Raw genomic sequence first — 139,580 nt, forward strand, 5'->3', positions numbered from 1 at the left:
CATAAATGCATAAAATAAGATACAGAAGAAACAAATTAAAGTTATCAAAATGTTAAAACCACCAAATGTGTGATATAGTAATATGTGCTCTGTGTAATACATTAAATAATAAGATCTCGTGGTAGATATTTTAACAACTGGCTTAATTTCAAAGTAGTGATGAGCATAAATGGTTCTTACGGTACCTGCAACAAAGGCAGAATGGTAGGAAAATACCTGCTAATACTATCATGGATTGTTGCTGACGTTAATAATCATAAGAAACGCTAAATATCAGTTTAGGTTAGTGTGAATAAAAATGTACTTTTCTCCCCTCATCCAAATACGAAGACCTCTACATTCTATCCACAAACTCCAGGCTAAGAACTTCTGACCTACTGTAGAGAAGAGAGAAAGGTGTATGGAATTTGGATTCCCCTTTTAAACTCCCAAAAGCGGAAACAGAGGAAAAAATTTTACATTACAGAATGAAGGAGGGGGGTTACACAAGAAGAAGAACCTCCAGACTTTTCAAGTGGAAAAGATGACCATGAAATCTATCAACATCCTCCTTCTGAAAGTAGGCTGTGTGAGATGCCCCTGGACTTAGATGCAGGCCCAAGTAATGGGGCGGGGGGGGGCGCCGGGCTGGGAGTCCACGTGCTAGAGAGAGCCACAGCTCAGCTTAATCATCTCAAATCCGAAGGTAATATTATGCCAGGCATTCTCATTCTCTCTCTCTCTCTCTCTCTCCTCTTCCACCCACCTCTTAATTCTCAGCATGGCCTCCTCTCCGCACCCCTAAAACAGCTTCGAAGCTAGCACTGCCTTGGCCTCTGGCCAGAGGACCAGGTTCCTGGCAACTGGAAGGCACAGAGCAGCCCATCTCAGGGGTTCCTCTTGCCCCTCAGTCTCAAGGATCTCCACAAAGACAGGACTGGACCTTTTGTCTCCTCAGGATTAGGAGATCCAGTGAAACCGGAAGAGTGGCTCCCCCACCCCCATCCTGCCCCGCGCCACTAGGATTCTAGAGACAAATCCCACAAGAAAAACCAAGTGCAATGCAGATTTGGGTTTCTAAAAACCTTCTTTAGGAGTGGTGGCTGGGAGACTGGCCCAGTTCTTACAGAGGAGCAGGTTTGGCCTCAGTGCTCTCTGGGGGTCTCCCTGGTGACCCCAAGGCTATCTTTTCTGGTTTTCAGGGAAGTGAAGGATCTTAGTTCCCCAACCAGGGATCGAACTCGGGACCCCTGCAGTGGAAGGATGGAGTCATAACCACTGGACCACCAGGGAATTCCTAGGGAAGTGAAGGATCTTAATTCCCCCACTGGAGTAAGGTGCTAGTTAGGGAGACTGGGGATTTCCCGTCCCAGGGGAGAGATGGATTTTGAGATACAAACTGAGCCAGAGGCCATGTTCTGGGGTGAAAGTTCCCAATGGAGTCATCACACCTCTCAAAGGTGGGCAGCTACAAGCCCTGGCCCAGCCCACCCTCTCCTGTTCATTCTGCAGCCGGCCCTAACAACTCTGCACAGGCGGAGAAGCCACACTGACAGTGGGAAGATATGAGGGATTCCTGCAGCTACAGGCCTCCAAGCTGTCAGGAAACACAGTCTCTCCCCAGCACCCGTGCCAGGGGCTGCACGAATTCGTGGCTTGAAAGGCTTCTGCCACTTCCCAAGATACCCAAACATACAATTTAAATAGCAGCCTTAAGGCAAGATATCTCTCCCCTCCCCAATACTGCAGTCCCCCAGCCCCACCTAAGCTCACAGAAATTCTGGAGCCTGCAGCATTTTGCAACCAGAGCAACACAGAGCCAGGTTTCTGTAGAGGCCGCACCCGCGTCCCTGGGGCGGGCAGTGCCCGTTAACCCCAGCAAACCCAGCCTGCTGGGAATTAACGGGTCTGTGCCCAGAGCCCAAGGATTCATGCCCAGGGTCCCTCCCCAGACGTGCACCTGCGACCCAACCCCCGTCCCAGGCGCTGACATCCGGCCAGACTGTTCCCGGAACCCCAAGGCTTCAGTTCGGGATCCCCTAGGCCACAGGGGAGACCCTGTCAGGGGAGGAAGCAGAGGAAGGAGGGAATAAACACGGTTAAACATTCAGGGCGGGGGAGGGCGGGGGAAACCCTGACCCGTGCCCTAGGGCGCAGAGCACGCAAATGGGAGTACTGGGGGCGGGGGGTCCCTCCTGGAAGGGGTCTCAGGTGCTGCCCGGAACGCCGTAGGCTCAGGCCCCACCCCCGGAGCCCTTCCGCGGCCTGGCCCCTCCCCGCTCGCTCCCCAGCCCGGCCCCCGCCCTCCCAGGCACAGCCCCCGCCCCAAACACCCTCCAGGCCCTGGGTGTCCCAGACCCACCTCCCTCGCTCGCTGCCCGCTCACCTGAAACCACCAGCGCCTCGTTGGGCCCCACCGTGTGGCAATTGCCCATGGCGCCGGCGGGACGGAGGGCCCTCGGGGGGCGCAGAGACCTGGACAACAGCAGCCGGCCCGCAACCCGCGCCCGCCCGCACCGCCGGCCGCGCCCAGCCTATCCCGCCACCCCCAGCGGCCGCCCGCCCGCGCCCCTCCGCGGCCGCGGCCCCACCGGAAGTGTGGCGGCGGAAGGCGGGGCCGGCGTGTCGAGGGAAGCAGCCAGAGCTCAAGGCGCGGCGGTCAACACGCTTTATGGCACGGGGTCGCCATAGCGGGGCCCAGCCCTCAAAGGCGTCCCTCCACTCCCGCCGGGCGCCTCGATAACAACCGCCCTGCCCTTTCTCACCTCCCAGCACCCACCTTACAGCGGCCGGCTCTGGAGTCAGTCCGCCGGGGCTCCAATTTCAGCCCCTGCTCTTACTAGCTGGGAGACCTTGGGCGAGTCCCTTACCTGGCTGACTAATCCCGCCTCTGGAAAAAGGGGATAATGCAACTACCTAGCTACACGGTCGAAAAGGGCCCGGCTGAGTAATTCTCAGTGTTGGCAGTGCATCAGATCACAAATTCCCAGGCCCTCATCCAGGGCTGATCAGCATTCCTGAGGGTAGGGCCTGGAAAATACGAAATTCAAATTCCTGAGAAGCCGCATCTGGCACACTACGCCCCACCTCTCAATCTGGGGCTACGGTCACTCTCAGGAAGAAATCATCACCCTTTATTTCCTTCCATCAGGAAACGAGCTGTCCAGGATGTAGCTTGAAGCCCCAGAAGGTAAACATGGAGGTAAAAATTGCAACCCTCTCAATGCCCAGTGCGTGGCCTGGCACACAGCTAAGGTTTTCAAGGCCCACCAAGTGCCCTGGAAAGCCTCCCGGCCTGGGGGTTAGGAGGTTTGGAGCTCAGTTTCAGCTTTAACCAGAATTCGGCGCATGACCTTAGACAAGTCTGGTGAACTCTGAGGGCTGGGGTAGAGTTCAGAAGCCGTGGGCTCCTCAGGGTGGGGGCTGCTCGGAGAATATGGGTCCTCAGGCTGGGGATCTTCATCAGATTCGGCACCCTCGCCAGGCCCAAGCCCGGCTAGCCTTTTGCTGGCCTCCCATAGCCGGTGAGCTGCCCGGTCGTCTCTTGCAGCTGGGGGCACCTCCTCCACATGGCAGTTGGCAAAGTATCTCCCACTGAGGGGCTCAATGCCCTCCTGCAGAGCGCAGTACAGGGGGGTCTGGGCACCCCCTCGTGGTGCCCGCAGCACCAGCCAAGCCACTGGGCGCAAAAGTGGGCGGAGCCATCCAGGAACGTGGCGCAGGAACAGCTCCGAGTTCACTGGCCCTGTGGACAGGAAGAAAGGAAGGAAGGAGCAGGGAGGACAGTGGGTGAGGGCCCAGGGTAAAAGCAGCAAGAATAGGGCTACAAGGGAGTGGGGCACAGAGTCCAGTTCCAGGGAAACCAAGGTAGTATTTACCAGGTAGTATTTAGGGCCCCGACAAGGTGACCTCACTCGTTTCTAACAGCAAGCTCCTCTTCTCCATCCAAACTCCTTATATATCCTCATCTTCCAGATTTTGCTCATGCTGTGTCCCCAGCCTGGAACAATTCTGTCTCTCTCCACCTTTTCTACTAGCTCATCTTTTTTCCTATTCCTTTGTTTAATCAGCAAACATTTATTAACACCTGTAGTAGACCAGACACTGTTTCGGACGTTAGAGGCATGGAGTGTAATAATGGTTATCTATAATTATTATTGTCACTATTATAGTTACTAATGAGCCTTAGGCAGTGATTATCTAATATGCAGTATGGTAATACGGGTGGGGCAAATCTTGTTATCCTGGAACCTGTTCCCTAAAGGCAGGGATGGGTCTTAGTCATCAGTAAAATCACTCAGACTGTTAAGACAAAATGCTTCCAGTGGACCCGCAGACCCCGGATGACCCAGCCCATCTCTATTCCTCATCTCTTGCCACTCTCTCCGCTCTCACTCTGTTCCAACCATACCAGGCTCCCTGTTCTTTCTCAAGCACACCAGGCACTTCTGCCTCAGGGCCCTTGCACTCGCTATTTACTCTGTTCTTTAACTCTTCTCCTCAGAAAACCTCATGCCTCATTCTCTCATCTCCTTCAGGCCTCTACTCAAATGTTACCTTTTCAGATACATCTTCCTTGACTGCCATAGATAAAAATAGCACTCCCTGACATTTCTTTTTCTTGTGCCAACCCTGTCATTTCTTAGTCCCCTTACCCTGTTTTATCTTGCCCCGTAGCACTTTATCACCACCTGTCACCGTATATATTTATTTATTAGCTGTCTCCCCCTTCTCTAAAGTAGAATGTAAACTCTACAAGGATAAGGTCTTTGTTTTGTTCACTGCTACATCCCCTGCATTGAGATTAATGCCTGGAACATAGTAGGTACTCAGTAAATGCTCCCGGAATGAATAATTATTAGCTAACATCATCATTATCATCATGTTATAGTCAGTTCAGTCATGTGGATGGCTCCTTGGGGTGAGAACCTAGGCCTTATTCATTGCCATACCCTACCTAGCAGTCAGCATCCCAGTTTGTGGTGTGAGAGGAAAAACCCAGACAAGGAGAGCCTAGCTTCAAGATCAGCAAGGAACAGTTCTCTCCTTGGACCAGACTTCCTTCCTACCCTGAGATTCTGTGGCTCAGTGAGAGGTTGGGGGAGCATGGGATGGGGGCGAGGATGGGAGAGGGGGAATCAAAACACAGCAGAGCAGCCAGAGAGCCAAGTCTCACCTGGGTGGGCTGCATAGCAGGTGATGCCAGTGCCCTCAAGCTGAGTGGCGAGCTCCCTGGCAAACAATACATTGGCCAGCTTGCTGTCGGCATATGCCCGCAGCTCCTGCCGCCAGCCCACCACTGGGCAGTCCAGGCGTGTGAAGTCGAGGCGGCCTCGACGGTGGGCGGCTGAGGATACCACCACCACGCGGCTGGGGGCGCATGTCTTCAGCCGGGGCAGCAGCAGGTGTGTCAGCAGGAAGGGGCCGATGTGGTTCACTCGCAACAGCAGGTTAAAGGATTCCCGGGTTCGGCCACAGGAACTGATCCCTGGGGCAGGGGCTAGGTGTGAGCAACTGCTCCAGAGGGATTCCTGGAGGCCTCGGTGTCCCCCATGTGAGATGGTGGTAGGGGGCATCCTTCCCACACGTCCCCTGGCAAAGCCTGGCTGGAGGGGTCGGCTGCCCCCTGGCCACCCGCCGCCCCCCTGCAGGGCCTGCTGCCCCTCACCGGCATTGTGGATGAGGATGTCCAGCCGTGGCTCAGAGCTCAGGAAGGCAGTGGCAAAGGCCCTCACGGAGGCCAGACTGGCCAAGTCCAAGGCCATGAAGATGACCTCATTGTTCCCACTCTCCTGTGGAGTGGCAAGGGCTGGGCTGTCATATGCACCCTTCTCTTCTTCCCCCTCCCCAGGCACCAAATTCTGAGAGTTCAACTCCTACTATTACTAAGATCTGCCCCTAGGCGTTAGAATGTAGTGGATAAGTGTGTGAACACTGGATGCAAACCTTGACTTTGCCTATTACTAGAGTGAGACCTTGGGCAAGATGCTTAATCTTTCTGAGCCTTAGTTCTCTGTAAAGTGGGAATAATAATAATAGTACCTGTCTCAGAGCTATTGTGAGGATTAAATGAGTTAATATATGTAAAATCTTTAGAACAGTGCCTGGCACGCACTCGTGCATAGGCACTTGCTATTATTATTATTATTATTATTATCATACCCTCTGCCCATTATTGTTTACCCTAAACTCTACAACAGACTTCTCACTGGTGTCCTCCAACCCACTCTTACCCCCTCCAAACCAGACGCCACACGGCCACCAAGGGGTTCATTCCAAAAGGCTATTCTGACAGTCCAGACCCTGTGGAAGACCCTTCACTGGATCTCCACTGCCCATTCTATAAAATCTGATCTCAGTAGGGTCTGTAAGGGCCCTCAGAACCTGGCCCTGGCTCAGAGTGTTCAGCCCCTTCATTTTGCCTCTTTTCCTCATACTGTGTTCCAGCCTCATTAAACCTTTTAATCGGTTTCTTAAATCAGACCAATTAATTTGCCTCAGGGCCTTTGCGTATGCTGTTCCCTCTGCTTTTCCCTTTCCGACTCTTTCATTAATGTAACTTCTACCGGTCCTTAAATGTCTTAGAATAGCAATTAATTCCTTCAGGTCTGGTGCCCTTTTGCTGTGTGACCAGAAGACCTGTGCACCCCCTCTTCTGCACTTGGCGAACCGAGCCGCACTCTCCTTTCAGGGGCTGCGTTTCCTCCAAACCCGCCCCGAGCTGCTCTGCTCACCCCTGTGTCCCAGGTGTGACTGTCCTCTGTTCACGGTCCCGCCTGGCCCCGCCCGCCCTCACCTGGCGGAGGTCGAAGGCGGCCGCCTCCCCGCGCTCCCGGCTCCGGCAGGCTAGAACCACGCGCGCTCCCCGGCGCGCCAGCTCCAGCGCCGTCATCTTCCCGATGCCGCTGTTGGCGCCTGCGGAGGGCGGGCGGGAACCGAACTGAGCCCGCGGGCCACCGCCCCCTCCGTCCCGGCCTCCCCGCCCCCTGCCCGCCAGCCGGCACTCACCCGTGACCACGGCCGTGCGGCCCCGCAGGCTGGCGATGCCGCGGCACGGCGGCGCCTTCACCAGGTTGTAATAGACTAGCACGTAGGCGCCCAGCAGCAACCCCACGCTCAGCAGCAGCGTCTCCATGCCGGCCGCGCCTCCAGGCTCCCGCTCAGGCCTCGAGCCGCCCTGGATCGCCGCCTGGAGGCTGCGGGATCGCCCCGCACGGGCCTGGAAGGGCGACAGGCGCTCTTCGGCCTCGCGAAGGCGAAGGCGGAGGCGGAGGCTGAGGTGGACGGGGGCGGGAGGCAGGGCAGGGGGTGTGTGTGCGTGCGTGTGCGCGTGGGCCCTGGGAGCGCCCCCTAGGCGTGCGTCTGCGTCCTCTCGGTGTGTGCTGGTGCGAAAACCTAGGTGCATGTGCGCGCTTGGGCCCTGGGAGCGCCCTCTACGTATGTACATGAATCCCTAGGGAGGGCGTGAATGACTTTTTGGTGTGTAATGTGCCCATGGATCCTGGGATCGCCCTTTAGGTTGTGTGCGTGCCTCTGGATCCTGTGTGTGTGTGCCCATGTGAGCACCTTGTAGGTGTGTGAATCTGTGGGCCTCGAGACCCTCCAGGTGTGTGCATGCATCTGTAGTCTGTCAGTGGGTGCTTGAGTGACCGTCTTCGTATGTACCTGTACTTTGTTCTGGGCTCTGGAGCAGGAGGGGCTAAGCAGATGTGAGAGCCCTCTGGGTGTCAGTAAATAGCAATCCTTCCCATCTGGAGAGGAGTGGGTACATGAATGCTGCTGTGTCTGAGAGCGAGTCCAGTCCTGGATGCTCTGCTCTCAGTAAACACAAGCCCGTCAATTCCTAATCCTCATATTCAGCCCTCAGCTTCTGGGATTCTTCCCAAAGAGGCCAGAGAGGTGGCACAGTGTGTTCAGGGTGGCACCATCAGTTAAGGGCTGTCAGGAGTCGCTCATTCATTAGCTGTCTATCTCCCTGCCTCCCCCACCCCTCCATTTCTGAAGGGAAGCAGGAAGAGAGTGTAAAATGTGTTATCTGACCTTCAAGAGGCAATTTGTCTCTGAAATTCTCACAGGTGGTAGAAATAGGTAAAGAAGCACCATCACTGAATGGAAGTGATTATGATGGCAAAGTGGGTGGGGACAGCTAGGGAGGCATGGGTAAGGGTATTCCTGGCCAGGTGACTTGCCAGGAGAAAGGAGAAAAAAATCTAGTACAATTTAGCACCCATTGTTTGGCACTTAGGGCATGCCCGGCAGTGCAGTTAGCCTTGGAAATACCGAGCAGAATAATGTTTTTGTCCTTAAGGAGTTCAAGAGGCCCATTAGGGTAGGGATAGGAGAGTGGCGGAGACAAAGCTAGACAAGTAGGTGGAAGCCAGGGCCAGACCTCACATTCCATGGGGAAGTTTCCTATTTAGCTGCACTGTGGATTCAGTGTTCAAGTGTTGACACTGTGGGATGAGGCTAGGGATGGAATATTAATGAAATTAATGGATGCGCTCTCCACCCCCGCCAAGGCAAAATCCTGATATGCGAACAGGTACCACCCACTCTAACAGTGCTGGCATACACACAGATGTATTCTTTAAGGAGTAGGAGATGGTCTTCAGGAAAAACTTCTCAGATAAAGTTTCTTAGGTAAGTGTACGAGGAGGAAGAAATAGTTTGGTTTAAAAAGAGGGTGCTTGGGGGCCTTAGAATTAAGGTAACGGGTAGAATCATCTTCTGATGAGGAACTACAGTTGTAAAGTTGTGATCGCAAGTCACGTTACTTGTGGCACGGCTGAGTCTAGAGATTGGATTTCTCCTTTTTCATGTTCTCCAGACATTCGAATCAAAATTCCGCACTAGATTCTAAGCTCCAAGAGGCAGGGGCCACATCTGCCCTGGTGATTGCTCACAGCAAGTGACCTAGACCAAGACCAAGGCCTGGCAAAGGCCGGAACTGGAGGAACTTGAGTGATACTGGAATATATTAATGAATTCCTCCATGCCCAGCTAAGGGCTCCAGGCGGAAAAAAACAAAACCAGGTGTTATGACTTCCCTCAGAATAGCTGGATAAAATATGATAACAAACAACTGGAACCAAAGGCAGCCCCAACTCATTGGGTTAAAGCTTCTAGACCAGAATGCAGAGGTCTCATGCCATCTTCTATTTTAATGTCTTGCTTTTGGAGCCAGGAGGAGCAGCGATCTGCACACTCTTGGATTCTTGCAGAATCTGATCGTGTCAAATGATCAAGCCCTCTGAACTCCCTCAAGTCGCCCACAAAGCCACAGAACAGCCCCCCTTCACAGCTGCACCCGTCCCCTCCTATTTCTCCCTCCCACCTTAGGTGCACTCTTCTCCAGCGCCTCCCCTCTCCTGACTTTCCTTGGGGACTAAGCATCTGGGAGTGAGGCTTGTTCAATGAGGCTGTGGGACCAGGGCCTCAGGGAGGGTCCCCTCTAAGGGTGATGACAGGTAGGACAGACAGGCAGAAAACATAATTTGAAGTATTTTTGTTTTTTTATATACAGAATACAGGAAAGTTTCTGTAAAGTCTAAAACATTACAATTACTATGTACATCGGTACTAGTTGTCGGGGTGGAAGGAAGAGGAGAGAAGTGGCAGGAGAACAAAAAAAGGAGACAGAACAGGTTTACGACAAAAACGCTTTTGCTACAATAGACAATTTGAAGAAAACGCTCTACCACATGTAGTACTGTACAGTTTTAAAAAACATTGAAAAAATGTCATCACTAGATGTATTTACACAAAATCCAAATACACTTTTCCTTATTTGAAATAAAATAGATGGACAGCCAGAAAAAGAATTCATTTCTCATTTGTCCATAATACACAGTAGCTACCTGTAGTGCAACCGCTGCAGAAAGGGAAAATAACCTGGAGGGTGGGAACCATGGAAGGAGGGTGGGTAGCGATCTTTATATTAAATAAAACAATGATATTGTATAGATTTTGCTGTATGAAAACTGTATTTTTTTCTTTTAATATAAAACTATTGTCACTGCCACAAAATAGAACAAGTTTCTGATTATTTTACAACGGCGGGCGAGGGGGAGGGAGCAGGAGGTGGGTGGGGAACGGTTTTGTGTCGGAGGAGGTGTCCAGACCACTGGCCTTCCCCTCCCTGCCCACGCTGTTCCTCAGCTCGGTCTGCCGCTTTCCCATGAAATGTTGAGTACAAATATATGTGCAAATGCCCCCTAGAACTTGAGAAAAGAAAAAGGATTTTTAAAAAAGTCAAAAGGTTTTCTTCATTTCATGCAAAGATTGTAGTTGAAGGGTTTCTGGTGGAGTATAGAAAAAACCCGGGCTTGGTTTGTGTACATTTTTGCATTGCAGGAGTCTTGGGTTGGGTGGAAGGGCGGGTGACGGGTGGCCGCCAGTCCTAGGGAACGGAGTTGGAGCGCAGCACAGGGCCCTGGTGGGGCTTGAGAGAGAGCTTCTCGGCCAAGACCCCATCCTGTAGCAGGCCGGCATCGCCTTTGGGCTGTTTGGTCGCAAACTCAGTGATGCTGAAGACAAACTGCAGGCACCCCAGCTTGATGTAGCTGCCGTGGTGCAGTAAGGCCGTGCCCTCCCAGCCGGCCCCACTGCCCCCAATCAAGCTCGAGCTGCTGGCTTTGCAGTTGCAGGGTCTCCGCTGCGGCCCCTGGGCCTGGGAGCTCATCATGGCTGCCTCCTCACTTGGCTCTTCATCCTGTTTCTGGTGCCGGCGGCGCCCTGGGAAGAAGGGGGAAGGTCACAGGAGAGGAACAGTGAGCAGCCAACCCACCGGGGCTGTCTGCCAGGGTTGGGCCCCTGTACCTCCCCCCTCTAAATGCTGCGTGACTCGGGGTGAGGGGCACTCAGAAAGGACTGGTGGAGTCTGAAGTCCCCAGGTAGGTGTGTACACACGTGGGGCTGCAGAGCACATGCTTCTCTGTGGCCTTTCCTGGGCCCACGAGCACGGAGAACCTGGCCAACGGGACCAGGAAGGCCAGAGACAGCAGGTCATGGCAGCAAGCCAGAGCCACCCTGACTGAGGCATTAGAGAATGTGTCCAAACATGGCAGGTTCTGTGGCCACAGGCCTCTGCTCCAACTTACTGATGACACTCTGCACTTTGGCAACAATACTGCTTGGGGGGGTTGGCGGGGTCTTCTCAGAGAAGTCACATGAATACAGCACGTTGTCCACCGTAGTCCCGTGCTCACTGTAGTTTAACAGCTCATAATGTTTGGTATTCTGAGGAGGAGGGGGGAAGATAAGATGTGTGGTCTGCTGCGTGGGGCCTGGGGCTAAGGGGAGAGAATACACATGGAGCAGGCTGTGCTGCTCTACCTGGGGAGCTCCCTCTTTCTTCCCCAATCATGCCCCCCTTCCCTGTCCCTTTCGAATGGGGCGCAAGACTCACCTCTTCAAGGAAGTTTCCTTCCTAACCCGCCCCCCGCCCGCGCAATAGTCTGCCTCCTCAGCACGGGCTCCTGGTGAAATGATGTTCACCGCACGTGATGATGAAGATGAAACTCACAGGGACACGCCCAGAGGGCTTGGTTCCTCCTATGATGGCCCCCTCCCCTGCTTTAGGGTGCTCCGCCCCGCGCTGGGCCTGCTGACCAACCTCAGGAGAAATGGGAGCCCTGCTCCTGGGGAGCGGGTAGCCGGGTAGGATGCCCCTTCACACCAAGACTCTTCTCCAGGGATGACGGGGAGGGAAGAAAAGGAGAGGACCCCCAATCCCCTTCCCCTCACCCCAGGGCACTGAACAAACCCCGGCGCCTGGGACAGGGCTCATGTTGGAAGACCTCTCTCCCACCGCGTCCCCACCCTCACCTCATCGTAGAAGATGCAGGCGTGTTTCCCAGACACGTAGTTACAGTGACCATAGTTTGTAAGGCACACGTCCATGTCAGCTCCTGTGAGGTGGCAGGACGCGAGGAAAAGGCAGGCAGAGAACAGACTGTCAGGGGTATGTGTGGGGGAGGTGAGGGGCCAGGGAACTTCCGGGCGGGAGCTCAAGGGGTAGGTAGCTCAGGGCCCTCTCCTTGTATTTTTGAACAAAAACTGATGTCTTTTCTAATCCCCTGTTAAAGAACAGCTGTCCCCACCAGCTCATCTGCTTTAGAACATGTGCTGTTGCCCAGAGGAGAGCAGTGAGCTACTGAAGAGGATGGGGTATTTCTAGGAGAGCACAAGATGGGGTGCAGGGCCCATAAACCGTGTCATCTGAAAGGGAAAGTTCTAGGCTAAGGGCTCATCTGTCCCTCTGCACAAGATGTAGGGCTAACTAAGTAAGTGTTAGATATGTGTGAGCCCCATCACTTTTTCAAAGATCTCCAGGGACAAAGCATCTGCCCTCTCCTCAGGTATTTCCTGCAGTGTTTAAAATGCCTCACTGGGTGGCAGTCAGAGCTGACGTTCAGCCCTCCTGATGCCACACTGGGCACAAGGCAAAAGGGCCTTTAGCAGGGAAGACAAGCAGTTGATGGTCTCCTTTCTTAGTCCCTCTTGTCCAGACGTCTGCTGGGTTAAACCCGTCAGCCCTGGAGAGGGCTTCCCTCCCTTTCTAGCCTCTGTGGGTAAGAGTATCAATCTTTAGGGCCGAACAGATTCAGCACCTCTCCCAGCTGGCTTACCTGTCCCGATGTAGAGGGTTCGATAGCACATGTTCACAGCTCCTCCCAACCCTAAGAGAGGGTAGAACACAGCTCGGGCCTGTACTTCCCTTCTCGGCACTACAAGGCAAACACAGGGACGTGACCATTCAGAAACAGAACCTGGGGCCCAAACATAAATCAACAGAACCTGGACCTTTGGTGATGGCCTGAAGAAAATAATCCCACTGGATGAGCCATCTTTCCAAACTCACATCTGACACTAGGCTGCTTCAGGGTGAGGCTTCCTCTCCCCACTTACAGCATTTCCCACATGGGTAATAAGAAGGACCATCTTTGAAGATGACCATATAACTCAAGGATGATAGTACTTGAAGCACCTGGGCTGCTTGTTGGTTTATCAGGGATATACCAACCGATACTATAGGGAGGCTGTGCAAAAAAACCCAGAAGGCAGAGACCAATGCTTCTCTAATTTTGAATATGAATCACCTAGGGTTCTTGTTAAAATGCAGATTCTGATTCCATAGGTCTGAGGTGGGGCCTGAGCTCTGCATTTCTAACAAGCTCTCAGGTGATGCTAATGCTACTGGTTTGGGGACCACCTTCTAAGCAGCATGGCTTTTAATGGCTAATGCTCAAAGGGCTATCCTAAGCAGAGTTAACCTTCTGGGAAACTCTTCTAACTCAAATATTTGAGAGCGATTGAGCAGAAAGCACACCACAAATACCCAAAGGCGCTCATAGCTGCTTTCTGTGCCTCAAAGAGGACGCGTATGAAAGAGTTACAGCAGACTTTCCCGAGCCTGTTCTGAAAGCTGTGGTTGCCATCTTGTTTCTGCTTTCTGAGAAAAGAAACCACGGTGTTTTATTAAGCCCAGTAAAGGCATACATGGAGGACTGAGATACTGAAAGCTGAGGTTCTCCATGGAGAGGAGACGGCTGTTCACACACACAGAGGGTAGATCTAACGGTGTGGTGTGGTGGCAGATATGGGCATGCGCACCTTCTGTGTGGTGCCCTCCAGAAGCCAGCGGATGTGCCCCGACACTGCCCGGTGAAGCTTGGACCCGGGAGGGGAAAAGCTGATGTATTCTCTGCAAGGCCAGAAACTTGACCAGCTTCTCGTCCAGCATATTTATCTCGATTTCTATTAACCAAAGAGAAAGATTAAAAAGCTGCTGAGGAGGAAATGGAATGCGGAAGTAGGTGAGCATCACAGAGCAACTATTTCAGCATTCCTAAAATCCAGCCAAGTGATTTTCTTAAAACAACACAGAGTACAAAGTGGTACAAGGATCTGGAGCTGAGCACCTCACTAGCCATTTGCAGCGAGAGACAGACGCCAACGCAGCCTGTGCAGATGCCTCCTGCAGTGGGGTAGCTTAATGTTAGGTACAGCTGTCCTAGAAAGTGGAGCGAGACAAACCACTTGCCTGCCTGTGGGCGAGGGCCCAGATGTCTGACACTGAGGCTTGGATTTTCCACCCACCCTGTTCACAGAGATCAAGACCTGCCCCAGTTCTCCCTGACTCTGGGGATTTTTCACAGATGAGATCCCTCCTTTGGGAGCAAGGCTCCTCCTGGTTTTATTCTTCAAGTCCAGATGATCTGCCTAAAGTGATTTTCTTCTCTTCTCACTGGTTCAGCTTGGCTTTGCTCTCCCTTCGAAACAGGAGAAGGGGCTTTCTTTCCTACCCCACTCCCCGACCCACCTCCCAGCCCTCTGAGATCAGGCATCCCTTCTGTCCCCTTTTCAATGAGCTGAATGCTGCACAGGGGCAGCACCTTCACCACAGTCGCTGGTGGCAGAGCAGTTCACTCACTCACCTCCATTGACATCCATAAATGCTCGAAGTGAGTTGGTGAGGTCCACCATGGCAGTAGAGTTGGCTGGGAAAGAGGGTACGGTTAAAGCGCTTCCTATGGATAACGTGCCGGGGCTGACCTTGCCATCTGGGGACGGAGCAGGAAGACTGTTACTTACGTCGCCTGAGGGAAACCCACCGGTCCAATCCCCCACTGCTGAGACAGGTCTGGATTTCGGACCCAAGGTGATGTTCCCTTCTTGATTCTCACCCCATAGGCTCTGGAACTCCTAGAGCTAAAAACGTGTGGTGAGGAAGGGCAGATGGAACGACAATGCACCCGGGCACGCAGGAGTCTCCAGAGCACCGAGAACAAGTGAAATCTACTGCTCTGGGGAACGTGGTGGGACAGCTTCATTCGCTGGGCTGCGACTACCTCCCTGCTGCCTCTGCTCATTCAAGTAAGTGGTGTCTGCCTCTGCAATCCCTGTGCACTCAAGTTGGACTCACAGGGTGCAAAATCTACCCAGGTTGGTATTAAGAGATAAGCAGAACAGGAAAAGAGCCTGAGAGTAGGGGCCATCCTGGGACCAGGGGCCCCCATGCAGAGAAGTCACAGTCACCTGGTTACCGAGACTCCCAGCTGACTAGGAGGCCAGCTTCAGTTCAGACGGGAGAGACCACAGGGGGTTCCAGCAGCATCTGAAACCTGGTTCAGATGCTGGGGTCAGCAACCTTGAGGTCCTGAATGCTGACTGGGGACAGCTGAAAGAGCAGGTCTACACCAGGCCAAGTATGGATTAAGGGACTGCCTTTTGGAATGTGGCCCGAGGGCAAGCTTTTGGGCCAGACCAACCTCTGCGGGCATCTGCACTCCCTGACATGGAAATTCCTTCAAATGAGCTCTCTCTGAGAATCTGGATCAGGTGTGGATCTAGTTTCTGGTGTGGATCGTGAAACACTGAAGCCATCACCCAGAACCTCAGGCTGACCACAGTGGCTCCAGAGAGCATGCTGCTTTCCTCTAAGGTGAAGGAACAAAACAGGAAGAAGACTAAGCCTGGAAGGTGCGGGAAGGTGGAGTGAGAAGACCCAGGCCACAGTTCGAATCCTGCACTGACTTGGTAGGTTACCTTAAGGAAATCCCTTTCAGAGCCTAAGCAGTCCCGCCTACAAAATAGGGACAAGTTAACATGTACTTTCTCTTCTATCATAGAAACAGGGGAGGACAAATAATACGGACATCGAAGTCCTCTGACATATTTACAGGGATACACGTGTTTTTTGAATCTTAAGTCTTATTTGCCAGGAAGAGCATGAAAGGCTGAGCAGCACTCACCTGACGATGGCGCTGGTGAGCAGAATCGTTGGTTGGCTCCTGTGGCCAAGATACCATCTCCTGCTGCTTGGGGGGGAGTGAGCACCCGGGTGGCACTTGGGGCTGAGCCCAGGGGCCTTGACTCTGCCAGCGGAGGTCCTATCTGTGATTGGACAGTCTTTCTTTGCAAAGTGCTGGTGTTCTCGATGCTGGCACAAGAGCTGGGAACGGAAGGGGGTAGGCTTGGGACAGGAACCAAACTCCTCTGGGGGCAAGAGCTGGGGCCAGTGGCATTCTCTGTCTTCACAATGATGCCGACGGTGTGGTTCTGAAGCCCCCCAGCCGCTGGTGGCGTGAGGGGCCGAGGCCAGCCTTGCCGGTGTGAGAGGCCTGGTAGGGGGGTGTTGGCGCCTGGAAGTCGCCGGGGGTCCGTGGAATCAGTGGGGCTGCTGTAGAGGTGTGGGCCATTGGCTTTCACCTCTGTGTTCACTGGCCCGTTGGCAGTCCCACAGCGGGCTTTCTTGGATTTTTCCGCACAAGAACTGCAGCTGATGTCCTCTAGGGTTGGGGGCTGGTGGGGTGGAGAGCAGCTCAGGGAATTCTGGGTGCTAAGCCCTGGGGGGCAGGACAAGGGGTAGCGGGAAGGTGTAGGTGCCTTGTCAGCTGTTGGCGGGGAGTTGGTGATTGAGCTGTCAGTCACGATAACAGGCTTAATATCAGCCTTCTCTGTCTGCTCAGAGTCCCAATGCGAAGGCATCTGCTTAGCAGATAAATGTTTCAATATGCTGCACTGGAGCGCAACAACACTACAGAGCCACTGCAACGGAAGGAGAGGAGAGGAGAGGAGGGTGAGAGGCCTGGGAGGCGCTGGTCCTTCCTGCCACAGCGGCCAGGGCTACAGCAGAGCTGACAAGCACTGTTTCCGAGGTCCCATCGCGAATGCCCAGAGAGGGTGTGCTTGGCTCCTGAGAGGGTTCCATTTCCATTCCCAAGCACGGCTTGCTGGTATACTCGGCAGGCAACACCCTGGTCAGCAGAGCTTGGGATTCCCGTTCTGACTCTGCCCCTAAGGCTCACCTTGTCACCAATATTGAGCAAGCACCCAAGCACCTGCTGTGTGTCCGGCACTGTCACCTAACTTCTCTATAGGTCTACCGATCTGTTTCTACAAGACAGATTTGCCCGTCTCACAGCACACTGGGGGACTGACGGAGGGAAGCAGACCAGGTGACTGTGTAGTTCTCTTACTTGCCTCAGGATGTGAGCCAGAGGTTCTCTCTGGAACATTCAACTCAGGGGGCGGGGTGGTGGTGGGGGGCTCAGGGAGGGGGAGGGTGGGGCTGCAGAAGATGGGGATGAGAATGACTTCCAATTAACAGCTGCGGCGAGGTGGAAGGAAGATTGGACTTGGAATCCCGGCCCTGCCTTCACTCACCTCTTGCTGCTCTGCCTGGGTGGCTAAGTGCTCAGAGTTCAAAAGGTGCGTCTGTGATTCCTCAGGGATCCCATTGCAGATCAGCTCCCCATCCCGAATGGCCGCGGGTGCAATGAGAGGGGGTGGAAACTGGTACTGAGATTTGATAGCATCGGGAACCTGTTCAGGATAGATAGATAGAAGGAGGAAGGAGAGGGTGATAGTGCCAACAGGCCCAGTGGATTCTGCCCTGGCCGTGCTCTTCTGTTTGTGGTGCCGATGCCCAAGGGGAAATCATCCACTAGGGTGTCCACCAAGGACAAGGAGGCCCAGTGGGCTGCTACTGTTCTATACCTCCATCTCTTTGACTCTGACACACACAGACACACATACACACACACTAGCCTGAGAAGGCACAGAACTGGAAAAAGCAGCCATGTCTCCCACTTTTCTTCACCAAGGTCCAAGGGCTGCAGAAACTAGGCCTTCTGGCATGCTGCCTTCTGCTTTGGCCTAAAAAGTATAGGATGGCCACTGGACAGGACTTCAAATTGGTACTCTAGGCTCTTATTGATCAGTATCAAATTTGAGAGATGAGTGAGCAGTATCTGAGAGATAAAAAGTTAAATAAGGTCACATTCACAGCGGAAATGCTCAGCGTGAGGCCTATCTCGTGATAAGCATTCAATCAATGTCAGTTTTCTTCATCCATTCATTCATGACTCACAAAACAATTGAAGACCTATTTGTTGCAGAAAGACAGAAGACACACTCTGAAACACACCACGTATGAATGAAAGAGCCATACAAGCAAAGAGTCATTCATACATTCAATCAACATTTATTGAGCGCCTCCTGAGTCTGGGCACTATGCCAAGTCCTAGAGATCCAGAGATGAACAAAACTTAAGCCTTGCCCCCAAGGAGCTCACAGTCTAGTGGGGAGATAAGCACAGAAACATTACAACACAATGTAAATGGGTCCTAGAAGACAGGCATGTCTAAGGAGCTATAAAAAACACAGAGAGTGCTTATTTCTGTCTGGGGGGGCAGGAGCTTGGGATTAGGGAAGATTTCATAGGAAGGCAGTATTTGAGCTGAGACTTGGAAGTTGAGGACAAACTTCCAGGCAGACAAAGGGGAACTAAAAGTAGGGGAGGTGGACTTGGAAAACATGTGAGAACCAACAGATTTGGTGACCAAGTCCTTACAGAGGATAAGGGAAGAAGAGCTGAACTTTGGTTTGAGGGACTGTGTAGAGATCACTGTCATTGACTGAAACAGGAGATACAAGAGGAAGAGCAGATTTGGAGGCAGAAGACTTTTGGTCTTGGGCAGGCTGAGACTGAGGTGTCTGTGGGATGGGCAGGCAGATATGAATCTAGATATGATGAGAAAGGCAAGGAACATGAAATTGAGAGTCATCCCCACTAACAGTGGTGGCTGGTGCTGTGGGCTTGTCTGAGGTCATCCAGGAATCAGAAGTGGAGGAATGGGGCAGTAGGCTAGCCTAAGGTTGGCCCTCGGGAAGAGTGAAGGGGTAGGGGGAAGAGAAACCCATAACAAAGATAAGATATGAAGGTCTCAGTTGATTTTGCCTGCACTGCTATACATCAAGGATGAAGGCCAATGTTCCAGAACAGAGCTGGAGCAGTTCCCTGCCACTGTCCTCTGGTACTACAGTCCTCATTTCACTCTCAAACTGTCTAAGAACAAAATGCTTTTCAGGTAACTCATACCCTTGGATTTTCCTCGAGAATAAGGAAACATTTAAAAAGGGGGAGGGGGCATCATAAAACAACAGGATTTTATCAGGGCCTCCTGGCCTGTTCACTTCAGCAGCCAGGCTTTCTTCCGAATGCACATGGTGAATCACACAGCTGAGATTACTCTTAGCTCTAGATGTTTAACTAAGGTATGAGGCACATCACCTCCAATATACCCTACCCTCAACTGCAAACACCTTAATTTAACTTTGGAAAACTGGTGTTTCTACTGACGCATAAATATTTACACAGTTAAGAGTCTGTTATACAATTTTCAACAGTTAACATCTTGCTAGCGCTGACACCCAAGGGAAGTGTGATGAGTGATTTTAAAGTGTGGCTGCCACCAAGTGGCCATATTTAAGAATTGCTGTTTTCCATTGGTGCATGGGACTGTCTGCAGGATTATTTCAAAAGAGAAAAATCAAGTTTACTTTCAGGTATATAGTGTTGCGCTCTCTAGGTTAAATGAAGGAGACCGAACGGTTTATGAGAGCCTCAATACTACCAAACGCTTTTCAATGAAGGAAATACTCCCGTCCATCTCTGTGGACACTTTAGCAGCTGTCAAATGCATACAAATGTCAAGTTGTACCAGTGTCACAATTTTTTGAGTATTGGTTGATATATTAACAGCAGCCCAGAAAAATGGATAGTTCCTCACCTTCCATAAGGCCTTCTGCTTAATCACCCCCACGTTCCCCTCACCCGACAGCTGTGGGAAAGGGGCCATCTAACAGAAACAGATGTAATGAGTGCCAGGCAAGGGGCAGTAAAAGCAGAGCACACCTAAGTTTGGTGGGAGGGGCTAAAAGGGCTTATCCTTAGGAGAACTAGAAACCTGGCCGAGTCTGAAGGCCCACTTGCGGGTTTCCTGACCACCAACCCCAAGTATTAAAATGATGGTCACATTCATTACTTGCTAAGACACCACAGACAGACCTCAGGGGCTTCAGTCTCCCCATCTGTAAAACTGGGACCATGATCCTCTGTCTACCCCAGGAAGGCAATCGGAGACCACATCCTGCCTGCACCAGGTTGTGACTCACCTTCAAGCTTCTTCTTTTGACCGACTGGAGCACGCGGCGGTTAGGAGGGTGCTTCTTGTGGATTCGGTTCAGGAAGTCCACTTTGACAACGTGCTGCGAAATGGTGTCCTGGAAACGGTCAAACACCTGGCACCGATTGCTCAGCGTCATGTTCTTCTGGTTCAGCTAGGGACAGAGCAGACACACTCCTGCAGTGAAGTTCAGAACGCATCCCCCTCCCAATTAACTCTATGCTCTACTTTTAAAAAAGAGGAAGCCCTGGGCCAAATGGGCTCCTTCTGTCAGGTGCTGGTATGTCAACTCTCCCGTCAGAGGGCCAGGGAATATGGATGAGACATTCTCCCTTAACCCTGCCCAGTCCAGCCTAGTTCCTACTCCCTGGGGAGGCTTGAGGGGTACAAGAATAGGGAATTAGCCAAGAAGTGCCCTTCCAAATTCAGCCTCCGACAGTCGACTATCCAGCGTATAGGGTTCAGAGGAGATGCAGGCCTTGGCCCTAGAGCGCTCCAGACTCCCTTCCTAGCAAGGGATTTTCTCCCACCAGAAGCAAGACTGTTTCCTGTATGGGAGCTTGGCTGACAGGTGAGATCAGCACCAAAATACTGTGTCTCCTGCCCTATTCCTCCACCACGGTACTAGGGAACATTAGTGAACCCATCTGGATACCAGAGCCTTGCTCTACAGCAGGCAGAAAACCTTGGACTGCTCTCAGAGGCCATAAGGAGGGAAGAAAAGTTTGTGCAGCTGCATAGAGAAGGCATAAAGAAACGATGCCTCTTTTCCTCTTCTACATCTGGTCCCCTACACATTAATTAAAAGAAAAGGGGACTTCCTTGGTGGTCCAGTGGTTAAGAACCCGCCTTCCAATGTAGGGGACGCGGGTTCCATCCCTGGTGGGGGAACTAAGATCCCACATGCCGCGGGGCAACTAAGCCTGCGCGCTCTAGAGCCAGCCTGCCACAGCTAAGACCCGATGCAGCCAAATAAATAAATGTTAAAAAAAAAAAAAAAAAAAAAAAGATCTATGTGGCAGCTTCCTACCTAGTACATTAGGAAAAACCCCTAAGTAGCTAATAAAAAGTCACCCAATTAGTAATTTCTCATCTGCTGGAAAGCTGCTCTTACAGATTCATATTTGGGTTGACTGCTCATGGTTGGGTTTTTCTGGTTCAGCAAGACGCAAAACAAGACCACTGAGCCTCGCAGAGAGGCTTCCTCCTATGTAAACTTTTCTGAGTGGCATTAGTCAAATGAAGAGGGCCAAACAAACCTTTTCTCCCTATGTGCAAGTCTATAACTGAAGTTCCTCTTGGTGCAAAGCGGACAGCACACTGTCATGCTGAAGGCAAGCAGTCATTCCATGGTTATCATCATCTGATGGACAATGTCTTAAGCAATTACCCTTCTAATTTGGAAAGGCTGCTCTTATAAGGGAGCTGCTCCGCCTGAGGCCCTCTCCCATTCAACCTTCTGAGTGACCGTGCCTATCAGGAAATGTCCTAAACCTCTTTTGGAGATAGCAAATTACCGTTCTATTCTAGCCCCGGGAAGCAGTCTGGAAAATGTAACCAAACCTCCTGGGAGATAAGATAATAGCACCCTCATACCATTCATTCATTCATTCAACAACTTACTTACTGAACACCTATTATGTGTCCTGACAAGGTCTTTGTAAAGAAGGAAGAGAAGGGCAAGAGCCTCATGTGGTGCGTAGGACACATAAGGTGTTCAGTAAGCGGCTGACTGTCTGGAATACCGTTATCTGTGTCAATTCCTCAGTTCTCCAAAGTTACTGGGCAGTTAACTGCCAGTGTTACGAGAATAAATATTTTAAAATTTTCCTAGTTTGTTCCCTCTAAGAACAAGAAGCAAGAAGACTTGGAAGAGCATTTATCTGCATAAGGTTGGGTCTAATGCACTCCCCCTTTTAGGGCTGTAAAACCAACTGCTTAATTCATTACAGAGGAAATTATTCACGAACAACCAAGCGCTAGTGGGTTAAGTCTGTCGGTGCGACTGAAACAAGGCATTGAGGGAAAAGGCTAGATGCACAGCTGAGGCATGTCAAAGTAATCAGAACTGAGTAGGATGGTTTGCAGAAACCAGTGTCTGAGAGATTAAAGTGAACTCTGGTACAAAGCTGACTATACTATGCTTCCCACTGAATCAGTCCATGCCCCAGCTGTGCCCACAGAGGACTGAAGGACACTGCTGTGCTTACCACCACATGTTCGATGTGATTCGGACACATCCATCTGCCCAGGGGCATGGCAGTGAGCGGTGGCTCGAGGCAGTCCATGTGGAACAGGAGGGGGCAATAGTCACACTGGATAAGAGGGGCCACGCGACAACTCCTGCAAAAAAGAGATATAGGCCATTTCTATGGCAAGGTGGGAGAATTCAAACAAACTCTGCACTGTGGAACAGCTTCCCTTCCTTAATCCTAACAATGTTCTCCCACACCCTCCTCCCCAATAATCCCGTTACATTCACCATTAGGAAGATGGATGAAGTTGGGGGCTACCACCAGGCTCCTCATTATTCTCTCTCCTAAGAGGAACGTAGAGAAGTGAATTTTTTTGGAGTAGAGCTAAAGTGGTTGTCACAGCAGGAATGATCAATGCTTGATACCCACTGGGGGAAGACAGCCAACCCTGCTCTGATCTTTCTACTCCTTAAAAGAAAGCAACTACCTCAGTTTAAAAAAAAAAAAAAAAAACCACTAGCAACCTTTCCAGAGTCTTATACTACAAAAGGAAAAGACTTCTCTTCCATATGAAGCACTCAGCAAAACTGACAACCAGAGAGTTGTGCTGGAAAAATGATTTTGTAATGTATTCGTGTAAGCATAGATCAAGGGAGGGCATGTAAGCTAATGCCAATCATGATTTGTAACTACGATACTCAGTGAGTCCTTAAGCTATTCTGGAGACACAGTTTGGGCGTGGCTCAGAGTTCTGCTGCTCTACTATCTGGTTCCCTATAGCTTTTGCCGTGGAACATTTCTTTTTGATAGCTATTTTCTCCTGCTATCCTGCCCTTCTAACACATCCAAGCCAACAAGTCCAGCTTCGGTAACTGAAGCAGCTGGTTCCTATCACTGAGGAGATCCTATTTGAAGGGAACCAGCGTCCCAGGGAAGCTACAACTGGGGCAGCCTAGAGGCTTTTGGAAGTCATCCAGTCTGATGCATACCAGCTAGTATGGATATTTGTACTACTTTAAAATTCATCTTTAGTGCTTTAAAAATCATTTGCCTTTTTCCAGGGATGTGTGTCTCTGCTGGCCACAGTTCTTCCTGCTAGCCAGTCTAAATACCTCATGCTTCATTTTAAGTCCAACTCCTCTCGTTCTAGCCTCTATAAACATGGTTTACAGTACTTCTGCACCGTGATTCTTCAAGAATTTTTTGTTACAACATTCAAGGCTCTGGTCAATTAGTCACTCGGTCTCTTTGTACTCATACCATCAGAATATGGGTTATCTATATTTAACACACATGGTTTGGAAAAGACAATAGAAGAGAGAAAAAAACATTTGCTAGATATGAGGAAGAGCCTCTTGCTATGGAAGAAAAATACCTGTTACACGTGAAACAGACTTTGACTGGTAAGGGAACAAGACCATTGTGATCTAACTCATGCTGTGTCTTCTTAACGTTTTTCCCTGTGGTTTCCTCCTTTCTTCTCCTCTTGCTAGAACCTAGAAGAGAAATTGGTGGTGTTGAATTTTTCCTGGATGGAGAGTTCCTAGTTCGGGATATGGAAACAACAGTAAGTCCGAGGAACAGGTCTTAGTAAAAGCATGTGTCATGGCCTGGACATGCATCTCTTTCTGAGGCCCCCTGGGCTGGTTTGAAGGGAGAAAAAGAATGAGAAAGGAGGAAAAGGGAGATATAAGTCAGAACTAAGATTACAAGTCACTTGCTCTATGGCAGAAACACATCTAAATGTTTTGCAGACATGAAGTGGTCAGAAACCTAGGTTAGATACTGGTGACTTAAGAAATAGAAATACCCAGGTCTAATGGTCAATAAAGACTATTCTGTGAAGGTGGCTGAGGAAAAAAATATAATTTTACTGCATTTTTATAGAAAGCAGAAAAGCTTTGAGTCTGTATGCATCCTACTGACCAGCAGGTTTCTTAAGTCTGCCAATTTCTCTTTCTCTGGGAAGAAAATAAGATCTAGACGCTTTGTGGTATCAAGTAGAAGCCATGAGTTGATTAAAAAAAAAAAAGGGAATGGAGGGCGATTTATAATATCCATCAAAACTACAAGTGCATAGTTTAAAAACAATATAAATGCATAGTTTTGACCCAGCAATTCTAGTATTAGTAATTTATCCTACTTATCCTACCGATACATTTACATGTATACAATGATGTATTTACAAAATTATTTGTTGAAACAGTATCTGTGGTAACACAAGATTAAGCACAACCAGAATTTCCATTAATAGGAAATTGGTTAAATAAATTATTGTACATCTATATAAAGAAATTCTAGGAGATACATAAGAACCAAACAGTGGTTATCTGTGAGGGGTAGGAATGTAGAAACTAGGCAAATGGCAGACAGGGATGGGTATGAAATTTTTAATTGTAACCCTTTTTATATTTTTTGATTTTTGAACTATGTGTGTGTATTACCTTTTTTGTTTTTTAAAGTGATACTGGGAAGGGTGGAAAATAGAAAACTGAGCAAGCATTGTAAACCTGCAAAGATCTCGAACCAAGAACAGGAACCTGAGACAGTGGCTACACGGACACCAACTACACCTGTGAGGCTACACCTCACAGGCTGCACAGCCCTTTGGTTGGACAAGAGTCCTTTGGGGAAGCCAGGGTAGGGGAGAGGATATGACAGTCTGGCTAACCTGGTAGTGCAGTGGTACAAGTCAGTTCATTGGGCAACTGAAATTGGGTGGGGTTCCGCTCCATGGCGGCAGCAATCAGCAGCTCAAAGGGGCGCCTTAGCTGGGGCTGCACGTAGTCCGGCTCTGCTGCCACTGGCTCCTCGTCCACGTCGATGATGTCCTCGTCGACATCATTCTGCTCAGAGGTGGGGGTCTCTGTGCTGGCATTGGATGTGGGCGTACCAGGACGGCTGGCTCTCCTTTCCAGGATCCGGGCATGGGCAATGGCCTTGAGTTCAGTTTTGCTAGCTGATCTGTCCAACAAGTCAGTGTCGCTGCTGGGGGATGTAGTCCGTTTGCCAGATTTGTCCACCAGTCCATTGACGTGGCCCAGCTCCTTTTTCTGCTCTCGTTTCTGTGCAAATAAACAGGTGGGCCCATCACACAAAGTGACACAAAATAGAGATGGATGCTACAAAGTCCTGCTAGACCACTAACCAAAATTACGGGAGTCTCTAATATCAGAGACTCATCCACCTGGGTGGGGACTTGGAACAATGGTCTGTTAAAGTTGACAAAACTATAGCTGAACTAAACTAAAGCTGGCAAAACCACTGCAGCAGGGAATCACCAAAAAGTACAAAAGTTAGAAACAATTTTACAAACCACACATCATATGATACACAGTGTCTGTACATGAGCGGGGGGGGCGGTAAAGGGATAAAACGTTAATTCAGTGAGAATAAACGTAGACTAAGTGAGGACAGTGAGAATAACGTAGAGAATCAAAGAGAGCACTGTTGTTTGCCTCGGAGTGCCCTGAATGGTTTTAAGAACTTTGCTCAAAATACAGAAAAACCTGCAGAAGCAAAGGTAAAAAGTAAAACAGGCAAGCAGAGCTCCCTGTCCAGGGAGGCTGGGTGCTGACTTGCAAGGCAGCCACACCACAAGGTGGAAGGGTGGTGTGTGGAGGGCAGTGATCCAGCAATCATGGTGTCCAAGAACGGCGGCTTTCAATGTCTCAAGTTTAACTAGAACTCTGACAGTGACACTTTTTGAATGGAAAGGTGGGGACATGGAAAAAGATTAAGTGTACAGAGTAGGACTGAATGACTGATAATACATTTTCCTCCAGGGCTCCAAATAGAGTGGTCAAATGAAGGTTTAGCACTGGTCTCCAGTCAGGAGACCTGGGATCTTGTCCCAGTTCTGCCTCTGATTCCCTATGACCTTAGGTGACTCAGGCCGGAGGGCAGGAATTTCTCTATGCGTAAAGTGAGACTAGTAAGACCTTTCTTCTCCTCCTCTCAGGGATACGGTAGAGATAAAGAGCATCACATATATGAAAGGGATGGCTCTGAGTTGGGGGAAGATCTAGCCTCCACTAGGAATAAAACCCGAACATCAGAGGTTGATGAGGCCCACAGGATGTATCATTTCAATCCACTTCACTGTAACTGCAGGAGGCCAGAGGGCTGTAGAGGTGATGGTGCAAAGGGCAGATTTGGCACTGGTAGGCATAGAGGTCCATCTGAGAGCAGGTCAGAGTGGCATTTCAGGAAAAGCACACTCTGTTGAAAAAGGCATACTATAATATAATCCCCAGAAAGTAGCTCTGTTTCCAGAAAATTGATGAAGAAGTAATAGGGCTTTGGAACGAAACAGAATTTGGTTCAAATCTTGGCTGTGTCCATTCCTTTGAGTACTTGGGTAAGTTCTACACTTGTGAACCTCAGTTTCTTCCTTTTAAAAAGGGAGAGAGAAAAAAAAAAAAAGGAGAATATACCACCAGTACCCATAGTTGGCTGTATGGGCTAAATGAGATAACACATGTAAAAACCCAGCTATGATGAGCACTAAAACAATGTTAGTTCTTCTTCTTCACCCTCTTTTCCTGGCTTCATCTCTTCCGCCACAGCTGTTCCCAACCCTTTCAAGTCCAGCTTCTTTGAGTGGCAAGTTTCTGAAAGGCCTCCTGGCTGGCAGGTGACTCTAACTGGCCCCACTCTAATCTAGCTGGGGACACACAGGTAGAGATCTTGGGAGGAGGACAAGTTGGAGGACACCCTGGTTTGTGGACTTCAAGAGATATTAAACTACAGCTGTGGTTAGATGGCTGACTTGGCCTTGGCTTGCTTCAATAAGAACCCTATGCACACACTGAAGAATAAAGGTCTGCCTAATTGTTTACCTTCTTCTTAAAGGCTGAAAACTGTTACACACATAAACCACAATCTCTGAATCATCTCATCCTGTTTCTGCAACCAAGGAAGTAATCATTCATTGTGACATCATGTTGAGGGGCCAGGAAGAGGTTGACGTCACAACAAGGGAAAGTTGTTTGGTGTATAATTAGTGTGGGGTGGAGGGTAGGAAGTGGTTTACAATTCACAGACAAATCCGAATCCACAGCCTATAATTTGAGGATTGGGTCTCTCATAATCTGGGTGGAAGCACACCTACTTCCTTTTTTGATAAGGGAGCATTTAGCTTTTATACCCCACAGAAGTTCTCAAAGTAGAAAATTATGTTCTCAAAGCCAGTATTGAATTATCAAAGCTGAGGGAAGGGGAGCTAAAGAAAGGTTAGGCAACCTGGGGTCCAAGTGGGTCCAAGTCCTCTCCACCCCACACACCTGGCCAAGCTTCTGGATACCAGCAACTTATTTGCCTTGGGGTGAAGGGAATCCTTTTTGTATCAAGCTGGAGGAGCGCCTTCCTCTTCAGCCTCTTTCAGCCACTGGATATGGCTGCCACATTCAGGCCACTTATCAGGAGGTCTACAAGGAGATCAGACTACTCCTGTCACTAGTGAATTAACATGGCTCAGTAAATTAACACACCTTTTCTGCCCATTTCAGCAGCCCATGTTTGGATTTTAGGCCCTACTGGATTCTAAACAGTCACCATGGGGAGTGTGAGGGTGATTCCAGGGCTGGAAGAGACAAGAAGAAGGGACAAAAATGCCTTCAGGGCCAAGCCGTCTTAGCTCTAGAATATCAGTGCTCTAGATCTGGCATCCTGAGCAAAGCCTTCAGAAAGCAGCATTATTACCTTTCGGCGAACAGTGCACCGGTGACACATCCACTCCCCAGGAGGCAACATCTCTTCACTCAGTGGAGGGTTACTGTGGGGAAAAGACAAGGGCAAGACTAAGTAACTAACCCTTTGATGCAGCAGGGAAAAGCCTAACTAGGTCTGACACAAAGCTGCATGCCCCTCAACTCGTATTCTGGCCAGTCCTGCAGCACTGCTTGGGTTCTCTTATCCTTCAAAATGCTTACTTGGCATCATTTACAATAACCTAAGGAGTAAGCATCCCTTCCCATATCTTAGAAAGAGACGCCAAATCCAAAGCTGTTAACACTGGGCTTACAGGGAAAGAAAGATATAATGAACTAGTTTGGAGCCTTGAAGAGTCATTCCCAAACTCTGCACCATGCTAATAAAATCACTGAGAGAGAGGTCCTCCACCATCTTTTTAAAGCCTGCCAAAGGACTTCCATCTGCTGTTCAAAGAGCTCTGTAAAATGGTCTCCTTCCATCTTCCCAGGCCCCGTTCGTGTTCTTTTTCTCCTAGTTAAACTGAAGACTTGCTATTTCTTCCGCTAGAACTCTTCCCCTTGAAAGCTATGCCTACCAAAACCCTATTCATCCTGTAAGGCCTGCTTCAATCAGCCTATGGTAGATTAAAGATGCCTACAAATTTTTTGCTACTCCTTCCGCCCAGAAGTAGTCCATTTCCTTCCTCTTGAATTGAGCTTGTCTTGTGACTTTTTTTTTTTTTGGCCACAGCTGGTGGCCAATGGGATCCTAGTTCCCTGACCAGGGATTGAACCTGCGCCCTCAGCAGTGAAACTGTGGAGTCCTAACCACTTGGCTGCCAGGTAATTCCCTCCTGTGAGTTGTTTTGACCAACAGAATGCAGCAGAGGTGACAATGCTGTAACTTCCATGGCTGGGTCTGAAGAGACCTGCAGATTCCATTTTTAAATGCTTGCAATGTTCCATCTCAGAGCCCTGCTCTCATGCTGAGAGGTCACATGGAGGAGACTTAAGGCACTCCAGTTAACTCCAAGCCAACAGCTAGCACAAACTACTGCTATGTGACTGAGTCATCTTGGATCATGCCAGCTCAGTTGAGCCTCCAAATAACTGCAGTTCAGATAACAATGTGTACAGAAAAACCACCCAGCTGAGCCTAGTCAACATGCAGATTTGTGAGAGATAATAACTAGTGTCAAAAATAAATAAATAACTAGTGTTTTAAGCCATTGAGTTTTGGGGTAGTTTGTTATTCAGCGACAGATAACTGAGCACACAGCTCCTCCATGCGCTCTTCCCAGATTACTCAGACATCCTTCTTCAGCTTTGCCTTGTGTGACAATTCTCTTACTTCTTTTATTAGAGGAACCAAGACAAGGACTGGATCTCTTCCCTCTTTGTATCTTTATAATATAGAGGTTGTACACACAGTAGTCACTCAGTAATTCAATACTGAGTCAAAATAACAGCTGTGTAGGGCCGGCCTTACTGCTCCTCCAGATTATTGATTTCCATTAAGGTTACACCAAGAACCATATGAAATTTTATTAAATTCTTAGGAGGGTCACATTTATAATGTCTATACAGCAGTAGTTCTCAAAGTGTGGCATCAGCATCATTTGAGAACTTATTAGAAATGCAAATTCTGTTCGATAAGATACATGCTCCCCAATGTTCACAGCAGCACTATCTACAACAGCCAAGACATGGAAGCAACCTAAATGTTCATCGACAGGTGAATGGATAAAGAAAATGTGATACATATATACAATGGAATATTACTCAGCCATAAAAAAGAATGAAATAATGCCATTTGCAGCTAAGTGAAGTAAGTCAGACAGAGAAAGACAAATATTCTATATCATTTACATGTGGAATCTAAAAAAAATGATACAAATGAACTCACTTAGAAAATAGGAAAAGACTTACAGACACAGAAAACCAATTTATGGTTACTAAAGGGCATAGCATAGGGGGATGAGGGGTAGGGGGAAGATAAATTAGGAGTCTAGGATTAAAATATACACACAGTACTATATATAAAACAGGTAAACAACAAGGACCTACTGTATAGCCCAGGGAACTATACTCAACATCTTGTAATAACCTATAATGGAAAAGAATCTGAAACAGAATGTGTGTGTGTGTGTGTCCACATGTATAACTGAATCACTTTGCTGTACACTTGAAACTAACACATTGTAAATTAACTATATTTCAATTAAAAAAAAAAAAAAAGAAGAAATGCAAATTCTGAGACCTCACTCCAGGCCTACTGAATTACAAATTCTGGGAGTGGGGCTCAGCAATTCACGTTTAACAAGTTCTCCTGGTGATTCTGCTCAATACCAAAGTTTGAAAACCACTGCTATACAGAATAAGGCTACGTTAACTCTTAAGAAATGCCTACATTTGGTTCCTGGGAGTCACCTACTTGGAATGGTATGGAGGAAATTTTTTTTTCAAAATACATGAGAAATGCTAAAAATATATATATACATACATATATATATATATATATATATATATATTTATGTATATATATATATATAGAATATGAATATATAAGGACTCTCCCTTAAGTCCCAGGCCTTAATGCTAGGCTGCTTTACCGTTTCTACCTAAAACAGCACTTGGCTTGACAAATTTTCCTAGCTCTCACTTTGCCAATGCGTCCCTGGAGCCCTGAGCATACATGTCAGGATGTCCACCAAGCCCTCACAGCTCATTGCTTCCTATCCTCTCTTTCCTTGGTGGAATCTCAGGAGGATCCTTACCAGGAAGCATAAAACTGGAAGCACACTGGCCTACTGGGACAGGTCTTCAAGCCCTGGAGGGCCACAAGTGAATGTCGCCTGTAAAGTCTTCCCTAGTTCTCTCCAATGTATTTCTGCATAGGCCATGTCCAAACTAATGAAATGCATGCATGTAATGTGCAAAGGCCTACAGACTCTGCTGTGCTTCAGCAGCTGTCATATTAAAACTAATCCTGAAAAGGCTGCCATTTCTCATTCTGTTTTTCATCATTTCTTTTCATCTGCCTACTGACTTTGTTTTGTACCAAGATACCCTACAGCAAACATGTAAAGCACAGAAGGGTGAGGCAAGGCGGCAGTGGCTTAGATCTTTTACCAAGATGTGAATGGCCCCCTGGCCACCCTTCCTGCCTTCCTCAATCTATTTCCAACCCTGCTGGCAGAATAATTCTGCCACAATTCTGATCATATCATTCTCCTTATTAAAAAGCCTTTCAATATTGCCCTTACCCCATCAGGATAAAGTTCAAGCTCCTCAGTAATGCAAGCCAGAACCCTGTCCCTTCCCCAGCTCCATCAGTCTGGTGGCTCCCTACACAGTCCACACTGTTTCTCAACCCTTTCTCTGATCATTCTCATTCTCTGCTACCCACAACCACAAAAGCTGAGCCTCCCCCCACTCCTTCACCTGGTGAACGCCTTATCTTCTGGAGCTCAAGTCAGGCACTATCTCCAGGAAGACTCCTCTGACAGCCCCTGATTCCCTACAGCACTTCTGGGCCATACTATAGTGAAATATTATGTACCTGAATCTCCTTCTCTGCCTCATTTACCTTTGTATCTCTACACTCTGCATTATGCCTGGCACACAGTAGGTACTCAATAAAGCTTTAAAGAACTGGGGAACACTAAAATAATGGGCTTCTAAGAAGTGAATGTAACCCCCTCCACCCAAGTCATGAAGCAAGGCAATGTGGATGTGCAGACACTTGTTCTGGTGGTTAAATCACACATGAAATTACTTATGTTTTCAATAAGAAGACATCAAAGTCCATATTTGCAAGCTTGAACTTCATACCGTAACCTACTTAAACCCTCTTTAAACAATTTGATTTCTCATTTCTCTTTCTTTTTTTTTTAACATCTTTATTGGAGTATAATTGCTTTACAATGGTGTGTTAGTTTCTGCTTTGTAACAAAATGAATCAGCTATACATATACATATATCCCCATATCTCTTCCCTCTTGCATCTCCCTCCCTCCCACCCTCTCTATCCCACCCCTCTAGGTGGTCACAAAGCACCGAGCTGATCTCCCTGTGCTATGAGGCTGCTTCCCACTAGCTATCTATTTTACATTTGGTAGTGTATATATCTACATGCCACTCTCTCACTTTGCCCCAGCTTACCCTTCCCCCTCCCTGTGTCCTCATCATTTCTCTTTCTTAACACAGGGGTAAAATGCTCAAAATCTGTATTAAGAGGCTCTCAAAAGTAGCTCCTGGTTAGTTTCTAAAGGATCACTTTCAGAGATACCATGCTGAAGAACAAACATTTCTCAGAATTGTAGATTATGGCCACAGGCTCCTCTTGTCTGCCCTAAAGTTCAGGCTGGGAGTTTAGGGAGCCATGCAGGAAAGTCAGAGTGTTGTCTCCAGGATGAACACAGAACATTTAAAAGAGTGAGGCCTTGTTGGGATTTTGCTGCTTTCTTAGAGACAGAACATGCATCTTGAAATAAATCTGAAAATATGGTGGGACTTCCTGGTGGCGCAATGGCTAAGAATCCGCCTGCCAATGCCGGGGACGTGGGTTCGAGCCCTGGTCCGGGAAGATCCCACAGGCCACGGAGCAACTAAGCCCGTGCGCCACAACTACTGAGCCCGCATGCCACAACTACTGAAGCCCACGCACCTAGAGCCCATGCTCTGCAACAAGAAGCCTGCAATGAGAAGCCTGCGCACTGCAAGGAAGAGTAGCCCCCCTCCTGCCACAACTAGAGAAAACTCACACAGCAACGAAGGCCCAGCACAGCCAAAAATTAGAAGGCAGTTTTTCAACTCAAACATCTAGAGGAAAAGGATTCATGAAATGACTCAAGGAAAGACAGGCTGCCATTGGGGTAATAAGCTCAGGAACTAGTTCTGGAAGATGTTGTTCTGCAAACAGACTAATTTTGTTCCATATGAGAAATACTGTCAACAGACAAAGGATTCCAGGGAGAAAGGAGATTCTGCAGTCTCGGGGTACTCACATACACATCCTGAGGACTTCCCCACCTCACCCACCCATCTTAAAGCTCCTTGCCCCCCATGTTCTCATAAGTTAAGTATGAACTTCAAAACAATTATATGCATGCCAGAATCTTTAAATCATGATATGCCTGTCAGGAAAAACATGGCTCTGTTCCAGCTCCCTCTCATCCCCATATATCAATGAAGACAGGGTACTGAGAGCCATCCTCTACAAAAGGAAATCATTAAAAGTTAAGAGTCAGGTAGTGCTGAAATTATCAGTTTCTGCTGCTCAGCAGTAAAAACCATGAAAACACTGTAATGAGCCAGTGCTGCTTGTAAAGACATCAATATGCTTCCTAATCGCTAAAGCTTAGAAACAGCAGAGTGATAATCTCATTTTACATCTAGTCTATTACAGTTCACAAAGTGTTTTCACAGATGCTCTTACTTGATCTTCACCATCATACAGTGAAAATTAATTCTTACTCCCATCATACAGGTATCTCTAAACGGACTTATCTAAAGCCATGGAGTCAGAAAGCAGAATTAGAACCAAAATCAGCTTCCTGGTTCTTCCAAATCTTGAGCCCAGTGTGATTTCTAGGTAGTTCTCCTATTTCTACGGAACACAGTGGAATATCCGTCACAGTATCTTCCTCAACCACAGGGTTGAGCATTCCCCTCTCCTTTAGTCAATATTTATTGAGTTCCCACTGCTTACTAACCAATGCCACACTGGAGGTACCATGCTAGAGGAAGGACACAAAGCAAACAAGTTATGATCTAACCCATCAAGAAACACAGCCTTTAGGGAGAGAGGACCAGAGTCATTCATCACTCAAGCATTTACTGGACACTATGTTATGCTAGACAATGTGCTAAGTGGTGAGATTTCAAAAATGGTCCTTGCTCTCAGGGATCATAATGTGAAAAGGACAGTTGGTAATGAGACCACATATAATCAACTACAAACTGATTCTGATTCTTGCCATACAGACCTATATAAAACTCAGCAGTTCATGGATGCCAGACTCAACACAGAGCCTCAGAACTTTGGTCTTTTGGTACCTGAAGGTGACGGTGGCCTTTCCCCTACTCTTTCCACATCTCAACAACTGCTATTCAGCAAATGGTAATTAAGCCAGTGATCCTTTAAAGATGGTGAAGTTAAGGATCTTGAGGTGTTCACGAGGAGACTATAGTTTTAGAAGAATGTATATTTCTGTATTTTGAAAACCTACCTGATGAAAGGAAGGTTCTGGGAGTGGAGACATTTCCCTGGGAACAGAGACTAAAGTCCACCTAGCACACAATATTATTTGAAACTTTAGATTCCTTCTGAGAACTGTCTACATCCTGGGAAGGAAGGTGAGTCCTGGAAGAGTCATTTTCTGTATGTGAGCTGGCTTGTCTTGGAAAACTGGTAGCTCTTTAGCCAACAGGCCAAGGGCCTTTATTTTACTTTCTGACTTCAAAAGAATATGGCCTGTGGTGCTGCGAGACAGGCACTCTTCTCCATGGCAGAGAAGAGCGTGCCCTGTGAGCATGGCGCTCTTGCAGAATATCTTCCCATCTTCATGGCTCTGGATGTTTCCTTCCAGATCGTTTGTTAAAAAGCCCTGGCCTGCAATTCCTGGCCAGAAAGTGACTGTTCACTACTCTCCAACTTGTTATTTATTTTAACCACTACCTGATCTTGAAGACACTGTTAGCTATAAAATAATTCATAACAATAGAGCTCTAAATCTTCAGAGATTGTACAACTGAAGAGTATGCGTCTCAGAGTTTGGTGTGGCTCTCTGTGAGGCCTGAGAGGGCCTATAAACTGTTAACAGTAACATCTGCCCACAAACCAACTAAAAAGCTGGACAAACATTAATTTTTTCAAACTAAAACTCCTAAAGCCAACCTCTGCAGCGGGACTCTAGCATCTGAACTTCCATAAACAAATGCAAATGATGCATCTCTGTTGCTGAACAGGGTGTCTAGATTGGTCTATTTCTGGAGTCATCGAAAAGAAAACCACAAACATACACCCCTCAGCTAACTGTAATGCCTGCACTGACAGACCTCTCCGTGTCAAAGATTCAAAGCCCAGAGCCAGATGATCCCAACTTACAGCCCAAGGACAGAGCCCAGTTTTAATTTAGAATGCCTCTTTCATTCACTAATGAGGCTGCAGCTCACCACTGCAGGTGGAAGATATTGGTAGTTGTCATGGTTCTTGGCTCTCTAATTAAGAGGATCTATTTCAAGTCATATACCAGTGTGGTTGATCGGAGTCTAACCTCACTCATCTCCCTCGCCTATTAATATATGTGAACCTGCACGACATTAACATTTACTTCAGATTTAGTCGCCACCAGTGGGACCTGTTGCTCCATAGCTCTGCGTTAATTATCCACCCAGCACAAGCAGTTTTTCAATATGGAACTGGAAGAGAGAAGGGGGAGGGGAACAAGAGAACAAAGGGAGGAGGGGAGAGGTGAAGGGAGACAGAGAAGCAGAAAAGACTGCCTTTTATTTCAGAGACCTATTTTTTACATTATAACATGCAGATAAAAATGGTGTTGGGCTCTGGACTTTTTTTTTTAAATATGTTGTTACTGATGTATGGCTTGCAACTGTCCATCCAGCCAAGCAACACTGACATTTTAAAACTTGAGCCAAAGGCAGCCAGAGAGACATGAAAATATCACTTAACCAAATCATAAGCTTTGGTGTACGTCTTAGGACAAGAGGGAGCAAGTGGATGAAAAATACTTAGGAAAGAACACACTCCATTTTCTCTTCCTGGACTGACAAAAATATTCTATTTAACACAAACACTTAACAGGAACACTGTGCAAACAGCATGTCTGCACACAATATACCAACAACAGCCTTCCACTCAGGTTCTCTTCTAAAAGAGGTCAGTCAAATGACCCTGGTTAGGGTCCCTCCTGTCAGAACCCACCATTCTCCAAGAATCAGAAGCTCTCTAGCTACATAAACAGTCATTTCAGTTGAAATAAAATATCAGACTAAGAAAGATTCCACTGCCCGCCGCCCCGCATCATCTGTATGTCCCTCCCCCCCCTTTTGGTGGTGGTGGGGTATTCAGCAAGCAAACAACGGCACTGAGCAGTTTTGATTTTTAATTTCACAGTTCATGGGTCTCATCCATCCATGTGAGGTCCACTACCAGATAAAAATCCTGCATCTATATTTCACGGCATCGTGTAAGACCAACTACAGAAGACAATACATGCGCAGAACAGGCCTCCTCTCTCTCAGACTGGCCCTGCTGCTCTCCGTCCGCTCAGGAAACGTGTTGGTACCAGTTAAAAGGGGAGTGAGGGTGATCGCTGACAGGACCACAACCATGTCCCAGCCTCCTAGCAGCCATCTTGATCTATAAAGGCACGTATCAGTACAGAAAACAAGCCTTTTATAAATTGAAATCAGCTTCTGTCCTGGAAAAGCTAAGAGGTGATGGGTAAAGTTTAATTTAACAATATCTTTTAAAACTTAAATTAAAAGCTATATTAATAATTCCCAAATTTAATGGTCTGTGTTTTGAGGGAACAAAATTTAATGAAATTTAAATGTCAGCAGAAATAGTAAGCTTTCTCTGGACACTTGTGTGGGCATCAGCTTTTCCCTTCATGGATGGCCTACCTTTCAAAGGCAGAGAAGAGGGTCATATCGAAGGATACTGGAGAGATGAAAGCAGAGAGAAAGTTCATGGGGGTCCCTGAACCTTAATTTCTTACTCTCCTTTACCCCAGCTACTGACTCAAATACAGCTAATGCCACAAAGTACATAAAAAGTACAAGGGCTGCTGGTTCTTTCATGCAGAGCCTTAGGAGCTGTGTTAACAAGGAGGCCAATGAAGTGCCAGGCCATTACAAATGCCCTATTGAGAAACTTAGCTAGTTGCGTCACTTCCACAGGCATATAATCCTTTCAAACTAGCTGACTGTGCCCCCAAATTTTATTGCCTTCTATGTAGAGCTGGCTTGGGGCATCCTCCCAGTGAAGGACACCTGGAGAAGAGGGTTATAAGAAGTGCAGGGAAAGAAGGAGGGAGGGTAGAACCAACAGTTATAACAGGTGTTTGCCTCTGCTAACTTCTCTACAAGCCAAGCCCGGTGCCACAGGACCTGATCTACCACTGGTTTGCCTATTCTTGCAATCCCGGCTTCTCTACAATGGAAAATGAGCTGGCTGCAAACAGTTAAAAAATGGGCTTCATTCATTCACCTTATGATGGATGCTGGAGACCACCTATTTTAGAAAAGAGTCAATATTCTGGCCTCAACAGTCACTTTCTTTTTTTTTTTTTGGCAACAAAGGATTTTATTTATTTATTTAAAATTTTTTTTATCATCTTTATTGGAGTATAATTGCTCTACAATGTTGTGCTAGTTTCTGCTGTATAACAAAGTGAATCAGCTATACGTATACATGCATCCCCAACAGTCACTTTCTAATACTCCACTTTCTAATATTCCATTGGAAAGAACCAACAATTTTAATTGTGTATTCCATCAGAGTCTCAAAGGTATGGAAAACTGGGTACTGTTCCGTGGTCAAATTTTAGTGGGACTATCAAGAATAAGGAAAGAGGCTACACTCTTCTTGTAGACACAGCTCAGGGAATCTGGACCAGTTCACACCTTACAGATATTGAACCTAAAATTCTATAAAGGCTGGGAAAACTAAAAATAATAACATCTTAGGGAGAATATTTGAAATCCAACTAAATGTAGAGCGGGTTTCTACCCAAGGCTCAGCTGCTTTTCCCTAAGGAGGATTTCTGCTTCATTTACTCTCCTCTGACAGGGTCTTCTAAAAAAAAAAATGAAGGAGGATGAATAATGTTACTGGGACTTCCCTGGTGGCGGAGTGGTTAAGAATCCTCCTGCCACGCAGTGGTTGAGAATCTGCCTGCCAATGCAGGGGACACGGGTTCGAGCCCTGGTCCGGGAGGATCCTACATGTCGCGGAGCAACTAAGCCCGTGCGCCACAGCTACTGAGCCTGCGCTCTGGAGCCCGCGAGCCACAACTACTGAAGCCTGCACGCCTGGAGCTCATGCTCCGCAACAAGAGAAGCCACCGCAATGAGAAGCCCGTGCACTGCAACCAAGAGTAGCCCCCCTCGCTGCAACTAGAGAAAGCCTGTGCACAGCAACGAAGACCCAATGCAGCCAAAGATAAATGAATAAAATTTTTAAAAAAGAATCCACCTGCCAGTGCAAGGGACACGGGTGCGAGCCCTGGCCCAGGAAGATCCCACATGCCGCAGAACAACTAAGCCCGTGTGACACAACTACTGAAGCCCATGTGCCTAGAGCCCGTGCTCCACAACAAGAGAAGCCACCGCAATGAGAAGCCCGCGCACCGCAATGAAGAGTAGCCCCAGCTCGCCGCAACTAGAGAAAGCCTATGTGCAGCAATGAAGACCCAATGCAAACAAAAATTAAAAAAAATTAAAGAATAATGCTACTATTGGGGCCAAAACAGCACAGGGCTTATTCCCCTCTTCTTTTACCCTTACCCTTGCCCCTCCCCCAATTTTACTCAGAAACCTCAAAGCTCCCCAACCTGCATGACTGAAGTAATCTCCCGGGCACGCTGTCAAACTGTGCTGTCGTGGTTTGATGCCACAGCTAAGTGTGGACTTGGGCTTCTGAAGCCTTCCAGTTATACCCCTGGTGACCTATTTAGGAGTTGAACATACTTGTCAGAGACAGAGTGCCATGATTTTTCCCTTCGGCCCACTTTTCTCTCAGATGGTCCCTAACCAAAGAACAGTCACCCTAAGGGCCTGAATGTGTGCACACAAATGGTAAGATTTGTGGAAAGCTTGTATACAGCAAGCATACAAGCCTTGCACATGAGCTCTTTCCCGTAACTTAAATAACCTGCAGGCACTTTTCTTACTATACAGCTTCCTACAACACCACAAACTGCAGCCTGAAGTCAAAGATGTCTGATAACATGGAATCAGGCGTCAGAATTGCTTTGAGTTAGAATGGCTAAGTGTCATCTATGCCAGGGAAAACCAAGAGGACTACCAAGGAGGGATAAAGCAAAACAAAGATAATAAAGCAAAACAGTGTTTCTCAATAAAGGTCAAAATTAGTGACATAGTTCTCCCTACATTTAAGACGCTCTTTCAAAAAAATGGCAAGATCAAGGAAAGTTAAATACAGCCAACCCATGTATAGAACTATGAAAAGTTACAGGTTTAGACACATTTAATGAGATTTATGTAGTATAATCTTCACAATGTATTTTGACCAATAATTGATGATTGTTAATGGAAAAAGTTCACCATAGAGTTTCCCTCTAATGTTTCCAGAGCTTTGTTAAAACCAAGAAGCAGTAGAGGGGCTTCTCTGGTGGCACAGTTGTTAAGAATCCACCTGCCAATGCAGGGGACACGGGTTCGAGCCCTGATCCGGGAAGATCCCACATGCCGCAGAGCAACTAAGCCCGTGTGCCCATGAGCCACAACTACTGAGCCCACGTGTTGCAACTACTGAAGCCCGTGCACCTAGATCCCATGCTCTGCAGCAAGAGAAGCCACCGCAATGAGAAGCCTGTGCACCACAACGAAGAGTAGCCCCTGATCGCCGCAACTAGAGAAAGCCTGTGCACAGCAAGGAAGATGCAACGCAGCCAAAAAAAAAAAAAAAGGATCAGTAGAACTCTACCTGAGGGTTCAGTGAACATGGGAATTAAAAAGCTCACAGCTCATCACAGGAGCCCATGGCTGGTGGAAAGAACAGGAGTAGCTCCACATTGCCCAGTTTTGTAATGCAGAGACTTTTCTAAACTCACTCAAAGTTCCGTGCACTTCATTAGCTTCTCTGTTCTGTTCTTTGTACAAATGCAGACAGGAGGAAAAAATACCCAACAACCCTCTGAGGATCACAGCTGGATAAAAGACTATAAATGTGCTCGTGCTGCTACAAACAGGTTTCCACCCTAGAATTCAACGTTGCTAGTAATTCTGAGAGGTACCCCCACCCCTGCCTGGCCTGGAGGTAAAGTGATGTCTTTGGGCTACAGTTAAGCTCAAACCCCACAGAAAGTCCTCTCCTGCTCACTTGAGCTTATTCAAAAAGAGCCTCACGCAGAGCCCAAATCAGTGGGAAAGACTAACGCTAGGTTCAGGCACTGAGTCCCCGCCACCTGCCTCCCCCACCCTGCTGTTACTAAGTCTTTTGTCCTTTTAAGACCGGGAAACATTTCCTGGGAGATACCCTGTACAATTTGTCAGAAAACAGGGGAAGGGCAAAGATTAAACACCAAAGCTACTAACATACAGAAAAGCAAACGTAATTAGGGAGAAAGGAATAGTCACCATGTGTTTGTGTTAACAAAGGTACCATCCACTTCGAAGAACCCAGACATCATTTCTGTTCCCCAACCAGTGTTTATCTTTGCACGTCTCTCATTTGTAATACCACTAAGTATTACGCAGCAAAGAGCAGAGGAAATGGGTCAGTCTCTGGCTTTCAAGTAGTTTAATGAACATTTAGTACAGGATTGCAAAAGGGAAAGGAGTAGTTCTTTGAATGAGTGAGTCAAGTTTTTCTTTATTTAGAAAATTTCATCAATCTGCAAGGTGTACTTGGAATTTGCTTATTGTGAATTCAGCAACAGCTGTATGTAACAGCCAAGTTCCTTTTTACTGATGGGTCCAATCAATAGTTTCTTCTTTTGTCAGTGCCCATTATACCCCTCAGTGTCTTTTGCCTCTCACACAAAACTTCGTCTTTATTCTTATTTGCTGAGACTAGATTTAGAAATAATTAAAGGCTTAAAGGATGAGGATTTTGATATCTGTAAGTGGCAGGCAGAAAAAAGAGTCACCTTCTTATTCTTAACTGTTGTTGAGTCATGGGAAAAGCAGTCAGCGAGCGACCTGTGCATGCGTCCTGGGCATGGTGACAAATCTGCAACACCAAAGTGCCTTTCTGAAATTTGGTCTAGGACTTGCACTGAATACAATGTCCTCCTCTTTCAGGAAACTGGCAGGGGGACAGCTGTACTCCTGTCCTGTCTCTTGGGAGGCTAGCATTATGCAGAGGTGCTCTTATAAGTGTCACTCATTGAATGGCAATGCAGCTGGCCATGTTGTACTCCCTGGGGACTTTAAGTCAAAGGAAGAGCACAGTGGAGGTGGGAAAACAAACTTTTTTTTTTCCTGCTCTGGTGACTTAAAACTCTGGCACCTTAAAACAAAAATGCAGGGACTTCCTTGGTGGTCCAGTGGTTAAGAATCCGTCTTCCAATGCAGGGGACATGGGTTCAATCCCTGGTCGGGGAACTGGGATCCCACATGCCACGTGGCAACTAAGCCCTCAGGCTGCAACTACTGAGCCCACAACGAAGAGCCTGCGTGTTGCAATGAACACCCAGTACAGCCAAAGATAAAAAACAAAAACAAACAAAAAAACCCCAGAAAACAAGAATGCATTTCCAGGTGCCTGTGCTGCATTATCATAGTAAATGCCAACATAACCTCAACCAGAATTTTCCACCAGATTGGTCTGCTTAACTACACACCCAAGGAACTGTTGTGTATGCGCTGAGGGTGGGACAAGAAAGTTCAGAGATGGATTTCAGTATTCTACTCATAACTCAAAGCAAACAACATTCAGCTTCATCTATTTTCTATCGCCATATCACTTGTAGAAGAAAAAATATACCCATTTCTGTTAAGAAGCAGGACACCTGCATTTCTAGGGAGCATCAAAGCAGACGGTTTCTTTTTATAAGCTATATAAAACCTTCAAGCAAATATTCTCTGCATGCCGCCTCCCTATTTACTGTTATCTGGACTTACATAAAGACACGTATAAATAGGTGAGTTCACTGCACTGTTCGAACAACTTTTTGTTCTTGTTCACCGAGATCAAAAGCTCATTAACTGATCTGTAGTTATTTCCACCGCAAGCAGTTACCAATCAAACTGAGGTGATTAAAATCTTCCTCCTTAAACCAGGAACCAGGGGCCTCCAAGTATGAGAAGTGCCTATACACAGAAATTTTCTATTGTGGCTGGTGGGAGCCAGGTGAGCATCCTGCCTTAGGGCAGGTGGTGGATTTTTTATACTTCCTCTAGGGTAACTTCCAGCCTTAGACTTCTTTGCTAAGAGGGGTCACCCAGAAAAGCTGAAATAGCAACATACCAAATCAATCATCATAAGGTTCCCTCCACTGAGACACATCATCTTGACTGAGTTCACAGAAGAAATCCTTTACTTACTGTCATTACATAGACAATATAGGCATAGACATTTAAGTGTACTTAAATCAACCATCTTTTTCTAGGTAAGACTAAAAATTTAAAAATAAAAAGATAGGGGAAGTGAAAAGACAACCCACAGAATGGGAGAAAAGACTTGCAAATCATATATCTGACAAGGGACTTGTATCTAGAATATATAGAGAACTTTTACAACTCAATAATAAAAAACCAAATAAGCTGATAAAAATTGGACAAAGATCTGAATAGACATTTCTCCAAGAAAATATACAAATGGCCAAGAAGCACATGAAAAGATGTTCAGTGTCGTTAGCCACCAGGCAAATGCAAATCAAAACCACAATGAGATAGCACTTCATAGCCATAGGATGGCTTTAATCAAGAAGACAGGTAATAGCAAGTATTGGAAAGGATGTGGAGAAATTGGAATGCTCATACACTGCTGGTGGGAATGTAAAATGATGCAGCCACTTTGGAAAATAGTCTGGCAGTTCTTCATCGGTTAAATGTAAGAGTTACCATATGACCCAGTGATTTCACTCCTGGGTATATACCTAAGAGAAATGAAAACAGATATCCACAAAAAAACTTGCACACAAGTATTCACAGCATGATTATTCACAATAGCAAAAAGAAGAAACAACCCAAATATCCATCGACTGATGAATGGACTACAAAAATATGGTATAGCCATACACAGAATAGTATTCAGCCATAAAAAGGAATGAAGCACCAACAAATGCTAGAAGGATGAAACTGGAAAACTCACTGAGCCCTTTTGAGTAACACTTGTACTTTCACTCAGAGCTTAATAAAAAACAGTGTTTCATTCAACACACAGTAGTGACAATTTGAATTCCTTTTCAGTTCAAATCAGGTAATTTATTTGTCTTTATGATTTGGCTTTAAAAAAATTCTCTTGGGGCTTCCCTGGTGGCGCAGTGGTTGAGAGTCCGCCTGCCAATGCAGGGGACACGAGTTAGTGCCCCATGCCCCGGAGGGGCTGGGCCCGTGAACCATGGCCGCTGAGCCTGTGCGTCCGGAGCCTGTGCTCCGCAACGGGAGAGGCCACAACAGTGAGAGGCCCGCGTACCGCAAAAAAACAAAAAACAAAAAACAAAAAACAATCTCTTGGAAACATACTTGATTAAGAATTTTAAAAAGACCAACATGAATCTCATCTCCAGTTTAAAATGAAGGCTGTACCTAAATATGGCTTTTGCACATTTAAACATGTAAAAAACCACACAACTCATTTACAAAGGCCCCAAACAGCACTAATGTACTAGTGGAGCCCATCTGTAAAGTACTTTGAGAGCCTTAAGGAACAGCAGGAGATGGATGAGATTATAACTGCATTCTACCTTTCACTGAGTATGGTAATTAATTTTGGGACAAGCCCGAAATGAAAAATTTCCTACAACAGTACCACTAAGTACTTGCCTTAAATTACACAAAAACTGTTACCTCTGAGAAGTATTACCTCTCTTTCTGGTTTTAATATTTCTGACGCTTCCTTTCTCAACCAAAGCCATCTGGGTCACAAACATTTTTTGAGTAAACAACTCATACCAAGTATTAGTCTTATATTTTTAAACAGCGATTATCCCTTATCTTTGAACTAAAGTACTCATTTCATAAAAATTGGTCCCGGAGCCCCACATTAATTTGATGAAGCATGCATGTGAAATTGAGTTAAAGTTAAACGTTACTAGACCCCTCCTGTTTGAGTGGACCATTTAAAAACAATACTACACACCCAGATTCCAACACAACACAGCAAATGCAAAAATAAATAAAATACACACAAAACCAAATTAGGTTTGTTTATTGTTGAGTTATTTTACTATTGAGGGGGCAGAGTGAAGGGAGGGAGTCCAGATGCTGTCACCTCCAGTTCTTCAGTGCCAGGCTTCCAAGCACTTGGAATGTCAGAAACAAAAGATGTATAAGATAATGTTAAAACAAATGTATTTTAATTCACCACTTGCCTGATACTATTCTAATGACGAGCTAATAAACACAACAAAATCAGAAAAATCACCTCCTTAAAAGTTCAAACAGTATAGATTTTCTGCAAGGCAGTTTTCTACTGTGTGTGTGAAACCTTTCTTGTTATGACTCACTGAAAATTAAATATGCAAAACTCCAAGCTGAGCTTAGTTTTGCCTGTGCACAGAGACCTTTTTACTCTCATTCTTCGAAAACCTCATTTTGGATCATGCTGCCAACACCACAGAGAGGAAAGCCGGCCAACAATTCCAAATATAACATGCGGAGGCAAATGCTACAGAAATCTGTCTGACGGGAAGCGACCATGCTGAGGTCTGCTGAGGTAGATGCACTTCTCAACCAGACCGTTCTGGTCCCTCAGACTGTTTGGAGCAAAATGCAATCAGAGGAAACCATCCAGGTTCCAGTCAGCCCCATTACCGATGCCTATGGTATTCACTTTCTCAGTGAGAACAATCCTATCCATCTCAAACAGAAAGATGGGTCGGCGGCAACCAGAGCTCCACCAGTTAGTCTAATTTTTTTTTTTTTTTAAGGCCCATTTTTAGAGACCAGTCCATGGAGATCAGTATTTTCGGAAAGCTCAACTTATTGCACGACAATTATGATAAAGGTAAGGTTCCCCAGGGAACACTTAAAAACATCTCTTCCTAATTCTCTAGGAGCAGGTTTAGTAACCCCTAACCCCACTCTGAATAATTGATAAACCAGTTAAACTTGGATAAAATGATTATACTATCACTTAAACAAATATGAAGACATCAGCTCCTCAAGTTTAATTCTTCAATGAGTTCATGGTACTGAGCACAGGACAATTCATTCCCTCACCCAGATCATCAGAGAAAACCCAGAAATAGGGCTCCCAGTCTAACTGGGAAGAAAGGACTGTTCCTCATACAGAGCCCTGGCCCCTGAGATAAGACAAGACAATTAATACAGCTTATGTGACCAGTCATTTCCTCCAGTAGATTATCTTAGGAAAAATCCCCTGTGGTTATGGCCATGTCACTAAGCCCAGGAGGTAAAGCTTGCCTAGAATCACTTCGGGAGCATTTTACTAGATGCTGTTCACTGGGAGGCAAGCTGGCAAGGCCACCAGAGACTGAAAGAGGACTTGTCTCACAGAATTTTGAATGGAGACCCACAGCAGCACTGCAATTATGACCTACAGGGTTTGTAAAACGCCACCTTCACTTTTGAACATTCTGTACATAAGGAAAATTATCATTACTATGCTTACCTAAATAATCCAGTCTTAGTTAAAAAGGGAAGGAAGAGAAAATATAGTCACACTTCCTAACCTCACTCCCACATGACACAAATAAACAATAACGGGACAAATTACCATGAGCACACCCAGGAATCAAAATTTTCTGACACCATTAAGTGCTTGACCTAACTACTTGGGTTGAGATGGTTAATGAAATACTTCACTTGGGCTAGAAGAGTGTGGGGTAGGAGGCAGGAAAGTGGGGTAACCCTCACTTGAAAGAAGGGTTCCTGCCTTTGTACCAATATCTGCAACGTTTTGTGATTTATATAACTACTCAGATAAGTCAATGGTACATTCAGTCCTGGCATCTTCAAAGAGGGAACTGGAGATGTGAAACAAGCTCTGCCTCATTTACTAGGATTCGCAAAGCTCTGATTACCAGTTCCCATTCATGGTCTTAAAAAAAAAGTAGTCAATGAAATGCACAGTCTGAATCTCACTAACAGCTAGAAACCCCTCCCTCTCTCCTACCAGCTAAAGTAGAACTGTTAATTGTTACAATTTGACAAGACTTGAACTCATCAAATTCAAAGATTCAGGGGTTAGGTTTTATAGTTCGAAAGCCCAATCTCAGGCAAAACAGCACACTTTTTCTATGCCTGAAGTTTCTAATAAACAATTTCAGCTTTATTAAACAAACAATAATAAAGAGCTTACAAAATTCTCACTCAGTATGGGAATCACCATTCTTGGTTAACGGTAACTTCATTCTACAGGTAAAACATTAACCCACATTTTAAATCAAGAAGTCTACAATTCAGTCTTAGTATGTATCAAACAAGCGCAATAAAAAAAAAATCAGCTCAAGTTTAATTCTCAACCAGAGCAACACAACACATCCAGGTACAAATCTCTTCTGTGCTCAAGAACAGCACAGGAAACTTGACAGGAGATTTTTTTCCCCAGGTGGATTACACCTTATACCAACAGGAAGCAAAGGTTAAAAACCACAGAACCTTACTGCTGGTATTAATCACTTCACAATAAAAATTTTAAAGCCATTGGCAAAGCTTCCTCCAGGATAATCATTTTTGTCCCTGCAACATTACAAGCCAAGATAGGGTGCTCTCCTGGGCAAAGGAATCTTGGGAATGGTAATGGGAGCTTCCTACAAAACTTCTGACTACAGACTTAATTTGCCCAGTATCAGTCATCTGTCTAATAAGTGTTCCAAAACCTGCAATTAGTACAAATATACAGTGGGCACTACTCCACCAACCGAGAAACAGAATGTGAATGGAACTGTGTAGAGAGCTTAAGGAAAACCTCACTTTTTTTTTTTTTCAAACAGAGGGCTAAAAAAGGCAACATCAAAAACGGGTGGGAACAAACAGAACAGCCCCTCTCCTTCCCGCTCTCTCCAGCCATCTCCTCTCATAAACGCCTGCCTCAGTCAACTGTTGCTGAACAGAACAAGACCCATCAGAACAAGATGCAATCGGGGTCCCGGCGCAGATGTGGGATTTTTGTGGAGGGCAGAGGTGATTTCTCCAGGCAGAACCTGGAGTTTAAACTCTTCTTGGCCGGATTGTTCTGGGCTGAGCTGCAGAGGGGGATCAAGCAGCGGGCGACCAACCCTGGTCCCTCCCTCCCTCTTCGGTCTCTCCCCTCCCCTCGCGTTCAGTAAGCGTCGCGGGGGTGGTGGGGGGGGTGGGGGGAAAGCGCACAGCTTTTTTGCTCCGGTCCTTAAAAATGCCCTCGCGGGGCCACCACACACAATCCTAACCCCGACAGCAAAGGATTCTGCAGCGAAGGGTTCGCCGATCCCGAGCGGAGAAGTGAAATCGGCGCCCAATGGCAATTTTAATTGTCTAACCCGGCCCGATTTCCCAAGAGGCGGCAGCGCGGGGCGGGGAGGGAAGAGGGAGGCAGCTGCGACAGGCAACAGGGGGCAAGCGGCGGCAGAGAAAGGGGACTAAAGCGGCAAGATCCCAGCCCCGGCCCCCGAGGAGCTTCCGCAGAAAGGACCCCGAGGCAACCCCCACCGTTCCCCGGGAGACGTTTGCAAATCATATATGCAGCCAAAATGGCGCTGAGAATAAAAATATAATTTAAAGGCAGGTCGCCATATTGTAAACAGAGAGGCAGAGAGAAGAGGCGGACTCGAGAGACACCCTCCATGATTTCTTCCACAGCCGGGAGCGCCCGGGCGCCGGGTCCCGCGGGTCTGGACCAGGGCAGCTCCGGCCGCCGAGGGCTCCGCGCACCCACCGCGAGGACAGCCCAGCCAGGCAGGAGCCCGAGGGCGGCAGGCGCGCGGGGAGGCGAGCGGCGCAGGGCCCGGAGCTCCTCCCCTTCCTCCCCGCCACCGTCGGCCGTGCCCCACCGGCTCCGTCCCGGCTCCTCAGCGACTTCCAATCCCAGATGGGGCTCTCCTCACCCCTCCCAACCCCCACCTCGGGGTCCGGACCCACAGCTGCTCCTCCCCCCGCAAACGGCCGGATCCGGGCAGCACCTGGGGGCGGGGAGGCGCTGGCCCCAGCGGCTGCAGAAAGCTAGCGGCTGCAAGCGCCCGTTATTTCGGCAGCCAGGGGTAGGCCGGGTGAAGGAATGTTACGAGAAGGGTCCGCCAAGGGGCTCCGGAGGGGTCCCCAGACCTTACCAGCACTGGAGATGGAAGGCGGCCGGGCAGTGGTCACAGCACAGGAGATCCCCACCTTCTTTGCAGCTATCGCAGCTGTCGTGGTTGGTGGCCCTGCCGCTTCGCCGGGGCTCCTTCTCAGGCTTCCGACTCCGCTTTTCTGCCTCGTCCGTCTTGGGGGGAGCCAGCAGAGCTTGGATTTGCTGCACACACATACAAATGGCGTGTGTGCACACCCGGAGGTCCCGGGCGGTCCGTCGCCCCCCCGGCGCGGCTTCTCCGTCACCCACCCCTCTCCCCCCTTTTGTCCTTCTTCCTCCCATCCAGCCTGCTCCCAGAACCTCTCAGCCCCCGGAACCAGGGGGAGCCCAACCTAACCGCGTTCCTGCAGCACAACAACGAGAACGGCTTCTTCCAAATGGGGAGGATCAGAGTAGGGGGATGGGGAGAGGGTGCGCGGTTCCCTTCTCGCCACTTCCTTGTATGGACAGTGGGGGACTCCAAAGCCAGGCTCGGGAGAGGCCTGAAGCCCAGTACCCGGACGTGCTGGGGGAAGCACAAAGGGGCCGACAAGAAGGGGGTGGGGAGGCCCGCCGGTGCAACGAGATGGAGTGGGTTGGCGCCTCGGGAGAGCGAATCGAGGGCGGCGGGTAGGTGATACTGCTGCAAACGTCCTCGGCGGCTGAGCGTAACCCCCCGAGTTGCAAAGATGGGAGGGAGAGTCTGGGTGAGGAAGAGCCCCCCCGTCCCCCGGCCCTCTTGCGCTGCGAGCTCAGGGCCGGCTTTGTGGGGCGGAGGGCGGAGGTTCCCTCCCGGCGCTGGGGGAAGGGGATGAGGAGGGCCACTCTTACCTCCATCAGCCCCCCCGACGTGTCCAAGTCGTACACGATCGTCTTGGTCTCCATTTTCTCCCACATTCATCCACCTCCCGGGCTGGGCGCTCTCTGCTCCGGCCCCCCCCAACCCCGGGGGGAGGGGGGAAACGGGGGGGAGGGGGTGCTCCTGCCCCCGGCCCCCCTTCTTTTTTCCAAACACGGGTCCCGACTTCCTCGCCCTGGCACCCCCCCCACCCCCCGGCCCCCAGTCCCCGGGACGGCAGCGTCCTCCCCACGGGCCGTGAGGGGGGAGCGGCCCCTCAGCCCCGGCCCGGCGTCTGGCTGCACGGTGGGTCCCGGCTCCGGGAGTCAGGCCTCGGCGGGGCCTAGTCCCACAGGCTAAAGCCGGTGCTGGCGACCGCTGGTCCGGCCGGGAAAGCTGGCGGGCGCTGCCATCCCGGGGTTGGGGGGATCGCAGTGGGGGTGAGAGGTTAGGTGAGGTTGTGGTACGTGAGGTGACTGCGGGGAGGGTGATGGGGGGTGGTCCCCGGGCTCCGCCTCTCGCCGCCGCCGCCGTCTGCGTCCCGGCTGCCGCGCACTTGGCGCAAACTTACCGCGAGCGCCCGCAAAGCCACCCGCGCAGGCGCCCCGGGATCGCCGCTCGCCGCGCGCAACCGCAGTGACAGCCGGCGGCCGGGCTCCCGCGCAGCCGCAGTGAGGGGGTACCCCCCAGCGCGCAGCCGCGCTGGCATTCGTCTGGAGAGCCGAAGCCCCGCCTTTCTGCCCTGCGCCAGCGTACTGAGAGAAAAGGGCGGGACTTGAGGTCTCGCGCAGGCGCCTGGGAGAGTGCCTAAGGGTCACGGCGCAGCCGCAGGAACATGGGGATTCTTCATCCATTGGTGTTTGAGTATAGACCAAGACTACTCTGTTCCCGCGCAGGCGTATTGAGGATGCTCCCCTCCCGCCCCACAGCAACACAGCCGGCTCCGCGCAGGCGTATTGTCACCTGCAGGCCCTAACAAGAATGCTTCTCCTTTCGCCATTTTGGTAGTGGGATATAAACCACCGTGTCCTTGGTGCCCTCAGGCATGAACAGAAAGGAGCAAAGTGTGGTGTTGGCTAGAGCTGGTAGGCTGTCGGTGACAGCAAGTACTTCTAGGGATGTTGTACTGGACTCTGGTTCCAGCGTCAGGTGTGGCTGGACCAGGCGCCATATTGGTAAAGAGAAAAGAAAAGCCATCGCGACGGAAAACGATGCTTTTGGTGTCGGGTTGGATGGCTACTGTTCCCTCTTCCCTCCCGCTCCCAGCAGTAAATTTTAGCCTGAGCATTCCTGCCTTTCATGGTGATGAAAGGAGAGGTCAACCTGCCCGTTACTACCCTCTCTTGATCACTGTCCCTGAGAATTGCTTTCCAAGAGGAAGCCCAAAGCGAAGAGTTTGTAATGCTGACAACGCCCAGCTACCTGCCTACAGTGGACTTCAACTCCCAGTTTGCAATGCGCAAAGGGGCCAAAGGGCGAACGAGAGCGCATTGCATCCTGGGAGCAAGAATCGCGATGGCGCTGGTGGGTTATGGGGGCCGTAGTTCCGTGTGCATGCGATGCAGTGGACGGTAACATAGACTCGGGGAAGAGTGATTTGCCTGCCGGAAAGATACTTTTCAGAGCTGCCGTGCTGCATGCTGGGATTTGTAGTCTGAAAGGCCTCACCTCGAATTCTGGGCGGGGCTTCACGCTCTCCACGGCGCCCGCCCCTGCCCTTGGTACCATCTTCAGAGGCTGCCAGTTATCTCTGCCTGACTGTAGATGAAGCGGTGGAGAAGGGAGTGGCATCATTGTGCCTGACACTAGGCGTTTAGTTGGCGTTGTTACCAGGTAGCTGTGTCCTGGCTCACTTTTGATGTTAAGGTGTACTTAGCATTCTCAGAAGCCTAAAACTGGAAAGGGCTTAAAAACCATCTCTTAATCTCCTCACTTCCAGATGCACAAAGAAGAGCAGTGATTTGCCTCGTTCACATAGTGAATTTATGGCAGAACTAGGAATGAAACAGCTTTCTTGATTCCCAGGCTAGGATACTGTCTAACTGCCTGCGAGGAGTTGCTGCTTTTTTGGGGAGAGTAAGGAGGATGATTGGATAGGGTGGGGATGTCGGTGTGTGGACTTAGGTTTCCGTTTTTCTGACTTTCCTAATGATCCTGTTGTTGCCTGGGAAGAACGATAAAGTCCTGGGCCTTATTGATCAAGCAGGGGAGTATATCATGTAGATCGGCCCTTTCTGCCCTCTACCAGCCTCAGCAAACAAGAAATCTTAGTGGCTATGGGCCAGAGATGTGGCCCTCAGAGAGAGGAGGGCTGAGCTAGAAGTATGGAAGTGGGCAGACCTCATCTCTTCTTAGGCTGTATTTCATGCCACAGACCCTCAGAAATGGATACATCATGTGCCCTCTCCCACTGGCGTCCTTCCCACTGCTCAGGGCCCAGCTGTGTTGATGTGTCAGCCTGAAGGTATTATGGGGCAGAAAAGTAAGCCATTGGCACATGTCCAAAGAGCCAGGCTTTGCTTTGATCAACACCATCATTGCTGTTGAGAACAGACATAGGCATTAATAGGCTAAAGAGGGAAATAATACTTGGCTCTGTTGACAAGTGCCAGGGGAACTAATCACTCCACAAACCTTCCCCTCAGAACTTGGAGGATGAGGTCAGCCCAGTGGGGCCAGTAGTTGGTGCCACCTTGGAGAGCTCCAGCCCTGGCTGTTCCAGGGGGATTGAGGAGAGAGAGCAGGTGGGTTACAGATGCCTTCGGAAGTGACCTCTTGTGGCTAATTTAGGCACTGCATCCTGCATAGACTGGAGCCTCTCCATCCTTCAAGGTGGCTTGTGGTAGAACCAGGAGGTGGGCAGCCGTGAGTGGTCAAGACCTCCCTGCTGGATGACTGTAGAATTTCTGGTTACTGCTACTATTTCCATCAGAGAGTTTGTGTCATCTGGCTTCTGAGTGCCCTTAACTCCCTGTTGCCTCCCTCTTGCTCTTACTCTGGAGAGCAGCCATGCAGAGCATACCTCTAAGCATGGATGTATGATGGGGACCAAGGCTGGCTAAACACATCTCAGGAGGTTCTGGGGGCCATAGGGAAGGGGCATAGAGGCTAGGAGGGACCAAACGTGGCAAACCTAAGCACATCCGCTTCAGTCACCTCTTTCTGGAGTCCATGGATACAGCTTTTGTTAAAATAGGAGCCAGGGGTTTCCCTGATGGCACAGTGGTTGAGAGTCCGCCTGCTGATGCAGGGGACATGGGTTCATGCCCCGGTCCGGGAAGATCCCACATGCTGCGGAGCGGCTAGGCCCGTGAGCCATGGCCACTGAGCCTGCGCATCCGGAGCCTGTGCTCTGCAACGGGAGAGGCCACAACAGTGAGAGGCGCACGTACCACAAAAAAAAAAAAAAAAAAAAAAATAGGAGCCAGGCCCCTACGCTGCATTGCCTCTGCGCCTCACAGTCTGGATGTTCTCTGAGGACAAAACAGACTAGAGCCTCATGTTCAGGGGTTCAGTCTCTGATTCCTATTCCAATTTCCTAAGCCTTGCTAGCTGGAAGGAAGCGAAAGAAGAGAGGCATCAGGCTTCCTGGGCTTTTTCAGCAATACAGTGGCTCAAAGGAGAGGCTTGGGAATGTGCCAGCCTGCAGTTCTGGACCTAGCAAAGAGGAGGAAATGAAGCATTGGGATTGATAAGCATTTGAGTTCCTGGGCTCCCATACCCCTGTGGCACCAGCAATTGGGACCTCTCATTTCACATGCCATCTGTTGCACTGACCTTGTTGGGACAGTAGTCCCTGAAGCACTGGCACGTGACTGTGTTTTTTCTGTTGTTGTTGTTGTATATGTTTTGGCTGCGCCACACAGCTTGCTGCTGCAAGGTCTTAGTTCCCTGACCAGGGATTGAACCCAGGCCACCACATTGAAAGTGCTGTGTCCCAACCGCTGGACCACCAGGGAATTCCCATGACTGGTTTTTGATAAAATCTGGAGATGATCAGTTGGTAGGTCCAGCATGCCTTCTGGTCCTAAAGTCCACATCCCATTTATCTCCCACCTTCCTTCCCTCCAAGAAAATACCATCCACCAGGCCATTGCTTGTTTTTTTTTTTTTTCAAAAACACCATTTTAATAAGGAAACAACAGAAATAGAAGATTGTTCTCTGGCTGGAGCCCAGACGCCGTATAATACATTACATGTACAAAGTGGCCTGCAGCCAGCTTCTGGGCCTCTCCCTGGGACGCTCTGACCCCCTGTTCCATGCCAAATTCCTGGACCCTTTGACCTCTGCTCCTCTCCAGAATATGCCTGCCCACTCCCCTTATCCCAAAACGCAGTGGCCAGGAGGGAAGCCTGACAGGGGGCTGGGGTTGGGGGAGGGGCTAGTGGGAAAGAGGATGTTTTTAACAGCCAGACTGACATCAGGGGAAGGTCACCCTCTCTTCAGGGTGCAGGGCTGCCAGGGGAGCAGTGGGGTGTCCTGCTTTGGTGTGGAGCATGAGTGGTGTGGCCTAGGGAAGCCCAACCTGAGCTTGGGGTAGAGTCCCTAAACCCTTTAGGATGCCTTAGAATTATTGCCTCCCCCAGAAAGGGATAGAAGGCAGAACTGACCATTCCCAGGGCCTTAGAGAAAGACTAGAGACCCCCCCCCCCGAGGGGGCTGATGTCAGCATGTCAGGACTACCCAGAGGTCACTGCTGAGAGCAGTTTTGGCCACTGGTGATGGCCCTGTGAGGAGCACCCTGGCACAGTTTCCGCCACCGTCAAGTTAACCCTGCTGCAGGGCGCTACATGCCAGGGCTGGATGGCGGTCACGTGGAGAGAGGCGCTCCCGCTCTGCCTGTGAATTCCAGGCTGGAGGTCCAGGGCACGAAAGAGAGTCAGGAGAATGCTGGTTCTTGATGCCTGTGCCCCAGCTGTGTTCTGCCTAGAGGCAGATGCCCCTGACTTGGACCCAAGGAAGGGCCCTAAGTGGGCAGTGGTACCAAGAAAATAGGCCCTGGCGGGCATTGCAGGCGGGAAGAGCACAACTTTTTGAGGGATTGGTGGCATCTCTTCCCAGGTGGTATGTACAGGAGGTGGAGGGACAGCAGGAAGCTGGGAGCTCTGCTGCTGGGCTGTGAGGCAGGGCTGAGCCAGCTTGCCCAGGCTGCCCCACCTAGATGGAGACTTCATATTCTCTCGTCTCCTGCAAAGGAAAGAGACTGCTGGGAGTTGGAAACTTGTAAAAGGTTCGTCAGTCCATAATCCACCTTCCCAAGGGAAAGGGAAAGGGAAAGGGAAAGAGAGAGGGCTTGGCAGGACCCTTAGGGGTACCTGCCCAAGGGAGCATAGGATTGGGTCCTGATTAGGGTTTCAAGCCTGGTATGGGTACTTACTCCAGTCTCGTAAGTCGGATTGTCAAATGCTGACTCCACGGTGATGCGGTCATAAGGGCGGGGTCGTGTTCGGGGCAGCTGCAGGGGGCTTTTCCCCTGGAGCCTGTGTGGCAGAGAAGCCTGTGAGTCAGGAGTGCTGGGCAGGAGTGAGTCAGGGGTGCAGGGCAGGAAGGGAAGCCAGACTCACCTGGAGAAGTAGAGGTACACACCTCCCACCAAGAGCGCCATTGCCACCAGCGGCAAGAAGATGGCAGCTGCGATGTGAGCAGCATCCAGGGTGCTGGAGGCAGCAGGCGCCTTGGCAACTGAAAGCACAGAGGATGGGATTGGGGCAGAGGCCTGGGTCCCATATCCCCTCACCTCTGCCCAGGGGCATCCAGCCACCAGCTCCCTCTAGCTGGCTGGGGGCAGGGAAGGAGCTTTTTGCCCCGCTAGTCCCAGACCTCTCTCTCTCTTTCTCTGCCCTCCCTCCTCAGAGAACCCATGGCCTGGGAGCTGTGAGAACTAGGGGCAGGGAGATTATTTCCCTGGCCCTCAAGGTTGGGGGCTCACCATCCAGGCTGCGGCCGCTGTAGAAGCCATCCAGAGAGGCTGGAACAAGAGGGGAGGGCCAAGGGCAGTGGATGAGCCCAAAGAACCAAACCACTAAGGCAGGGAGTGGGCTGATCATGGGAAGGATTTGTCCAAGGAGAGCCCATCCCAGAATCTGTCTTGGTGTCACCAGGTCAGAAGGATCTGGCAGAGACTGGGAGACCAAGAATAACAGGAAGGGGGCATGGGCAGGGGGTTCTGGTTCTCAGCACTTGACATCTTTGCCAGAGCAGCCCTATGGGCCAGGCAGAGGTTCCGGGGGTGGCAGGGCACTCACCAGCCCTACAGATGGGTGGGGGGTCACTCCAATGTGAGGGGTGTCCGGGCACACACTTAATGCTGGCCTGGCCCTTCAGCACGTAGCCAGGGGCACATGAGAAGTGCATAGTAGCCCCCGCTGGGTGCTGCTGCTTCTCAGGACTGCGGGCACCATTCTCGGGGGCGCTGAGGCCATGGCACGGCTTGAGATGTTCCACTGCAAAGCAGGCAGAGCCCAGTGAGGGTGCCAGGCCCCTAGCCTCCAGAGGCAGCATCTTCCCCTCCTCCTCATTTGAGACTTACGGAGACATTTGGGGGGCCGGTCGCTCCACTTGGGGCTGCTGGCTTGGCGGTCATGGCAGGTGAGGATGGCACTCCCCGTCAGCACAAAACCCTGGTCACAGATGTACTGCACGGTGGCCCCCACGGGAAACTTGGGGCTAGATATGAGGCGTCGGCTGTGCTCCACATCCCCAGGGTCATGGCAGGAAGTCACTAAGGGTGGGGGGCGAGGGGGGGAAGTAGCCCAAGTAGAACTCAGCAAAAGCCAGTCCACGCTGGCTTTATTCCAAGTCAGCCAACATCTTCATGGCATACGGCTCCACCCCTATTTATTTGCCCCTACCCTTTTGCTGGTGTATCTCCTCATTCGCCCCTTCCCATCCATCAGAGTCAACAAATACTGATTGGCCATATACCAGGAACGAAATACTCGGAGTACTTGGCGGATGACCCTATGAGAAAGTATTATCCCATTTCACAGTTGAGGAAATTGAGGCTATGAATACCAGTTAATAATGGCTGGAGTCTGGGTCAGAATCCAGGAGAGAGGCTTGTAGGTTGTGCTGGGGAGAATATGGGGAACAGGTACACTCACCCCTCTGGCAGGAGGGCAGGTCCTCACTCCAGGTTAGGTCCCACTGGCACATGAGGACACTGGATCCCACCACCTGGTAGCCAGGATAGCACTGGTAAGTGACGACAGTGCCATGTACCAGCTCAGGCTGCGACGGGCTCTTCCAGCCATTGGGGATCTCAGGCAGCTCCGGACACGTGTCATTACGGGGCACCTCTGGGGGCAGCAAGAGGCAGGCCGTCAGCAGCACCAAAGGGACTGTGCTAGCCTCCCTGACCCTGAGGGCACTCCGGCTCCTGCCAGTTTGTCCTGGGCCTAGCCTGGCCTAGGCAGGCTCAGCGATTCATGCCTTCCTGCTCAAGGGCCCCTCCTTGCCTGTCCCTGGCATCATTGTGTCTCCTAGATTCCAGGGTTGTCACCTAAGCTTTGGCCTTACTTCCAGAAGCACGTTGGCCAATTCCTCAGGGATTGGGTAGGGTGGGGAAAATTGTCATTTCTGTCAAAGATTGTTAGAAAGGTAGAAACGAACACCTCTCCTCAGTTCCCTATTTCTGTTATGAGGTTCCTCCTGCTGTCTACCCAAATCCCTCCTGCTGCAGCGGAGCCTTGCTTCCTCTCACTGGGCCCTCAGGGAAGATGGAGAACAAGACTAGCTTCCCGAAGGTGATACCTGGAGTTTCCCAGCTTTCCCTCATCAGATAAGAGCACTCAGGCTCCTCATTGCCCTGGACTCTCTGACTTGCCATGGTTCAGGGTCTGCATCCTGGCATCCCTTTTCCCCCAGGCAGCAGGGTGGGGCAGGGGCAAGCTCACCAAAGAAGTGGATGACAAAGCCCTGCTGGTAGCCCAGCACTGAGGCCCCGGGGTCTGACTGGAACTGTATGGTGACGTCAGCCATGGAGGTAAAGAGCTTGAAGTGGCCACGGGGCCCAGAGTACTGGCCCAGGACCCGGGCTGTCAGGTCATCCCCATCGTAGAAGGTAAGCACGTCACCAGGGCCTATGCGCAGCCTGTGGAGGAGGACTGTCAGGAAGGGTGGGCCCGGGGACCCCAGGACGGGCTGGGTGACAGATGTCCCCAGAGCTCAGGAGGTAGCTTGGCCAAGCCCAGTGGGCACTCACACTCGGACGTCCAGCATGATGCGCTTGTCTTCCTCCACATGCACGCCCCAGATGCAGTCCTGCCCACGGCCGTAGGGCTCTGGCCAGTTGGGGGAGAGCACCACGCCGGCCGAGTCTGTGATCTCCCCACTGCACACAGCTGGAAAGCAGAGGAGGCGCATCCCCTCCGCGTTCCCCCCAGTGCCATGTCCTGGAGCTGCCACCGGCCCACAGGAGTGCCTACCCACTGCTTGGAGCCCCCCACCTCCTCCTCAGGGGGAAGCTTGAATCACACATGTCAGAGGGCCCCTGTGGTCCCAGGCCCTGTGGCTGGCTCCCTGGTGCCCACCCTGCTCCCTGCCCTGGCAGGCCCATCTACTGGTGTCTACTGACCTCGGCAAGCAGGCTCTGTCTCGTTCCATTGGGGGTCATGAGGGTCAACGCACTCAATGATGATGGAGCCCTGCTCCAGGGTGTAGCCAGGGTCGCAGCTGAACTCCACGGTGGTACCCACAGGGTAGGAGGGTGCGCTGCTGCTGAAGTTGCCGTATTTGACAAAGGGCTCATAGCAATGGCCTTGCTGGAAGGCTGCAAACCACAGGGCCCAGCCCAGCTCAGCCTCGACTGGAGCAAACACAGGGGGCAGTTGTCCACCTACTTCCCTCCCCAAGGCCTTTCTCTTCCTGACTGCAGATGTATGTCTGAGATTTGGAGCAGAGGGCAGGGACAGCCCAGAGCATCCGTCCCGATTGTGCTCAGGAGGTCATCTTGATTACCATTGTGTTCCCAGTGCCTAGTTTGTGCTTAGTACACAGAGGGTGCTCAATAAATGTTTTTTGAATAATGAACACATGCATTCATGAGTGGTGCTAGGATGTCTCTTGTAGCAATTCTCCTTCCCTAAGGGTTGGGGCCATTTTTGTTCTTCAAACTCTAGAGAATTCATTCTCTTGGACCAGAGGTCCTGGGTCCAGGCAGGGGTCTCCTGAAAAGATGGAGTAGAATCCTGGACTTCAGGAGAGGGGTAGGGAGAGGGGACCTGGGTGGCAGGTGAGCAAGGGCTGAGTTGGAAGGCGTGATAATGGAATGGAGGCAGAGGGGGAGGGTGTGAGAAGAGACCCCAGGCTCAAGACCCCCACCCCCAGTTAGGTCCCAGCAGACTCACCCTCATAGCGCAGGGCCATGCCTGCAGCCGCACCACTGCTGTCAGTACTGAGCTCCACAAAGAAGTGTCGGCCGGAGCTGAGCAGGCCCTCAATGGGCAGGTACTCCACCTCATAGGAATCATACACCGGGGGGGCCTCCACATTGTCCCCATTGCGGATGATGAGCCTGGGCCAGGAGAGCGGCAGCTGCATGGCTGGTCGCTGAGTCGAGTGGGGTGAGGCCCCAGGCTTGGGTACCATCCCTCCAGCAGGGTATTACCAGGCCAGGCACTGCTATCCCACCAGGATACCCCCTCACCTGTCGTCATCCTCTGCCAGGGAAACCTTCTCAAAGTGCAGGTGCAGCCGCTGGCCCTCGGGAGCCTCAAGCAGCCAGTGGCAGGTGAGGTTGATGCTGTAGTTGCCCGGGAAGCCAGGAGAGACGATACGGCCCGTGGTGGCATTGCGGATCACTCCACCGCAGGAAGCTGTGAGACAGGGGTGGGATGGTGGGCTGGGCTAGCCAGTGGGATCCTAGACAGCCTAACAAGCCTCTCTGCCCATCCCAGCTCTGTACCTTCTGCACGGGCCAGCAGGGAGCTTGCTTTCATGGCCCTGAAGGTCAATCCTTTGCCCCTGTGACACTGCTCCAGGCAGCCGACCTCCTAACCTTTCACACCTCTGTTATTCTTCATGTGCAACTCCCTTGACTAAGGTAGATCTTCCATTGCCTAGCCGTGTGGCCCTGGGTAAGTCACTTACCCTCTCTGCTGACTCCTCTGGGAGGCCATCCCTGATTTCCCCTGCCCAGGTTAACTTTATTAATACCCCTTACCAGGGTATATCTGCTGCAGGGTATATCCAACCTTCTTGGGTATATCTGCTGTCTCTACCTCCTCATGTCACTTTCTTAAACCAGTTATTATTGGATATGTCCCTTACGTAGGCCCCCTTGGGCAGGGACCAAGTCTTTTCAGGCCAGGCACAGAGTTGGTATTCAATGTTTGTTGAATAAAATGAGTGAATGGATATTAAAAAAGAGAGTGGGACTAGATCAGGGATGACAAACACCTGCTATGCATGCCGTCCACCTCCAATTCTTGTGCCCTTAGCAGGCATTGCTAGCCAGGCGATGGTCTTGAATGCTGTCTGAAACAGCATCACTACCACTGTCATTTCTGGGCTGACCCCTTAGGGCCTTTCCAGCACTGGTCCCTCTGGCCTGGGACCGTCCTCTCTTCCTAAGCAGAGGCTTATCAGCTCTCCCATCCCCATCATTGAGGGCTGCTGAGTTACTTGGCCACGGGCTCCTGGCAGTTAGATGGGGCCAGAGAAGGGGTCTCAGGCAACAGGAGTGTGGCTGGTTTCAGGCAGCGCTTTCCTCTCCTGGACACGCAGCTCTGGACCAGCTCTCAGAGACCAGGCTGCCATGGCCAAGACCCGGTGCCTTTGTCTCCAAGTGTTCAAGACTGCAGAATATTTTAACCTAATAAAGCTTCCGGGGAAGGAGTTGTGGTGAGTTTCTTCTCTGCTTCTTTGCAGAGGGGGCAGACTCACCTTTCTGCTTGGTCTCAGAATGGAACTGCCCTTCAAATCTGATCATGCCCCATCCTCCACTTAAATTCCTCAGTGGCTCCCTATTACCCTCAGGATAAAGTCCAGCCTCAAGAGGGTGTTCAAGCCCTTTACAAACCACTCTCTCTTGACTCAGCGTCAGCCCTTCCCCGTACACCCGCTTCTTCAGGTGCACCTCACCATGTCCTCACGACAGTGTGCTGCTTCATGCCTCCGCATCTTTGCAGGTGCTGTTCCAGGAATCCACTCCACTTCCCTGACCCTAACATGCCTGTCATCCTTCCCTGCCTTCTCCTTGGGAAGCTTTCCTTGTCTCCTTCCTCATTTTGGAGACGCTCTCCTTCCCTTGGATCCCCACTGTGCCCTGAGTTCCCCCCATCACAGCTCCATCTGCACTGAACTTCCTGAGCTGCTTTCCAGTCTTCCCACCAGACAGAGAGCTCCTTGAGGGCAGAGCCCGTGTCTGGTTTATTCACCTCTGCTTATACCTGGCACCTAGAAAGAGTTTATAGAATGAAATAAGTATCAAAAACCCAAGCTGCCTTTCACACTGCAAACTAAACATTCCATCTCCCTTCTGCCAACAAGCCCCACTCCACTGGCAGCAATCTCAGACTCCCTGATCACCCAGGGCCAGAACCTGGGAGTCTCCTCCTTCCCCCCATTCCCTCATCAGTGACTCTGGAAACACTTCCCTCCTCTTCATTCCCGAAGTCATTGTCTAAGTTCAAACCGTCTTGCCTGGCTGGCTGCCTAGCCTCCAGACACCACCCGGCTGTCTCTCCTGAGGAATAGTTCTGAGCCCCTCCCTCCCCATCTCACAAAATTTCAACAGCTCCCCACCCAGTGTCTTGGCCTGACATTCAAGGCCCTCCCACTGCCCCCTCCACATGTCTCAGGCCTCAGCCAAACCTGGCTGTTTTCTGTGTCCCTAAATGCTCCCTCACCTTCTCACCTCTGTGTCACTGCCCACATTGTTCCCTCCACTGAAATGTCCAGGGACTTCCCTGGTGGTGCAGTGGTTAAGAATCCGCCTGCCAATGCAGGAGTCACAGGTTCGAGCCCTGGTCTGGGAAGATCCCACATGCCACGGAGCAACTAAGCCCGTGTGCCACAACTATGGAGCCCACGTGCCACAACTATGGAGCCCACGTGCCACAACTACTGAAGCCTGCACGCCTATAGCCTGTGCTCTGCAACAAGAAGCCACAGCAATGAGAAGCCCGCGCACCACAACAGAGTAGCCCCCGCTCGCCGCAACTAGAGAAAGCCCACGTGCATCCACGAAGACCCAACACAGCCAAAAATAAAAAAATAAAAAATAAATAAATTTTAAAAATCAGTTACTATAATTTACCACATCAACAGATCAAAGGAAAAATCATATGATCATCTAAATAACAGCTGTATGAATAGTTAATACAACTCAACACTCATTAAAAAAAAAAAAAAAAAGTCAAACCTTCAACACTTACTTCCCCTAGGAAGCCTCCTAAGTACCCAGCTAAGGATGATTGCTTCCCCCTATCCCAGGTCACTCTGTCTCTTCACTGGTACTTTTGTGTTTTGTTTTTTGACTGTGCAGCTTGCTGGATCTTAGTTCCCCGACCAGGGGTCGAACGTGGGCCCACAGCAGTGAAAGCACTGAGTCCTAACCACTGGACCGCCAGGGAATTCCCTCTTCATTGGTACTTTTAACTCCCTGCTCTGGAAGCTGGTGACCCATGTACTTTCTTTCACTCCCATTTCCTGGAACTGTGCGCTCCCTGAAGGCACAGTCCCTGTTTAATTCTGCTCTGTATACCTGTGGTGCCTCCGTACAGTAAGTGCTCAATAAGTGCAGGTTGGGTGAACGCCGCTGATGTGTGTGGCCATTTTCTGGCTTCCTTATGGAGAGCAAATGAAGGTGCCAGACAGCAACAGAGAGCAGGAATGAGCCCCCCACCTCACTCCCCTGTTCAGCTCTGAGTCCCCTGGGGCTACTCACCAATGCAGACAGGCTCCTGAGAATCCCATAAGGGCTGGGTGGCGTTGAGACAGGTAAGGAGCCTGGCACCCTTCAGCTGGTAGCCAGTGGCACAGTGGAAGCGGGCACTACCTCCTGGGTGGAGGCTGGCGACAGTCACGGCTCCATAAGCTGGACGTCGGGGAAAGCGGCAGCTCAGGAGATAGGCTGCAGAGAGAGAATGGGTGATGTGTGTGTGTGTGTGTGTGTGTGTGTGTGTGTGTGTGTGTGTGTGTTGAGTGGGCTGAGTCATAGCCAGGGCAAAAGGGGCCTGCCCCAGCCTGCCTTGAGGTGTCAGAGGAAGCATCAGGAATTCCAGAAGAGACTCTGATCCCCTTCCCAGAAGGTGCCAGTGATATTTCCGGCAGCCTGGGCTGGTTAATGGAGCAAGTACAGAGGTGGAAGTTGGAGCCTTGGGTTCTGGTCCAAGCTTTCTGACACTTTAGGCAAGTTACTTCGCCTTTCTGTGTCCTAGTTTCCTCATTTGTTAAATGAGGTTCAAAATGCCAGCCCACTTACAGGGATATTGTGAGAATAAATGAGATAGTATTTTATTCAGCTTGGTATCTCTGGAACCAAGAAATGTTTATTGAATGACTTGTAGATGTGAAAGAACTTGAAATAGAGAAAAGCCTATACTGATGTAAAGTACTGATATTATGTTTCCTATAGGGGACAAATATGAATTACAGCAGGAAACACTTAAGTCAGAGACAGTAAAAGCTTTCCCAGTATTCACTGAGAAATGCTAAAAAGCTTGATGGCAAGGGCTGTGGACTTTTTAAAAACAGGATGGGTCGAGGGTGGCAAGGCAGGACACGCCTTCAAGGAAGTTGTGGGAGGGACAAGTTGCCCTGGGAAACTTGGTAACTTTTAGAACTGTCATACCAAGTATGACCGAATGGTGGCAGCAAATCCTATAAAAAAAAAAAAAACCGGCCAATCCCAATCCAGTGCCAAACTGGGGCCTTAGCTAAAAATAGGGGTCAGGGCTTGGGTCTGAGAGGTGGTCAAGGAGAGGGGCTGAGTGAAGAGTCTGAGCTATAGTCTGCAACCCCTCGGAGGTGGTGGGAGAGATGAGGACCATCTAGACTGAGGAACCACTCGTGGGTCTTGGGGTGGAGGAGGCCCACCCTTACTGATGGTACTAGGTGGATAGGAAGAAAGGTCCAGGCAGGGACTCTACAAGCCTCTGTGTGCCTTTGTATGAATATAAGAAAAGCCTGCCTCTGGGCAGACGAGGGTCCAGACACAAGTTTTGTGATTTTCACCTGTCCTGGTCTTAGTTACTAGGTCTGCGAAAGGGGGAGATGATTCCTACTCATCCGTCTCTCACAGAGTTCTTAAAAGAATGGCCAATGAGTGATTGCTTGTGATTGGTAGTCAGTATGGGGCAGTGCTTAGGAGGTGGGCTCTGATGTCAGACTGCCTGGGTTTGAATACAGGCTCCCCTACTTGCTGTGCCACTTTGGGCAAGTTACATAACTTCTCTGTGCCTCAGTTTCCTTGTTTACCCACCCATTTGGAGTTTGCATCCAATGTTGTTACATGAGAGGTTAAGTGAGAGGATATATGTGCAGTGTCTGGCCCAGAACAAATACTGCACACACCAGCTCGCTGTTATTGTTTGTAAGTTTGATTAATAAAAGCACCACTCATCTGCATGCACCTTCCAGCCTCTAAAGTGCCTTCACACTCTTCTTACTTGATGTCTACAACATGCTTAGGAGGAAGTTAGGGGTTATTAACTCACCTTCCGGTGAGGAAAACCAAGGTTCAGAGAGACTGAGGGACTTGCCCCGACCACATAGTCAGTAAGTGGTAGAGTGGGTGCTTGAAACTCCTGGCCCTAGAGCCCACTGCTTTATATCTCCTCTTTCCCACCTGCTTTCCCACATGAAGTAGAAACCTGGGCTCAGGAGTCAGAGAAACCTGAGAGTAATAATGAAGTCTGTCTTGGGTGGTTGTTCAGGGCGGCCACTCACAATGATCTGGGGAGAAACCCCAGGCTGGGATGGGATGGGACACTCCACCCAGAATGGAGGGGGGAGTGACACTGAGGGCAGTCTAGGTCATGAGCCAGAGGTCGTGCTCAGCACTTGTACTTCCATCTTCCCCATGAGTTCTTATCACAGTTCCAGGAAGGGAGGTCCCCCATTTCACAGATTAGGAACTTGGGCTGGGATGAGGTGAGAGCAGGAGGCTGGGGGCAGACAATGAAGCCCCCAGACTCCATGGTGGGTAAAGTGCCACTTCCCAAGACGAGCTTCCTCCTGTTGCCATGACGACTGTTCCCGGGGAGCCTGCATCACTGAAATCTGTTGAGCTATTTTCTCCCTGGCATCTGTTTCTGGGGCCAAGTCCAGTGCCAGGAATATTCAGGAGGGAGGAGGGGGATGCCTGGCAGGACCTTCTACTTCCTCACCCTGCCTGAGGTTGTGGGAGGGGAGTTGGAATTTGGTTCTGCAGATGAGGGTCCAACCTTATGATCTCCAACATTATCTTGGATAGCTCTGACAGGGGTGTGGGTACAGGGCCCCTCACCCCCTCTTCTGGCACCCTCTTTCTCCAGCCCAGGGAGATGCGCGTATGAGCACACGCTCCTGTTCCCATCTCTGGGATCAGGGCTAATTACAGCCTATAATTAGGGGAATTACACTCATTAAGGAAAGAGCTGATCATTGACGAAAACTGGGCGAGGAGGGAGGGCTTCTGGGAACTGAGAAAGAGGCAGGACTGGGCCAGCTTTCCCAGCCCCTCCTTGGGGTCTGCACCCCTCGCTGCCTTTCAGCCACCTTTGTCTGGCCCAACAGAGAGAAGGTCTGGGGGTTTGTGCAAAGGAATTTGCAGCAAGAGAGAAGGTTACCGTGGTATGATTATGCCCACTGCTAGGGAGGACTGATGAGCCGTTAGGGAGGCTGGTTGGGCTGCCTAGACGCTCACCCTTGCCTCAGCTGGCCCCTTGCCTCTGACAAGCCCCTGGCCAGCCCCTGATGGCCACCAGGCTCCCTGTTGCCACACCAGATTGCTCCCCCAGTTTAGGTGGAGAGGCCAGGAAGGGGTGAGTACTCCTTAGGGGAGGGGTCCAAGCATCCCCATCTCCAGAGGAGTGATTGTGGCTCCTGGCAGGGCCGCGGAAGTGGTCCCTGACAATGCAAGCCAATTGTTCATGTCAATCATTTCCCCATTAGCACTCCCCAGTCTGAACTGGTTACCTTGTCACAGCAGTGCAAGGGATCAAGAAGACTTTGGGGAAGAAGGGGCCAACAGGGATACTGATGGGAGAGGGATAGAGTCCCAAATCCCTTTTCCTCCCTTTCCCATCCTACTAGCTCCTTAACATAGTTCCGGTTTCTTTCTGGATGTGTGCTAAGCCCTTGACATGCACCATTTTGTTTCATCCCTACCATGACTTTGTGGAGTAGGTGTTTCGGACTCATTTTACAACAGAGGAAAAGGAGGGTTAGAGAGGTCAAATGACTTGTCCAAGGTCAATAGCCAGTGGGAAGGAGATTCAGACACAGATGTGCCCATATCCTGAGTCTGTGATTTTCCTATTACATCATGCCACTCTCCTATTTCCAGCGGTGTTCTGAGCTGACTGGGACATGGCCAGGTGAGGCAGTTCAGGAAGGCCAGGTTGGTAGCTAAGGACCTTTAGATGGTCACTATCAAGCCCCTTTGACCTCGACCCCCTTGCATTTGGGGAGAGGCCTTCTATTGTTACTGCCTGTTAGGTGTCTGCCTCCTGAGGAGATTCTGAACTCCTTGAGGGCAAGGACTTGGCTGGATCTTGATACTGCCAGTCTCTAGCACAGGCCTCGCAAGGAGCAGATGCCTAGGAAAAGTTTACTGACTGACTGAATGAATGAGTGGCAAGGGACACACCTGGGGCTGCCTGATTCTGTGTCAGTCCCCCTTTGAGACCAGTTCTCTGCAGGGTGGTAGGTGGAACAGGGAAGGTCCTGGAGGTATCAGATGGGCAATACTCACCTCCAGTTGTACAGAGCTTCCCTGGGCAACTGAGTTGTATGTTACTAGTCTCTCCATGCTTCCCCCAGGCTGTAACAGCACCAGAGATCCCCAGGAGGGCAGCCAGTCTGGGCTGGTATTTTCCTCAGCTACCCAGGCCTACCTTGGTAGTAGAAATGGAAGGTGCCAGGCCCAGCGGGTGGTGGGAGGCTCTGGAACCTCACGGCTGCTTGGTGGGTGGGGCTGCGGATGATGTGGCCCCTCAGCAGGAAAGACTGGTTGGCCAGGGGCAAGGGGTCAGGCCCCCCGAGGCCCTCCACAGTTATTGTCTCCCCTTCTCGGAGGCTGATGTTCTGGACCTGTCCATAGAATAAACAGAGCAAAACAGAAGAGTCAGGCTTCTTTTTGCTGATTGAGCCCTGCTGCCCTCAGGCTCCTGCAGGCCCGGGGGCATGGCCAATCCTCAGTGCCCCTTGGGCACTGAAGCCACCGGCCCTGAGCTAGGCACTTCAGTGCAGGAAGAGCTCATTTTACCTTCCCAGTAACCCTGTAAAATGGGACCTGAAGTTCAGAGATATCAAGTAAATTATCCAAGGTCACCTAGAGATTAGCACAAGTGGGATTTGTAAACACGTCTGTTTCCAAAGCTTTTCAGCTACACCAAATGCTTCCTGTCCCTTCATAGCTCTAGGCTCAGTCTTCTCATTGGTAAGGTGGGGATGCAGTTGGTGTGTTGAACTAGATGGTGTCCGCCGAGGGCCTGGCCAGCAAGGTGGGCTCTTAAACATCAGCTTCCCCTGAACATCCTCTGTTGTCCTCTCACACCCAGCCTGCCTCAAACTGAGCACCCCCTTCCCCCAGCTGGCAGCTCTCCTGGCTCCCCAGCTCAGGGAATGACCTTACCATCCATCTGCAGGCCCAAGTTAGAAACTGGCATCTCTCCTCCTCCCTTATACCCCACATCAAATCCGTCATTCCTTCCTGTCAACTGGCCCCTAACTCTGTTCACTGCCCTTCATCCCCGCTGCTCCCTCCCCCGTCCTCGCTGTTATTGCTCACCTAGACCCTCGCAGCAGCCTCCTGCCAGCCTCCCTGCCTGCAGGGCTTAACCCACTTCTCCCTCCACCTCATATTCTCTGAACTGCAGCCAGTGAATAGCCCTGATATGTTGCTGCTCATGGTGCTTCCTTATTTAAATCATCCGTGGCTCTCCAGTGAGCCCACAAAGACCATAGTATCTAGTCCAGACTCCTTGCTGTGGCCCTCGAGGCCCTGCCCAACTTGGCCTCTGCTGACTGCTCAGCCTAGCCTTATGCCACGCCCCTCCACGTGCCAGCCACCCTTCTGTTCTCTCTTCTCCGGGCCTCTTTTTCCAGTCCTTTCCTCTGGCTGTCACAGGCCCCTCTGCCACCATCCCAACACCCTTAGACCTTCAATCCCTGGAGCATCCTCTGGGCTCCATGCCTTCATTCAACAAGGATTGGACAGCAACAGACTCTGCCCAGAGGGGAAGTGTTAGTGTGGCCTGGTAAAGGAGCACTGGATTGGGAGCCCAGAGGTCTGGGACCTAGTCCTAACCATGTGATCTTGGACAAGTATGCCGACTATTGGAGCTTCATTTTCTCCATCATATAAAATGCCTAGTGTGAATCTTTGCTACTCAGAATGTGGTCCCTGGGCCAGCAGCATCAGCACCACTGGGGAGCTTGTTAGAAATGCAGAAGCTCAGACCCCACCAAAGATCTACTAAATCATCCTTTGCGTTTTTTTTTTTTTATATCTCTGATTTTCTTTCTTTCTCTCTTTTTAAAATTAATTAATTAATTAATTTTTGGCCGTGTTGGGTCTTCGGTGCTGCTCGCGGGCTTTCTCTAGTTGCGGCGAGCGGGGGCTTCTCTTGTTGCAGAGCACGGGCTCTAGGCACGCGGGCTTCAGTAGTTGTGACACACGGGCTCTAGAGTGCAGGCTCAGTAGCTGTGGCGCACGGGCTTAGTTGCTTCAAGGCATGTGGGATCTTCCCGGCCAGGACCCGAACCCGTGTCCCCTGCATTGGCAGGCAGGTTCTAAACCACTGCACCACCAGGGAAGTCCTCATCCTTTGCATTTTAACAAGGTGATTCCGAAGCATTGATCTACATGGTTTCCAAGGTCCTTACTATGTTGCTCTGAGGTAGGACCTTCACAGATTATCCTCCTGGGCTAGTTAAGTGGCATCCAATGAGTCACCAAATCCTTCCTAATCTTATCTCCCAAATATTTCAGTTGATTCCTCCTCTCCATCCCTTTGTCTCTATCTTGGCTCTGATTACCTACCACCCTCCCCCCCACCCATTGTTCTTCACCTGGCCTTCACCCCTCCCATCCCCAACTCATCTCCCTGGCCCCGGCTGTCTCAAGATTGGACCATGTCTCTCTCCTACCCAAATCCTGTTGGTGACTTCAGATTGTCCACAGGAAGAGGTCCAAACTTCCCAGCTCACAGTTGGCCTCAGCAGCTCTGCCAGCCTCTTATCTTCACTGCAGCCACAGGCCATGCCTCACTCCCCTCCTCTGGGCATTTGCATATGCAGGATCCAGCCCAGGGAATGCCTTCCGTTTTTTCCTCTCCTGCTGAAGCTGCTCATTCTTTCAGGTCTCAGGGCCACCATCCTCTGCCTCCCAAGCCAGGCCAGTCAGTTCCTTTACTTCAGGCCTCTCTACCGTCTGTCTCTCTTATAAAGCCTAAAGGTAGCATTTTGGGTCACAATGCCCTCTTCGCTGGCCAGTTGCAATAAAGATGTGTGGAAAGGGTGAATGTGTGGGTCGCTAGAGGGACATTCCTTGCAGATTTCTGTAAACTGAGAAGCACAGAGCATGCTGAGCCCAGCCAGGTCCAAGGACGCAGCTGCGCTAGGCTCTGGGCCCCTCAGACTGTGGGTGGTGAGAGCATACATGCCCTGCAGACTCCCCTGCCTGGGAGAAAAGGCCTAGGGGATCTTTGGGGCTGAAGAGAAAATGCAAGGCAGGGTGCTGGGGCAGATGTGCAGCCTCTCCATGAGGAGCTCCCCTCCAGGGCACATTTGGGTGGAGGCTGCTGGACCATCTGCCAGGGACATTCCTCAGGGAATTCCTGCAGCAGGCGGAGGCTGGATGAGGTCCCCTCAAACTTGGAGATTCTGTGATTCTAGAGTTGGGCAAACAAGACACACACACGTGGAATCTGTAATTATCGAGAGATGCCAGGCAGCATATAATTCTGCCTTAAGTGGGACTGAATGCATGCAGCAGGAATCCTCTAGGGGGGAGTGGAGGGGTTGCAGGCTCAGGGAGAGCACGTGGAGCAGGTGGGGCTGAGAGCGCCTTGCGGGGGCAGGGCCGGCCTGGGAGGAGGAGAAAGGGAGGACATCACCGCAGGGAAATTACTAATGAAGTGAAGGCAGAGAAGTAGACGTGAAGTTAGCATTTTTCCTAGTTCCCACAAACACCCTTTTGACCCCTATCTTCCAGATCCTGACCCTGCTTTTTAGCCAGCAACAGTGGCAACAGCAATAACAACAATTACCATTCACAGAGCGCCTACAATGTGTCAAGCCTTGTACTATTTACAGATATTTCATCCTCACCAGAATTCTGTAAGGTGGGTGGTAAAGTCCCCTTAAGTAAACAGAGGCTGGGAGAGGCTAAGGTCACACAGGTGTTAAGTAGTAGAGCCTGGCCTTGCTGGAGGCAAAGGCAGCTCCCTTCCTCCTAACCTCATGGGGGTGTCACCTGCAGACAGATTTCTAGACATCTTTATTCCTGGGTCCCAGGTCCGCCAGGTTTAGCAGGGAGGTGTTTTTTGGCCATACTGGGCTTTTTTCAAGATGTTGAGCCATCTTTCCCCCCAGAAGCCCGTAAAGCTGAGAAAACTGGGAGCTGAGACCTCTGTCCCCCTCCAATCTGGGGAAGGCATGGGCCCCTCAAAGCTGGCCTGGTGGCAGGGGTTGCCATGAGAGCATGGAATGGAGTGGGCCTGATTACTTGGGGCTCTTATCCAGAAGGTACTCTATTCTCACAATGGCTGTCTATGCAGCGCTGGTCCCTTGGGTTTCAAGCACCCACTTGCAGGCCTGCCACAGTGGCCAGATGTAATTTGTCACTTGTTTGAGGGCCAGGCCTGACAGGGGCCAGACAGGGCTTGGTGTTAGACAAGGGGGGTGATGAAGTCTTGATGTAATTTGCAGGCATCTGAAGGGTTCAGGAGACAGATTGAAATGTCAGCTCTGCTCACGAGGGCTGTCTTCCCACACCCCTAGCCAGTGACAAGAGGGGAGCTGGGGATCAGGCTGGGGAAGACAGAAGCAGAGGGAGCTGAGTACAATTCCCACAGGACTCTGGGCTGTCTAACACTGCCCAGCTTCCAGCAGACCAGGGGTCAGTTCAAGGAAGGAAATATGGCTGCTTTGAGGGGGCTGACTCCTTCCTGGATGGGAGGTGGGGAGGATTTAGGTTGCCCTCTGCCAACCCCAGACCATCAGCCTTGACTGGCCTGTCTGTCCCCATGGAAGCTGCCAGTCGGTCTCTAGGACATGCTCTAATGGTGCGACTCATAGACAGGATGGTGCCAAAAGTCCTTGCACACAATCATCTTAGTACAACCCTGCACGGGCCATGAGCTCAGGGATGACTTGTGTGTAAGCCCCTCCCCCAGTACCTGAGTCCCACTCCCAGAAGCTGACCACGGCCCCTGTTCCACTGCACTCTCCTGATCACCGACACCTGTGTGTGTACTCTGACATAAACCCACCGCATGCACACAACTCCCTCAAACACATGACCTGGCACATAGGCCCACACATACATGTGCTCCCTCACTCCAACAGTGGTAGAATCACAATTCTTCCCATGAGATCCTTTACAGTTTTCAAAGCTCTTTCACACCCATTATCCTCACAGATCTCACAAAACCTCAATAAGGGAGACAGGGCAGGCTGTGTTTACCTCCAGCCTATAAAGAAGGGAACCTCGTAATCAGAGAAGTTGAGAGCTCCTCTTTGGGTCACACTGTAAATCCAAGGCAAAGCCAGGACTCCAGGCCAGGACTCCTGATTCCTGGTCCAGTGCTTTGTCTTCATGCGAGCATCCCAGGCCTCTCCCCCGAAACTGGCAGAATTCCAGATGGGGTTCCTAGAGGAGCAGGCAGGGCTGGGCTGAGAAAAGGGGTTGGGGATGGAGTTCTCCAACTGTTCCCAACTGAACTCTCTTTCTGCAACAGGACAATCTTCTGGGCCAGGGGAAGAATAGGGACTCTTGAGTCCTGGATCAACTCCCAGCTCCATCATCGACTAGTTGATAGGTCCTTGGGCAAGTCACATGACATCTCTGAACCCCAGTTTCATCTGTGAAATGGGATAATCACACCCACCTCATGGGGTTATAAGGGTTAAGTTAGATCCCGCCTGTATGGGGCTCAGCACAGAGTGGGCGCAGCAGGAGCAGTCCTCTTTCCCGTTTTTGGAGAGACCTGGGCCCCACCCAGGCTGTGGACCCACCTCACCTCAGGTCTGCCAGGGCTCTGCCTGGGAGGCACTGTACCTGGGAGCCACCCTCTCCCTAGCCCAGATTCTGAGCTGCTAGGAAGCAGGAAACAGGGTCAAGCGCCTGAGATACCACTGCCATTCTGAGCTATGAGGGAGCTTCCCACCCAGAAAAGGAGCCACACTCAGAGGGACTGGCTGGGAGGAGCCTTTTGCATCATCTGGTTCAACCTCCTTTAACAGAAAGGGAAACAGGCCCAGAGAAGGCCAGGGGCTTAGCCCAGTGACTGAGAGATGGGCTGCAGAACCAGGACTGGAACCCCACTTTCAGTTTCTGTGCTCTATGTGACAGCTTCTATGCTCTTGTCCTAACTGATGCTTGTCTACAAACACTTATGGGGTAGGGTCTGCTTTAGGGAGGGGAAGAGGGGCCTAAATCCTTGGGGCTAGACCTGTTTGCTCCCTTGTGACCCCCCCTCAGATAAGCCTTCTAGGAGCCAAGAAAGAGGAGCTTGCTGAGAAATCTCACCCCCCTGACCCACCACCCTACTCCTGCGTCCATATCAGGCCTGGCGCTGACCTGGCCTAGAAGGGTAGGGTGTTCTGGTTATCAAACTGGCAGCTGGCCTGGCATGGGAGAGCAGTGTTCCAATGGGGCCATCTGGGGCACTAGGGCAGGGGCTGTGGGCAGCTGTGTCCAGGCTCCAGATGGTACAGAGAGCAGCGAAGCCAAGATGGGGCTGGCAGCGGGAAGGTTCTTGGAATGCCAAGCACAGTGAGAGACATGAGCCAGGCCCAGAAAGGCCTGGAGCTCTCAGGGGAGCTGGCTGCCTGGAGAGGAAATGGGACCCTCATGGGCCATGGGGCTCATGCCCACCACCCTGAAGGGTCTTCTCTGGATCTCTCTAAAAAGAGCCTAGCCCAGTGCCCAATCCCCAGCTGAAATAGGCAAGCCTCTTCCCATCACAGAGGGCTGGCCCTGGCCTTCTTCCTACGGGCAGCCCAGACCCTCGGCCTCAGAAGGCACAGATAGCTGCAGCATCCTGAGGGGAGGTGGGGGCCCGGGATGAAGCAGGTTATGAGGGGCTGTGGTCTAAGCCATGGAGAGATGGGCTGTTAGGGATTCTGGAACCCCTGAGGCTGTTCCTCACAAGGAGGGGATTGAGAGGGTCTTGCCCAGGGGCCCAGCCTTTAGCCAGAGCTGTGGCCACATGGCAGGGGTTCAGCATGGTGTCAGGCTGACCTGCACAGGAGTGTGATTTTTGGGTCTTTAAGATGTTCCGGACTTCTCAGGTCGTCCACTGGTTAAGACTCCGCACTTCCAATGCAGGGGACTCAGGTTCGATCCCTGGTTGGGGAACTAGGATCCCACATGCCGCGTGGTATGGCCAAAACGAAAAACAAAAAAAGTTCCTCTCCTCCCTCCAGTCCCCCTTGCCTGGATTCCATCCCTTCCACCTACCCTGAGCCATCCCTGTGAATTCACAGAAGGGCAGGCAGGGGCTTACCCATGATGGGAAGAAGCCACAAGCCCTCCCCAAGCCTGAAGGAGCAGTGGGCCGCCTCCTGGGCATTCCAGCTGTCTCATCTGTCTTGCCCCCAGTGCACAGCGTGGCCTGGCCCAACTGCCAGCCCTGGGCAGGAGGGCACTGCACTCAGGCCTAGCCTCTGGCAGGAGTGCAATCCAGAAGCCATTAAGCCCACCTCCTGCTCCTAGGCAATAAGGTCACCCGTTCAAAACTGCCTGGGCAGGCTTCAAGGGCCAGTCTGCCTTACCTGCTGCTTTCCAGCTGAGGCTTGGCTGCTGGCCTCTCAACCTTCAGGCTTCAGAGCAGGTATCATCACCTCTGGGGAGCCTTCTCTGACCCCCCCTGGCCCCCCCATGGTGGAGTGTGCCCCATCCTGGAATTCCTATCGTCCTCTGTGCTTCCCACTCCTATCCCCAACAGCACTGTGCATTTTGTGGTCATCATTTTTTTTTTTGGGGGTCATCATTTATGATTTCTGTCTCCCTCACTAACTGTGAAGATCCATGTCTCCAGTGCCCAGTACAGAGCCTGGCACATAGTAATTGCTCAATCTGTACTTGTGGAACAAATTCACTCATCAAAAAACATTAGTTAGGGCTTCCTTGGTGGTACAGTGGTTAAGAATCCGCCTGCCAATGCAGGGGACACAGGTTCGAGCCCTGGTCTGGGAGGATCCCACATGCCGCGGAGCAACTAAGCCCGTGCGCCACAACTACTGAGCCTGCGCTCTGGAGCCCGTGAGCCACAATTACTGAAGCCTGTGCACCTAGAGCCTATGCTTCACAATAAGAGAAGCCACCACAATGAGAAGCCCGTGCACTGCAACAAAGAGTAGTCCCCGCTTGCTGCAACTAGAGAAAGCCCGCGCGCAGCTACGAAGACCCAATGCAGCCAAACGTAAATAAATAAATTAATTAATTAAAAACCCAAAACATTAGTTAATGATTAACGGAGTGACCTTGGGCAATTCCCTTTCCTTCATGGCCTCAGTTTTTCAACTACCCATTGGGTATTGGTCTGCAGTGTCATTAATTCTTTAGGTCCCCAAGTGGCCTGTGTGGTGTGGCCAGGAGGCTTAGATAGGAGCAGAGGTTGCTAGAACTGGCCATGGAAGAACCTTAAACCCTGCTTCAGCCCTGATGATTCTGTCCCTCCCCACCCAGCCCTCCCTGCCATGGCCTCAGGTGCTCTCCGGCCATCAGGGCCGACAGGGTCCCCAAGGACTCTGCCCAGTGGTGGTACGGTAGAGGGCGGGGCCCTCATCTGCCTGCTATGTTTCCTGACAGCAATCCAGGGCTGTGGCAGGTCTTCCTCTCAAGGTTGCCTGGTAACGGCTTTTACATTTGATAAAAAAAAATGTGGCAGAACCAGACAACAGACACGGGGCTTCCGGGGGCTTCCATGAGAGGGTGGGTATCCAGGGTGGGGCTCGTGCCTGGGCCAGGGCCAGGGCAGGCAGAGGCAGCATCTTGCCTCATTGTGGAGAGAATGGGCCCGGCCCATTCTTCGGGACTGGGCCCTGCCTGGCCTAGTGGGAGTCAGTGGGGATGGTAGGCTTGGGGGTAGAACCAGCCCAGGCCTGCAGAGGGGCAGCCAGCCTGGCATCTGCCCCCTCCCACCCCCTTCCCCACACCTGCAGCTGGTGCCTTCCACCTGGTGAGCCACAGCCAGTGCCACCACTCATTAGGTGATGATTTTACATTAATTACCTTAATTAAGCGGCACTGAGTGCTAATGGCTTGAGGTGGGGTGGCTGTTCCTAATTACTCTCCCAGTCAGACCAGAGCGAGGGGCACAGGGCTTGACAGAACAGGAGCAAACAGTTAGAGAAAGAAGGGGAGGGGCCCACCAGTGCTGGGAGGATGTCCCCCTCCACAGGGCCTGGCTCAGAGACCTGGACCTGACATCCCCAGAGGGCAGGGCTGAGGGTGCTGCCCCAGGACAGATGAGCTTTAGGCCCAGATCCAGGGGCTTTGGGATGCGTGGGGAGCAGGCCGGGAACGGGGGATAGGCAGAGCTGTCCTCTTCCCTGGACTCCTCCTCTGCCCCTTCCCTGTGCTCCTCAGTCACCGCCCTGATTCCCTCAACTGGGCTGAATGCCTGCCTCTCCTCTCCACCTCCATTCAGTCTCCAGAGTCACATCAAATGTCACCTCATTCCTCCCCATCTCCATTCATTCGTCCACTCATTCAGTCAGCCCATGGAGAACCCAGTCTGGGCCGTGTACACCAAGGCACCCCTCAAGGAGCTTACAGTCTAACTGGGGAGATGACAGCTATAAACAGACCCATAGGAGACAGCGTGATGAGCGAGGATGAGGGATGCCCCAGGCTTTGGGGATCAGGAGAGAATTCCCAGAAAAAGTGATGCCAGGGTTGAGTCCTAGGGGAGGAGATAGGAGGATGACTCTTCCATGCAAAGGGACCAGTAGGTGAAACTGGGGCTTGTGGGGAAAGTGCGCTTGACCCATTCCCTTAGCTGCAAGCCGTTTGGTGCAAAGCAGGAGTAGAGAACAAGGGAAGAAGTGGCTAGAGATGGGCCCAGAGGCACTGGCCTTCATTTACAGGCCCTTGGGGGAGACGTGGGAGGTAGGATCAGTTTCATTTGAGAAAAATGACTGCAGTGTGGGTGGAGGATGGTAATGGGGGCAAGCGTGAGTGGAGTGACCAGTGAGGCATCCACTACAGCATCAGGGGACGGGTGACAGAGGCTGGACCACGTGGGGGTTGGGATAGAGGGGGAGCAGCAGGTAGACCTGAGTCTGGGGGAGTGTCATGGTGATAGAACTTGGGCATCAGGGAGCTGGTGGAACAGGGAGAGGGAGAGAGGAAGGGCCAAGGTGCCTCTGGTCACACAGCTCCAGGGATGCCATCTACAATGCACCGTGGTGGCCCTGCTCTAGGTTTCTGACTGGTTGGGGTCAGTCTCTGAGGACAGGAGTAGGGTGGCAAGCATGTTTGGGGGAACAAAAAGGAAGAGTTGGGTTTGGGGCCTGTGGAGGTGGTAGAGCCTGTGGAACAGCCATGAGGACCTGCAGGCTCAGGTTTGGGGATTAAGAGGGAGCCTTAATGCCAAGGGAGGGATGAGATGGCCCAGGAAGGTAGGGGGCAGGGGGCTGGGCACTAGGTCTGGCTCTCCCAGCAGCTGGTCACCTTTGATGCTGTGGCCATGTCTTTCTTCCCACCTCTGCATCCCAGGAGCCAGCACAGGGCCTGGCCCAGAGGAGCTACTCAGGGAGTATTTGCTGAAGGGAAAGAGTAAGTGAATACAAGAGCGAGTGAATATATGAGTGAGTGAGGCTCCACGGCTCTCACAGGTCCAACAAGGCCGCCCTGGGTTCTGTCAACTCAGACGCATGGATTCAGATGCTCACCCAATCCCGTGCCCTTCGAGGCTAGAGCCCCTCCTCAGGCTCTCCTGAGCTCCTGATTAAACCCTTGGGGGAAGAGGATAGGCACACGTGCTTCTCCAGCAGCCCCTCTCAGCCTAGGCATCGCTGCGCGGAAGCAGGAACCTCTTCACTCCCTGAGGCGCAGGGCAGAATCCAACCATGTTTTAGGCCCACTGCCCAGTCCTGGCCCTAGGTCCCTGTCCAACTGCTGACCCTGCACATCTCTACCCAACCCCCCGCCCCCAGTTCTGCCCCCGCCGAATCCAGGTCACTCACCTTGACTTCCACACCGTAGCCAGGATAGACGGAGATGTAGTAGAAACAGTCCAGGCCGACATCAAGGGGTGAGCTGGGGGCTGTGGGGGAGTCCAGAGAGCCCTCCGGGCCTGAGAAATTCCAGCTACAAGGGCCTGGGAGGCAGGAGGAGACATAAGGCTAAACCCAGCTCTGGCAAAGTGGATCCAACTATGGCTAACCTGTGTGTGTTTGTGTGTGTGTGCGCGCGTGTGTGTGTGTGTGGTGAAGCTCGCCCCTTGGGAGGTCTACTACCCTGTTAAAAGCAGGGGACCCCTTTCTCTTGAGCACCTACTGTGTGCAATCTTATCTCAGTTCTTGGCAGTAGCTCAATGAGGTAGGTCTTCTTATTGCCGTTTTACAGATGAGGCTCAGGGAGGTGAGATCAAATTTCTAAGGTCTGCTGTAGTTGCTTCCAATCAGGATTTGAACCTGGGTCTGTCTGGTTCCCAAGGGCAAGGCAGGCCAGCACAGTGACAGAGAGGGAGGAATTCAGGGGCCCCTCAGCTCCCCCATTCCCATCTCTAAATCTGCAAGCCCTCAAGTAGCTGACCTGGTGGCTGGACTGTGGTGATGGTGGTGGTGATGATGGTGCTGGTGGTGGTGGTCTCCTCATCATCTCCTGAAGCCGTAGAGGTGGTGACGGTCCCCTCAATCCCAAGCCCTGTGGTCTGCGACATGACCTCTGGAGCCCAGGGCCTGCCTACGTCTCCAGGACCTTCTCGGGTCGGAGTCCATGCCCTGCTAGGGGGTGTAGTATTGGGCCTCTCTGCTGGGCCTGGGGTGGGCATTGCCATACTGGGCCCTGGAGGTAGGGGAGCTGTGATATGAAGTGCAGAGGGCTCTGACTCCAGGCTCCAGGGTCCTTCCCTGGACTGGGGCTGAGTAGGTGCTGCCACGATGGCTGGAGTGGGGCTGGTGAAGACGGGGCGGCTGTCCTGCTTGGCCAGAAGGGGAAGGGGACTCGGGGTGTATGGTGTAGGTGGGTCAGGCCGGAAGGGCTGTGCTGGCCTCAGCTCTGTCTCCCCCTCCTCCAACCCCTCTTGTAGGAATTCCTCGAGCAGGGGGTGGTGGTTAAGCAGCTTCAGGGTAGGGGCCGTTGTGACGAAGTGGATGCCTCGTTCTGGCTGCTCAGGTGTGGGGTTCACTGTCAGCTCCCCATCCATCTCCTCCATGCCTGGCGTCTGCTCTTCCCCCACTGTAGGGGCCTCCGAGGAAAGTCCTGAAATAGTAACAGATGATCAGAGGTTCTCCTCCTGCCCCACAGTGAGCAGCATCACACCTAGTCCAGGCAGTAGGAGACCCACCTCTCTTTTTTTTTTTTTTTTTTGCCGTATGCGGGCCTCTCACTGCTGTGGCCTCTCCCGTTGTGGAGCACAGGCTCCGGATGCGCAGGCTCAGCGGCCATGGCTCCGCGGCATGTGGGATCTTCCCGGACCGGGGCACGAACCTGTGTCCCCTGCATCGGCAGGCAGACTCAACCACTGCGCCACCAGGGAAGCCCCCACCTCTCTTTTGACATAGAGCCTTGGGGAATGTCCTCATGGTTGAAAATCATGGAGCTATAGAATTTTAGAGCTGGAAGATAGATGATATCACATACTTTAAGGATGGCACATGAGATATCCCTTCTCCTCCAACACCAGAGGTGGACATTACTAATCTATCATTGCACTATTTCCTGGCTGTTCTCAGATTCGGCCTCAGAATCCTTCTCAACACAGCACTCTAGGCAGCCATGCCTGATACCTCAGACCAACATGACGAACAAATATTTCTCATCCCTAACGTAGCTCAAAGGCCTTATTTTACCAATGACGAAACAAGGTCAAAGAAAGGAAATGACTTGCTCAAAGTCAACGACCAGGTAATTGAAGACGGGAGATGACACCCTTAGCAAAAGTGCCATCCCCCACCAATGTGACTTTTCTGCCTGAGATTACAGGGCATTGCATTCAAGTTCACTTTCTGTTCTCAATGAACCTGGTCATTAGTCTCAGGAAATGCTTCATATATTTGGATTCCTTCACGGACACATGACGACATTTTTGTTGGGGTCCCATTATGCCCTATTTCTCTCACTTTTCAGAAAATAATTTCTTTTGTCTCTCTCTCTCTCTTTTGTCCTTCTACAAAAGCTAAACTCTGGAGTAAGGCAGATGTAAACTCTGGAGTAAGGCAGATGTAGCTTCAAATCCATCACCATGGGACTGTGTGACCTTGGGCAAATAACAAACTCCCCGAACCTTATTTTTCTCATCTGTAAAATGGGGTTTCTTTTATAGGATTAACTGAGATAATATTACTTCCCTTTCCCATTTGCTGTGCCTCTCTGAATTCTCTTTATCTTTCTTTTGACACAAGCCAGGGGCCATCTAGGGCAGGATCTAAAGTAGGGTCATCTGCATGCTACAAGCCCCTCCCCCCCAAATCCATGGTAGACATTATTAACCAATTTTGGTTATTTCTTGCTGAGGCCACATGGGGCTTCAGAATCCTTCTTAACACAGTTATCCAGGCAGCCACTACCAATTGATTAGATAGGCTATGGAAGAAGAAACTTATTTGCTGATACTGATCTGAGGTTGCTATGCTGTTGATTGTATTGACTTATTTAAACACATAGCTGAAGAGATGATGCATATTCTGCCTGTGGCCCACTAGGCTCCCCAGATCCTTGACTGCCAGAAAAAGGTCAATGGATGCTGGCTCCAGATTCACTTCACATAGAATTTTGCCAGTTTGGAGAAGGCTGGGAAGATATTCTGATTTTAACAGCTCTCAAAATGGCTGCATGAAGATTTGAAGGGAAACACAGCCAGGGTGAGATAACAGAGTTTGCAAGGAGAAGGTTGGTTCCTCTGCACATCCGATGGTGGGGCTGTCATTCCACAGGCTCACACCCACCCCATGGATTGGCAGGCGTGAGGAAGCAGCAGATGGCCTACCTTCTGTCCAGGAGACCATGGTAGCTCTGATGTGTCAGACAGTTGGGAGGAGGGAGGAAATTGGCGTGAGGGAGGGGGGTGCAGGTCAGAGGGCTCTCCACTGCTCTGGGTCAGAGGGGCCTTGGGGCCTCAAAGCCCTGAGGAACGAGGCCCAACCCCTATCTCCTGAGATGCTCACTAAAGGAGTCCATCTGTGCCTTGGCATTCTGTACCAGACACTGACAACACAGTGTCCAAACTAGATGCCCAGCCAGACCCATACCCCCTGGAGCAGACGGTCTGGCAGTGTCCCGTGTGTTTCATCTGAGTCAGGTGGAGGGTCCAGGGAGTGCCTCTGACATGCCAGCACGGGGCTATTCTCTTTGCCCAGCCCCCAGATGTCACACGGTCTTTGCCAGGTTACCTGAGAGTGATCATAGCATATGACAAGGAAGAAGAGCCTTTCTCATCACATAGACTGGAGCCTTAGGGTTCCAGTGTCCCCTTCCAGGGTTGCCCAAGAAGAGATGTAGCAGAGGCTCCCAGGGTAGGCACCTGCGGAAGTCTTCACTGGGAGAGGGAGCGCCTCTGTCTCAGGAAGGGACCGTAGCGGGCACAGCTCCTCCCGCTGGCTGCCAGGTGGGTGCTGGGCAATGGAGCAGAGTTAATGGGCGCCTCCCGTCACTGTCGATTGCACTGATTGTGTTATCTGGGGGGACTGAGCGCTTGGTTAAGTGGGATCGAGATAGCATATCAAACAAGCAAATTGATTCTACAATCAGCTGCCACGTGGTCCTGGAGGGTGCTACCCACTATCAGAGAGGGTAAGATAATCCCTGGGAGACAAGCCATTTCCAGGGAAAGGGCATCTCCAGACACCCTGGATGATTCTGATGGAATCCTGAGTCCCTGTGAGCCCCCTCCCCAGGTTCCTGGGGTTCTCTCTGCCTGGGCTGACTGAGTCCAAAGGTGTAGAGACTGACAAACGGGGAGTGTGATGCAGGGGAAGCAGCAGGAGGTGTCAGAGACCCAAATGCCCAGTCTCATCAGGCACCTTAATGTGTGCCAGACACTGAGTTGGGCCGTTCCCGTATCTTGGATTATCTAATTGACGCTACGAGTCTGTGAGGTGGGACTCTTATTCCCACATTACAGAAAAAGAACCTGAAGCTTAGAAAGGTAAGGTGAGGACTTGTCCAGTCACACAAAGGTGGAGCTGGGATTTGAACCTATGTTGATCTGGTTCACAAAGCCCTAGTCTTTCCAGGACACTAGCTTGCCTCACAGGAGGAGGGGACTGGGGCTACCCAGCAGAGAGTCCTCTAGCCAGTTGAGGAAACTAAGGCCCAGAGAGAGGAATGGACTTGTCCACGGTCTTATGCAGGTTAGAAGTGGAGCTGAGGCCAGAGTTTCTGGCATCTGGGACCTGAGCTGAGGCTGAGCTGAGCTGGGCCCTCAGGAAGCCTTCTGGCTGGGACCCAGGGAGCCCCCGTTCTGTGTCCAAAGCACACCTGAGTCTGGGACTCAAACCAGAAGCCGAGGACACTGCTCCACAGGGCGGGCATGCCAAGTCACACATACACTGGGGTGTAAATGTCAGCTCTGCCACTTAAAAGTCAAGTGAGCCTGGGCAAGTCACCTCCGTGTCCTCAGCTGTAAAACGGGCAGTTTGGAGAGGTTCTGTGAGAATCTTTTTGTTCTAAATAGCAGGGTTTTTTTGTTTGTTTGTTGTTGTTTTTTTTTTTTTTTGGTGGCGGGGACTACAGAGGGAGAGGCCACACTCCGAGGGGGGCAGCCCCCTGCCAGGGCAGCACTGAGCAGGCCTTTAGGGTTGGGAGAAGCTGGCCCGGGTGAGGCCTCTCCTTTCTGGGCGACCATGTCCCCTGTTGTGTGGCAGTGTGTGTGACCTCGAGCATGTCAGCGTCCTCAGCTGTACAATGAGGATAATACTGCATCGCGCTGCGCAAAGGGCAGCCGCCTCCGAGGCTGGCATGTATGTGGGGGACAGTGGCCCACAGCAAAACAGCCCCCCATGATCCCCACGTGCCCGGTGCCGGTGCCGAAACGCAGGAATGCACACCCTGGGCTGCTGCTCCCGCGGGGGCCGGGGGCTGCGTCCTCCAGGTGGGCTGGGACTGGGAAACACCCCTCGGCTCCCACACCACCCTGTCGCCGTTCCTGCCGCGGAGCTTCCCGGCAGCCCCCAGCCCTGGTGGGCCCCGCCGCCGCCTCCTGGGCCCTCCCCCCGCATTAGCTCTCAAGCTATGCAAATAGACATCGGAGGGAGCCCTGTTTAAAGTATTTAGACGAAATGAAAAAAGGCTTTCATCGGCACTAATGAGCCATTCAGGATGCCTCCCCAGTGGATTCTCTCCCGCTCCGCCTCCCGGCCCGCGCCGCCCCCCTGTGGCCCCTCTTGGGATTGGAAGCCCCCTCCTCTTAGCCCCCGCCGGGGCCTCCCAGGGAAAGCCGCCTGCCCTGCCCGCTTCTCCCCTGGGCCCAGCTGGGTGAGGGTGGAGACAGGGGGCCGCGTGCTCCACCTGCACAGACTGGGATCTAGATGGGGCGCGGTGCTAGCTTCTGTTTAGGGAAAGCCACAACGACTGGGGACTCTTCTTCATAGCATCCAGCTGGGTAGCTGTTCTGTCCCTGTCTGAGAGTTGGGGAAACTGAGGCTCAGTGAGGCCCAGGACGTTGCCAAGGGTCACTGCCCCTGCGGGCTGAGGAGTTGGAATTGGTCTGTGTGGAGACAATGGCAGAGGGTGGTGGTCCCTGCCTGGGGCAAATGCTGCACCAGGCAACACACTCCAGACGCCACCTCAGGCCCAGGCGGGCTGTCTGCTTAGTGCTGTTGTGTCTGCAGATCTTTCTGCTCCAGACAGAAAGAAAAACCTCAGGTTCCAATCCCCAATCTATGTCTCACTAGCAGTGTGACTGGGCAGGGGGCTGCCCACTCGAGCCTTTGCTTCTCCAGCTGTGGAGTGGGGACCTCCTGGGTTTGGTGAGGGCCATCTAGAGACAGGTCCATCCTCCCAACGGCCAGCCCCACCCCGTCCTCTGCAAGGGCGGGGGGACCTGCTGGCCTTAGCGGCTGGCACAGGAAGGGGACCCCACAGTTCTCAGAAAGGTCAGGCTTGATCCCCAACTTGTGGTAGCACCAGCTTTCAGCTGAGGGGAGCATGACTGCAGGTGGGCACAGGGGGAACCTGGGGGATACAGTGGGCAGGGAGCTACCCCTCAGGATTCTGGAGGTTGGGCTGGCCCAGCATAGGGAGAATGAGTATTCAATGGGATCCATTTATTATCCCATAAAAGCTAATGAGTTTATTCTGGAGGTTCTCTGGCCCCTTTCAGGTTTTAATAGGGAATTAGTGACGGCCTGGCCCCCGTGGACCCCCTTTATCCCAGAGCCCGAGGGAGGGAAGAGAGGCTCCTGGAGTAAGAGCACCTGGGCCCCCCAGAGCCAGAGCCTGGTCTCCACAGCGACGGTTCCACTGGGCCGAGGCCTACCTCCTGAATTGAGGGTCCCCAGCTGGAGCCTGGCAGGGCCACATAGGGCCCCTGAGGCCTGATTCCATGTTCTACTACTGAAATAATTACCCCACAGTATCCCTGTGTCGGAGGTAGGTTTGCTGCTGTCGACTACTTGTATTAACAGAAAAGGCAATATAAGCCCTATACAACAGATGGGGAAACTGAAGCCTAGAGTGGGGGTGTGGCTTCTTCAAGATCACCCAAAAGGTATGGCAGAGGAGAATGGACACGTTCTGCCTCCTGTGGTTTGCAGCCAGGCAGCTACCATTACTCAGTGCTCATGTGCTAAGCATGCACTCAGCAGTTTCACACGTAATCAGTTATCCTCCCAAGAGACAGAGACACTGAGGCCCAGAATGGTTAAGTAAGTTGTGCGAGGTTGCACAGCCCATGCGTGGCAAGCCTGGGACTAGAACCCAGAGCTCAGCCGCTCCATAGCTCAGCTCAGTCTACTGCTCCCACTGCCCCTCAGCTGTACCTCTTGACTATCTCCCCACCAGCCTGGCCGTCACTATCCTAGGGCACTCTTGCTGGGAGCACTGCAGCTTGGGGTGATGGGGAAGGAGTCCTGGTGGTGTCTTGGAGGGCCAGTGGTTAGGGTGGGCAGTGGTTTGAGTGCGGCAGGTACACTCAAAGGGAACTTCTCTGCCAGAACAGGTCCCTTCCCCCTTCTTCCCTGTTGCTCACTACTTTGTCTCTTTAAACTTTCCCCACCCTACCAGATCCAGCTCCAATCCCCACTTCGGACTGAGGGAGCCATCCCTGCCTGGCCCAGTGGGTGACAACAGCTCTCTCCTCTGATCTCCTGGGAGCACTTCTTGGTAGGCCCTCAGCACACGTACAGCTTTGTCCATGGCCAAGGATCTAGCCCAAGGCATCTCTCTTCCCGTATCTCTGCCCACAAATGCTGACCCCTGGTGCCAGGTACATTGAAGGTGGGCTCAGGGGACACACTCTCCAAGCCAGGATTCTGCCTGTCTGCACACTTGGAAGGCACCCTGCTCCCCCAAGTGCTTGGCCCTTGGCCAGGAGGAGTGGGCAGGGGAGGGCAGGGGTGGGCAGAGGTGTGTCCTGCAGGGAGAAGATGGGCAGCCAACCCTTGGCAGTGCCCCAGCACAGCCCCAACTGGCAACTGATGAAGAGTGTCTATCGGCACAAGCTGGTGGGCCCTGCAACCCCAGACTGCCCTCTCTTCCCCTGCCACTGACCATCCCCCATCTCACCCTCTTACTACCCTCTCTTGGCCAACTCCTGGCAGTTCGGTTAAATCTGGAGTACAAATGCGAATGGGGGCATCTCCTCCTGGCTGGGACCTAGGCAAGGAAGTGGCTGCTCCCCAGAATCTGAGCCCTTGTAGCCTCTGTGTGCATCTCATCCCTCCCTCATTTACACAGGAAGAAACAGAATCCAGAGAGGTTTCCCAGGTCACACAGTAAACTTGGGGCAGGGCTGGAACTCAAGATTTTGGGGCTCAAAGAGCATCTGGCCCAACTGTTCTGAAGAGTGAACGCTCCAATACTTTTGGGGCTGTCTGCCATCTGTGGGCATGCCTCCAGCGACAGAGAGCATGCTGCTTCCTGAGCTGCCAGGAACAGCTACCTCCCCCATTGTACTAGGTTGGGGGTGGGTGGGTAACCCCGGGCTTCGGCATCTCCAGCGTTGGGGTCTTCTTGCCGATGGAGGGAGTAATGGGGGTAGAGCAGGCAACACCCAGGAGTCAGCCCACCTGTTCTGGTCCCGCCCCTAACAGGCTAATTGGTCCCCCTGCACAAATCACTTCCCCATCCCGAACCTTCATTTCCCCACCAGTAAAATGGAAAAAGTATCACATTCCAGGATCTGGTGAGCCACAAAGGGCTCTGTGAAAAAAATACTGAACGCCACTGTTTACTGAGAATTTACCATACACCTAGCACCATTCTAAGGTGCTTTACCAGAATTAGCTCATTTATCCCCCCACAATAACTCTGAGATATGAACTTTTATAGGTGAAGAAACTGGGACCCAGGGAAGGGCAGTTCCCAAGTTACCAGTTTGGATGTGTCAGATTCAAACGCAGAGGCCATGCAGCCCTAGTGCAGTGCTGTCTCATAGAACGTTTCATGATGATGGAAATGTTTTATGTCTGCACGTCTGTCATGGTAGTCAGTAGCCATACATGGCTAGTAAGCCCTTGAAATGTGGCTGGTGAGACCAAGACACCGAATTTTAAATTTGATTTCATGTTCATGAATTTACATTTAAATCGCCACATGTAGTTGGTGGCTACCATGATGGAAAGCGCAGCTCCAAAACCCGACCTCTAGACCCAGAAGTATTCACCGCTCAGAAGGGAAGAGCCTAGAGTGGGAGGGGGTCCTGGAGAAGATTAAGATGGGCTGACAGGGTACTTCCCTGGTGGCGCAGTGCTTAAGACTCCGCCTGCCAATGCAGGGGACGCGGGTTCGAGCCCTGGTCCGGGAAAATCCCACATGCCGTGGAACAACTAAGCCCATGTGCCACAACTACTGAGCCTCTGCTCTAGAGCCCGCGAGCCACAACTACTGAGCCCATGTGCCACAACTACTGAAGCCTGCATGCTCTAGGGCCTGTGCTCCACAGCAAAGAGAAACCACTGCAATGAGAAGCCTGCGCACTGCAACAAAGCATAGCTCCTGCTCGCCACAACTAGAGAAAGCCTGAGTGCAGCAGCGAAGACCCAACACAGCCAAAAATAAGTAAATAAATAAGTAAATAAATTTATTAAAAAACAAAAAAAAGATGGGCTGACAGTGTCTACTCCCTTCCTTTGGGCCTGAGAAAACTGGGGCCTGGGGTTGGGCAGGGAGAGGTGACAAGGAGCCCTGGGACTTCTTTAGGTTTTTCATAAAGGCCTCAGGAGAGCTGAGCCTGTCAGCCACTCACTCCTCAGGGAGGACTGGTGCCACCCACCCACAATGTTTTCTTCCCAACCTGGGCTGAGCACTGATGTTCGGAGGGGTGGGGTGTTCAATGGGCAATTTGGGGACCTCAGGCAGAGCCGGTATAGGAGGACGTTATGGATGGAGGGCAGCCAGGAATCCCTGGCCTCTGGCGATTTGGCCCAGGACGGGGCCAGGGTGGGTGAACGCTCCATGACAATGCCTGCTGTGCTCGGCTCACCTGCCCCTACCTCCCTGCCCAGTCAGGCACACAGGGGCAGGGAGCCTGGCCTGGCCAGCACCCCAGGGCTCCTGGGCAGCCCCAGAGTAGCTGCCTGGTCTTGGGACCAGGGGAGGGCATCACATTTACTGAGCACCCTCCATGGGTCAGGCAGGACTTCCTAGGGGGCTGTCTTCCACCCAGAGCAGCGCCTTTTATGCCTGGAATCAATATTTTACACTTTGTATGTGAAGGAACTGAGGCTGAGAGGCAAAGTGAATCATCCTAGTTCATACAGGAGGAAAGTGGCAGATAAGGGGTCTGAACTGGGTTTGCCTGTTCCACAGCCTGGGCTCAAGTTTCTACTGCAGAGTTACTGCTTCATGTGAGCATGTGTGGTCCTATGAATATGTGGGCCCGTGTGTATACGTGAGCGTGTGCATGTGCCTGCATGTGTGTTTGTGTGTGTGTGTGTGTGTGTGTGTGTGTAGTTCCAAACACACAAGGACCAAAAGTCATTACCCTTTGTTCTCGACCATGGACGCCACACCCTGGAACCTGGATTCAGGGTCCTCAAGCCTGGAAAGGCCCAACCTCCCAGAAGGGATGCACTTCTCCCCAAGGCGGCTGCTGTGCTGCCTCCTTTTCACCCTGCACCCTTCTTGGACTCTGACTTGACCCTTCCCAGGGCCATGTGGCCTGGACAGCCCCTCAGGCTCTGGGTGTGTGTGGAGAGAGGGGACAGGGCTCTGGGCGGCTGCCCTCTCCTCCCCACTGCCCCTTCTCTCCTGTGAGGCTGTGGCCAGGGGCCCAGGGTAGAGGGAGTGCCCAGCTAACTGCCACGTTCTCCGCTCTCCAATTTAAAATCTAATATGGTCTCGCCACTGCAGAGCTGGGGGCTGGAGAGGTGATTAATGAGGCCTCTGCTACAGCGTCGCCTGCTGTGCTCTACACCTTCCCCTGCGGCCCTGAGTTCCCCGCTCCTGCCTGCCTGCTGGCCCTGGGACCCCTAGCCCTGCCTGCCAGCAGTTCCTGGTGCTGGACAGGTGGCACAGGAGCTGGGGGCCTGGAGTGGGGCGTTGGGAGAGAAAAGGGGCTGGCCTTGGACGTGGGGGCAGCAGGACTGACGCCCACCCCTGGGGCAGGGTGGAAGGAGAGGAACAACCTGGACCTCTTTGGCCTTACCTCCCTCACCAGCTGGTACCTAACCATTCTGCTAACTCCTCGTGATAATGCCAGCTGGCAGGAGTGTGGCCAGGGCAGAGGAGGAATGTGGCCCTGGGCTGGGTGCTCAGGTCAGCCCTCCCCCAGCGCCGCCACCTCAGCAGCAGCAGGGATCATATTTCTCTGAACGGAAAACCTTGGAAATGTCAGCTGGGCTGAGGAAGGCTGTGAAGGCCTTCTCCCTGGAGCTACTACCAGGGCTGGCTCAGCCCAGCCCAGTGGTGAAGCTGGGGGACAGGGGTTGGTCTAGGGAGGAGGAGGAATGGCCATCCCCTCCATCCTCTGCCCCCTGCCCAATTCCAGGTACCTGCGGAGGAGAGTCCCTCCTAGCCACTGAGCCCAGCAAGGTACCAGGGTACCAAGGTACCAGCATCTTTGGGCTGTTTCTCCCTCCCCCCACCAATCCCCCCTGTAGTTCAAAAGCTGGCATTACTGAGGTTACTCCCAGTGCCTGTGTTCACCTCTGAGCTGAATGGCCGGCCCGGTAGCCCCAAGATTCCGTGGCCTTTGGTCAGAGGAAGAGGCTCACTGTACGTACCAGGGCCAAAGTGACCTTGTGACCTTTGCCCTGTGGCTACTTTTGTCAGCTACATCTGGGAAGAGATGGATTGAGGGATTTGGCTGCGCCTAGACCCCCAGTTGCCCTGATCCTTAATGCTGAGGTCGGCTCTCTCTCCTGGGGGTCACTAGAGTGTCTGTCCTTAGCTGTGAAAGCTGAGAAGACTGGTGAGGCCTTGTCAGAGCCCTGTCTCCAGCATGGAGGTAGCTTTGCCATGGACAGGCTGTGTGACCTTGGGCTTCTCTTGCCCTCTCTGGGCCTGTCTGGCTTTTCATATAGTACTTGGTTCCTGGCTTTTTAGGTTCTTCGGGTGGGTGGGGTGGAGAGTCACAGCCCCTCTACTATCAGTGCCCAACTGCAGGGGTTGACGGAGCCTCACAGTGGGCAGTGGTACAAGTGGAGGGGGCCTGGCAGGGCAGGGGACTGTGCTCTGTTGACTTGCCACTTTCCTTCTGAATGTCACTGGACCCCATACACCTCATCTCCAGTACCTGAAGTCCCTGTGTGTGTGTGGGTAGCCTCATCCAGGTATACTCCCTCCCGTCTCCCTCACACTTTGAACTGCATTCTGTCTCTCCAGCTTCTATGGGGGAGATGCAGGAGGTCCTGCCTTACTTCCAAATGGCCTGCGGAAGAATCACTGGAGGCCTGGGATCTGCCTTTAGAGGTTTAGAGGGGGCAGGGGGAGGGTAGCCTGGGACCTTCTCCTAGCCCCAGGCAGGTGGCATGGGGCCTAAGCTGCCCCAGGGCATGGGCCCTGCACCTGTGGACAATCCCAGACTCCCCTTGTTTCTATGGCCTGTGGGACTGAGGGGAAAGGGCCTTACCAGCCCAGCACCCCAGCCTGTGAGGCTTCCGAGGCTCAGCTTGTCCTCCCCACTTCCCCAGCAAGCCTGAGTGGGGGAGGGGAGGGGTGCAGAGCAGCTAAAAATAGCAGCAGCAGCTCAAGTCTCCTTGAGGGGTCAGTGGAGCCCAAGATTGGGGAGGAAGAGAGTGGAACAGGCTCTGGGGAGGGGAGAGACCAGACTGAACTGGGACATGCTGTGCCTACACCCAGGGCCACAGTCCCAGGGTATAGGGACAGAAGGGTACAGATATGCAGGGACATATGGACACAGACACCCAGGGGTAGATGGAAGCCAGGCAGAGATATATACAGACATGGCTACCTGCATATCTGGGGCTTCTTCTCCCCCAGACCCCCTGGGAACACCAGATGGACCCAGCTGTGCAGCCCCCAATCCCTCAGTCTTCTCTCTTGACTCAACCTTGCTCTGACTTCCAAGGACCCTGCCAGATGGGGTGTGTGTACACCTTGAGTAGAGAAGGCTAAGTCCTCCCTCTGTGTCCCTGTCAGTCTCCTCTGCTCGAGGCCCAGGGCAGGGAAGGACCAGGGAGTGCCAGAGGTAGCATCAGGGATACAGGTGCAACAGAGACTAGGCTGAGGGCACCACCCCAGCCTGAGCGGCAGGCTTCTTCCTAGCCTGGGCTGGCAGGCAGGGTGGGGGGATGAGAGGGAGACGGCTGGACCCAGAAGAGCAAGGCTAGGGCTCTGTCAGGAGGTGGAAAGAATGGAGTGGGCGGTGAAGGAAGGTGGACCAGGGGAGGCTGGATAAGCAAATGCACCAATGACCTCTCTCAGGCATGCCTTGTTTGGTCCCACCTTTACACCTTTGCCTGGAGACGCCAGGGGCTCTTCCGTACTCAAAAGAAGGTGACTCCCTCTCCCCCATTTCCTCTAACCAGCCAGAAAATAGGACCTCACAACAAGAGGGAGGCTGCCAGCTGCCAGACCAGATGTTTCCAATCACTAGCACATCCCCTTGCTGGATATAAATGATATCTAAGAATGTCCATCAGAGCAGCAAGCCAGGGTGAAAGCCCTTAGAAGCACTCTAATCCCAACCTTCATCCCTCTACACTGCTAGTCTAAGCTTCCTAGTCAGACCTGGGCCAGCTGGCACTCACTGCCCGCCCGTGCCTTGGGAGTCCAGCCCTGGGCTCCTCTGGCTTCTGACCCAGCCCCTTCAGTGACGACCTGAAAACCAGCCCCTCCTGGTGCTGGACAGCTCTGGCTACACGAGGACCCTCCTCTTAAGCGGGGCTTCCAGTTTCTTCCCTGTCACCACCGCTTCTGATTTTCTTTGATTTTGGATGCTGTTTTTTGAAAGAGGTGGGACAGATGCCATGAATTCCCAAGGAAACTGAGGCACAGGAAGGTGACATGATTTGCCCAAGGTCACCCAGCCAGTAAGAGCCAGTATCAGGTTTAAACTCTGGGAGTCCTGGTGCCCTGACCAGCATTCTTCTAATCATGTTCTTCCTTTGGGGCTGCCCCCTCCTCCCAGAGGCACAACTTGGCTCTCCAGACTGCATGATATCCCCCCCTCACAGGCTTTGGGGCTCCCTAGGCACCTGCTGGCTGGTGGGACCCAGGCCAGACACTCAGCAGGTGGCTGCCTGGGGCACAAAGGAGCTGGTGCTCAGCTGCTGGGCTGGGAGGGAGAGAGGGAGAAGCTATGGGGGTGGGAATGGGGGAGGGATCGGGGCTGAGAGTGGGAGGGGCAGGGTCTGCTTCTGTGCCTTTTATAAGGAGCGAGAATGCAAAGGGGGTAAAACAGCATGCAAATGAGCATCTGTTGGGGGTTGCTCTGTGGTTCAGGCACTTTTCACAGGGGCCCTGCAGTTCTGCCCTTGCAGCACATGACCAGCTGGAAGGAGAGTCCTGAGGGTAGAGAGAGGAGCCCATGGGGAGGGGAGGAGTGGGGGACTGAGGGAGATGCTGAGGTTAATGGGTGCAGGATTCCGGCTGGGCCCCTGAGGACTGCACTGGGGGAGGGGAGAGACCCACAGCTTGGATTCTCCAGCACATGTGGTTTGGTGGCAGGAGGGGCCCTGCACCTGCTCTGCCTTCTTGGGAGGTTAGAGAGACACTCAGACCCAGCAAAGATGGAAGGAGTTGTGATGGGGGGCACCAAGCAAGGCATGGCCTAGGGATCCCAGAGGCTCACTGGGCCCTCAAAGACCCCAAAGATGAACTCTCTTGCTACAGAAGAGAAACTGAGGCTCAGAGCAGTCCCTGGCCAGGAATCTCTTGTCCTTTTGAAGGTGAGTGGTTGGATGCTGTTGAGCATCTTGTTCGTATCGCATTTAATTAAAATCAGAGGGTCTGTAGTCTAGCTGGGGAGGCAGTCACAGCTGAGTTTATTAAGAAGGCAGCTCCCCCTCCAGAATGAGTTCCTTAAGGGCAGGGATTATGTTGCATTTCTGCCTATTAAAGCACCTGATAGGTGCTCAATAGAGGGTTGTTGAATGGAAAAGGGATGGGTGGATGGGCTAAGTTCCTGATGGGTGGTAGTGTTGAGAGAAGAGAGAGAGCCCTCTGGGCTGGATGATCAGGAAAAGAGGGGGTAGTCGAACTGAAATAAACAGAAGGACCCAAGGATAGCATTCCAGGTATGGAAAAATGGCTGAGCAAAAATGTAGAGGTTGGACTGAACAAGGCATGCACAGGGTCTAGGGTTCACCCTAGCACCCTCACCCAGTCTCTCCGTTGCCCACCTTCCCACACACTCAGTTCCTTCTCATCTCCTGGCAGAGCCCCTTGTCCCTGCTGAGCCCAGCCAGCACCCCTCACCCCCGCCCCTTTCCACCAGCCTGTCTGCCGGCAAGGCTGCACTCTGCAGCCTGAGACCCGGATTGTTGTTGGAGAAGCAGCAGGTTTGTTTACTCCAGAGCCCGCCTGAGAAATCTCAACAATCAGTGGCCAACAGCACTGCCGGTGCTGCGGCATCGATCCTCCCCTCCCAGGGCAGGCAGCCGCGTGGCAGGTAGGCAGGTGGAGGGAAGCTGTGGTAGGCTTGGTTCCCAGTCCTGTCCAAGATCTGAGCTTCAGGCAAGCTTGGGCCTTCCTCCCTGGGGGCTGGGCCTCAGCGGGGGTGGGGGTAGGGGTGGGGGTAGGTGGGGCAGCCCAGATGCAGGAGAGGAGTGACTCGTATTCTCATTCACCAAGGCTCCTAAAAGATGGGAGAATAAGACTTACCCAAGGTCACTGGCCTCTGGGCCAACACTTCAGGGTTCATTTGACTCCCAGTCCCGTGCTCTATACTGGCCTCCAAGTGCCAGAAAAGATGTTTTTTTCCTCTGCCCCTAAGGACTGAGCAAGATAAAATGTCCCTAATCTACATCAGTAAGGACTGAGGGTAGACATCAGGAAGATAAACCACTGTCATCATTAGAAACATGCTAGAAGAAAGTCAGGAGCCATTTATGTCTTGGGACTGTCTGACAACATGGGCTTGAACTTGGCATTCTATAAAATGCAGATAATAGCTTCTATCTCATAGAGATGATATGAGGACTAAATGTATATAAAGCAGTACAGTGCCTGGCACGTAGCTGGTATCTGATAAATGTTTGCTATTATTGTTGCTGCTATTATTATTATTATAAGGATATTGATACTCTTCTGGGTTCCCATCTGCTTGTACTGAAGCTCTGCCTTAGGGTGGGGGAGTAGACACAGTGCTGGCTGCAGCCAGGTTTTGCAAAATGGGCAGGCACTTTGGAGTAGTCTTATTACTTATTGGCTTTAAGCCCAGGGTAAGTGACTTAATCTCTCGGAAGCTCAGTTTTCCTATCTGTAAAGTGGGGATAACTAGTCTCTTGTATTAAAATAGAAAAGGCTTAAAAATGAAAGACTTGGCCCCTGAAGGTTCTGAGCCAGGCCTCATACGTCAATAACATGTTTGTGAAATGATGAATGAATGTACCCCAGGGGATGGATACACCGCAGGGGCCACTTTTTCGGAGCTGTGGAAGGTTCCTGGACATGAACTGTGGTGGTCCTGGATGACTCCTCTACCCCCACCTTTTCATTCAAGGGCATGACAGGCTCAGAGCTGCTCCCAAGGTTTCATATTGGTCCTTCCAAGCTCTGTGAGGGTGTCTGAAGCTGAGATGGATGAGGAGGTGATAAAGACAGAAGACATGGGGCTACCCCTCCCTTGTCTCAGTCCTTAAGTTCATGCAGGGCACCCCCTCCCAGCCAGCAGAAGTGGTGGGTACATGCTGTGGGAGCGAGTCAAGAAGCCTAGGCTCTGGGCTTAACTCTGCCGCTGCCTACCTGCACAGCTCATGAATTTATTCAACGTGTATTTAATGCATGCCATGTGCTAGGCTCTGTGCCACTGGGGACCCAAGCAGTGGTGGCACTAGGGCAGCAGGAGAGAGGCTTTAGTCCTCTCAGAATGGCCATCAGCACCCCACCCCCAAGCCACCTCAGGCTGACAGCGTGACAGCTTAATTTGTGGAAGGGAAAAACTAAGTAAAGGCTATAATTTACAGTTGGGATAATTGGCCAACCGTTAGGAGAGGGAAAAAATCCTAACATACAATCTATGTAAAAATAGTGTGCTTGCTACGCAAACTCAGCTTCAAGACACAGTCCCAGCTGCCATGCACCCAGCTCTCCTTTCTAAACAGGCAGCTGACCCTAAACTTCTTCCAGAGAGGAATTCTAGAACGGCCCTGAAATGGAGGGGCGGAGCAAAACAGATTTGGTACCCTTGTTTTTGAGTTCCGTCTTGCTCTTGGAAAGGAGCATCAGGCAATCAGGCGCTCGCGTTCCAACAAGATGGGTAACCTGACGGGGGAAAGCCAGGGGATGGTGGGAACACGGAAGAATCCCCTGACCCAGGCTGGAGGTCAGGTGAGGCTTCCCCTGAGAAACCATATAGTAGATGTCCTATAAATATGTGCAGAAGAATTGCATGAAGGGCCAACTAAGCTGGGACCTGAAGCATGAGATGGAGTGAGCCAGGTTGGCCCAGGAGGGGAAAAGAATTTCAGGCAGGAGGAACAGCAAGAGACCAGAAGCTGTTGAAAACATGGATAGTTTGGGGAACTGATTGGCCTGGCTGGGCAAATTGGCTTCCTGCCGGAATTACTGTGAAAGGGGCCTTGGAGACCTCCTAGTACCTGCTCCCCACCTCCCAGCTGCTGACTAGGGCTGGTAGCATTGTCTCCTCAACACCAACCCCCCGCCCCCAAGCCTCTAACATACACAGCCTGGCTCTTCCTCCCTGAGAGGAGGCCAGTAAGCTGGGGACCCAGAAATCTGCATGACTTGACAGCCTTTGGAGGCCCTAATGTGCTTCCAGGCTTGGCAACCACCAGTTTGGTGCACCCTTAAACTTGAACGCTCCAGGAGGTGGAGACCCACAGAGGACAGAGACATGCCTGAGGACAGACAGGTAGCCTGAGGCTCTTAACCATCCGAAGTGAGAGGTTGCTTCACTAAAGTAATCCTTACCTATACACCCTTTTCCACAGCCTCTTTCTTATTTGGGGGTTGGGGTACCCAGCTCTGACAGCTCTGCCCAGGTTGGGGCGCAGCATCCCTGAACTGAGCCCAGCCTGGCAAACGGGGCCTGAAAAGGCTTGGAGAGTTGGGGACAAAGAGGGTGGAGGAGGCTGGCACGCTTGGGCACCTAGGGCTGGGTGGAGGGAGGGGCTAAGGAAGGAGGTTTGTTGACATGCCCCCCACCATTCAGGCAGCCATGGTGGGAGGGGCACAGAAGCTCTAATTAAGCCCAGTTTCTAATTAAACCCAGCCCCTGTGTCTCCTCAATCCCCATTAGCGCCCCATGGTGTCTCCAAGGCATTTTAAGCTGCCACCCTGCTGAGGAGGCTGGGACCGCTGCCAGGGCCTGCCTAGCCTGATGAGCTTAGGCCCGTGAGGGGCAAAAAGCCAACCCAGACTTCCCTTCCAGTCCGTGGCAGTTTCTGGGTCCTCCAGTCTCCTCAGAAAGCCAGGGGAGCCTCCTGCCCGCCATGTCAACCTCTGGGGCTCTGAGTGCAATCTAGACTGTCTCCCACTGAGGCTTGTGCCCAGCACTCCCTTCCTTACCCCAAAGTGCCAGGTTGGGCAACAGGGAGAAGGGCTTGGTGCTAGTTTTGGCTGTAGCCCCCAGACTCAGGAATATTCGATCAGACTCCAGCACCTACCACAGAGTCTGCAGGAAACGGCAATTACCATTTTATGTTAAGGCAGCCCTGGTTTGTTAACTCTTTCAGCACTAGGGCTCCTGGAGGCCAAGCCTTCCTCCTCTTCTTGCCTCCCAGACACCGTCCCCCAGTTCTTGGCACAGAGAGCAACCCCTACTTGCTGTCCCCTCCCTCACTCTTCCCACCACATACTCCATCAGAGTTCAGAGAGGGGGAGCATCAGGTCCAAGGTCACACAGCCAGTGGAGGCAGCCCCTACCTCTGGAGACCCAAACCCCACCCCAGTTTCTGCTGCTTCCACCTTCACAATCTCCCCAGGCCACATTCACACATGCAGAGTTTAATTAACTTTATTGATATTCAGAAATTAGGAGAATGACTAAAGGTAATTGCTCATTAAAAATCATTAAACTGACACAGCAGGCTCAAGCACACGCCGCCCCTCCCAAACCGCTTTCCTCTCCCCTTGTGGCAGGATCGCCGGGTACCAACTGTGGGTTGAGAGGACCACCGGTGGCTCATGGCACCCCTCAAGCCTCAGGCCGATCGTGCCCCCGCAGCTGCAGAGGGAATAGGGGACTGAACCCATGGGGTTGAGCCTGGCCCAGCATGATCTCGCCCTGCCCCTGAGGTCTCCACCTATGCTGCCTCCTGCCACTTCTGGGCTGCTTCCGGCTGCATCCAAGCCTGTGTCTCTCTGCCAAAATGTGAGGAAAGCTGAGGCTCCCCTCTCGAGGCCACGAGGCAGAGGGATGCACCACCCAGCCACAAAGGCTCACAGGCCGAGGTCTTTACTGCTCCGGGCCCGCCTTCTCATTGCTGAAGCCCCCAGGAGCCCTGAGATGGCCAAATGCATTGCCTGCCAGTGAGACCACTCAGTACCCAAACGACTGGGACCTTGCAGCCCCGCTGGGAGGAAGGGGTGTGCCAGGGCTGGCCCAGGTCCAGGCCTTCTCTCCTCAGGCCTGGCATTGCCAGGCTCCTTCCTCTTCTCCCTTGGGGAGTGAAAATAAAGATCTTTCCAAGCAGGCAGACCCCTATCCCACACACCCCTTGGGGGAGAGGTCTCGTGGGCATTGGGGAGGTCCGGATGGTCAGGGAGGGACACTGGCTGGACACACACAGACTCTCTGCCACAGAGTGAACAGATTCTTCTCAGCGCTCACACCCACAAGCCTAGCGAGGCTCCCCAGACTCCCGGCCACACCAGCCATCCTCCTGGAGACCCGCAGTCTCACTCCAGCCCTGCAGGGAGCTTTCTGGCAGAGGCTGCACCGCACACTGGTGGCCTTACACACTCCTCACACCACTCACTGCTGAGCCCTCATGCAACATCCAGACCTTCTGAAGCCCAGACACACTCGGACCCACTACTCCGGACACTCTGGGCCCTGATTACGTTCACACACAGACCCACACACCCACCCAGGAGATTTCGGACCACAGGCCAGGAGGCACACACAGGGCCTGCACCCCAAGGGAGCTGTCCAGCACAAGGACATGGCCCAATCACAAGAAATGCCCCGGGCTCCCAGGGACATTTTCGGACAGCTGGGCCAGGATGCGAGCTTCTCCTCCCCCCTCTCCCTGCCCTGGCCCTGTAGGGCGTTCAGGACTCTTTCCCTCTTCCCCAGCGGGAACACATGGCACTGAGTTCCTGGAGCCACAAAAGAACCCGGTCTGGGCAGCCAGGGAGCAGAGTGAGCACACCTGGCTGCGTGTGACTGGAGCCAGAGGCTCAGAGAGGGGCTTCCACGTCTCTGGGGACGCAGAGCGAAGAAAACCGTGGCCCAGGGGCCCAACCTGGCCCCGGCCCCACCGCCCTGAGCTCCAACGAGGCCTGGAAAGATGGAGCGAAGAGGTTAGAAACTCCCACCTTCTCCCCCCTCCACATCATGCCCTACGAACCATACTCCTAGGGATGGCGGGTCCCAACGCCAAGCAAGGTTTCGGCGATCACACCAGTCACTGGCTGCAGTGGAAGAAAGACGTGGGTGTCCGTAGTTTTGAGAGCGTTTGTTTGAGCCAGGGCAGGTCCCGCCGAGAGTTGGAAACCTTCCTTCCCCGAGGCACAGAACCCCCATCCTCTCCCTAACATTCCCTCGCTGCACACTCCATGGCCAAGCTTCTCTCGACCCGGGACCGATGAAGTTGGAAATCTGACCGCAAGCGGGGGACCGAGGACCGCAGGGTGAGGTACCAGTCCTCCTGCGAAGAGTCTGCGGCCATGGGGTGGGGAGGGGCCGAGCAGGACGGCAGGCAGGGAGGTAGGAAGAGCTCCGGCCGTGTGCAAGAATGGAGGGTGCAAGGAAAGGACTCCGGGGAGGACAGAGTCTCTATCTCAGGACCTCAGCTGTTGCAGCCCAGGGCAGAGTGAGGAGCCTGATAGGGGTCCCCGGACCCCCCGAGTTTCTCCCTGGAATTGTACTCTAAATCCCGACTCCCGCGTGGCAGCGCCAAGGCGGAGAGAGGTGAGCGAAGTCCCAAATCCGGGTCCGGCCGCCATCCGGACCCGTCCCTCCGCAGTGAGAGGCCCCGGAACGGGTGGCAAAGTCGAACGAAGTTTGGCGGGCGACAACGGAGGCGGGACCCTGGGCCTCCAACGGGACCGTCCCGACTCACCGCCCTGTGCTCTGCCCCCCGGCACGCGCCCCAGCGCTCCCAGACGCCTGGAGTGTGGAGAGGTAGCGAGCGGGTGAACGCGTGAGTGTATGTGGGAAGTGGGTGGCGTGATGAATTGCCGCTGAAAAATCCCATTAGATCCGGAGAGATGATTAAAGGCGAGGTCTCGGCCGGGTGCGAATGGCGGGAGCAGCGGCAGCTTCCCGCCCGCGGAGCCCGTGCCCCGCCCGGCTCGGCCGGCGCGGGGAGCAGCGCAGCCGGCGGAGCGCGGTGCCTGGGCTGGGCAGCCAGATGCGCGGAGCTTAGCGCGGGGATGGTCCTCTCTTCCCACCCCCGGGACCCTGCTCCTGCCCAGTCCTGCCGCCGGACGCCGGGGTCCCTTACCGTGAGCCAGGAGCGCCAGCAGCGAGGGCAGGAGCAGCAGGTCTGCCGGGCGCATAGTGCCGGTAGCGGCCGCGCCCCAGGTCGGGGCCGCGATGGGAGGGCTGGGAGCTCGGCGGGGCTTGGGTGCGGGTCCTGCCGGGGAGAGGGAGCGTGGCCGCAGCCGCCGCCGGCGCCTGACAGAATCAGCACCACGGCCAGCGCCTGGCGTCGGCGCCGGGGATCGCCGCGCCGGCTGGGGGCGGGGGCGCGGGAGGAGCGGCTTACCGTAAAGTCTCAAGCAAAGGCGCAGAAGACCCGGCGGCGGGAGCACAGGCTCCCGCGCCGCCGCCAGCTCAAGGGAAGGACTTCCCTGCTAATGTGGGCACACGGCCCCCGCCCTTCCACGCTGCCCACGCCCAGCCAAGCCTGCTGCCCTCTCCCCCATTAGCAGCCTGCTGAGGAGGTGGGGTTCTAACCCGATTCTCCGTGAGAGAGCCACCCTCTCACCATCTCTCCCCACCCCATCCTGGTACCTGAAGGCGCCAAGGGTGACCTGGGAAGAAGTCCGCGAGTGAGGCAGCTGGCGAGGCCCGCGTGCCCTTGGGGCAGCTTCGTCCTGGGCCTATAATGAAGATGGCTTTTGAGCGTACAAAGGACAATAATTTATTACTTTGTGTTCAATAAATGCCAGGGCTCCAGGCAGCTGCAGCAGCAGCAAACTGTGCTCACAGAAAAGCTTAATTATTCTGATATTATAGTTAAAAGCCAGTGGTACTCGTGTCCTGGGAAGACATTCTACAATTGGCAGGAGCCAACCTGGTCAAACTGTGGGAAGCTGAAGGTAATATCCTGGGTCCCCATTGCAGCCCTGGATCTCCAGTACCCTGCCTTGGCCCCCCTACAGGACCAGAGAAGCCACAACGCTAGCCAGTGAGAGCAGACCCTTCACACCTATCTCTGCCCAGGTTCCTGGAACTGGCGGAGAAAATGGGAGAGGCATGGGGTGTGTGTGAGATGGCATTTCCCTAGGGCTATTTTAGATAGAGACTTGAAGGAGGCCCAGGGGAGTAGCCAGGGAGGCTGTACCATTCAAGGGCATAGAAGAACAAGCTTCTAGGACTCTGCTTGGGCTGAGCAGCCCCAGTGAGTCATGGGGCAGCAAAGAGGGCAGTCACATCCCTGAGGCAGATGTTTAGATCCAGAGGTTTTTCTGGCTCCAAGGATGAGCTCACTTGAAGAGCCTCAATGGACAAATGGGACATGACCCTGTGACTGATGTTATTACTCCCTGTAGAGGAAGAGGAGGGCTGAACTTCCTGTGGCCCCCGGGGAGAAGGATAGCTTTCTGTTTAGTTCTTTTCACATGAACTTGGCTCCTCTCCAAAGCTTCCAGACTCCAGTCATTGTCCAATGCTCTTCCTGATCTCATTCTAGAAGCAAGTGGCAAGACTTCTGCTCATTCCTCAGTCTTTTTGTCCTTACCACCTCCACAATCTTCCAGCTCTGCTTATCAGATTCTCTCTAGATCCTCTTACTGTGGGCCCTGGGGAGCTACCTTGATCCCTGTAAAGAATCCCAGGCAGCAGGCAGGTGGCATGTAGAATTACCTGAGGGAGTCCCTGGGAGAGGATTTCTGGACCGTTGTTTCAAGAAGCTGAGAAAAAATATGGCAGTAGCAGAAGGATGGCAGAAGCGAAGGGACTTGACAAAAGAATCAGAGGTAGGGAGAGGAAGCCAGGAAAGAAGATGCAGAAGGGACGGAGGGAGAGGGTTGCCAACAGAGGAGGGAGGTAGAAGGTTTTGTGGATGAGGGGAGTTTGAGGAAATACTGGCAAATGGCATGAGATTCTTCCTTTCCTCCTTGAAGGTATTCCTGAGCTCCTCCTTGATTCCTGGGCTCCTCTGAACTAAGCAGCTTGGGCAGAGGAGGGTGAATCATGACCCAGGGATGAACCTTGTGTGCCAGGATGATTCATGGGGATTTGGACGCTGGTGGCAGCTGGGCTTCCTGATGAGGTGGGCACTACTCACAAGAAGGAGAAGCTCAGGAACATGTCACATCATGGTTTCTACTGCCTGAAGTAACCTAGGCATTCAGGAGGGGGTCCAATAAAGACTACAAACCCCAGAATGCATCACTCTGCCCTGAGCTCAGAGGATGGGTTTGTACTGCATCATGGGAAGAATATGTACCTGGGCTGTCCCTCCCTCCTGAAGACAGTCAACGTGGCCTCTGTGCTATGGGTTCCCAGTTAGGTTGAGGCAGAGCCTGGACCAAATTGGGAAGTAGTAGAGTTTCTGTCAACACCTTGTCTCACGCCCTTCAAGGGGCCCGTTCTCCCCAGATCTCAGCATCACCCACAAATTAAGGACAATAAGATGCCTTAGGGAACATTCAGCTCTATGCTACAGGTTTATAGTGCACTCAAGTCATATACACATTTGAAAGTGGCAGCCTGGGGAGACTTGCAAGGCTCCCTTTACTGGTCTCATTTCTCCTCTTCATTCTGTGTCCTCCACCTGGCTCTTTACCCCCAGAGGATCTTGGGCTTCCTTGTCTATGTAGTTGCTTGCTTGTCTTCTCTACTAGCTGTCGACTCTGTGAAGGTTCAGAACATGTCTGTCTCTTCAAATCTCAACCTAGCCCAGTGCCCTACACATAGTAGATGCTTAATAAATATTTGTGAATAAATAATGGCATGCCCAAGGCAGGTCACTGGTGCCAAATTAGTGCTGTAAGATAATGGAGAGGGGACAATTGCTTTTGAGGAGGAGGGGAGGTCATTGAAAGTTTCACACAGCAGATGGGTTGACTGAAATCAGTCTTTTTTGGTTTGTTTTTGGCCACACCATGCAGCTTGTGGGATCTTAGTTCCCCCGACCAGGGATTGAAACCGTGCCTCCTGCAGTGGAAGCGCTAAGTCCTAACCACTGGACAACCAGGGAATTCCCTGAAATCAGTCTTAATTATGCTTTAGGTTTCAGTCAGGGGAGAGGAAGAAGGAGGGCATCCAAAGTGGAGGGAGGGACTTGTGCAAATGCAAAGTGGTGGAAACTGCAAGATGGTGTGGGGTCAGGGAGAAGACTGGTTTTGGTGGAGAAGGGAGTCTCTGCAGGGATGTAGGAGGAAGCGTTGGAGCAGGCTGGGGCCAGGCTTTGTGTTCGTCTGAGCCATAGGACATCCTTAGTGACTACATGGAAGGGGTTACCCCATCACAAAGATATTTGCACCCAAACAAGGGAGTCCGGACTTATTAAGGTTGGTTTTCAAGCACCATGGCTAGTGATAGGAACTGAGGGGTTCACTGCTGACTCAGAAGGTACGGGAAGGGATCTGAGTTACAATGGCTGCACTAGGACTGAGAGCCAGAGAGAGGGAGGAAGGGGCTTTCCAACCTCAGGGACCCTCATAGCTTCTGCCCAGAGGGTGCCAGACATCCAGCACACACCCTTGGAGAAGCCAGCCTCACGTCCCCACTTCCAAACAGCCCATCAATTTGCGGGATCACAGGCACATTGGTGACTTATTTTGAAGTCTCTGCCTGGATGACATTTGCTTTCTGAGTGAAAGGAGAAGAAAATTAGTCTCCTCTAACACAGCTTTCAAACCAGAGCTACATCTTCCATGGAGCCAAGGGGTTTTGGGGGTTTCAGGGAAGCAGGAGCAGGGGCTACCACCTAACTCCAGAGACTCCCAGGGGCACACTGCTGCCTGTTCACCTCAAACCACTCCTCAGAGGGGGCTCCGAGACCCTGCAGCATCTGGAGCAGTCTGGGATGCCACAGCTCCAGCCAGGCTTCCTGAAGTACCCAAAGTCAACCTTTTGAATTTAGGGGCAGAAGGAGGGCTCTGCTCTCATAAATGGGAGTCCTAACTCCTGAGTATTTGCTCCCACTGCAGGACCAGGGCCAGATCAGCTTCTGCAAGAGCCCAGGATGGGTAGAGACAGCAGCAGAAGGGGGTTTGATGTGAGCTGCTTTCCATCTCCAGATCGAGGCCTCCAGCCGCCCCACCACCCCCAGCCAAAGCCTTTGATCCTCCACAGCTCCATAAATGTTTAATGCCACTGGCTGGGCAGAAATGAGGCAGGTGCTGAAACAGAGAGACTGGGGAAAGGACTTAAGATCCATGATGTTGGCTACATTATTTTCACATAGGAGCCCTGGGATGGTGGGAGGAGGCCTTCCTCCTCCATATGATTGAAGTCCCAGGATTCAAGTTTGTGGCACTAATAAAGGAAACTCTTAAAAACCCACCAAGGGGTTGAAAATAAAATGAATAATCAATTGCAGAAGCCCAATCGCCGGTTTGATTGAAGGAGAAAGATGGACAGTTAAATGACAATCAAATGCAAATACAGCTCAACAAACACCACAGCAATTACCAGGCACAGGGACCACATGGTGCTTGCAGGCAGCAGGGGTTGACAATGTGGAAGCCTGGGCCTGTGCAGAGGTGATGGGTGTGAGGCCATTTTAATGGACAGTTAAATAGATGCAAACCCTCCCCCTATCTACTTTGCATACACTGTTAATGAGTGGGGAACTGGAATTCTGGCATCCAGAGGGAGGTTATATCACCTTCTGTGGCTGCCTCTGCATCATTTCAGAATGGAAGAGGACCCGAGTGCCTGGGAGGTGAGACCAGAGTGGGCCCTTGCATCAGAGGACCTTGACGTGGTCACTCTAGTCTCGTCGGATTTTTCACACCAGCTGGTGCTGAAGTGTTGAGGGTTGAAATTGAAGGGAGCCTGTGGGGTCCTCTGGGAAAGGGCTCAAGGTGCTGGTCTTCCAACAGCTGAAAGGCCCTCGGTGACAGCGGCCTTCTCTTCTAGATTTGCATAATGCTTTGCATCTCATTTGAATGCTATTAATTTGGTGTCAGGCTAGGTTGGCACCATGTAGAAAAGAGAACAGCTGGCTTTCTCTCTCCCCTCTGTACCCTGAGGCTCACCCTGAGCAGAGCCCTCCCTAACTTGGGGGATGAGGCCTCTACTTCCACCACCCCTCAATGTTCCCTGGCACTTGGAGAGTCTCTTGGTGAAGCCAACTCCTAAAAGCCAAGGCTGCCTGGGCAGTGCGGCCACCTGCAGAGTTATGCAGAAGGAGGAGAAAGGGTCCCCCAAGGTTGCCCTCACCAGACCCAGAGAAACCTTGGGAGTATGCTGGCGGCCTTCTTCTCCCCAAGCAATCAAGGCGGCTTGGCTTGGAAAGGGTCCAAAGATAATAACCCAGAAAGGGAGGGAACAAAGACAGGTGATAATCCCAGAGAAATATAGAGGGCTCTAGAAATAAAATGCTCTGAACTCCATATTTCTAGTGCTTGAACTTACATTAAATATATCTGTCCAGAGGCATTGGGTTTACAGTGGTGTGGCTCAGGCTGGAGACCTGGTACCAGGATGATGACCATGTGATGAGGGTGTGGGTCACGGGTGGGGGGGCAGTGAGCTCCTGAGAAAGGGGGAGGAGGCCCCAGATGCATTGTGTGGGCTGCTCCTGTCCGGTGGGCCTCAGGGGGCTACTGTGAGCTGGGGGTGGGGGAGGAAGGAACAAACTTTCCAGGCTGCCTGGGATGCCCCTCAAAGGCATCTTAGTTCTTTCCTATGTGGAGCCAGCTAGAGTGCCCCACCTGCTTCTTACCTGGGTTGGCCTGACCTGGAATCCCGGTCAGTAGTAGACAGAGAGTATTTATGCATAGGACAAGCAAGGAGGAGGTACCAACTGACCAAAAGCTGGTCTCCTTTTGTCAGGGAGAGCCCTTCTACCCAACAGAATCCCAAGGCCAGCTCCACCTACCTCCGGGGACTAGGACAGGATGGGGGAGGCATGAACCACTTTCTGGACCTCATGCCCTTGCCCCTGACAGTACTTACCCTGGGTCATGCCATGGCTGGGGGTAGAAGAATGCCTCCCACCCTTTTTTTTTAATGCCTGAGGTAAGATTAGGGGGTTGCTTTGAATAATGTGAGAGGATATTTGAGTTTTCCCCTTTAAGCAAACCCAGGCATGAAGCTTTGGAATTACATAAAGGACGGGCTCATAGCTGGTTCATATTTTACAGAAGGGCTTTAAGTATTTCCTCTTCAAAAAGATTGCCACATGCACTTAAAGCAGATTTATGAAAATTTGGTATATTCCCCATTTTTTTAGAAGTTAGCTCTGAATCCAGTGGGCTGTACTTCACCTCTAAAAATAAGAATAACAGCATCATTTATTATTTACTATTACTGGGCATTGAGCTGGGGAATTTATATCCTCACAGCAACCCTATGAAGTAGGTATTGTTATTGTCCCCACTGTACAGATGAGGAAACTGAGGCTCTGGGAGGCTAAGTGATTTGTAGCTAGTTAGTAGGTCCAACCAAGATATACAGAATACCAAGGCAGAGCAGAAAGCTATAGATGCCAGTGGGCCTTTGCAGGAGCAGGTGTGGGAGGCATCTCAGGTTCACTGGACCTCTAACCGCTGCCCTGGTCTCACCTCCAGGAGGTCTATGCACAGATGTTCTCCTCTGGTGCAGTCCGTGGATGGTGGGCCACTTGGAACAGGCAGGGCAGGGCTGGTTACTTATCAACTTATTCTTTAGACAAATATTAAGTATCCACTGTGCTAAGTGATGGGGATAAAAAGGTGAGTGAAACAGACACTGCCCCAGCCTGCTCAGAGCTCACTGTCTAGAATGGGATACCTTGCACAGAACCACCTGATTAAATGCAAAGCTACAATGTAGCAGATACTCAGGAGAGGTTCACAGGCTGTGGAGGCCCACGCTGGGGACCTGATCTAGTCAGGGGAGGCTTCCGTGAGGAGGCAGTGATTGAATACAAATTTAAAGGACAAGTATGAGTTATTCGATTGAATAGGCATGGGAAGTATGTTCCATGCAGAGGGGACAGCACGTGCAAAGTCCTGTGGTAGGCAGGACTAAGAGATGGTTAGTGTGGCTGGATCATAGAGAAAAAGAAGTGTGGGGTGGGGTGCAGCTAGAGAGGCGGGCAGGTGTAGAGCTCCAAAGCTCAGGGGGCTGCACATGACCTCTAGGCTCCCCATCTGCCCATCTGTCCAGGCATTCATCTGTCCATGCATTCATTCTACCTTCCTCCAGCCTCCTACCCAGTTCATTCATCACCCTCTCACTCGTTTGTTTACTGAATGAGGGAACGTCTATTGTGGCAGAACCTTAGTGGCCTGTTGGAAAGGCAGAGCTCCCAGTCCAGGCAGGGGAGATAGAGTCTCAATACACTGAAACACAGCATGTCCATTTGTACAAGGTGCTTCAACAGGGCAATGAAAGCCCTAGAGGCTAAGTGTCTCCCATGGTTCAAGCTTCCTAAGGCAAAGCAACATCATCCACTCCAGGGAGATCTTCCAGTCACACAGTTCCTCCTGGCATCTATCTCATTCCTTTGAGAGCCCAAGGTGGGGAGTGTTTCTGATGTCCCTTTTCATTGGCCCTTCTTTTGGGTTCTTAGGCATCTCAGTCCCAGGAGAACACAGGGAAAATTGGTCAGGTCTCCCTCAGATATCAGAATGCAGTTCCAGACACTACCTTTTCTGGGCATGAAAATAGGACAGAAATCCCAAATGTCCCTTAATTCTAGCCATGCACTCCAACCCTTCACTCCTCCTTGAACTACTTGTCCTCTGCTTGTGACATCACAATGGTCTCTATGGCAACCAATTGTGAGGTCACCAATCTTTAAAGCAACAGAATCTGCAGGGCCAGACAATGGCCTGGAAGAGAGAGGGAGAGGGCAAAATGCAGGCTTGAGAGGGAAACCAGCTCCCACTGGGAAAGCAAGGCCACCTGAGACCTATGGGAGGGAGGAGGATTCCACTTCTAGCACATCTGTAGGGGGGTAAAAACAGCTTCTTGACTTTGCCCCTCACTGAAAACTTCTACACTGACAATCAGCCCCTCTGAAATTGCCTGTGAAGGGAGAACTTCATCTAATCCTACTCAGATGAGCTGTAGAAATCAATGGGACACGGTGAGCAGCATCCTGGGATCACTGAGGTGGCCCCATGTACCACTGGGAAGTGGAGGTAGGCGTCATTCTGGTCTCAGCCCCACTGGCCCAGAGGGGCTGGCCAAGACCTGGCCCATGTTGGAGCCTTGATTTCCTTATCAGGGAAGGAGTGAGGATGTGAAGGTGCTAAGGAGCTCTGTTTCCTCACTTATAGGATAAGCAACTGATTTGCTTAACGCTGTTGGGCCTGCCCTCCATCTTCTGAGTGAGTGGGGGAAAGGAAGTTGCTGGTACTTCTTGGGTAGGGCTGGGCAGGCCTGCTGGTTGCTCCGAGATCATGTTAGTGGTTTGCAAGAACAAGGCCTTCTGGAAAGGAAGACTGCTCATCAAGAGGCTGGGGGGGCATCCTGAACAGTGCCCGGGCTTCAAAGTCAGGTCTGGGTTCAAATCATCCCAGCCTTTTGCTTGCCTTGGGCAAGTCTCTGAGCCTCTCTGGGCTTCTACTTCTTTACCAGGGACTTCCCTGGTGGTCCAGTGGCTTAGACTCCATGCTCCCAATGCAGGGAGCCCGGGTTTGATCCCTGGTCGGGGAACTAGATCCCACATGCTGCAACTAAGAGTTCACATGCTGCAACTGAAGACCCCACATGCCGCAACTAAAGATCCCACGTGCTGCAATGAAGATCCCGCATGCCGCAACTAAGACCCGGCACAGCCAAATAAATAAATCTTTTTTTAAAAAATGAAGGATGATGCTACTTGCCTTTCAGAGAAATATTCAGTGAGATAACCTGTAGGAGTGCTTGGCACATAGTAGGTGCTCAATAAATGTTCATATTTTTCTATCCCCTCAGCCCTTAGCCTAGGGTTTTGCATATTATATGTGCTTCATTAATGCTTGTGACTATAAGTGCAGCGTGAGAAATAGAGGGCAGTGTTTAGAGCAAGGGAAGTCAGTGGATCTGGGTTCAAATTCCGGTCCTTACCAGCTGTACGCTTTCAAGCAAATCACCTTACCTTTTTGTGCCTCAGTTTCCTTAAGTATAAAATGGGAACTAGTGATAGTATTGTCCTCATAGGGGTGCTTAGGACTAAATGAGACAAGGATAGAGAAAGCCTGGCACTCAAGTGCACAGTGGCTGGTGGTGATTGTGCTCAGTCTTGAGTAGAGCTGTTTCTGAACATGCTGCACAGTTTCTGTTCACTGTCAGCTTGAAGGGAATGCTAGTGAATCTGTGGGATGTGTGGAACTAGAGAGTGAGTGAGCCTTAAGACAGGGACATAGGATGGCAGCCTCCCCAGGAAGGGGTCACCACTTCCTGTTTGGATTCCCTTGGTGTGGACACTCAGGACTGCTGCCCAGTTCATGCCAGTCACAGGGGCTGGGTCCCCAGCTGGGCTCCATGGAATGAGGGCTGGGCTGTGTCTCACTCATCTGTGAAGCCCACACCAAGGCCTGGCGCATGGCAGAGGCTCAGTGGCAGTTCAGGTGAACTGAGTTAGATGATGTCTATCATGTTCTGGCTAACATAGTCTGCGCATACCCCTTGCCAGGCTCTGTTCTAAACATTCTGCATGTCATTGATCCTCACAGCAACTTTTAAGGTAGATGCTATTAACCATTTGTAAAATGAGGAAGCAGAAAGGCTAAGTAAACTGCTCAAGGTCACACAGCTAGTAAGCAACGATGGGGCTGGGATTTAAACCCAGGCTACCCGGCTCTAGAACCTGAACTCTTAACTCCCATGTTACCCCCAGCCTCGTGGGCCCTGTCCAGCCATTTTGCCACATCTGCCACCACGAATTTCCCCCCCCAGCTCTCCCTCCCATCCCTCTCTTCTTCCGGCTGAGCCTGGGCCCAGTGCAGCCCGAATAATGCAAATTCTCCCACCACCCGCCTCAGCCATCTCCCTCCCCCTCTGCTGAAATAAAGCTGTGGCTGCCACTGCCACAGCTGAAGCCGTCACCACCAGATCCGTCGCTTATTTCAAGTCCTCCTAAAGCATGTCGAGTTCTTAACTTATTAAAGATAAGCACATGGATACAGGGAGCAAATCTCTTTATTTATGACATAATCTCCAGCCCAAAAAAGCGGCAGGAACGGCGTTACTTATATTAGGGAACCAATAGGAAAAAAATCAATTAGATCCGCCAGAGCGTTTCGCTATTAACTTTCTTCTGATGTTTCTCTTAAGGCTGGCCATGGGGGTCTCCACCAGCTACCGAGCTGGAGGAAAGAGGAGAGCTTTGTAGGAACAGAGGCAGGAATGTCACAAGGAAGGCAGTAGGCCAGGCTCCCAGACAGACACGGGAGTCTCTCCATCCAGGGTCTCCTTCACCGCTTTCCAAACCTCAGCCAGGAAGTACTTATGTCGATTTGACCTCCATGTTTCTTGCTGCAGTTTCAGCTGGTGTCTTCAGGGGCAGTGGGAGTCAGCTGATTATTCTTTGCTTCTTGCAGACCAGAACCACGAAGTCTAATCACATTTCTGCTAGATCCTTTGAGGGCAGGATCCTCTTCTTCCTGGAAGAATGCTATTCTGGAGGGGCTCTTGTGGACTGATTTTTAGCAGAGCTGTCTTCTGCTGGGTAACCCTGCCTGGGACCTGTGCCCACTCCATGAGGTCCTTATGTCCATCTGCCTGCTTTCCAAGCTGTCTCCTAGAGAGCAGGCTCTCCCTAACCCCTGAGAGCCTCCAGCAAGTGGGATGTCCTGCTTCCCATAGTAACCCAGTTCTCCTCAAAGCAATCATGGCTTCTTTCCTAGTTCTTCCTCAGGGCCAGGTGTGTAGCAGGTGCTCAATAAATATCATAGAATTAATAATTATTATAATAATAACTCTACTGACCAAATGCTCACTCTGTCAAGGCTGAGAAGGGCAGGTGCTTTGTTACCCAAAGTAGGACCGTTTGCTTCTCCCTGAACCAGCAGACAGCCCAGAAGAGGCCTTGAGTTTTGTTTTGTCTTATTTTTTTGGCCAAGAATAGCAGTAGCAGCAGCTCTGAGAAGTTAAGTATTATAATCTCCAATTTACAGAGGAGGAAAGAGACTCAGAAATAACTTGTCCAGGCTAATAAGTGAATGAAATGCTCTATCCATCCACTTTCGGTCATTAGTAAGTCCTTCTTGAGGTCTAACCTAAATCTTGCCTGTTTCAGCAGCACCAGTGCCTTCTCTGTCCCATGGAAGCAGAGACCAGCATCACCACCCATGCAAACTTCCCTCAGTTTAGGAGTGTCCACCAGCTCTTTGTACAAGTTGACCCACAATGAATATTAAACACCAAACTTCACAGAGGCCAGCCCTGCAGGGCAAGCAACGAACCAACCCTCCTCATGCCTGTTCATTATTATAATTAATATTGAACCAGAGTTGGTGGCGACCTCGCCCTCACCAGGTATTTGGGCTATTTTAGAAGCTTATTCAGATCAATAACAGACAGCTCCAAATAGATAAACTCCTCGCCATCTAGACGAATCAATTGCAACACTGTCGTCACAACAAGCCCAAGAAATCGATCTGATTTCAGGCGACATGGTAACTTAGCGCTGGGCAAGCCGGTTTTAATTTCCCCGTGGCCGAGACCGGCTTCCTCTGCTCACCGAAGCACTTCTCTTTCCCAGCTGGTGTTTCATGCACACAGGTGTCCAGGGTCTTTGGAGAGCTCAGGCCAAGGGGACAGTCGTATGGAGGACAGGGTGACTGGGAGGCTGTGTGACCTTGTGGAAGGTTCTTGAACCCCGAGACCCAGGAGGAGCTGACTCAGACCTGCGGCAGGGAACCTCGTTTTGCTGGCTTCAGCTCCGATTTTCCGCTGCCCCTTGCAAAAACCAAGCCTGGAGGCCTTTCTGGGCTGCCTCCCAAATTGGGAATCACAGAGGTAGTCTGCCTATTTCAGGCACCAGGATAACTGCCCTTCTTGGTCTTGGAGATGGAGTTTGTCTAGCAGGGCAGCAAAAAAGCTCACCCGTACAGACACAGCCATTTATTGGGTGCTTACATTATGCCCAGGGAGTAAGCTTAGAACTTTACACCCCTCATCTGCTTAACCCGCACAACAGCCCAAAGAGAGGAAACAATTTCCACATTTTGTAGAAGAAAAAACCAAAACTCAAAGAGGTTAAGTAACTTGTTCTGGGTCAGACAGCTTGTAAGCCATGGAGCCTGGATTTGAACCCAGGTCTATTAGACTCCCTTCCCTAAGCCTTAGCCAGCACTCTGTCCTAAACATACCATCAGAGATCCCCTCATTCTCCCCCTGCCTGAATCCTGTCTGGTTAAATGAAGCCATTCCTCCTCCCCCAGCCTGCCAGGGAAGGGAGCCTCCCCAGAATTCTCACAATCAGCAATTATTCCCTGAACTTTCACCTGATGCTGCAGGTACTGAGCTGAGGGTATTGAGGTGATGAGTCAGGAGGCCAGCTGGCCAGCTTCCTGCACCTCAGCTTTTACTCCCCTCCTCTCCCCAACCGTGTTAGTCTATCTAGGTGGTGAGGCATGGGGCCTGGGACAGGCAGCAGGGTGTTGGGAGATGTGACTTTGGAGTCAGCTGATCTGGGTTCAAATTCTAGCCCAATCACTATAGTCCAATACCCTGGGCAAGTCTCTTAACCTCTTGGAACTTCTCTTATCCAGTCTCTACAGTGGAGATACTATTACCCAAGTCACAGGTTGTGAGGATTAACATGAAACACTGCAGGTGGAATACCTAGGAGTGCCCGGCATGCAGCAGGTGCTCAACGTGTATTGGGTCCCTTTCCCCTTCTCTTGTGCCTCCTCTTTCTGGAACCCCATGCCTTGGGTGCCCAGTTCTGAACGGCCAAGGTCAGGGCTTTTAAAATATATTTTAGCTAAGAAACTCTTTAAAATCAGGAGATAGGGGCTTCCCTGGTGGCGCAGTGGTTAAGAATCGGCCTGCCAATGCAGGGGACACTGGTTCAAGCCCTGCTCCGGGAAGATCCCACATGCTGCAGAGCAACTAAGCCCGTGCGCCACAACTACTGAGCCTGTGTTCTAGAGCCTGCGAGCCACGACTACTGAAGCCTGAACGCCTAGAGCCCTTGCTCCGCAACAAGAGAAGCCACCACAATGAGAAGCCTGCGCACTGCAACGAAGAGTAGCCCCTGCTCTCCGCAACTAGAGAAAAAAACCCCGTGCACAGTAACAAAGACCCAATGCAGCCAAAGATAAATAAAATAAAAAATAACTAAATTTAAAAATAAAATAAAATAAAATCAGTAGACAGGTAATGAGGAAGGTAAGGATCCAAACAGATAAAAAGGGAGTTGGTCAGATAGCGATGGGGGCTGGGAGCACTGTTGCTCCACCCCTTCCCTCACCCCCAGTCCCATAGTAGCCCCCCAGGGGCTGTGACTGAGCCCTGAGCCTGGCTGATTTTCTGCCTCCAACACTATCTCTCAGCCACCAGCTACCCTGAGCCTGTTTGGATTTAGAACAATTTAGGTACTAAGTGGGCAAAGCTACACCAGCCATAGGGAGGCCATATATCTACCTCCTTTGGGGGTTGGGACTGGGCATTGCAGCTGGGGAGGCTTGGGTCTGGGGGCCAGATGGCCCTGGATTGTGAAGGGGGTCTTCTGTCTGTCCTGGGGAGCAAAGGGCATGAGCTGAATCTTGTGGGGATGGACGCCTGTTCATCAGGCCCAGCATCTTAGTCTTCCCCGAGGGAGGCAGGGATGTCTGGACTCTGAAGCCTAGCAAGGGAGAGTGACATACAATACCACACAGCTAGGGAGTGACAGATGCGGATTAAAACCCAGGCCTATATGCTCCAGAGGGCTGGGCTTGCCTGCACTCCCTCTGCTCTGTACTGTGGCTGCTCCTCACCCGCCCCCACCCCCGTCCCCATTTTGCATCTATCAGCCCTTTCACCCACCAAATACAGCGCATGAAGAGAGAAACTCCAAAGAAAGCAGGAGGGGATGGGAACAGATCCTGGAAGCACTTCCAGACTCATGAGCTTGTCTCCAGGAGAGGTTATCAGAGACGCAGCACTGTCTCTGGAGGGGTTTCAGCTGGGGTCTCAATTCAGCTGCCCCCTGTGGCTCCCACCTCCTGAAAGCTACTGAGAGACAAGGTGACCTCTGATGTGTGTGACTCTATATTTTGAACAGGCAATACTTGCACATGGTTCAAAAAATAAAGGTACAAAAAATAAGCTGGTTCATTGAAAATCCTCCGTCCCACCCCAATCTCCCTGTTCCCCTTCCCAGGGGCAGGCAGTGTTCTGCATTTCCTATCCACACATATACAAGCAAATAGGGACACATATTCTCTTTCTGTAGTCCCATTTTTAATACACAAGATGTAGCATAGCCCCACACACTGTTCTGTGCCTTGCTTTTGTCACCTGACAATACATCTTGGAGATTACTCTGATTCAGTACATAAAGAGCTGCCTTACTCTTAGGTGTCTTTTTATGGTCACAGGCTTCTCGGGAGCTCAGAAGTAATCACATTTGGTTTGATTAGCTTCACATTTCCATTTATGACTTCCCCGCCCAGAGAGGGCAGGAAAGCTGTCCAAGGTCACGCAGCAAGGACTAAGGATGCGCCCTGATTTCTCTCCCCGGCTCAGTCCTCGGCTCCTGGCCCGGGCCACCTCGAGGCTGAGGCTGCCCAGACAGGGGAAAGAGAGGGAGGGGGGCGTCTTTAATTGAAATGCTCTCCGCTCTGCTCCTTTGCAGCCGGCACCTGGCGGTGTGCGGTGCGGATGCGGCCCGCCTGGTGCGCTGGGTGCGCAAGGGGCGGGCGGGGGGGGGGGGGGAAGCGGGGGTGCGGAGCGCCCACTTGGGAGCAGGCGAGGCCGGCTGATTCCCCGGGAAATCCGCGCCGGTAATGAGCTCCCTGGGCCCGAGGTGAGCTTCCCTAGCTGCTCACACGGCAGCCTCGTGGCACCAAAGGAAACGGGGACTTTTTTTCTTCCGTGCCTGACAGCTCATTAGAAGAATTAATTTACTCCAGCGTTTGCAGTTTAAAGGACATTATTTACTGGTTAATTGTTGTTATTACAAAATGTTAAATATAATTATTTATTTCCCAGGCCCTGACTGCTTCTCTGACAGGAATTTATTAGGTGAGACAGGATCACCGGTGGGCACCCCTGTGCTGAGCAGCGTGAAGGCGGGGGGTTCACCCTTGGGCCTAGGTCTCTGGGCAGGGCGGGCACGTTGAGGGGCAGGACGTGAGGGGCTGTCTAGATCCTCCCTGCTCCCCACCCAGGGGGCTTCCTGGAAGCCGCTTCAGCTTTGGGAACCCTCTGTTCTGACTGGGCAGCACTCTGCCCTACAGTCTATCAACCATCACCCACAGCTCAGTCTAAGGGGCGAGGCTGATTACGCTCATATTACAAGTTAGGAACCTGAGGCTCATATACAGGTGACAGGCTGGGTGCTGATGAATGAGATGATCTGGAAAGGAGAGAGCACTGTTGTCTGAGACCCAACACCCAGTCCTGGGAAATGTGGATCTTTGGGGCAGACTGCAAACAATGGCCCTTTAGACAAGGCCTTCAGCTCCCCCCTTTCCTGCCCAGGAACCTGCCAGCAGCAAGTCCCCTCAAGGAAAATTTGGAGAACCAAAGGGAGATGAAAAGTACTTTGAAAAAGTATGAAAACGGGCTCAAGGAAGCCGTTATTGTTGCTGTGCTGTAAATTACTGCAGAGTTATTTCTGGCTGGCAGCCTGGTTTATTTTAGACCCTACCTCATTTCTTAGGTTATAGGCCCTAATTCCTTGCCTGGTGAGACAGAAAGAGTCGAGCACTACTGGAGAAACTATTGTATAACTACAGCTTGAGGAATTTTGCAGATTCCCAGAATACCAGGGCTTGCCATCCTTCAGAGGTCTTCTCCACCTGCCCCTCATTTTATTTTATCGCCATATTAAATTTTAAAAAATTTTATTCATTTTTCAAATAGGTAATTCGTGCCCAAGGTGCAAAATTCAAAAGGCATAAAACGGTATATGGTAAACTGTCTCTCTCATTCCTCAGAGGCAGCCAATGTTATCCATTCTTTGTGTTTTACTATATTTAAAAATGCTATTGTTTCCCTTTTCTGTTCATGTAGAAAATACAATTATTCCTGTAGAAGGAAATAAAAATCGTATGCAATCCCACTATTCAGAGCTGAATACTGTTAACATTTTGGTGTATAATCAGTGAGTCTTTTTCTCTTTGCACTGACACACATCTCTAGTTACCAACTTGCATAACCTGAGTTTTATTACTTGTTTACATTAAATATTGATTCTTCAAAAATAAAGGTCTGAGAGGGTATGTGCTAAATTGATAATTGGTATCTTGAGGAGAGGAACTGGACTGGGTTAGGGTAAGGGGGAACTTTGCTTTGTATTTATTATATGCAATTTAGAATGCAAATATATTTGTACATTACTTCCCCCCAATATTCCAGAATCTGATTTTAAATGACTGCATCTGAAGGCAACTATTCAACCAATCCTTTCATTCTTTTTGTTTGTTTGTTTATTTATTTATTTTTGGCTGTGTTGTGTCTTTGTTGCTGCAACATGGGCTTTCTCTAGTTGCAGCAAGCGGGGGCTACCCTTTGTTGCAGTGCATGGGCTTCTCGTTGTGGAGCATGGGCTCTAGGCTCGTGAGCTTCAGTAGTTGTGGCACACGGGCTCAGTAGTTGTGGCTCGCAGGCTCCAGAGCGCAGGCTCAGTAGCCATGGCACACAGGCCTAGTTGCTCCGCGGCATGTGGGATCCTCCCAGACCAGGGATCAAACCCGTGTCCCCTGCATTGGCAGGCGGATTCCTAACCACTGCACCACCAGGGAAGTCCCATAACCAATCCTTTCTTATTGTGGTTTGAAGATGTTTGCTGGTTTTGCCATTATCAACAAAGCTGGGGTGGACATTTTGTACATCTTTGCACACTCACCCAATGTTTCCTTGGGACAGTTTCTTAGAAATGGAATTGCTAAAGGGAACATACACTTTAGGGGCTTTTTGATCCATCATGTCAAATTTCCTTACAGGCTGTTTCAATCTCCCATTCCATCAGCAGTGCCCACTCCCCACCCACACTTCCGATTTGTTCAGCACAGCACAAGTGTAAGGTTTGTGAGATAGTGGGGCAAAGCCAGGGGAGGCAGGCACAGGTTCTTCTCTGGGTGACGTTCAAGAAGGGGGCAGTGTGTGGTTTGAGAAGCCTGCGCTGGTGCCTCAGACCCATGGGATGCTGGCAGGAGCCCCGAGGGGACCTCAGTGGCCAAAGTGAAAAGGGGAAGGAGCAAGGAATGAGTGCCAAACCCTCAGGCCAGGAGGGCAGGGGCCTCAGCTCGTCCTAATTACGAGGCCTAAGGGGTGTGCATCAAGCACCTGAGTCTGGATCCAGATCCTTCCTCCAGGCGTCCAACCGTAGGCTGAGTGTAGCCCCACTATCTGGGAGGGTCTCAGAGCTAAAGGCACAGCTGAGATGACTCCTCTTAGAGCTCTTGAGCCCTTGGGAGTTACAACCCTCAAGTTTATGCGGCATGTGGAGGACCTTCCAACTCCTGCCTCCTCTAAATGTCACAGTCAGTCTTCTCTTTGATTCTAGGTGCCTGTTGCTGCCCAATTCTTGTCGGTCTCACCTATAGCCTTTGTTCCCTTAGATTCTCTGGCAAGCTGACCCATCCCATTTGGAAGTCTTTGGGAAGAACAAGAGGGACACGAGATGGACTTGTTGAATTAATATTGAAAAGATGGCATTCTGAAAGTGCCTCTCCTCTCTGGAGCCCAGTTTCTCCACGGTAGCCAAGGTTTCCTCTTGATGGGGGGAAAAGAGAAAGCCCAAGATTGCATCTCATTGGTGAGATGAATAATACATGTGAAGCATCTCACAAACTGTGTTTGATCCGCCTAAAGCTTCAACCGTTAACGTATTTCTCTTTATCCCCAGCAAGGGAGGGCTGGGAACTGTCAACATTTTCCTTTCTGCCTAATTTGTGCTTTCTCCATCAAGCGAAAAGCAGGGGCTGGGGGAGGGAAGGAGACGGGGAAAGAGGATGGTGGCGGTGGCGGTGACAGCCACTCCCTGAAACGATTCAATGAGCCACAAGACTGGGGGGTGCTCCCGTGGCCTGGGAACTGCTGGGGTCACTTGGTCAGAGCAGGGGCAGGGGCCGTCTGAGGACAGGGGCTGTGCTCTGGGTGTTGGGCCTGTTTGCAGCACTGTGTGCCCCTATGAAGTTGATCCTTGGAAGGGCCCGTTCTCATTTCTGGAAATGTTTCCCAGAGGTGAGAAGTTGAGGCTTGCCAGCTGCCAAGCACGGAAGATGCTCTCTTCCTCTCATGGGAGGAGCAGAGTAACGATGTTAAAAACTGCCACTGACTGAGCTCTGGGGCCAGGTGCTGTGCCAGTGTTTAAACCTATAAGCCTTCAGGCACTTCTCAGTTCACTCTGAGGGGTGACCTTAAACTCTAAGGATTTTATCCAAGGTCATACTGCTAGTCAGTGTCAGGCTATCTGGCCCAGAAGTTCACGTTCATTACCACAGTGCTATTCTCCCTCTCAACTAGTCTCTGATACTTTGCCAAACCTGTCTCCTGTTCTGGAGGAGCAGAGAGAAGTGGTTAAAAGCACAGACTCTGAAAAAAAAAAAAAAAAAAAGAAAGAGCACAGACTCTGGAGATTGGAATCCTTTTTCCTCCTCTTCACCTCTCACTGTGCCTCAGTTTCTTCATGTGTAAATCACTGTGCCTCAGTTTCTTCATGTGTAAAATGGAGATGTTAACAACAGTACCACCCTCATAGGATTATGGTGAGGATTAAAGAAGTAAATATTCTCAAGTTCTCAGAGCCTGGAGTGTAGGAAGCACTGACTAGGTGTATTTGCCCTTATTCCCAGCTTATTTTACTCCACAGTCAAATTGCAACTCTCCCAACTGATCTTGAACTTATTCCATCTTCCCTCTTGGGACTGCCTGTCTCTGTCCCAATTTACCTTATTTCCCAGCCCCCTTCCTGTGCCCAGCCTGGCTTGGGGCCCCACTGTCACACTCCCCAGGTTCTTGGAGGGCTCCCTGTGACTCCAGAGTTCTGTAGACACGAATTAGATTTCAGCAGGTCTTTTGCCAGATTTCTAACAGGTCCTCTCATACCCATGAACCTTGCTGATGTTCATGGCTCTTTCACCTTCTGCTGTAGCTGGTACGGGAAATGCCCATTCCCTAGGTAACCAGCAGCACACTTTGGCAGGAGGTGGAGCACAGAGAGAGATGGCTTCCCTGGGAGGGAAGCAGAGCAGGTAGTCTCTACCGGGGAAGGAACAAGGGACGGAGGATGAAGAGGGATTTTCCTAATAACTAACAATGTGTCTTCCATTCTGAACCATTCATTCCTGTACTTTCACAGGCACCCCGCTCCCTGTGGGGAAGCTACTCATTGTGTCCACCCTCAATCCCTCCCATTGTAGAAGTGTGGAACAGGAGGAGGAAGTCCTCCAAAGCAAGTACCGAAACTAGATTTTGGAGAGGACATCCTTACAGCCTTACAGGTGGTGAGAGGGTGATTCTGGTGAAGCGGAACCTCTCTCATCAGGGCCACACAGGCCCAGTGGTCCCTAGCAGCCTGGCCTGTGTGCCAGTGTCCCAGAACCCTTCTGTTCAGGCCTGGCATCCCACGGAGGTGGCATTCTGCTCAGCAGCTCAGAGCACAGACGGAAGGGCGGGCATTGCTGAGAACTGATTTGCGGGAGCAGCGGGGGCTTTTTCTTCCTCCCTACTTCCCTGGTCTTTGATCTCCTGTCCTTCCTCACAGTCCCATTTCCTCCCTCCTTCTTCCCTTGATGCCTCCCTCTTTCTTTCCCTTCAGCAGGATCACAGCAGCTCCCTGGAAGGCAGGTGTGTGTGGTGGGGAGCAGGGTTGGGGGGGGATTTTTTGTCTTCTTGCTACTTCTGACTGGGCGGGGCCTCGCTGCCCAAGGTACCATCCTCCGACCCAAGTTCTGAGAGGCAGGGACGGGGAGAGTCAGAGACAACGAAAAAGGAGAATTCAGCAAATTAAAAATTTTACAACCATCCTGCAAGTCTGCAGAAATGGTCTTCCCTGCGGTCTTTCATTTATCTCATTATCTGACTCCTAATGTGCTTTTGCCCCCTTTTCTTTTCTCGCCACACTTGGCGCAGAATCTTACCAGCTTTTTTTTTCCCCTCTGGCAGGGCCTTCACATAGCCTTTTTCATTACATTTCCTAATAAAAGCAACCACGAGGATGGCACGGCTGGAGGATTAAAAAGCCACCTCAGCAGCCTCCTGGCGAGCAGAGCCAGGACTTGCTGTAGCCGTGTTCGCACTGCCAGGGGAGCGGACCAACCCCAGCGGGCCAGGTCAGGGAGGCCCAGGCTGTGGAATGTTCCAGGACCGGGAGAGGTGTTATAGCAGCCGTGGCAGGTGGACGATGTTATGGGACATGAGAGAACACCTGGAGGAGGTGGCCCCTTCCCGGAGCTGTCCCAGAGCAGAAGCCTGAGCCCAGCACCAGCCTGACCCCAGCGCTCCAGTTTTGCTCCAGAGCAAAGAATATTTGGGGCCTTTCTCTTTGGACCTTGGCTCACCCTGTAGCAAATTCTTTTGAATATTAGTGATGTCAAGTCTTCATCTTTTGAGAGTAGATTTGATTTTGTTATCCACACTTTTTTGTGTGGTAAAATTCACATAACATAAAATTTACCATTTTATTTATTTTATTTTTTGGCCACATCACGCAGCTTGTGGGATCTTAGTTCCCGGACCAGGGATCAAACCTGGGCCTATGGCAGTGAAAGCGCCAAGTCCTAACCACTGGACCGCCAGGGAGTTCCCTATTTTTATTTCTCTCTCTCTTTTTTTTTTGCGGTACGCGGGCCTCTCACTGTTGTGGTCTCTCCCGTTGCGGAGCACAGGCTCCAGATGCTCAGGCTCAGCGGCCATGGCTCACGGGCCCAGCCACTCTGTGGCATATGGGATCTTCCCGTACCGGGCCACGAACCCGTGTCCCCTGCATTTGCAGACGGACTCTCAACCACTGCGCCACCAGGGAAGCCCCCTATTTTTATTTTTAAATTTACCATTTCAAGTATACAGTTCAGTGGCATTAAGTACATTTACATAGTTGTGCAACCATCACCACTGTCCAGAACATTTTCATAATCCCAAGGGGAACTCTGTACACATTAAACAGTAGTTCCCATTCCCTCCTCCCTCGACTGCTGGCACCCACCCTTCTACTTTCTGTCTCTATGAACTTGAGTGCTCTGGGTACCTCATATGAGTGGTATCATACAGTATTTGTCCTTTTGTGACTGGCTTATTTCCCTTAGCTTAATGTCTTTAAGGTTCATCCATATTGCAGCATGTGTTAGAATTTCATTCCTTTTTAAGGCTGAATAATATTCCATTGTATGAATAGACCACATTTTGTTTATTCCACGCTAAAAACAAACAAACAAACATTTCTATCCACACGAGGAAAGTGAAAAGAGAAAACCCACCCAGGGTCCCATCGCATTAACATAACAATTCTTCTTCCTTTTGTGTGTTTCTCTCTTTTGCTAATAACTGAACAATCTTGTCCTCCAAGGACCATTCCAGACCACTCTGAGAAAGCAGCTTGGCAGAGGATCTGGTACTTGGAAAGGGGCAAAAGTTACCAGGAAACAGGTCTGATAAATCAAGTTCAGGGAAAAGAAGGAACCCCCTACAAAGTAACATGACATTTTATTGCCCCAGGTTATAAACTGGCCCTGAAAGTATTTCACACATCGCCCTCTAAGACGATTTGGGCCGCACACAGAGTGCCACCGGATTAACAACGCAAGCTCTCAAGGGGGAGACTTTGAAGAGAACAATGGTCATTTGGAAATATTTGGTTTAGTACTTTAAAAAATACATGTACAAAAAAATCAAATTAAAAGCAACTTTGAAATGGCTTGTTGATTTGGGAACCACTGAGGCCATCCCTGGTTAACGGCTTCATTTCTCAGGCACTTGGTCAGGGCTGTTGGCGTTGGTCCCAACCAGCATATCTCAAAGACCAGAGCGCATCACAGATTTAGGAGACCAGCAAGGGAAGGTATTATTGTATAGTGTCCATGTCAGTTCCAGCAGGGCGTCTCCAGTCTCAGCCACTGGTTGTGTTAATAATGTCAATGCCTTGTATCTGTGTGGTCCTTTGGGAAACTTTACCTTTCATTTCTTTCCACTTTCCTCCAGGACCCCCTTGCTCTAAGTCTCTGCTAGCCTCTCTGTCCCTTTCCCGACCCCAGAAGATAGCAGATTCTGCTTAGGGAGAGTAGAAGCCCAGAGGTTACAAAGACAGCCTCACGGATATCTTTCCCTTCCCTCATCTTGTGTCAGAGCTCCTGAAATGAACTGCTATTTTCTTTCTCTCTACGTAAATAGAACGTATTTGTTTTCCACGTGGTCTTAAACACTGGGTCTTCTCCTTACACACACACACAGACACACACACACCCCCTCTCTGCTCCACCAGTATCAGCCTTTTTGAGACCACTCTTTCTCTTTCTGAGAAGCTGCCTCCTCCCATCAGTGCTCCAGGGGGCTTTTATTTTTCTTTTATTCTCAGCTCTCTATCAATCAAGAGGAGGGGGAAGCACTTCATCTGAACCCTTGGTGAGCAACAGCAACAACCAGCAGCTCCCGAGGCAGTGGGAACTTCATTTCCAGTGTTGACGTTTATAAATGTGGCACAGAAAACCAGTAGGGACTAGAATAAATCAAACAGCTTCTCCAAAGGTCCCCAGGGGGCTGCTTTAGAATTTCTTCCCATTGGGGTCATGCTCCTTCTCTTTCTTTGCAGAGGATGGGGTGGGGAATGCTATGGTTTGCAACATGGAATGAACCACATTCTTGCCCATTCTCCATGTAGGCGCTGAGCCCAGCACCCAAGATGCTCTGGAGCAAGACCATTGGGCCTGTCTCTGGATGTAGAGAAAGGCTTGGGGCTTGAAATCCTGGCTGGGGGTTGGAATGTTGGCTCTGTCACTTACCAGCTATCAGTTTCCTCATCTGCAAAATAGGGGTAAAAATGCCTGCCCTGCCCACCTCCCAGGGCTGTTGTGAAGATTCAGTGAGATGTCTATAAAGGGAGGGCCCTTATGCAATGTAGCGAAAGGTTATTCAGGAGCAATGATAAGAACCAGGGTTGTCCAGACCCCCCAGGGTGTCCAGAGAGCTTTCTGGATGGTTTCCAGGCAGACCTCTCTCAGCCTATTCCATGAACCTCGGCTTTCTCTTTTCCTTTAAGAATTCTGGGCAAGGAGCACTGATAGTCTGTTCCAAACACAGCTGGACTATTCCCAATGTATTTTCTAAGCCTTTCCTTCTTCTGCCCCTCCAAATATCAAGAAAATAAAGGTGGAAAAATATGATAGGTGGAGGGAGGGAGACAGAGACAGAGAGAGAGAGAGAGCGAGAGAGAGACTGAGAGAACGAGGGTTCCAAGGATGAGGCAGGAAGGCAGGAAGCAGGAGCAGTTGCCTAACACTCACCATGTCACTGGGAACTCATCATGGATCATTTCAAGGTTCTGTACGAGACCCTGCTCAGTGAGATGAGACCCAGAGTGGGTCCCGAAATCCCACTCCCTTTATACTCCCTACATTTCCAGGTGTTGCACACCATCTTTCACCTGCTTTCTGGCCCTTCTGTGGATTTTGATCCTACCAAGGCCAAACCCTGCCTGTGGTTGGGAACTTAGGTGCAGGCAGGATGCTATGTCCAGAGTCTGTCCCTGAGCCCCCTCAGGACAGCAATTATCTGTACAGTGTTTTCTTCTAAGCCTTTTCCTATATAACAAGATTACACTCAGCTTCATTCCCCAGAGGCAACTAGTGTTGCAAGTTTCTTGTTATCCTTATAGAAAGAAAACTGATTTTCTTTAAATATTTGTTCAACACTTTATGTAAAGGGATTAGGCTCTGCAAAGAGGAAGGTTGAACAGAGGACCATGTTTCTTCATTGTTCTGAGCAGTTCAGCTCTGGTGGGCAGTTGCATGCCCCATTATTTAAAACAAAAACTGTGAAGTAAGTAGGACCCACTCTCAGGTGAAGGCAGTTAACCTGGGTGATGGGGTGGGGTCTACACTTGCATCTTATCAAAATAGTTTTCCTTTTATACAAATAGAGTGATTCTCTAAAAGGCATCTGGTCAGCAAAATTCCCTTCTTATTCCAGTCATGATGATGCTTTAGTGTCCCATGTATACTGGCCCTTCAGCCAAGGCTGGCTGGTCCACCCCTAAATCTGACTCTCATGGTGGCTATTATGAGATTCCCACTCTTGTTGTCCTCTGAGGAAGGTGGTCATTTTTGTTGACAATTGCCTTTTTTTTTTTCACTTCTTATCTGAGGAGGAAGGGGACAGGAGAGTGTAAATGGAGGACATACTGAAGGGGTGATGTATTTTGGGTACTAGTAATCTGACTGCAGCTGAGGTTGGAAGCCTGGTTATGGCAGGCTGAGTTATTGGGACCAACTATACCAGTAAAGGCAACTAAAAGTGCTAGATAAAATGTCAAAAACACCTTAAAAGCCCCAAAGAGTTGATAAAATAGTAAGGAATTAATGGGCCAACATGGAAGAGAAAACCAGAGCATAGAAACCACTTTTCTCTGAAAGAGCCCAGCTGTCCTAGCAAATCTGAACATTCATTTTAGTCACCTGTAAGAGGGAGGGGGTTAGAATTCCAAGCTCAGTGCCTTCACATGGTGGACAGTCTAATAGAAGATCCTTTTTTCAATACACTGAGACCCCAAATGGCTACATTATCAGGGTAAGGGTGGACTGAAGTACTCCAACCCAGGTTCACATTGCCTAGGTGATCCAGGGAACCTAAGATCCAGAACCTGTTTAGATAGCTCAGGACTGGTGGTGCCCCTGATGCCTGGCAGAAGTAAGCACACTCTTCTCTAGAGAAAGGCTCCTTCATACTCAAATTATTCCTATTTATTTGGAACAATATATAATAAATAATAATTTGTTCAAGTGCAGTCACCAGAACTTGGTTGAAGAGAGTGGAGCCTACAAGAAAATAAAGCTCCATGAGTGAGAATCATAGAAACAAGAGACAAATGAGAAACAGCTGAGGGGGACTTCCCTGGTGGTCCAGTGGCTAAGGCTCTGCAGGGGGCCCAGGTTCCATCCCTGGTCAGGGAACTGGATCCCACATGCTGCAACTAAGAGTTTGCATGCCACAATGAAGATCCCACGTGCCACAACTAAGACCCAGTGGAGTCAAATAAATAAATGTTTAAAGAAACCCAAAGAACAGCAGAGACTTCACAATTAGAATGATCAGATGTAGACTATAGCGAATTCCCTGGCAGTCTAGTGGTTAGGAGCCGAGGTTTCACTGCGGGGGGACTGGGTTCAGTCCCTGGTCAGGGAACTAAGATCCTGCAAGACACGCAGCATGGCCGAAAAACAACAACAACAACAACAAATGTAGACTATAAATAATGCTTCCTGTGGTCAAAGAAATAAAAGACAAGCCTGAAAATACTTACAGGGAATAAGAAATTGTGTAAGGTGACAAAACGAATTTAAAAAAAATAGAAATTCTAAAAAAGAAAAAACCCATAGGAACTGTAATTGAAACGAAACCCATTAATTTATTTTTTACTTTTTAAAAGAAAATATTTATTTATTTATTTGGCTGTGCTGGGTCTTAGCTGTGGGATATTTAGTTGCAGCATGTGAACTCTTAGTTGCAGCAAGTGGGACCAAGTTTGCTGGCCAGGGATAGAACCTGGGCCCCCTGCATTGGGAGTGTGGAGTCTTAACAACTGGACCACCAGGGAAGTCCCACAACTCATTAATTTAAAAGCATCTTAAATGTAGTGGAACAGAGAATTAGCAAAGTAAAAGGTAATAGTGAGAAAATGCCCAGAATGCAGCACAGAGAGAAAAAAAGGGAGGAGGGAATAGGGAAGATAAGAGACACGATGGATAGAGGCCTGATACGTGTTTAATTAACATCCCAGAAAAAGAGGAAAGAACAAATAGGGCAGAGGCAAATATTTGAAAAGAGATAATGGCTGAGCAGTTTCCAGAACTGATAAAAGACACTAGTCCACAGATTTAAGAGGCCAGTAAATCCCAAGCATGAAAGTCCTGTTTCAATCAGCAGCCAGATGAGAAAGGAGGGAGTGGTACAGCTGAGTTTCCTTCCCAGCCCCAGCAGGCTAAACCTCCATAAAGCCTCCCACCAAGAAGCAGAGCCCTGTGGCTTTGGTACCTAAGATTCCCTGGCTCCTTTTGGCCTTTCTCCCTCTTCCACTGCCTTGAGGCCTCTCCTCCAACCAGGCCCTGGTATCATACCATCCATCCACAAAGGGCTTCCCTCAAACCTCTCCTTCTCTCTTGATCTCAAGGGAAGAAAGGGGGCCCAAGGCAGAAACAAAAAAGAACAGAAGAAAAAGAACCAGTGAGAAAGCAGAGTATGAGATGAATGTTGTAGGCATTAATGCTCAGGAGATGGGCTAGACTGGTTTGGGGGGCAGCCTGGAGGTCACAAGCAGAAAATGGGAATTGAAGATGACTTAGAAGTTGCTGTCTAGAATTCCGCTTCTCTTCCCTTCCCTCCTTTCCCTCAGGCTTCCCTCTGATTCTCTGCCGCTATGACCCTGCGTCTGCCAGTATATTGTGGGGAGGACCCGAACTCCCATACCCATCTGCCTTCCCTAACAAACAGCAACATCTGCAGAGGTGGGAGAGGGGAAGACAATATCTCCCTGAAAACTGGACAATACCAGAGTTGAACCCCTGGAGTTAATCTTTCTGCACACTACCGAATTTTAGTTGTTATTTGTCACCTGTCAAGCCAGCCCAATTCATGCAAAAGCTACTTTTCTTTTCCTGCCCCCAGTTCTCACTCCTCCCTGCAACTCCCCAGCCCAGAGTTTCCTGATATCCAGGCTATGAAGCATAAGAAAGATGTGGAAGAGAGAGGAAGGGGAGATTCCTGACAGAGGATTCATATGCAGTCTCCATTCCAGACACACCCTCACCTCCTAGGAGCAGAACTGGGGCACCAATTCTCAACACTCTTTGATTTGCCATTTCCCTCAATGCCTGCTGAGCTTTAATGGGACCTTCTCCAAAAGCCTAGTGGTGGAGGGGACTTCCCTGGTGGTTCAGTGGCTAAGACTCCATAATCCCAATGCAGGGGGCCCGGGTTCAATCCCTGGTCAGGAAACTAGGTCCTGCATGGCGCAACAAAGACCTGATGCAGCCAAATAAAGAAATATTTTATAAAAAACAAACAAAAGCCTAGTGGTGGAAATATACCCACTCAGATACACATACATGTAAATACAGCTACTTAATGAACACTTGGGTATATCTTAGAGCACCACAGTCAGATGAGTGTGCAAATATGCACACATATTTGTATAGAGCTGGGGTAGAAAGCCCTCAAGACAAGATTAAGAAGATTCCATTGTTCCTCTTCAGGGATATTTTCCCTTAAGACAATGAAAACCTCTTCTCCCTCATTTTTATTGAATTTCCTCTCATCCCAGGGAGGTCTGAGAGCATCCTTTCATAGGCAGATCCCCAGTGCTCAGGCTAAATGATGATTTAATATTTTCTCAGAGGTTTCAGCCCAATTTCCAGGACTTTCCTTATTTCCTCCCTCCCCTGGAGACTGCTTAGTAGTCGAACTCTTGTATTGAGGGAGCAGAGTTGACCCTAATATTTGCCATTTAACAAACCCAAAACAAAGGCACGGCAGGAAGCAGAAGTCAGGGTCTCTGGGGATTCCACCCCCTACCTCCTGGCTTGAAGGAGGGTACTGTCGTCAGCAACTCACAGAAGACACTGTCAGCCTTTGATAAACTTGCTGGGCGAGTCCAGAACAGACCTCTCACCTCCCTGAACACCTAATACCAGCAGGCTACAGAGCCACATGTCTAAGGTGTCTGTGACAGCCAGAGAAACCCACTGTTTATTCAGCAAACACGTGTGGGTGATTTTCTGTCCCATATGCCTCCTCCACACCAGGGAATACTATGCAGCCATCAGGAAGAATGTGCCAGCCCCGGATGACTCAGGTGGAAGCCAAGATATAGGAAATGGAAATAGCAAGGTGCTGTATAGTACGTTACTTCTGAGATTTAAAAAAAAAGGAATATACCATATGTTTGTACACCCATAGAACATCTCTGGAAGCATACAAAAGAAAATAGTGACAGTATTGCATGTGGTGAGGAGCAGGAAATGGCTGAGGACAGGGTGGGAAGGAGAATTCCTTTTTGTAGTGTTTTCTTTTGAACCTTTTCATTGCTGTTCCTTATGTCTGTATTACCTAAAAAAATGACAATCAAAAGAAGACCCTTCTCCTTAAGGAGCTTAGGGAGAAGGCAGACATGCAGACACTTATCAATACAGTATTCTCTGCTCGTTGTTATCATGGAGATGAAGACAGGGTAGGAAGGGACTATAGGAGAGAAGTCATCCAAGTCAGCCTGCGGGTGTGTGAGGGATTTGGGATCATCATAGGGAACGCTGGAACCTCTCTCAGCTCAGCCTTGCCAGGGCCTAAAGTGCACAGTGAGAAGGGACCCGCAGTAGAACTGCAGGAGCAGACAGAGGCCACAACGTCTACTGCCTTGTGTGCCAAGCTAAGAAGTTGCGATTTTATCCTAATGGAAAATAGGCAACTATTAAAGAATGTTCAGCAGGGGAGTGACATGTTCAGATTTGCTGTTTAGAGAGAGGATTCTGGCAGGAACACGGAAGGATAGATTAAGAGGGGCAAGGATGGGGTGGAGAGACTGCTTATGAGGTTAATGCAAGAATCTAGGTGAAGGAAGGCAGGTGGATGACCTGGGGCAAAGGGAGTGGGGATGGAGGAGAGGGATGAAAGCTGAGACATGCAATAGGTCCGAAATGTGTATGGAGACCACGTACAGATCCAGCTTTCCTGCTCTTGGTTTTCTCATGCTGGCATCCTCTGCACATTCTTCCCCAAACACCCTCAGCACCCGGCAGGATGGGTCTGGAGGGGCCACTTCCTGGTTGGCCTGCCTGTCTCCTTGCCCCAGGCTCCAGCTCCTTGGCAAAGAGGTGCAGAGGAAAGAGAACAGAAGCCTCTCCCTAGTCATTCAACTCCCAGGTAGGTCTCTCTTATTTATTCCGTGCTCTCTCTCTCTCTCACGATTCGGGTGCTCTCATTATTTCTGAGCTGTACAGCTTGCTGCTTCCCTGGCTCGGCTCTCCCACCCGTGTCTGCAAAGTGTCAATCAAACCATCAGATGAGCAGTTCAGGCTTACATCCTCCACGGCTCTGCCCCAGGACACAGCGGCAATTGCTGACACATGGCAGCGGTGTAGGGCTGCTGGCTCTCCCTTTAATGGTCTTCCGATCCAGAATGGGTGTTAATGGGGAATTTGAGGGGATCGTTTCTCTCTACCTGCCCCTATCAGGATGGCCACAAGGATGGGCAGCCCTGAGAGAGAGGGGCAGCCTTCAGAAGCCGGTTTGCTTTTCATTTGAAGGTTGGACCATGGCCAGTGTCTGCTTTCAGAGGAGTCGTTTGAAATTCTTAACAAGAAGCAGAATGCTTGAGTCCAGGAATCGAGGGCAGGCTTGTGAAGTAGGGATGGGGAAATGGAATTGTTATTTCTGAAGTTATATTATATTAAACAAAGAAGATGTGGGATACAGAGCTGCTTTGTAGCTTCCCTGGAGGACAAACAATAAGAAATGTCGGGGGATGGGGGGGGGGGGGCAGCTGGGGAAAACTGAGATTAGAACAAAAAAAGAACTTCCCCAGGCCCCAGAACCGGTGACCGGGAAGATATGAAGCATCTGCTTCCTCAGGGGATTTCTCCTTATCCTTTTACAAATTATGAATGGAAGTGCAATTTTTATAGAATACGGGAATTAATGAGTATTAAGCTCAGTCACCTTGCCAAATTCTCCTTAGATCTTTGATACACACACACACGTAACTCATGGTTGTGATCTCTGTGTGTCTATTTGTGTTCTGCTTCTCTTCCTCAGTATGGTTTCATATACACAGGTCTGCGGAGCCCTCTGTCCTCACACTTGTCATTTTGAATCCTACCTCGTACTCCATTGTGTCGACGGGCCAGAGTTTGTTCAGCTGTCCCCTGTGGCTGGGTTGTTTCCCATTTTTTTTATATTATAAAAGTGCAACTAGGAATGTCTTCATACAAATGTCTTTTTCTTCCCTTGGATATTTCCTTGGGGTACAGTTCCCCAAGTCGAATTTCTAGGTCAGAAGGTTTGAACCATTTTACCACCCTGGAGCTCTCCAGAAAGCCCAGACAATCTGAGTTGCCACCATACTCTCTCTCCGTCCCCACTGTACTGACAGATTTTATCATTTTTATTTACTTTTGCTCATTTCATAGGCATGTAATTGTACCTTGAAGTTATTTAATCCTCATTTCTTTCGTTGCTAGTGAGACTGGGTGCATTTCCACGTGAGGATTTATTGTCTGCTTCTCCTTTGTGTAAACTGTTCATCTCCTCTGACATCTTGTCAAGAGAAATCCGAAGGCTGACCTTATATATTTATATCAAGCCTTTACATACTTAAATAGTCCACTTTTCTCAGTTATGTCTGCCACTTTTTACCGTAAGGAAGCTGTCCCATCGGGATGTGGATGCTATCTTGTCCCATGTGGGTCAGGGATTGGGGAGAGTTGAGGTGACTTCTGGATCCTAGAGAAATTTTTTTCAGAAGAAAAAGAAATGCCAGTCGTATGGTACCCCCTCCCTGGGCCCCTATCTTCCTAGGAAAGGAAGCCTGGGCTGAAAGAACAGCTAGTTGCCAAGGCCACTCTGGAGGATTCTTTGCTAGGGCTAAGCATCTTCCTAGGGTCACATGGATGTCCTGATCTATTATTTTCTCCCACTCACAGTATGGCCATGAGAGAAACAGCAAAATATTCAAATCAGAATCATCATTACAAGTCTGACTACTCCTTGGTATAGCACGGTGGTTAAGGGAACAGGTTTTGGAACGGGCAAACCGAGGTTCACACCTCAGTGCCTACGTTTACCAGGTGCGTGGCTCTGGGCAAGTTATAACCTCCGTAAGCCTTCATGTCTTTGGCTGTGAAGTGGTGTTTCAGTTATGGCTGCATAAAAAACTACTTCAAATCTTAGCGGCTAAAAACACCAACTGTTTTATCCTATCTCATGATTTTGTAGGTCAGGAGTTCAGATGGGTCTTGGCTGGATGAGTCTTCTGCTCCACGTGGCATTAATTGGGTCACTCAGTGGTATTTAGCTGGTGGCTGGGCTGGGCTGGAGGGTCCAAGATTGCTTCACTCTGGCTTTCCATGTAGTCTCAGGGCCTCCCCATGTGGTCTCTCCAACAGGTGGTTGGACTAACATGGAGGCTCAGGGGTCCAAGAGTGGGTGTTCCAAGACAAGAAGAGGAAGCTACTTTTAAGGCTTGGGCCAGAAAGTGTCCCAGTGTCACTTCCACCATATTCTATAGGTCAAGCAGTCACAGAGCCTGTGATGGGAACAATGACCAAGAATTGGGAGCTATCTTTAATGTGACAAAAGTAGGGATAAAAATATTTACACCTAGGACTGTGAGGATTAAAGTAAATAATGCATGAAGAGTTTGATTTATCGGGAAGCTAATGAAACTTCAACCACAGGGCTCCTTAATTGCACAATCTCTTCCAAATCCTAGCACTTAATTTTGTATTCACAATTTTTCTTTTCCTTTTCTTTTTCCTTTCTCCTTCCTTCCTTCCTTCCCTTCTTTCCTTCCTTCCTCCCTCCCTCCCTCCCTTCCTTCCTTCTTTTCTTTCTTTCTTTCTTTCTTTCTTTCCACCAGGTCTTAGTTGTGGCCGGAGGCTCGTCACTTGCAGCTCCAGGGCTCTTTAGTTGCAGTTCACCAGCTCCTTAGTTGCGACACATGGACTCCTTAGTTGCAGCTTGTGAGATCTAGTTCCCTGACCGGGGATCGAACCTGGGCCCCCTGCATTGGGAGCACGAAGTCTTATCCACTGCACCACCAGGGAAGTCCCTCTTTTCCTTTCCTTTCAGAGGCCACCCCACAAATTGTATGGGAATTAGGCCTGGGCTTCCCTGGTGGCACAGAGGTTAAGAATCCGCCTGCCAATGCAGGAGACACGGGTTTGAGCCCTGCTCCGGGAAGATCCCACATGCTGCGGAGCAACTAAGCGCCTGCACCACAACTACTGAGCCTGCGCTCTAGAGCCCGCGAGCCACACCTACTGAGCCCGTATGCCACAACTACTGAAGCCCGCACGCCTAGAGCCCATGCTCTGCAACAAGAGAAGCCACGGCAATGAGAAGCCAGTGCACCGCAACGAAGAGTAGCCCCTGCTTGCCGCAACTAGAGAAAGCCTGTGCACAGCAACAAAGACCCGACGCAGCCAAAAATAAATAAATTTAAAAAAAAAAGAATTAGGCCTTATAAATCCCAGCTCTGTCCCACATGCATGCAAGAGTACTCATTTAGCACACTGCCGTGCACAGAGGGAGCCCTCACTCCAGGGGCCCTCACACCCTAGGCAGATGCCTGGTCTGTACCCTCTAGAATCTCCAAAGGAAATCAGGCTGGAGAGAGGGAGGCCAGCAGGGGGAGGCAGCATTCCGGGTGCCCAGCTTGGTCTAGGAGGCATTGAAATTCCAGGGCCGAAGGCCTGAGACAAAGATCATAATGAGACAGGAAGGTGGCATAGGAAGGATCCATTTGCATGACAATAATTGAGCCAAGAATAGAAAGCTAGAGGGATGCAAGGGTGAGGCTGGCAGCTGAGCCGGGCTAAACCTCACAAATCATACTACCCAGCTCTGCTCTGCAGGGGAGGCGGGGGCTCAGCCCTGTGCCAGGTTTTGGGGGTTGGGAGGAGTGGGGAGAAGGACAGGGCCCAGGGAATTGTGGGAATGCTGGCCAGGTTGGACTTTGCTTTACTCCTCCTCCTTCAGGCTGGAGCCCGCCTCCGCTTGCCTTCTCCTTTGTATGTGGTCTCTGAGGCTGTAGGGCTAACTCAGTGGGCAGGATGGCTGCTCAGAAAGATCTCTATGACGCCATTGTGATCGGGGCAGGCATCCAGGGCTGCTTCACTGCGTACCACCTGGCCAAACACAGGAAGAGGGTCCTCCTGCTGGAGCAGGTACCGTGTCCCCTCTGCACTCCTGACCTCAGGGACTGTCCCTTTCTCCTCCCCCAAGAGGGTTTTCTGTGGGGTGAAGGCCAAAGGGCCTGATCTTCACAAATTCTATGCAATTTGTAGCTTAGCTGCCTGGTGTGTTTCATGACAATGCAAAGAAAGTTCCACCCTCCCTAAGACCCAGTTTGGGTTTCTAGGCACATTTCCTCCTTTTGCTGCCTCCCAGATCCTGCTCTTGACCAAGAAGCACCCCAGACCCCATTCTCTTCTTTCTTCCCACCCAGTCTCTTCTGTGCCAAAATGGTTGCCCTGGCCCAGAAAAGTAATCAGTTCTGCTTTGGGTAACCTTAAATAGAGATAATTTGCCTAGAGGGAAAGGCTGATTTGTCAGTCTAGGAGGTAGGATTCTTCCCTGCATATTTCTGGCCTCTCACCCTGGAACCCAGCAGAGGCTTCTGTTTTTTCTGCCACCTCTGGATAATAGCAGCCTCCTTGTTTGATACACAGGAAATAAGACTTAGGTATTTATTTTTCCTTATAGAAAAGTGACCCCATGAAGTGCAGGCTACTGGCCACTGTACATAGGCCTGGGCCCTGTATATCCGCAGCCTTCCCGAGGCAGGTGCACCCAGCCCACCTTCCAAAGGTTTCTACCCTCCCATTCTGCCTAAATCTATCCAGGCTGGTTTTGGTTTATTCTTCTTGGTAATGAGCTGGATTGGTTAGAAACCTTTTTCATTTCTCTATCAGTTTTCTCAAAGCCTGAGGGATTCCTCGTCCAACCTTTCAGGAAACACTCCATCTTTTGCTAAATCTCAACATGGTTCTCTTGTCCTGAGCAATCTGAAACTACAGAGAAAGAGTCAGCATCAGTTTTCTTGTGCATAAAAATGAGGAGCCTAGACTAGAATGATCTCAAAGGTTCTTTCTGCTTCTCCATGAGTCTAAGTGGGGCAAGGTTGCAGCAGGATGACTGAAGACTAACTCACAGAGGGACTTCGGGAAGTGAATGATGTTAGCAAAAAGGATGCCTGAGTTAGAGCTACTGAAGAAATTCTATCCTGAAGCCAAGTCAGTAACTTGGCCACAAAGGGAGACTGTATGGAAATATTTGAAGAATAAGTGTTCCTTGTTGACAGCACATGATGAGTGGGCTCCGAAAGGGGAGGGGTGACAGCTGCAGTTGTCTCTTGTCCTCCTTCTCCAGTTCTTCCTCCCGCACTCCCGAGGAAGTTCCCATGGGCAAAGCCGGATAATCCGAAGGGCGTACCCTGAAGACTTCTACACCCAGATGATGGCTGAGTGCTACCAGATATGGGCCCAGCTGGAGCATGAGGCGGGAACCCAATTATACAGGTTGGGTTGGTGGGGGAGAATCCCTTGGATCGTGGGGCTCAGCACCTGGGGGTGCTTTTACTATGCAAGAGGGCGGTGCCAGGAATACTTGACATGCAACGGAGGGACATGGGGCCTCCGGAAGTGCCAGACACGTGGAAGCATTCTGCTTGCTGTCCTCATGGTCACCCGACAGGTCCAGCTGGCTCTTGACAGTCTCTGAGTTCCAGGGCTGGGGTTAGACCATGTGTCCAAGGCTTGCAGAGGTTGTTTGGGGAAAACTGCTGGAAAGACACTGGGCAGATGCTCAGAGCTGGAGTTTGTATCTACATCTCCGTGGAACCGTCAGAGAACCTCTCAGGGCAGGGATTGAAATAGAGGAGAAGGCCTCTGCCTGATTCTTTATATTCCTACTAGTATCACAAACTTTAATGCTGGGTCCTCTCCCCCAGAACAACCCTTATAAATCCATTTGATTCTCTGAATACCTCCTCCCATAGGAGCAAATGGGGATGCTCCTCAGGCTGCATTGCTGACCAGGGAGTGAGCCTGCAGCTATTTCTCTGTTGCCTGCATGGCCTTCTCTGACCCTTAAGACCCCCCCTCACTGACCTTTCAAATATTCATGGGGAAGAAGGCAGACAACCCAGGAGGCAAAGAGAACTTTTACCAACCATGCTACCATCCCTCCCGCCTTCTCTGTGGCTCTTAACTGAACTTCCTACAAAACCACTGCTCTACCCTACAGGGTGGCAGTTATTTTAATGGCCAGGAACCAAGAGGTTACTGTTCTGTTGCAAAAACACCATTAACTTAAGAACAAAGTGAAATCCATTATGCAAATACAGCTAGGGCAGCTAATTACAGATTTATTCCAGACGCAGCTAATACACCCAGCACCCAAATAAAGGAGCATGTCTTGCTGAGGCGTGGCCTGGCAAAGGAACCTCTCTCTGTCAGCCATCTGTGAACACTGCTGAGTATCTGTGTTAAAAGAACTGCTGAGGCCTTAGAGGGCACACTTCATCCCAGCAGATAAGGAGGCAACTAGAAGATGTTTGGAAAGTGTCTGGAATCTTTCAGAGGGGAGACAATTCTGGAGTCAGACAGGCTTGAATTTGACTTTGTGCTCTCTTACCAGCTGTGTGACCTTGGAAAAGTTTCTGTACCTCTCTGCGCCTCATTTTTCTCACAGGGCTTTGTGAGGATTAAACGAGACTCTTGGCACTATGCCTAGCACTTTTGAATAAATGGCAGTTCCTGCCACTTATTCTGGGTCAGCTGTATCCTATCTCCATTGAGCAAGGGGGGAAGAAAGGCAGAAGGAGACAGATGGGATGCAGCAACCATGGACATCGAGGGGAAGGGCTGCTGGAGAGAGGGAAAGGGACCCTTGGATAGGAGAATCTCATAATCTCACAATCCCTCTCTTTGGCAGGAGGACAGGAATTTGGAAGGGCTTTGGAACCAGGCAGCGCTGGCTCTAGATATCATCTTGCTCTGACATATTTAGCTGTGTGGTTTGGAGCAAGCTGTCTAACCTCTGTGAGACTCAGTTTTCTCATCTGTAAAGTAGGGGTAATAATATCTATTTCCTGTGTCTGTTGTGAGGATAAAGTTTGTAAAGGGCTTGCAATAGTGCCTGACAAATCATCATCATCATTATCATTATCACTGCGTGTTTTAGTGCTTAGAATGAGAAACTAAGGCTGTTCTAAAAGTACTTGATCCATGTTAACTCATTTAATTCTCCCCACAAACTCATGAGAGGGTTGCTACTGAGTAGTCAGGGTCTTAACCTGTAGTGCAAGTCACAGAATTACTCAACTTTCAGTCTAGAACAGGGTTTGTCAAACTTTTTCTGTGAATGGCCACATAGTTTTACAGGCTTTGCAGGCCATATGGTCTCTATTGCAACAATTCAACTCTGCCAGCAACTCAACTGTGCCATTGTGAAAGCAGCCACAGATAATATGTAAACAAATGGGCATGGCTGGGTTCCAATAAAACTTTATTTATGGACACAAATTTCAGATAATTTTCATGTCATGAAGTATTCTTTGGGACTTCCCTGGTGGTCCAGTGGTTAAGAATCTGCCTTCCAATGCAGGGGACGTGGGTTCGATCCCTGGTCAGGGAACTAAGATCCCACATGCTGCAGGGCAACTAAGCCCGCGTGCCACAACTAGAGAGCCCGTTTGCCGCAACTGCAGAGCCCACATGCTCTGGAGCCTGCATGCTACAACTAGAGAGAAGCCTGTGTGCCACAATGAAAGATCCCACGTGCCACAACTAAGACCTGATGCAGCCAAAAATAAACAAACAAATAAATATTAAAAAAAAAGAAATATTCTTCTTTTGCTTTTTATCAACCATTTAAAATTGTAAAAACCATCTTGGCTTGTGGGACAGACAAAAACAGGTGATTTGGCCCCTGGGTCATCGCTTGCTGCCTCCTGATTTAGGAAATACCACAAACTGGTTACCTTGTCCATCCCCTGTTTCCAAACAGGTTCATGCCTAAATCATCCCAGGTCAGAAGGCTGCTAACATACATTTAAAGACTGGGACATATCATAGCTCCTCTTAAAAGACTATCCCTATGCTTTACAGCCCCAATTATGGAAAATGAAGAGTAAAGTGAATGTTCTTTGAAAAATCTTTGAAGTTCTATATAGTGCTAGGCATTATTATTGTTGTTGTTGTTGTTATTATTAGCAAGTCCTTTCTTATGGCCAAACTAATTTACTCAGGCACACTAATTTATTTGGTTCTTTTACTTAGTAGAGACACAGAACAGATACTTCCTATTCCAATTCCTTTAGCTTTTGTTCCTAATTCTGATTTTCTAAATGATTCATTAGCTGTGTGATTCTTATTCTCCTAGGTTCTTCTGGAAGAACCAGCACAATATCATAATTGAACTGATAGATATGAACATATTAACTTAATGATATTTGATGATGATTTAAAAAAAAAAAACCTTCAGGAGTTGATAAGGTGGTTGTCCAATTCTCTTCATTCTGTTCTGCTGCTTCCTGTGACAGAGGCATACTAAATATGGGTGGCTCAGGATATTTGCATATATTCTGGGAACAGACGATGACACATGTGTCAGATCACAAGGTCTGAATCTTTTGTGATGTGTACAGCCAGGATGCTGATACCAAGAGCAAATCCCAGCTCTGTGGCCCATCTCTTTCCTGCCCCACCTTCTCCCTTTGAGTCCTACTATCTAGCTCCTGACCCGGGCTGCCCCTGCTTAGCTGACAATATCAGACAAGATCACAGCCGTAGGCAGTACAGCTGCTGCCAGAACCTGGTGGCCCCCTGCGCAGCTGCTGCTTCCTGTGTCTGCGAAGTGTCTGGCTTGTCAGCCACATCCCCTCCCTGGAGCAGTCTTTGTTAACCAATTCCACCTCGGCCCACTGAGCAGAAGATGAAACGCCAAGAGCTCCTCCCAAACCAACAAAGACAGCAGCCATTACCAAGTCCCTGTTGGAGTCTCTTCCCCAAGGTGACTCTGAGAGCTGGCTTTCCTGGCACTTTTAACCCAGAGCGGGGAAAGCTGGAGCTTGGGATGGGAGATGGCAGATGCAGGGAGAGCTGTCTGCCCCTCCCAAATCCTCCCCACTCCATCCTGCCTCCTGTCCTGCTATAGTAACTGGTGGAAATCCCTCATCACCAACTCCCTACATCATGTCTGAGGCTTTAGTTGGGCCATAGAGAAGTCAACAAGGCCCTTGGGAGGAATCTTCGATTATCTCTTCCTAGGGCCGGATCCAGCTAGGGTTGGGAGGAAGGCACAGTTAGTACCAAATGCTCTGAAGGTGTTCTGGGACTTGGGAGCTGCACTCTTTCCAGGGATCCCCAGCACCCCGGCCTCACTACAAGGTGCCGTCTTTCTAGACCAGCCCTGACCGCTCATTTCCTGGTCTTTTTTTTTTTTTTTCCTGCAATGCCCTTGTCCCTTCTCACCCTCCTCCTCCCCAAACTTCGTAGCCTGGATCTGAGCAGAAAAAGAGGAAAGGGAGGCCCAGAGCATAGGGGTGAGAAATTGATGCAGAATGAGCAGACTGTTTATTGGGATCTAGGAAAAGCCATTAAGAAAATAAGTACTTAAATGATTTTCAATCTGCGCATGGAAGTCATCTATCTTCATACTGGGGGAAAGAGGCCCGTTCTCTGATCCCGGTTTTGATTGACTGCTTTCCAGTTCTCTAAGCATCTCCCACAGGAGCCTCTCACCTATTTCCCATAATGACAGGCCTTTGCATTTCCAGGCAGTGTTTTACATTTATTTCCGATTTGCTCATAATGGTCAAAAATCTCTCTCCGATCCAAGGCATTTCTCTGGCAGTGCATGGTTTCCCTCAGGCCAAATGGTTCAGCTGTGATCCACGGAAAATGAGAATTTCCCAAACGCACCTCCGGACTAAGGGAGGGTCCAGCATCACAAATTCAGATGGAAAATTTCCCACTGTTAGATCAATATCTGGGCTGAGAAATAAATGCCACAGGGGCAGAGAGCTGGAGCAAAATGATTACAATTGGCACAATTACATTCACCAGCAGAATCAACTTGCTGATTACTCCTAGGGATAGGGAGCTCCCGCTTCATCCACCGCAGGACGGCTTGGGAATTAGAACATCACTCAGCATTTCATAATTCAACAGATTTGCCCGTTGCTTTGGCGTGAGTTCATTTCCTCCATAGAGTACATTCCTGAAAGAGGAGTTCTTATTTCAAGGAAAGAAGGAAGGAAGGAAGGGAAGAAGGGAGAAAGGAAGGGAAGGAAGAGAAAGTAACTGAATCTCAGAGTATGTGAGAGACCAAGGCTAGTATATTGCAGGCAGAGGTTAGAATATGCTGCTCTGGAATTTCCGGGCCAGGGATCTGACATGGTGACTGCTAAGGTGAGGTCTTTCCCAGAATTCTACACAGCTACAACCTCATCAGGTACAAAGGGCTCAAGAACGTACGCTTGGGTGCCTTAATTATCCTGTTGACCAAGGAGTTTACTAGGCAAATTTTCATTAACTGAGAACCAATCTGAAGTTCTTTTGGGGCCACAGGAAAAAGACGGTCTGCTGGCTAGTGGGGATTTCTACAGCATCTTTCCTCTGTTGAGCTTTGAAGAGGCAGAGGCGTTCACTGCTTTCTCACCAGTGGTGAATGCTGGGTAGGCGGGGGCCATGGCAAATGGATTGGGCATGCTGCGTGGCTCTGTGTACTGACACTGGCCCCAGGGCCCGCTGTGTCCCTACCCCCTCCCAATCTTCTCTTTAATCCCCCCAACCAGATAATGTGGGATTTGGAAGCATGTAATATCCATGAGACTCCATTATAGGCTATTACGAGCTTTATATACAGTACCTGGGGGATGTGTCGGGCTGATGCTTGTCACCGTGGCTGCTGAAACCGAGAGGGACTACAGGAATGGTCCCAAGGGCCAAAGTGACCCTTCTATTGTTTTGATCAGTTACCCCCAAAAGGGAGCTCTGATCTCTTGTGACATAGAGATGGAAAGCGTTAAAGAGAAACAGCTCTCATTCTCTTATGGTGGAAGAAACACAGAGGGATGTATAGGGAGAACAAAAACATTAATCGCTGAATTAATTGCTGGAGTCCTAAGAGGCCATCTCACCTACTGGGGTTTCTGCATGAGGGCACTATTGGCATTTGGGTGGGATCTTCCTGAGCATTGCAGGTTTAGCATCCCTGGCCCCTGCCCACCAAATGTGAGTGGCAACCCCCAGGCATTGTGACAAGCAAAAAAATGATCCATGCCATTTCCACAACTCCCCTGGTGTGGAACCACCAACAGTCCAACAGTCATGTGTTACAGAGGAGGAATCTGGGATCAGCGAGCAATCAGACCAAGGTCACAGAGGGGATGCTGGGACTGGACCCAGAGCCAGAGCTCCCAACTTAGGACCCTTTCCACAAAACAGGCAGCCTCTGAGAAGGAACTGAGAGATAGATCACAAGAAGAGACAAAACATTATATGACAAGAAAAAGGAACAGGGAAAAGAAACAGCAGGGAGTTGGGGAGGGGAAAAGGGATAAAGAATTGAGATCAAAACAGTGAGTGGGGTCAGGGGACTGGAGGAAAGGGAAATCTTATCAAGTTCATTGAACATTTACCACCTTCTAGGTGTGGAGATAAAAGAGGACTTAGGGTCTCTGACCTCAAGGGCAGGATGGATCCTGATGAGGGAAGATGGAGGGATAAGCAAACCAATAGTGAGAGCCAAGGGCAGACTTGGGGATGGGCTGGAAACCAGCACAACAATACTGGACTGTTACAACAGAATGTAGATGTCTTTGCCTGTTTTTTGAATGTGAGGCCAGGACTCCCCTTGATGCCTGGTCTGGGCCCCTTGCTGAAAAATGACAGAGAAGGCCCAGGGCCCGGACGCAGACTCTCACTCAGGTGTCTTTTTTTTTTATAGGCAGACTGGACTACTGCTGCTGGGAATGAAGGAGAATGCAGAATTAAAGATAATCCAGGCTACTCTGTCTAGGCAGGGAGTGGAACACCAGTGTCTTCCATCTGAGGAACTGAAGCAACGTTTCCCCAATATTCGGTTGGCCAGGGGAGAAGTGGGGCTCTTGGAAAAGTCTGGAGGAGTTCTCTATGCTGACAAGGCGCTCAGAGCCCTTCAGGTGATACCGTGCAGCATTAGGGGCACTGCAGCTCCTGCTCTGGGCATCCTGGGTCCCCATCAGCCATCCCCTGACCCCCAGTTGGATGACAGCCTTTGCCCTGCCAGCTTTAGTCTTGACTTTTTGGACTGGGCAGTTTTATATACCCTGCTAGGCCTCGACAATATGGGAGAGGAGGTCTAGATTCTGCCCTCTCTTTTCTGCACTCGATGAAGGATTCTTTGTCCAGGGTGAACCACATACATAACTGATTTGCCCTTTCCTGCTCCTGCCCTTTCAGGATGCAATTCGACAGCTAGGAGGCATAGTGCATGATGGAGAGAAGGTGATGGAGATAAAACCAGGGCTACTGGTCGTGGTGAAAACCACCTCCAGGAGCTACCAAGCCAAGAGTTTGATCATCACAGCAGGTCCTTGGACCAACCGGCTCCTCCGTCCCCTGGGCGTTGAGCTGCCTCTCCAGGTAAGGGGAGCTGAAAGCCTGAGAGGTGGTGCTTAAGAAAAGAAGCCTTGGACCCAGATGGACTTGAGTCTTCCATCTGCCACTTGCTAGTGGATGACTTTGGGCAAATTTCATTCACCTTCACCTCACTTAGCCTCAATTTTATAACCTGTAAAGTGGGGACTAGGGCTGTTGGAGAATTAAATTAAATCATATATATATA

At 50.8% G+C, this 139,580-nt stretch overlaps 5 protein-coding genes across 11 annotated transcripts in view; 1 reads left to right on the forward strand and 4 right to left on the reverse strand.

Annotated features, from left to right (window-relative positions):
* Window positions 1-2,734, reverse strand: part of FLOT2 (flotillin 2) — a 15,889-nt gene extending 13,155 nt beyond the window's left edge. For 2 of the 6 annotated variants that reach the window (XM_027130466.1, XM_027130461.1), the window contains exon 1: window positions 1-1,932. This exon is cut by the window's left edge and continues 1,654 nt beyond it. Coding sequence is in view for 2 of the 6 variants with exons in the window: in XM_027130460.1 (XP_026986261.1) it covers window positions 2,366-2,414 (49 nt within the window). In the remaining 4 variants the exon portion in view is untranslated. Of the gene's footprint in view, window positions 1,934-2,365 lie in introns of those variants that run through there. The other 4 variants (XM_027130460.1, XM_027130459.1, XM_027130463.1 and 1 more) reach the window with 4 other exon arrangements.
* Window positions 2,735-3,092: 358 nt separating this feature from the next.
* Window positions 3,093-7,250, reverse strand: DHRS13 (dehydrogenase/reductase 13). The gene is made up of 5 exons (XM_027130467.1): window positions 6,988-7,250; window positions 6,776-6,894; window positions 5,648-5,771; window positions 5,156-5,467; window positions 3,093-3,724 (listed from the first exon to the last, which is right to left on the reverse strand). The coding sequence occupies exons 1-5, from the start codon at window positions 7,112-7,114 to the stop codon at window positions 3,282-3,284; spliced, it is 1,125 nt and encodes a 374-aa protein (XP_026986268.1). The 5' UTR covers window positions 7,115-7,250; the 3' UTR covers window positions 3,093-3,281.
* A 2,222-nt stretch (window positions 7,251-9,472) lies between these two features.
* Window positions 9,473-49,460, reverse strand: PHF12 (PHD finger protein 12). 2 transcript variants are annotated; one of them, XR_003437966.1, is made up of 16 exons: window positions 48,821-49,460; window positions 47,991-48,172; window positions 27,851-27,923; window positions 24,819-25,212; window positions 23,523-23,643; window positions 22,163-22,295; window positions 19,942-20,106; window positions 17,149-17,307; window positions 15,735-16,530; window positions 14,667-14,691; window positions 14,418-14,543; window positions 13,594-13,737; window positions 12,609-12,707; window positions 11,806-11,888; window positions 11,079-11,217; window positions 9,473-10,713 (listed from the first exon to the last, which is right to left on the reverse strand). XR_003437966.1 is itself a non-coding variant. In XM_027130468.1 (15 exons), exons 1-15 carry the CDS (start codon window positions 48,884-48,886, stop codon window positions 10,379-10,381), a joined length of 3,015 nt encoding a protein of 1,004 aa, XP_026986269.1. In that variant the 5' UTR covers window positions 48,887-49,457; the 3' UTR covers window positions 9,473-10,378. The 2 variants fall into 2 exon arrangements, 1 of the variants encoding a protein (XP_026986269.1); XM_027130468.1 differs by lacking the exon at window positions 14,667-14,691 and having other exon boundaries at window positions 48,821-49,457.
* A 2,803-nt stretch (window positions 49,461-52,263) lies between these two features.
* On the reverse strand, window positions 52,264-97,849 carry SEZ6 (seizure related 6 homolog). The gene is made up of 17 exons (XM_027130366.1): window positions 97,795-97,849; window positions 76,970-77,638; window positions 76,399-76,532; window positions 65,871-66,066; window positions 61,718-61,903; window positions 58,475-58,643; window positions 58,176-58,342; window positions 57,404-57,598; window positions 57,032-57,170; window positions 56,724-56,920; window positions 55,932-56,126; window positions 55,358-55,549; window positions 55,074-55,271; window positions 54,758-54,796; window positions 54,393-54,510; window positions 54,206-54,308; window positions 52,264-54,015 (listed from the first exon to the last, which is right to left on the reverse strand). The coding sequence occupies exons 1-17, from the start codon at window positions 97,847-97,849 to the stop codon at window positions 53,986-53,988; spliced, it is 2,982 nt and encodes a 993-aa protein (XP_026986167.1). The 3' UTR covers window positions 52,264-53,985.
* Window positions 97,850-130,208: 32,359 nt separating this feature from the next.
* The window catches only part of PIPOX (pipecolic acid and sarcosine oxidase), a 13,338-nt gene continuing 3,966 nt past the window's right edge, over window positions 130,209-139,580 (forward strand). The window contains 4 exon segments of the mRNA XM_027130492.1: window positions 130,209-130,912; window positions 132,117-132,265; window positions 138,702-138,915; window positions 139,196-139,378. Of these exon segments, the coding sequence (XP_026986293.1) occupies window positions 130,799-130,912; window positions 132,117-132,265; window positions 138,702-138,915; window positions 139,196-139,378 (660 nt within the window). The 5' untranslated portion in view covers window positions 130,209-130,798.

The sequence above is a fragment of the Aethalodelphis obliquidens genome, unplaced genomic scaffold (genome assembly GCF_003676395.1).
Source record: "Aethalodelphis obliquidens isolate GAN/ISIS:26980383/991018 unplaced genomic scaffold, ASM367639v1 scaffold38, whole genome shotgun sequence".
In the NCBI taxonomy this organism is placed as follows: domain Eukaryota; kingdom Metazoa; phylum Chordata; class Mammalia; order Artiodactyla; family Delphinidae; genus Aethalodelphis; species Aethalodelphis obliquidens.

Bases quoted from the DNA above. Each gene is read 5' to 3' on its own strand.
- PHF12 (XM_027130468.1), bottom strand. From the start codon at position 48,886: ATGTGGGAGAAAATGGAGACCAAGACGATCGTGTACGACTTGGACACG. The intron at 22,296-23,522 runs GTATTTTTCTTC...TCTTTTTTGCAG, and splicing joins GTCTGTTTCACGTGTAACAG to GAGTTGTCGCGTGGCCCCTC. The intron at 17,308-19,941 runs GTGAGTCACAAC...TATCCTGAACAG, and splicing joins TCAAAAGAAGAAGCTTGAAG to GTTCCCGATGCTATCAAATC.
- SEZ6 (XM_027130366.1), bottom strand. From the start codon at position 97,849: ATGCGCCCGGCAGACCTGCTGCTCCTGCCCTCGCTGCTGGCGCTCCTG. The intron at 57,599-58,175 runs GTGAGTCTGCTG...TGTGGTTTGCAG, and splicing joins CATGGCCCTGCGCTATGAGG to CCTTCCAGCAAGGCCATTGC. The intron at 54,309-54,392 runs GTGAGTCTGGCT...TCTGCCACACAG, and splicing joins GTGTACCTCTACTTCTCCAG to GCTCCAGGGGAAAAGCCCCC.
- DHRS13 (XM_027130467.1), bottom strand. From the start codon at position 7,114: ATGGAGACGCTGCTGCTGAGCGTGGGGTTGCTGCTGGGCGCCTACGTG. The intron at 6,895-6,987 runs GTGAGTGCCGGC...CGCCCTCCGCAG, and splicing joins CCGCACGGCCGTGGTCACGG to GCGCCAACAGCGGCATCGGG. The intron at 3,725-5,155 runs GTGAGACTTGGC...TCCTGTCCACAG, and splicing joins CTGCTATGCAGCCCACCCAG to GGCCAGTGAACTCGGAGCTG.